General features: G+C 34.6%; 2 protein-coding genes and 1 long non-coding RNA gene across 12 annotated transcripts in view; 2 read left to right on the top strand and 1 right to left on the bottom strand.

The window, feature by feature from the left end:
* LOC123536768 (lactadherin-like) overlaps positions 1–46,817 on the bottom strand; it is a 120,096-nt gene extending 73,279 nt beyond the window's left edge. For 2 of the 3 annotated variants that reach the window (XM_045320175.2, XM_045320176.2), the window contains exon 1: positions 46,584–46,817. The gene's annotated coding sequence lies outside the window, so the exon portion shown is untranslated. Of the gene's footprint in view, positions 1–44,580; positions 44,600–46,583 lie in introns of those variants that run through there. The other variant, XM_053527975.1, reaches the window with a different exon arrangement.
* LOC128550047 (uncharacterized) lies at positions 21,329–23,375 on the top strand. The gene is made up of 2 exons (XR_008368004.1): positions 21,329–21,671; positions 22,211–23,375. It is a non-coding gene; the product is annotated as an uncharacterized LOC128550047 (long non-coding RNA).
* A 44,557-nt stretch (positions 46,818–91,374) lies between the features above and the next one.
* Positions 91,375–135,402, top strand: LOC123536182 (coiled-coil domain-containing protein 1-like). Of its 8 annotated transcripts, XM_045319130.2 has the most exons (14): positions 91,376–92,550; positions 94,204–94,284; positions 103,794–103,880; positions 109,482–109,556; positions 110,532–110,603; positions 115,236–115,322; positions 116,892–116,972; positions 118,234–118,356; positions 119,777–119,857; positions 120,160–120,252; positions 121,693–121,737; positions 126,628–126,807; positions 127,627–127,762; positions 135,062–135,402. In XM_045319130.2, exons 1-14 carry the CDS (start codon positions 91,485–91,487, stop codon positions 135,162–135,164), a joined length of 2,310 nt encoding a protein of 769 aa, XP_045175065.2. In that variant the 5' UTR covers positions 91,376–91,484; the 3' UTR covers positions 135,165–135,402. The 8 variants fall into 8 exon arrangements, with proteins under 8 accessions (XP_053383943.1, XP_053383944.1, XP_045175065.2 ...); XM_053527968.1 differs by lacking the exon at positions 116,892–116,972 and having other exon boundaries at positions 91,375–92,550; XM_053527969.1 differs by lacking the exon at positions 120,160–120,252 and having other exon boundaries at positions 91,375–92,550.
* The last annotated feature ends 8,777 nt before the right edge of the window (positions 135,403–144,179 follow it).

The following is a 144,179-nucleotide window of genomic DNA, read 5'->3' as shown; positions in this document are numbered from 1 at the left end:
ATTGCACCTTTTAACTATCATGAAGAATTTTTGGTTGCAACCTTTAACATTAATATAGTATTAACTTACTGTTGGTGTTTTCGTTGAGAAATCAGATACATCGGCACGTTTGATTGATGTGTCCCAGAAAACCGCCAGATCTGACTGAAATGGGGTAAAATCCTGTGCGCAGCATTTTAGGAGATGGCCTCAATCAGACTGGTATTCAAGTTCCTTTTTTAGTCAAAACTTGGTCTAAATTATCCCCTGTTATTCAACGTCTCCGCATGTAAAACTTACCGAATGACTTCCTCAAAATAGCTGTTCTTTTAACGGCGACATTTATATACAAATGACCCTTCATTTTTTAAAACAGAATGGCAGTTTCATGAAGTTTCTCAACCTTTAACAAGTTACGTGTATTAGATCATATAAACTTTGTGATATCAAAGTTTAGTGTGCCGTACACATTGTTGACTATATAATTATTTTCCTGTGTTTCTCAGTCCATTGGATTTTTGTTGATGTATAAAAGTGCAATAAAATCAGTCAATAAATCAATCAGTCTTCTGATTCATGTCATCATCCTTGGTGTAGATTTGTACTTCAAAGACAGTAAGTATTTCAGAAAAAATGAATGAATAAGAAATACATAAGTTCTGCTCTTTTCCATTTTGGTGGTAAGCATAAATAGAGTTTATTTGTTTGTGACTAAAACTTTGTTTTGCATGATCAGCGTGGATCGATCATTTTAGTCATGATTCATGTAAGGTGACTCAATTTTATACGTAGTTTTATATCCCAAACGCTATTACGCGGTATAAAGATAAGATAATTGCCCGAAATCGTCGACGTCTCTGTCTATATATGTGTTGTTAAACATAGATTTGGCCCACTACACGTTAGTTTTAAGATCATACAGACCTGAATGTTATTCCCTATATATTCTATATAAACCGGACAATTTTCTTAAAGCTGCTAAACCCATTTCAGAGTAAAAATCTCATTTTAAAGAATTATCCTAAACCTGACATAAAATGCAGAGAAAAGTAGGGTTCAACGTATATACCTTTTTAAGACAGTTTTTAAAGAGCGAAATTACATCAAACCCTTGTATTACTGTTCATACTAAAACTGAGTTTTACTTCACTAAATAAACCCTCTCACCCATTTTTACAACCAATATATCAAGAATACATTAAAAATTAAATCTAAACAAAAACAAAAATAATTAGACCTCTGTGAGCACCTCAAGTGAAAAAATAGTGTTCAGTTATATGTATCCGCCATTACGCGAGATGACTCCTGCGTTGGTAGATATACCTAAAAAGTAGCGAACACACTTTTTTTTAACTTTATCGCTTTTAAACATATTCTTACACCACAAGGTTAATACAGATAAAACAGTTATCCTAACAGAGAACATCCTTAATTACATTGTGAGAAAAACATTTTTTATATATTGCGAATGAACTGATAAAATCATAGCCATAAAGGGAGTTAATAAAAAACAACGGACTAAATCATAATTTCTTCTATGTTGATAACATGTTCAGGCCTGCGAAAAATATATGAGAAAAAAATTACCAGAAAATAACAAAACGAAATAACAAAATATGGCAGCCACATTATAGACAAAGGCATTCTGGGCATTTAAGCAAAGGAGAGTACAAATGTTCTTGTTTAGACAAATACGTAAAACTGACTAATCTACAAATCTTATACTAGTAATCTAAACTGACTAGGAATGTTCAACCTTTTAATTAAAACTTTTTTGACATATTAAACATTAAACTATTTTACTTTTTTGTTTCAAGCTTACATATACATTTGTTAATTTTGTTTGTAAGTAACGAAAGAAAAAACAACTATATTTGTCCTGCTGACTTGGACAAAATAGTTTGTGTAATAGGAATATATAAATATATCAGCGGGGGTAAAACTGAAATAATTGCAACGCATTGTACAGAAAACGAATAATTTAATAAGGCTTGTGGCTCCATTTATTCCACAGACCATTTTATTTGTGGAAAAACCAGGGAAAGTGTAAAAAGGTAAAGACAGTGCACAGTAAATTATATTTGTACAATACTTCTGCAAGGCTTAATACGAGTAGTTTACCAGCCACGTTAAGCTTTATTTCTGCAGTTTTATTGCAGCCATAACCCGAAATTGCAGTAACAATATTGTAAAAAACTTGCGTTGATATTAATGTCCGCGAAGTCCAGAGAAAACATGTTGCCATGAAACTGTTTGAACATCCGGCTTTACACCGATTTTAATAACGCATGTGCAATGTGTTGGTTTATCACTTTAAAAATCTATGGGCTAAAATGTGACAAATATTGCATGTCATAAAATCGCTCAATGTAAAGAGAATGAGTGTAATTTTACAAATGCGACATAACTCTCTGCATGTGGTCTGCATCACCTTAAGCAGGTAACGCCTACAGGTGAAAATTGCTACCTTAAATGACACAGATGGCCGTCTTGCATTATAGTGCTACCACTTAAATTAGCACTTTTGTTCAAGTAGGGTCAATTTAGCATAGTCAAATGTGTGCAGAATGAAAATTATTATACACCCCTGTCAAAGACATTACTGTTAAGTGCAGATTTATTAACACCAAAACTTAAATAGGAACTTAACATTATTGTTGTTTAATACATCCTCTTGTTTATGTCTGATCAATCATACCAAGAAGGCCAAAATGTTTTTGAAAATAAGTATTGGAGTACCCTTTATAAAGCGAAGTATTTCTATCAAAGCACACTAATGACAAACATATAAGCTAAATAATATTACTAATTTCGCTGCTGGCTCACTGATTCAAAAGAGACATTCGGTGGGATCAAAGGGTTAATAGGTTTATAATAATTATTAAAGAGAGCGAAAGTTATCGCATTAAACACGGTTTTGCCTCAGTTTCTCCTTTTTGAAAAGCGTCGGGTGGCATTTGCGAATTTCGGTCTTTTTAAACTCCTTTTGCCTGATTAGTCTCGGTATCGATTCAATACGATTTCCGGTTTAAGTATTTCATCTGAATAAGAAAGGCGACCACATAGACTAAACAGAAAATCCTCTTTATATGACTTTAAGGCCCTTTAAGCAATTGCGGTGGCTCAGACCAGAGCTTAGAAGGAACACTGCGTCTTGCTTTATGTCAAAGGTAAGAGGTCTTTGTCTTGAATTAAGTACCTCACACCATCTAGTGTTAAGGTAACGGTTCAAGTGAAAATAAAAGGTATTATGTCTGCATTTTGTTCCAAATAGGCCAAGTGAAGTTTAAACGGCGTATTCGAAAAGGGTGCGGGTTTAGTTGGATGGATAAAACGGAATTTCAGTATTCTAAAAATCCGGTATTCATTTTAAAAATATACAGCAAGAGTGTTCTAATATATAAAATAACCTTTACTTAATCGCCCTATTAATGCAAAAAGGTACCATAATGGTACATAATTTTCGTCTAAGAATATATAATATCTGACAAATCTTTAAAGTATACTAAAATTGAAAGGGATAATGAGATATTAATAGCTTTTGTCTGGCTTCGTTTAAGTGGTAACGTGATTTTGGCAAGATTCTGAACTGCTGATTTCACTAATCTGATGGTTTGAAGTTGCATCAAAATAAATCGATTTAAGTGTTTCATAGATTAGTAAAACAATAAAGGTAGAAAAAACGGTACGTGTATGCATAAACAAAAGTAATTGTTACTTCTTTGAGGCAGCCATCTTAGTCCTGGGTGAACTCAACGCGAAAAAAAAGCAAAACATTTAATGAAACTCTAAACCACGAAAAGATATATTTTCTATTTTCTATACATCAGTTTTGATTGCTGTTAAATATAAATGTGTCCAGATATCACAAAGCCTGATCTTAAATCATTGAACTGCTGATTTCACTAATCTGATGATTTGAAGATGCATCAAAATAAATCGATTTAAGTGTTTCATAGATTAGTAAAACAATAAAGGTAGAAAAAAACGGTACGTGTATGCATAAACAAAAGTAATTGTTACTTTATTGAGGCAGCCATCTTAGTCCTGGGTGAACTCAACGCGAAAAAAAAGCAAAACATTTAATGAAACTCTAAACCACGAAAAGATTTATTTTCTATACATCAGTTTTGATTGCTGTTATATAAATGTGTCCAGATATCACAAAGCCTGATCTTAAATCATTGAACATTTTTCTTAATAGTAAAAAAAAGCCTACAACGGTAACCAGAAGGACCATGACGGGAAATTGGGCCACTTAAGTCAGTATTTTCAGAGTGTAATGAGGTATGTATACATCGTCTTAATATTATGCTTATGAATCATCAGTCGATTCTTCTAAAACTATAAAACTGACAAAATGAAGAAATTTCGTTCCAAAATAGTAACACTTCATCACTCTTAAACGAGTCGATTAACGTCAAAGAACAGATTGAGAACAAATTCTAGAGATGCTATTTTACAGCACTGAGAATACTAATCGTTTCTACCCACAGGTGGCGCGCAGATGTCCGCCATGTCAAAATCATCAGGTAAAATCAAAGAAAACATTTACAAAGGTACTTCTCGTACAACAGTAATTAAAGAATGTTAAATGGGAACCGAACCATTCACATAAAATGTAAGATCAGAGATGTAGTATATTAAAAAGAAAGAGCTGAAAAGTGTACACTCTCTGGCAATAGTTATAAAAAGCGACTGAGGTGATGGTCTTACAGTATTGTCGCCTAGTCAAAAACAGGAGATAGATGCCGCTTGCTTAATCCATAGGTCGTGGCTCCAGCATGCATGGTTCAGGACCGTATATCTACCTGATTTTTGATGAAGATGGACCAAAACTTATTTTGATTATAACAAGCTTCAGTCTTTCTTTCTTTTATTTTTAGAATAGATTTGAACCAATTCAAGATAATTTTTATAAAGTTGGCACATTTCCTAGTATTGGGTATTTTTATCATTTGATCCCGTAATCTGCGAAAATTATTGACTGAATTAATTAAGTTTTATACAAAACATGATAAAGGCAGCACTGTGTCCAGCGAAAATAGATATTTGATTGTGTGCATTGCTTTTGAAGATAATTCTCGTATGTGACACACCTTAAAATATTTAACTAACATGTCATTTTCATTTAAGACAACAATAAACTGATATTTGAACGTCGTTTAACATTTGAAGTTTGCGTATAGTAGTTGTATTCCACCTTACTTTGTAGCTATTCTATTACTTTGGTCATGTTTCAGCACGCCAAATTCAATGGTAGGGCCTAACTTTTTATAATAAAAAAAGAAATTAGTATAATGTATAAATCATTTAATCTTGCTGTTTCATGTGTGGAGAGATATTATTAGACCCCATTGAACTATTGAAAAAATAAAACGCTGATACACAGGAATGTAACACCTCCATGTCAAAATAATAATTTATACTTTAATACTCGGCCCTAAGTGAAAATACAGGACAATACAGTATCTAAAGCGGCTGTCAAACACTATAATATATTCCAACTACAAAGGCGTTTTTGAAGGTTTTTGCCCTACAGGGAGTCCAGTAGCGCGAAATTTGACAACATTTGGATACATTCTAAAGTTTCTTTACATGTCCGAAGTTAAATGAATCAAATAAGGTCAACAGGGTCAAAAAAAGCAGACGATAAAAGCAACTCCACTGTACGTGTCCATGTATATAATTTTGGACTCAACACACAGCTTGGTTCCGAAAAATGTAAAAACGTCTTTAAGCGGCCGACTAGTTTTTCTGGCATCTTATTAGTTTGTCAAAACAAACTGCACAGACATCAAAGTGGTCAAAATATGACATTCGTGCGAAGCAGAATGGTCCCCGACCTTGACACAATGATTCTAATACATCTTTAGAAATTTGAAAATGATGGATCATTCATCGGCTCTTAAATTTCGGAGTAGATCTGATTGATGTCAAAATCCGTCGGAGGCAGATAACCGGTAGCATTTGCTTGTTACAGCAATAAGAATCACGGAATGAATATCTGCAGAAATTCCTTATTGAACAATAAACGGTGCAAAACAATTTAAATTCACCTGGCAACTTTGCAGCGGTGAAATGATCCCGACTGCAAGAGACACCGATCACGTTAAGTATGAGATTACGATGGGAATGCACGAGAGTATGATGCGATAGTGTGACATTAATATCGTGCCCTCGCATTGTAATGTCGCCCACTGGTTGAATAGGCTCGAGATGTAAATTTGATAGCCTTATTTCCTCAGGTCTTCCCCCCCCCCCCCCCCCCCATTTTCTCGTGCAAACGCAGACGAACATCTTCGCATCAGTATCTCGAAAACAATTACTTAATTCATAAGTTGGTGTGGCAAGGCAGGCAGCGCGTTCCTTATTAAAAGATAGTATGCAAGTACATTTATAGTTATGCAAAATAACGTATTTATCATTTTGAAAAACTTAGTGACTGCTGCAACGACCGCTGGCTTTGAAGTTTCTACCTGAGATATAAACATGGACATTTCGTGGGAGCCGTTCTGATGGTCATATTATTACAACGTGACTGCAATGCTATAATGGACAAGCTCTCACAGCATTGGATAGCGAAAAGTCACATCCCCTCGTGCCTTACTGAACTTGGACTGGAGGGGGAAAAAAACTAAACGATTGCATCAGCTAGCACCCAGTTTTTACAAAGGTGACACCCTATATATCAAAAACGTATATAAAAACGTCTAGCCGTGATTGCGTTAAGATACATAACAACTGATACAGTCAGGCGACAAATGCAAGTTTGAGATTTTGCACATAATCTGCATTTGTATCTTTTCAAATTGCATTAATTAAGCAAGCTTAAGGCGAATTCACTTGTTTTTATGGAACACATTATTAAAAAGTAAAGAGACTCCCCCTTAAGTGTTTACATTTAAAATAATGTTATAGATTTTAGCATGTTTTTGTACAATTATCTTGACGATGATCTTGTTTGTTTAACTGAGTTTAGTGATCTAAACTTTGAATTTATCAGCAAAATAAACAGGTGAAGAACGGTAAGATTGTAAGCGATTTGTAACATACGTTACACTGCTAAGTAAAGAAATACAAAAAAATGAAGAAATATCAGATATTATTAAAATGATTGCGTTGATCTATTCGTATCTTGAAATGTTAAGCTGCCAGAACTCATTCACATCCCCACTATATGTAAATTGCCTTTTTGTTCCCATTTACGGGGCACTTGGCTGAATTTAGGTTAGCGGAGCTGGGAATGGAACACACGGCCGATGTTTTCGACGTCCGGTGTCTATTCGCAATATGTCCTATTAAATCCATAGAAAAAAGTTACATCTTGATTTATAGTACTAAAATGAAGATTAGCATTTACTACATTGCCCGACAGTACGGTCATTTTGTTTATACGAAAATAAGCTAAATGATTTCGGATATGGACAACACGTTTCAGACTTTGCATTATAAGCAACCTCCGGTTCCAGTAACTTTGTCTGAATACTTCCCAGTAAAAGCGAAAAGCGAAATTCAAAATACATACTTAAAACACCAATGATATTGGAAAGTGGTTCTTTCTTAAGACAAATCAATGGGTGCCTTTTGATTATTTCATGAAGTATAAGTAGAAATCAAATGCAATTTAAAGAGCTAAATGAAAAAATGTTGCGAGAAAGAGTTCCCCCAATTTGAAGAAGAAAAGGTCAATACAATTAACATACTAACGTCTTTACGTGTGAAGTTCGAAAAGAAAATCAAATCAAGTAGTTTTGCACATGAAATACTTGAAACAGCTTGAAATTTATTTTCGGAAGTGCGATTGAACTTTCTATCTCATCGTAAAAACGGGATTCTGCTACTGGCGCGGACACTGTTCCTGGGAAAATAGAACGGCACCTGTCAATGTTTCAGTTAACTACAGTCATGCTTCCAAAACAACACAATTACAACTTAGACCAATTAGAAACACAATTGTAACGGGAAACAACAGCAACATTTATTTAGCAATATCCACATCATTGAATATGTATAAATGCTAAATTATGCCTTTGGCAAACGAACAATGAAATGTTTTGCACGAAATGCGTAAATGATTACAAATCATATGCTAACCTCTTAACAACTTTCTTTTGAAAGTTACAAATGTTATGTTACCTTTTTAGGATTCGGTCATACTACCTTTTGCAGATATTTAAAACGTAATGTGCATGATATTCAGATTCAACTGCTTTTATTTTGCAATATTGACATAATGGTTAATTTTTACCTCGGGGGATACATTCTAGGCCTAAACCAAGTAAAAACATCTTGATAAAATCTAAGAAGGTATTGCATCGATTGGTACTTTGTTACTGTAACAGTAAAGTTCATGTAAAAATGCCATTTGGCCATACAATATCTCGTTTTCTGTGTAGCGTGCAACTCAACAATAAAATATTTCAAATCATAAATGCGATTTTTTGTTTCCTTGACCAATTCAAAAGCTCAGCACGAAACTGTTGTGACTGTATTTAAATAAAGAACAAGATACAATAGATTCGCGCTGTGTTAACGAATTATTTGAAAATGGTTCGGAGTGTGAACATTTCACGTTTTACTTCTATGTTACTTGTCCTCACAAATGGTGTAGAACAATTAAGAGGAGACAATCGGCCGATTTGTTACAATACTTTGAGAGCACAAAGGATTATTTATCTATTATATTGATACTGATTAAATTTATTGTTTGCAGCAAATAGAGGGACTTTTCCCCTGCTATAAATATTATCCTAGATGTGAATTTTGTAGGTCAGTAAAATGCCAGAAACTGCAACGTGTTTAACATCTTGAAGAAACATCATAAAGCAACATGTCGCATGCCAGTGAGAAAGATGAAAATCAGAAATAAGTTCAATCTAATATTTTTCAAAGGGTGTATCAAGAGGTTTTATCAGATGTGCAATATCTTTCTCATTTTTAGAAAAATCTCACAAAACGGTTCTATACTTCAAAGCACACAGGTGTTTTAAGGATCAAATCAATTTGACTGATCTGATATCTCTAAGTTAGAATATGAAAGCAGATGAGATCTTCAATAATAACTGAAGAACTTATAAGAGGAATAAATAATCCATTAACAAGACCAAAAAAGAACAGCTTCCGGTTACTAAAGAGCTATTTTGAAAAATATTGACGTTTACCGTTTTTAAACAAGACGTACTCTTAAACTCTAAAACAATGTCAAACAGCAACTGTCATAAACATGGCTTGGCGACAAATAAAATAAAACTTGATGGATGCTTTTTGGGGGAAAAACAGGTTTCCCCGTGTATTTAATCGTGCAAAAGAAGGATTTTTTAGGGAAACAGAACTTGAAGGTTTTCACTTATTCTATAAAAACATACTGATAATTATGAATGGTGCTTTGAAGTTTCAATGTATAAAAATCAAATGGCAATAACTAAGTGAAAAATATTCATTTGTAAAACTCGTAGTATATGCATAATGAGGCTTCCATATCCCAACAAGAGTAAGGAATAGGTAGTTTACGCTGTCGTGAAATCATTCCGCGGACGTATTGGCTAGCTCTTTTTCTCGCAGAATTCATATTAATATTTGAAGCATGTCAACACATTTAAAAACGGCTCGTACTCGAATGATAAAGTATTATTCTTGAAATTTGTTTGTTTACTGAACTTTTAAGTGATATGCAAAAATATTGTTAATGTTACGCTTTTTTAACGAGAAATGAAAATAATCGTTTAAAAGCCTCGAATACATGCTTTTGGTAGTTTTGTTGATTTGTGCGTCGCGGTTATATCCCACCAATTTTACGTGTTGACCGTGTTGACCATGTTTTTACATGTTGACCGTTTCGTTTCCAAGAACAACAGAATGGTGATTAAATATGTACCGGAATCGTCAAGTCAAACCTTCGAAAACAATGCATTTAGTCTTGTCTTTTTACAAAAGCAACGACGATTCACGTTTGTTTTGTGAATTAACGTCTACAGAAGCCCTTGGGATATTTTGGAGACCTCGACCTTCAGTCTCAATCAACAACAATCCCCTGAGCTTCTGCAGATGTTATACACAAAAACGTGTATTGTATGCTCAGTTAAAGGTAAAATTCAAGTCACTGATTAGAAAAAGCTGCCGTGAAAATGGCAGTTTTATAAAGATTTTGAAAAAGCAGCCGTGACAATAGCAGTTTTACATAGATTTTGAAAAAGCGGCCATGACAGTGGCACTGTTATATATAACGGATGAATCGTTTACAGTTTGAACAAAAATAAAATAAGATTTTAATCAGAAAAAAATAGATGATGTAGAATTACAAAGCCATCATTTTGCCATCGTTCATGCTATGAATTGTGTTCACATCAATGCAAGATCCTGTATAAGTCATTTATTTTGCAATTTTATTAATCTTGATCAGTCTATTAAAATGTGCTGTGATATATAATCGACATTTCGACTGATGAGTATTTCTCTTTAATCATTTTATCATATCAATTTACCACACTGTAATATGCACTTTATTCGGTGATAATTTATTTCTAATCAAATTTCTCTTGCATCTTACAAAGTTCAGGAAACCTTTGATAATATAGGCAGAGAAGAGTAACAGTTGCTCAACAGTTTATATGGAAATTTTATATCTTAGTTCGTGTGTGGCTGGTTTCCTGATCCTTTTGAATCCAAATATTTATATACCTGTTTGAATGCAAAGTTTGATGTACACGTCTTTTCTTAACTCTTTACTGTAAACTATGTTAACATCAACATTTTTCAGTGAATACTTATTCTTATATTAGAGGACCACCATTCTCATCCATCAGAGGTTCGTCAAAATCCCGCGACCTCTGGTATGCGAGAATGGAGGATCACAGACCTCTTTCCTTAACCGTAGAAAATTATAGATAATATAAATAAGTATGTTCCCGGTGTTGGCAACATAAAAAGATCATATAATTTGGGTGAATCACTGATCTTGCAACATGGGCGATATCGTATAATCTTGTATAGGGTAAATTCTTGATCTTGAAAAAAAATTACATCCAGAAAAATAATTATACCAAAAACGCTTTTTAGATAGAGTCTTGAGAGTATTAACTTTTTTCAATATAATAACAATTTAGGCAATGTCGTGAAATCATATATAATCTTGCATCAAATATAGCACGCACGTGAAAGGGATATTGGTAATACGTTTATAGTATTTTTGGCATTGTCGTAAAATTATGTAAAGGGTAAATCCTTAATCTTGCAGGTATTGTTTATATAGTATCAGTTTGGCAATGTCGTAAAATCATGTTATGGGTAAATTATTACACTTAGAAAAACAATTATATCACATAGGGAAATATGTTAATAAAAATTTCTGACCATGTCGTGAAATCATGATCTTGCAACAAATGATACACCCAGAATACAAGAACAATAATATGCTGCCAATATTCAAATGAAATGGACCTTTTATGTCGTATGCGTCTTTGTTACGTCACAAGACGTTTGACGTCATTTTCGTCAACACTTACTTTCTTCTGGGCTGAGATTTAAATTTTTGTTAAAATGCTCATTTCATTGTAGATAAAAAAAATGTTTGTTTTTCGTGAATTTGGAATACACCTTGAAGTGAAGCAAATTTCCAATACAAGTACAAATATGTTTCTTTCATACTAGTCAAGTTATTTACAACATGGTGTAAATAATTATTAACAAATTACTAGTAAACACACATTTACATGAAATAAATATCATTCAGAATCAAGCACGTTTATTCAATTTTTGGCACTGAAATGAGGAACTCTGTAAAGCAATTGATATAGATGTAGCCGTAGAAATTAATTACAGTAGTTTGCAAGCGCAATAAATTAAACTGTAGAGAAGTGTCCCTTTCTAGAAGTAAGGAACAAGTTTGAGTTCATTGGAAAAGAAGTGACTGGATTAAAAGACAGAAGCGTGGTAAACACTACATATAACATTATAAAGTACGAAAGACCCGTGGTGACATTTCAACTTCATTATTTCACGATTTCTGCTTCATGATTTCACGATTTCCACTTCATGAATTCACGCATTCACGATTTCTGCCTTCTGATTTCACGATTTCCACTTCATGAATTCACGATTTCACGAATTCACGATTTCACGAAAAAACTTAACGATTTCTTGATTTCACGATTTCATGATTTCACGATTTCTTGATTTCACGATTTCCACTTCATGAATTCACGATTTCACGATTTCCACTTCATGAATTCACGATTTCCACTTCTTGAATTCACGATTTCACGATTTCCACTTCATGAATTCACGATTTCACGAATTCACGATTTCACGATTTCCACTTCATGATTTCTTGATTTCACGATTTCCACTTCATGAATTCACGATTTCACGAATTCACGATTTCACAATTTCACGATTTCCACTTCATGAATTCACGATTTCTACTTCACGAATTCTCGATTTCACAATTTCCACTTCATGAATTCACGATTTCACGATTTCCACTTCACGAATTCACGATTTCCACTTCACGAATTCAAGATTTCACGATTTCCACTTCACGAATTCTCGATTTCACAATTTCCACTTCATGAATTCACGATTTCACGATTTCCACTTCACGAATTCACGATTTCCACTTCACTAATTCAAGATTTCACGATTTCCACTTCACGAATTCACGATTTCACAATGGTGAAATCGTGAATTCATGAAGTTGAAATTGTGAAATCGTGAATTCAGGAAGCAGAAATCGTGAAATCATGAAGTGGAAATCATGAAATCGAGAATTCGTGAAGTTGAAATCGTGAAATCTTGGATTCGTGAAGTGGAAATCGTGAATTCGTGAAGTGGAAATCGTGAAATCGTGAATTCATGAAGTGGAAATTGTGAAATCGAGAATTCGTGAAGTAGAAATCGTGAATTCATGAAGTGGAAATCGTGAAATTGTGAAATCGTGAATTCGTGAAACCGAGAATTCGTGAAGTAGAAATCGTGAATTCATGAAGTGGAAATCGTGAAATTGTGAAATCGTGAATTCGTGAAATCGTGAATTCATGAAGTGGAAATCGTGAAATCTTGGATTCGTGAAGTGGAAATCGTGAATTCGTGAAGTGGAAATCGTGAAATCGTGAATTCATGAAGTGGAAATTGTGAAATCGAGAATTCGTGAAGTAGAAATCGTGAATTCATGAAGTGGAAATCGTGAAATTGTGAAATCGTGAATTCGTGAAATCGAGAATTCGTGAAGTAGAAATCGTGAATTCATGAAGTGGAAATCGTGAAATTGTGAAATCGTGAATTCGTGAAATCGTGAATTCAAGAAGTGGAAATCGTGAATTCAGGAAGCAGAAATTGTGAAATCGAGAATTCGTGAAGTAGAAATCGTGAATTCATGAAGTGGAAATCGTGAAATTGTGAAATCGTGAATTCGTGAAATCGAGAATTCGTGAAGTAGAAATCGTGAATTCATGAAGTGGAAATCGTGAAATTGTGAAATCGTGAATTCGTGAAATCATGAATTCATGAAGTGGAAATCGTGAAATCGTGAATTCAAGAAGTGGAAATCGTGAATTCAGGAAGCAGAAATCGTGAAATCGTGAATTCATGAAGTGGAAATCGTGAAATCAAGAAATCGTGAAATCGTGAAATCAAGAAATCGTGAAGTTTTTTCGTGAAATCGTGAATTCGTGAATTCATGAAGTGGAAATCGTGAAATCAGGAAGCAGAAATCGTGAATTCGTGAATTCATGAAGTGGAAATCGTGAAATAATGAAGCAGAAATCGTGAAATAATGAAGTTGAAATGTCACCACGGGTCTTTCGTAATAAAGAGAGACGGGTGTTGCTTTTGGAAATCATTGATGGAGAATTTGTCACTTTCTTGTTTCATACTGGCAAGGGAGGCAGGAACATTGGTTCTAGGTTAACCGGTCATCTCGCCATTGAAATACTTGTCAAAATGAGTTAAATCCAACAAACACTTTAGACAAAGCACTTCTTGAATGCTAATGACTTAATCGTTATTAAGGGCAAGAGTTTAACAATCGCTATATCCCAGAGATCTAAACACATATAACTGCATATGTACGACGGAATGTCGAGGGTAATCTATCTGTATGCGTGCAAAGCGCGAGGGTGGATTATATTATTAGAAAACTGCATGCAGCAAAAAATTGTATGCACATCGTATGGTTGCTATAATATATTATTTTGCAAAAAAAATCTAAAACCCAAAATAGAAAACATTGCAGAATTACACATTTATATAAACTTTCTTATGTTTTGAATCAGTCATGTCAAGCGCAGGTGTGCATGTTAAAGTGCCGGCGCGCACATGTGTACACAAATCAGTCCGATTTTCTATTCCAGTACAACTGAATTTGTGGCGGCAACTCATTCTATCGTCTTGTTTTCCCGTCCAACATTCTATTCTCTCTGGTCAAATTAATGTGGAATAAGTACTGAAAACAATTTTACATCGTATTAGCATAGCCAAAAGATATAAGGAAAACGCTTTAAAGTTTTCTGCTTTGAAATCTGCATTGGTATTCCCCCGAATCACTCGTCTTAAATATGAAAGACAGAAAGGAACGTGTTACGGAAATTGCATCACTTTGTACGTCCGCTCGTGTGTGGCTTATAATATGACTTTTTTGAATCAATTTATAACTACAAATTGCATAAAATTCAAACAGAGATAAGTTTTTTTTAAACAAAACGCTTATCAGAAGTTATTATAGGACTGCATCCTTCATATTAACACAGCTGATAAAGGTTACTTTTACAAAAAAAAAATACTTTAGATGCCGATCTTTGATCACACAAGCTGTACCAAGAACGTAAAAATGCAATTTGTTGTTTATTAACAAAGACGTGCTATGCAAATGTGATCTAAAAGAAATCATCAACGAACAATCTCGGCTTCCCAAGTGCCGCAGTAGATATTAAGGTATGGCGGTTGATCAGTGTCATAACAGTAGAACAGGATCTGTAAGTTGAGATTTTGTAAATGCGATAGGATTATGCCGATATTATCAGAAATTTGCTTTGACATAATACGAAGGTTTAACTTGCATTCTACAAGTTTTTTTCTGTTTCTGTTGGTCAAGAGACGTCACGTACAAACTCGATATACTCGTTGAAAATCGTGTTTAGAAGCTAAATCATCGTAAAGCAAAGGATTTTGGTTGTTCGTTACTCCGTATCATTTAATCTGAATGCATGTAAGACAAAGACTTTAACAGACCATAGGATGAAAACAAAAGGGTCAAGATCAATGATTAAGCATACAAGTGAACATTTCAAGACCTTTCTGACGTCGTGAAATCTGATGAATTACATTAAAGTGCTTAATATTTTAAAATAGAACCAGTTCATAACCTGTATGAAAGAGCTTTTGTGTTTTGTGAGTCAAAACCCAGTAAAGGTTATAGATCATTTATGGAGCCTCTAATGAAATAATGTTTTGTTTTGCAAAAATAACTACAATAACCTTTATAATGTGGAAAATCCATGCACATTTCAGTAAAAACACGGAAGTTTAACATAACGTCGACAAATTATTTTGCGCCATACAGGCGTCGAGAGAGAATGCTAGCTACTACATTTGATCTACTTTGTTATATAAAAGACGTTTCAGAATCGAAATGATATAACAGAATAGTGCTGCACTTAATTTCATGGGTTTCACGGGACGTGTTACTTACCTTATCTTATCACTATTAAAACATGCTTACACGTTGATGTAAAATCGACATACTTTATTTGGCACCATACCTGCGCCAGGAAAAAGTACTTCCCCATTTCATCTATTTCTTTATATAAAAGACGTATTAGAATCGAAATAATATAAAGCAGGACTATTTGTTGATATATCAACAGTACGAATATCTTACACGCCGCATGTTTAATTCACTCGGGCTACGCCCTCGTGAAGCTTCTAACCTCTTCGTACTGTTACTATATATCAAAATATGGTTCTGCTATGTATAATGTCTTAATCAGAATGTCAATAAGTGATCTAACCAATAAATGAGCCAAATATTTGAAAATCTTTGATTGGATGTTTAAACTAGTTAAACTATAAACAAAATTTGATGTTATAATCCAAACTATGATTGCAAGGTTCAAATCTGCGCTGAAAGTGGCTTTGTTAGTTTATAAAATATTTCGATTATACCATTGCCATCAGACAGCTCGTATTTAATTTGTATCATTTTGTGACAACTAACTGTTCGGTTGATTCAGATGTGCAGGCTGATCTTGGTCTGTACTGGTCGCAACACAGCCAGCAGGCTAAATGACCGTATACGGAACATACACCCTCGCCTGATAGGATTTCCTAGTTAATCCAACAAACCATGTGGCTAATAATATTGACAAGCCATTTCTGTGTGTTTCTAAGGGATGTTGGACTATAGACAGTTCTTTAATTTGCAGATTTTTCATGTTTGTAGTATCTCTAGTTAGGGACGGGACATTTACAATATCAACATATGTTTAATATTATCATATTGTGTTCTTGGGTACAAAATGTATGACCGAACCAGTACGGCACAATCAGACACCATACAAGTCATTTTGGTGTACAATTGTTATGTTTTAAGAACCGTGCTAAATACAGAAAAAATATGTATTGTATAAAAATTATCAGGTAGTTTTTACAATTGGTGTAAGAATTCTATTCTGTATTGCTATTTGGAATGATTTTTACTTTGATGTAGATAATTTGCAAGAATTAACCGAGTGTTTTGGCAGTGAAGGGATAAATTGTATAGATCAGCGCGCACGTCACTTTCAAAAGTCGTGTGAATAAATAACGAGATATGCGGAGATGTCGGTTTTATGAATGAGTGTACCTGCACATATCTGAAAATCTTGTATATCCGGAGGGTTTGTAGTAATTTTTAGAAGGGACCAATTAAACAGCTGTTTCTTGTAATAGCGCCAACTTCGTTTATAATGATATCAGTATGATTATCAAGAAAAGTAAAACGACTTAAGAGTTGTTACTGACAGAACAAAAATAAGACACCACGACATGCAGTTTTAAAAGCAGAAGTGACTGATCAGGTTTGATTGTTAGCTTCTGGCGTATTTCCTCGGTCACTTTCTGGTGTTTCCGTTGTTGCTCTGCTGTCTGCAAAGGCATTGAATTTATTCGTATTTATAAATTTATAAAAGTTATTCCCGCTAGGTGAATCCCTAACATACGCAATGGCAACAACAGGCAGATATGAAATAGTAAACCTTTGGAACAAGAACGCATGTACTGGCTGCCTTTGCAGAAGGCAGAAAGTCAAGAGATGTACCCTAAAGGGCCCAACGAGACAGGCCAGAAGCTACCTATCAAAACGTGGGATTAAAAAAGTACTCTGCTTCTTCCATCAGGAAGACGTATCGTTTTACTATAAAAGGGTTGAGTATCTCAAACATTTTGCTCATAAACCTAAGTTGATAATATCAAGAAATTGGATTCACATGCCACGATCATTACCAGGGGCTATCTGCAGCGGTTCGTATAGATTTGGCTGGTTGGACTTTGCCCCTAAAAATACCTCATATCACTTTTTCATTCAAAATGTTTTCTGACAATTTTATAAATTTTATGTTTGTCTTGGATAAAATTTACTTGATTTAACGAACCACCAAAAGTAAACTAATATCTCCTTTATTGCCAGTGCAATAAAATAAGTCAGTGCAAGTTACTCTTTGAGTGCCCTAGAGTGAACAAAAGTGGTTGTTAACTGGTTTCCGATTTTTGAGATGGTATTGAAAACTCATTTATCAGTCTTTTTTCGAACATTGCCAATTGAACAACACTTTTTGATTGACATATTCACGTGGATCTGATTGATGGGCCCATGGAAATCTAGTAAAATATATTGCAGTAATCGTCAATTCTTGGCAAAAGGAGAATATAACATTCTTTTATCCTTCTTCTAAAGAGAAAAAAACACACAAGTAATATTATCTTTCGCCTTCATTATTATATATAACCACTTAAGGTAATATCTTTTTTATAGTTCCGTTCTTAAATAGTTTAGTTTCATGTCTTATGTTACAGGTCGCACTTGTGTGAAGAATTCGATAATATTCGTGAACATCGATTGCATCTTGGCTTTTCGGTCATGCACATTCGTGTCTCATAAGCAAAAACGTATTTTAGAATGATTATATCTCTTAAACAGTGCGCTTTTACAATCATTTGTATCACATCACACTGCAAAATTTGTCAACTTCAGGGCTGACATTATACAATATTTAAAAATTAGTCATCCCTTACAGTAGAAAACTACGGTGGCCGTAAAGTGACATGTTAAACTTTTTTATTTCGTTTTTACGAAATAACATTTTGTTTTTTACGAAATACATTTCGTTTTTACGAAATAAGATTTCGTTTTTACGAAATAACTTTACGCTTTTACGAACGAAATAAAAAAAAAAATGTTTCACATGTCACTTTACGGGCACCGTAGAAAGCCTATCAAAACAGTACCAAGAAATAGTGCTTCTGCTTTGCCAACAATCTTTTTGCATAATCTCACAGTCTACTTTATCTAGCAGACATATTAACCGGTTTTTGTATCACATAGATTCAATGAAAGCACTTTTGCTATTTATTTATTATATTTGTTATAGAGAGAAGTTATACAACCTTTGTATCTTAAGAAATAACTTGTCGGCTGAAAGCAGTCATCAAAGTGGTAGTGGAGAAAACGGTACGGTTCGGAGAATAGGCATCCACTGAAGACTAAATTATTCTGTTCTTAAAGCTAGATATAACGGAGATAAAATTATAAGCTACGGATTCAGTACTAAAACCGAGGGTTGAAAGCAATCTGTCTCAGCTCCATCTTTGTTAAATATGAGATACGAAAGTTCTGCGTTCCCCCATCAGCAAAAGCAGGGTTTAAAAAACTGGATAATGAATAAAATCTACGCAAGAAGATTCTTCAGGAACATTGCAAAATAATAGCAGATTCGGTTTGATTGAATCTCTGGTAATACCGTTAAAAACTAACGTTGTACCTGTACCTGAAAGGTTTAGCCTATTTCAGGAACGATGTTGAAAGTAAAGTCTCGATAAGATTGTTAAGAAAAAAAAGACAATAAGAAATACTTGAACAAAAGCATGTAATTTCGCAAATGTGTAAGTTTTACACAGAACTCAAATACCAGTTTCCCCTGCGTTGCGGCATAACAAAAACAATGTCTCCGTCCAAACAGTTTTCTTAAAGCATTGAGTTTTCATCTGAAGATACTGTATTTCTAATAAGTTTCTTTTGCATCTTACAAAGTTCATCATACTATGAGCACAAAGACGTAACATTTGTTCAATAGTTTATTTGAGCCGTGCCATGAGAAAATCAACATAGTGGCTTTGCGAACAGCATGGATCCAGACCAGCCTGCGCATCCGCGCAGTCTGGTCAGGATCCATGCTGTTCGCTTTCAAAGCGTATTGAAATTAGAGAAACTGTTAGCGAACAGCATGGATCCTGACCAGACTGCGCGGATGCGCAGGCTGGTCTGGATCCATGCTGGTTGCAAACACACTATGTTGGTTTTCTCATGGCGCGGCTCATTTGGGTATTTTATATCGTAGTTCATGTGTGGCTGCGCTTCTGATTTCCTTGAATTCAACAATGTGTCTGTTTGAACGCAATGTTCGAAGTACTTTCCCTTACTTTAACTTAAGGGACCGGCTACTTTGATTTGCCTTGTCCTGACCACAACCTGGTCCGCAAAATCTCCCTCTGACGCAATTTAATTGTTTCAACGACTCACATAGAGAATCTGGATAAATCAAAAAACATATGATGAAAACAAGGTGTTACTTCTATAAAAACATATCTCAAAGACTCACAAACCAAAAACAACTTGAGAAGAAGCTCGCCAACGAATGTTTTGAATAGTATTACACGCAGCGAATCACTCGAAGACTGTATACATATTTAAACGGAAGAAAGAGAAGAAAGAAAGTATAAGGATGAATCGACTCTCGAATTTGTACGTTCAGAGTGTGTTGTGTGGCTTATTATATGGTTGCCTTGAATCATTTTTTTGCTACAAACTGCATAAAATTCACACACAGATAAGATTTAAAAGATTCAAAACTTCAGAGAACCTTCCTCTATATGATTATGGTAGCTGATTATTGCCACATCGGTAGTGCAGGGCATGCAACCATATAACACTACCTGTCGGAATCGAAACGCAGTGAAGGCTGCGGAGGCGATAGCATACGGGAATTCGTGTTGGCTTTCCATGAGTGTATATTTACAAGCCATCTGGTTGTTCAAAGTAAGAAAATGACGTCAGACGACCTTCGCAAGAATATGGAAGTACACACAGGCTAAATTTGAAAATGAAAGTCGCATTTGCATTGGTCTAATGTCAGTGTTCACGCGCAGGGTCTAACTGTATGCGCGCGGACATTTTTTACTAATTGGGAGTCAATTTTCAGCACTTTCTAACAATCTGAAATACCTGGGCTTTAGCACGACATGTCAGCTTTTCATCTATGTAATAATATTTGCTTTCGGAATAAACAAATATCCCGCAGGGATCCATAACGGGGCAAGGGTATATGGAGAATTTTGGAACTTCGTCAAATCGTTCAAACGGTCCTTTTTGATGTTGTCTATAATTGTCAGTATATATCTCGGATGTCAAATATTTCCGCCTTTGAGAGCAGCAGACCTAGACATTTCAGAAATATTTTCAAGATGAATTTCGTATAATAAATGTTGATTCTACGGAAGCAGGAAAGGGCCATCAGACGCTAAAACGTTTTATCACGTTTCAGCCGCGGAAAGGATATCTATAATATTATCATATTAAGTAATCGGATATGTAGCAACATGGCACATATCAGACACCATGCAAGTCACGTGGTGTATGTTTTTTGAATTTTAAGACTCGTCCAGGAAATTCGGTGTCAAACACTACGTACACAAGGTAGGCAGAGTATAAAACTTATCAGGTAGTCGTACGATGGGTGTTAGAATCCTGATCTGTATTACGGTTTGGAATGCATTTTACTTTGATCTAGATAATTTTTAAGAATTAATAGAGTGTTTTGGCAATGAAGAGATAAATTGCATAGATCAGTGCGCTCGTCACTTAAAAAGCTACATTCAGGGTCATGTGAATAAATAAATACCTAGTATCTTCAATCAAGATATGAGGAGATGTCGGTTTTATGAATGAGCGTACCTGTACATATCTGAAAATCTTGCAAATACATAAGGTTTGTCGTATTTTTAGTAGGAATCAAAAGAAAAGATTGAATGTTTCGTGCAAATAGCAAACCACGTACAATACCATTACGCCTAGCTAATTTCAGTTAATCCCGTCAGATATATGTTAAAAAGATAGATAAGAGCTATGTTCTGTTTTAATCAGCCTGTCGGATATTGTAACTATTAAAATCTCTTCAAGAATAATAATCATAACTTAGCAATTTTACGACTTTGGCGGATTTCTCGATCACGTTAAATTCAGAATTCTTTTTCAACAATAACTCAACTGTTATTTTCGGAAAAATAATCATTAAACGCTCTGTTAAACAGTCATAAATAAAGGAAGATACCAAAAAAATAGAACAAAAAGATGCGGAGTTTTATGATGCAGTGAAATATTAACTCTCAAGGAAAATATATTTTGGAGTACAATAAATATTACATAAAGACTTTATAGTCGGCTGAAGGTAATTAGAAATAAAGCGGGGAACAAAACCAGAATCTGGAATATAATTGTAAAGTCATTAAGATTAAATATGAATCCACAGGTAGCTACTGTGTCTCTATGAAAAGTAGTTCTACTGAGCTGCTTTGATATTTGTCTTCTGGTTTGTTTCGCTAAGCCTTAAAAGTGCTACTCATATTGTTGTGCATTCTTTAAAGGCATTGGGTACATTCGTACATGATTTTTAGGTTTTTCCATTTATATTATGATAAAATAAGCATTTCTGTGTTTTATATATCATAATTTCTTTTGTAACCATTTTCTGTGTAAGGAAAGCATCTGACAGAAGTCAGTTCAGAATGAGGGTTTGGTGCATTATCCGGTACAAACTCCAATAGTGTTTTTGTCTCTGACCGTTTCTCGGTGGTGCTCATTTGTTAGTTTCGTTTATATTGTATTTGTGTTGTTTTTGTTTTTTTTGGTCTATGAATTTTATGCCGCATTTATACATAAACTGTTTATAGTGTTTGGATCAGTTTTGTTTTGTTTTTGACATTTTAGATAAATACAAGTTCAAGAGTGAAAGGTGAAAGCCTTTCTGGACACCCGAAATGATTGCGTGTCAGCGGAAGACATTTAGGAAAGAAATTAACACAGCTGAGAGCTAATACGGAACACAGACACTTTTGAATACAAGTGTGATGACCAACTTGAAATATTTACCTGGAGTAAATCTAAATAAAAAAACAGTATAACTTAAATTTTCCAATTCAAGACATCATTACAAGGGACAGTGTGCAGCCATTTGTCTGGAATTGGTTGGCCGGATCTGCAATTGTTATCTTTGCCATTAAGAGTAAATTTAAGAAATACTTCGTATTACACGCTGAGTCAAAATATTGTTTCACAACACATAAATCAGTGTGTGCTTTGAAAAGCTTAAGTGTCATTATGAACAAAGATAATATGTCATAAGTTTCTTGCATCCTTCTCTATGTGCGGGGTGTGATGTGCTTGCTTATACGAGTATAAAATACCTGCCTGCCAATAAAAAGATTATAAGAACAAGTTGCTCTTTGAGTGTCGTAGAACGAAACAGAAAAATAAGTTGTAACAAGTTTTCAGTACTCGGGGTGGTAATGAAACTTATTTATCAGTCTTTATTTCGAATGTTAACCAACTGAACACTTTCTGATTGACATGTGCACGTGAAACGGATTGACAGGCCCATGCAAAACGAGTAAATATTGTTACTAGAGTCTTCAGATCTTGAGAAAAAAATCTTACATTCTTCTATCCCCATTCCAAAGAGAAAAACACAGATATTATGATTTATATACCGTGTGATGTCTGTATTTATGTGTTTTTTTTATAATTTGGGCTATAATCACCTGGTCTACACAGAACTGATCTTCTCACTGAAAAGATATTAGAATTAGACACTTCTTATAATGTCGTAAAAGATTAAAGACATGAGTATCCGGAAATATATCTTATCATAAAGGTGTGTAAACGAACATTTATGATTTTGATTTGGCGATTCTGTTTTGTTTGATATAAACATCGAAAGAAAAGGGAAAATGTAAAAAGTATAAAGTGATATGTTAAGAGTGTGTTTGCCCAGGTGTTTATCCTTAAAAACAAAGTATAAAGGTTTTTTATGAAATGTACTTGTTTACTGAACATTGCTATATTGATTACAAATAAAATCCCAACCATGATTTTCTATGGGTTTTTGTTTTCTTTTTTTTTTTGCGGGATCTTTCATTTAAAATTGTGACATTGTCTGACTTAGATTGGGTGTTTGTCATTGATGTTATGGATGTAGAAACACTGGTTAGGTTAGGTCACTTTATGGTGTTTCCGTTTTTGTTCTGCTGTCTGCAAAGGCATTGAATTTATTCGTACATGGTTCGTTTTCATTTTATAAATTAATAAAAGTTATTCCCGCTAGGTGAATCCTTAGCAAACGCAATGGCAACAACAGGCACATATGAAATAGTAAACCTTTGGACGAAGAACGCATGTACTGGCTACCTTTGAAGAAGGCAGAAAATCAAGAGATACACCCTGAAGGGTCCAACGAGACAGGCCAGAAGCTACCTATCAAAACGTGGGATTAAAAAAGTACCTAACACAGTACTCTGCCTCTTCCGTCTGGAAAGCGTATCGTTTTACTATAAAAGGGTTGAGCACTCAAACATTTTGCTCATAAACCTAAGTTGATAATATCAAGAAATTGGATTCACATGCCACGATCATTACCAGGGGCTATCTGCAGTGGTTCGTCTAGATTTGGCTGTTTGGACTTTGCCCCTAAATATACCTCATATCACTTTTTCTTTCAAACTGTTTTCTGACAATTTTTGATATTTTATGTCTGTCTTGGATAATATTTACTTGATTTAACGGACCACACAAAGTAAACTAATAACTCCTTTATTGCCAGTGCAATAAAATAGGTCAGTTCAAGTTACTCTTTGAGTGCCCTAGAGTGAACAAAAGTGGTTGTTAACTGGTTTCCGATTTTTGAGATGGTATTGAAAACTCATTTATCAGTCTTTTTTCGAACACTGCCAATTGAACAACACTTTTTGATTGACATATGCACGTGAATCTGATTGATGGGCCCGTGGAAATCTAATAAAATATATTGCAGTAATCGTCAATTCTTGGCAAAAGGAGAATATAACATTCTTTTATCCTTCTTCTAAAGAGAAAAAACACAAGTAATATTATCTTTCGTCCTCATTATTAAATATAACCACTTAAGGTTTTCCTTTCTTAAATAGTTTATATCATGTCTTATGTTACAGGTCGCACTTGTGTGAAGAAGTCGATAGAATTCGTGAACATTGATTGCATTCCGTGAACATCGATTGCATCTTCGCTTTTTCCAATGAAGACTAAATTATTCAGTTCTTGAAACTAGATATAACGGAGATAAACTTATATGCTACGGATTCAGTACTACACCCGAGGGTTGAAAGCAATCTGTCTCAACTCCATTTTTGTTAAATATGAGGTATGAAAGTTTTGAGTTCCCCCAGCCTCAAAATGAAGTTAGCAAAAGCAGGGTTTTAAAAACTGGATAATGAATAAGATCTACGCAAGATGATTCTTCAAGAACCTAGCAAAATTGAATCTCTGGCAATACCGTTAAAAACTAACGCTGTTCCTGTACCTGACAGGTTTAGCCTATTTCAGGAACGACGTTGAAAGTAAAGTCTACAATAAGATTGTCTTAAGAAAAAAAAGACAATAAGAAATACTTGAACACATGCATGTAATTTCGCAAATGTGCTTTTACAAGTTTTACACAGAACTCGCGTATTTTGTTTTACCAAATACCAGTTTTCCCTGCGTTGCGGCATAACAAAAACAATGTCTCCGTCCAAACAATTTTCTTAAAGCATTGGTTTTTCATACGAAGATACTGTTTTCTAATAAGTTCTTTTGCCTCTTACAGAGTTCATGATACTGAGAGTAATATGAGCACAAAAACAGTAGTATAATCGTAGTTCATGTGTGGCTGAGCTTCTGATTTCTTTGAATTCAATTTTTTATGTGTCTGTTTGAATGCAAAGTTCGAAGTACTTTCCCTTACTTTAACTTACGGGACCGGCTACTTTTCTGATTTATCTTGTTCTGACCACAGCTTGGTCCGCAAAATCTCCCTCAAACTGAGCAGCAATACAAGAGTAAATATGCTTAAAAATTATCCCTGTCGACAAAAAAAATCTCACATAGAGTAAATCCGTTATTAAATCGAGAAAAAAAAAACAGAAAAAAAGTATGTTCAGCAACAGTCACATGTTAATAACACTTTAGGCAATTTTATGAGGAATATTCTAAAACGGCTTTTAATGATAAAATGCAGGTAATCAATCATAACTGTTTACAGGTGCAACAAATATAATTGTCAAGTGTTTTTTCTATTTTAATAGTAAAGAACGATATAGATATTAAAGTTGTGGGAAAAAAAACATATGCGAGGTAAAAAAAAATACGTCCACCGTACAAACGGAAATAACTGGTGAAATGAAATGCGTTACATCTAATATACGGTCTAAATTGCATGATAATAAGAGTCATGTTTTTGTTCTAGCTACGAGAGAAATTGTTGCTGGTACTCCTTCTATCACATCATTTGCCAAAATTAAAGACCAGCATTTACTGTTTTGTCTAACTAAAAGGAGTAAATACTGAAAACAAGTTTACTTCATATCAACCTATCTCATAGATACAAACAAAACAACTTGGAAGCTGCAATGGTATTCACCCGAATCTCTCAGCTTAAATATTAAAGGAAGAAAAGAAAATGTAACGGATATCGCACGATTTTGTACGTCAGCTTGTGTGTGGCTTATATATGGTTGCCTTGAATCATTTTATTGCTACAAACTGCATAAAATTCACACAGAGATAAGATTTAAGAGATTCAAAACTTCAGAGAACCTTCCTCTATATGATTATGGTAGCTGATTATTGCCACATCGGTAGTGCAGGGCATGCAACCATATAACACTACCTGTCGGAATCGAAATGCGGTGAAGGCTGCGGAGGCTATAGCATACGGGAATTCGTGTTGGCTTTCCATGAGTGTATATTTACAAGCCATCTGGTTGTTCAATGTAAGGAAATGACGTCAGACGACCTTCGCAAGAATATGGAAGTACACACAGGCTAAATTTGAAAATGAAAGTCGCATTTGCATTGGTCTAATATCAGTGTTCACGCGCAGGGTCTAAATGTATGCGCGCGGACTTATTTTTTACTAATTGGGAGTCAATTTTCAGCACTTTCAAACAATCTGAAATACCTGGGCTTTAGCACGACATGTCAGCTTTTCATCTATGTAATAATATTTGCTTTCGGAATAAACAAGTATCCCGCAGGGGTCCATAACGGGGCAAGGGTATATGGAGAATTTTGGAACTTCTTTAAATCGTTCAAACGGTCCTTTTTGATGTTGTCTATAATTGTCAGTATATATCTCGGATGTCAAATATTTCCGCATTTGAGAGCAGCAGACCTAGACATTTCAGAAATATTTTCAAGATGAATTTCGTATAATAAATGTTGATTCTACGGAAGCAGGAAAGGGCCATCAGACGCTAAAACGTTTTATCACGTTTCAGCCGCGGAAAGGATATCTATAATATATCATATTAAATAATCGGATATGTAGCAACATGGCACATATCAGACACCATGCAAGTCACGTGGTGTATGTTTTTTGAATTTTAAGACTCGTCCAGGAAATTCGGAGTCAAACACTACGTACACAAGGTAGGCAGAGTATAAAACTTATCAGGTAGTCGTACGATGGGTGTTAGAATCCTGATCTGTATTACGGTTTGGAATGCATTTTACTTTGATCTAGATAATTTTTAAGAATTAATAGAGTGTTTTGGCAATGAAGAGATAAATTGCATAGATCAGTGCGCTCGTCACTTAAAAAGCTACATTCAGGGTCATGTGAATAAATAAATACCTAGTATCTTCAATCAAGATATGAGGAGGTGTCGGTTTTATGAATGAGCGTACCTGTACATATCTGAAAATCTTGAAATACATAAGGTTTGTCTTTTTTAGTAGGAATCAAAAGAAAAGATGGAATGTTTCGTGCAAATAGCAAACCACGTACAATACCATTACGCCTAGCTATTTCAGTTAATCCGTCAGATATATGTTAAAAAGATAGATAAGAGCTATGTTCTGTTTAATCAGCCTGTCGGATATTTAACTATTAAATCTCTTCAAGAATAATAATCATAACTTAGCAATTTTACGACTTTGGCGGATTTCTCGATCACGTTAAATTCAGAATTCTTTTCAACAATAACTCAACTGTTATTTTCGGAAAAATATCATTAAACGCTCTGTTAAACAGTCATAAATAAAGGAAGATACCAAAAAAATAGAACAAAAAGATGCGGAGTTTTATGATGCAGTGAAATATTAACTCTCAAGGAAAATATATTTTGGAGTACAATAAATATTACATAAAGACTTTATAGTCGGCTGAAGGTAATTAGAATAAGCGGGAACAAAACCAGAATCTGGAATATAATTGTAAAGTCATTAAGATAAATATGAATCCACAGGTAGCTACGTGTCTCTATGAAAAGTAGTTCTACTGAGCTGCTTTGATATTTGTCTTCTGGTTTGTTTCGCTAGCCTAAAAGTGCTACTCATATTGTTGTGCATTCTTAAAGTCATTGGGTACATTCGTAATGATTTTAGGTTTTTCCATTTATATTATGATAAATGGCATTTCTGTGTTTATATATCATATTTCTTTTGTAACCATTTCTGTGTAAGGAAAGCATCTGACAGAAGTCAGTTCAGATGAGGTTTGGTGCATTATCCGGTACAAACTCCAATAGTGTTTTTGTCTCTGACCGTTTCTCGGTGGTGCTCATTTGTTAGTTTCGTCTATGTTTCATTTGTTTTTTGTTGTTTTTTTTTTTTTTTGTCTATGATTTTTATGCCGCATTTATACATAAACTGTTTATAGTGTTCCGATCTTTTTGGATCTTTTTTTTGACATTTTAGATGAATACAAGTTCAAGAGTGAAAGGTGAAAGCCATTCTGGACACCCGAAATGATTGCGTGTCAGCGGAAGACATTTAGGAAAGAAATTAACACAGCTGAGACCTAATACGGAACACAGACATTTTTGAAAAAAAACTGTGATGACCAACTTGAAATATTTACCTGGAGTAAATCTAAATAAAAAAAAACAGTATAATTGAAATTTTCCCAATCAAGACATCATTACAATGGACAGTGTGCAGCTATTTGTCTGGAATTGGTTGGCCGGATCTGCAGTTGTTATCTTTGCCATTAAGAGTAAATTTAAAAAATACTTCGTATTACACGCTGAGGCAAAACATTGTTTCACAACACATAAATCAGTGTGTGCTTTGAAAGCTTAAGTGTCATTATGGACAAAGATAATATGCATTAGTTTCTGCATCCTTCTCTATGTGGGGTGTGATGTGCTTGCTTATATGCCAATAAAAAGATTATAAGAACAAGTTGCTCTTTGAGTGTCGTAGAACGAAACAGAAAAATAATTGTAACAAGTTTTCAGTACTGGGTGGTAATGAAACTATTTATCAGTCTTTATTTCGATGTTAACCAACTGAACACTTTCTGATTGACATGTGCACGTGAAACTGATTGACAGGCCCATGCACAAAAATAATATTGCTAGAGTCTTCAATCTTGAGAAAAAAAAATCTCTATCCCCATTCCAAAGAGAAAACACAGATATTATGATTTATATACCGTGTGATGTCTGTATTGATTTTTTATAATTTGGGCTATAATCACCTGGTCTACACAGAACTGATCTTCTCACTGAAAGGATATTAGAATTAGACACTTCTTATAATGTCGTAAAAGATTAAAGACATGAGTATCCGGAAATATATCTTATCATAAGTGTGTAAACGAACATTTATGATTTGATTTGGCGATTCTGTTTTGTTTGATATAAACATCGAAAGAAAAGGGAAAATGTAAAAAGTATAAAGTGATATGTTAAGAGTGTGTTTGCCCAGGTGTTTATCCTTAAAAACAAAGTATAAAGGTTTTTATGAAATGTTCTTGTTTACTGAACATTGCTATATTGATTACAAATAAAATTCCAACCATGATTTTCTATGGGTTTTTGTTTTCTTTTTTGCGGGATCTTTCATTTAAAATTGTGACATTGTCTGATTTAGATTGGGTGTTTGTCATTGATGTTATGGATGTAGAAACACTGGTTAGGTTAGGTCACTTTATGGTGTTTCCGTTTTTGTTCTGCTGTCTGCAGAGGCATTGAATTTATTCATAATGGTTCGTTTTCATTTTATAAATTAATAAAAGTTATTCCCGTTAGATGAATCCTTAGCAAACGCAATGGCAACAACAGGCACATATGAAATAGTAAACCTTTGGACCAAGAATGTACTGGCTACCTTTGAGAAGGCAGAAAATCAAGAGATACACCTGAAGGGTCCAACGAGACAGGCCAGAAGCTACCTATCAAAACGTGGATTAAAAAGTACCCAACACAGTACTCTGCCTCTTCCGTCAGGAAGGCGTATCGTTTTACTATAAAAGGGTTGAGCACTCAAACATTTTGCTCATAAACCTAAGTGATAATATCAAGAAATTGGATTCACATGCCACGATCATTACCAGGGGCTATCTGCAGTGGTTCGTCTAGATTTGCTGTTTGGACTTTGCCCCTAAAAATACCTCATATCACTTTTTCATTCAAACTGTTTTCTGACAATTTTGATATTCTATGTCTGTCTTGGATAATATTTACTTGATTTAAGGACCACACAAAGTAAACTATAATCCTTTATTGCCAGTGCAATAAAAAGCAGTTCAAGTTACTCTTTGAGTGCCCTAGAGTGAACAAAAGTGGTTGTTAACTGGTTTCCGATTTTTGAGATGTATTGAAAACTCATTTATCAGTCTTTTTTCGAACATGCCAATTGAACAACACTTTTTGATTGACATATGCACGTGAATCTGATTGATGGGCCCTGGAAATCTATAAAATATATTGCAGTAATCGTCAATTCTTGGCAAAGGAAATATAACATTCTTTAAACCATCTTCTAAAGAGAAAAAAACACAAGTAATATTATCTTTCGCCTCATTATTAAATATAACCACTTAAGGTTTTCCTTTCTTAAATAGTTTGTATCATGTCTTATGTTACAGGTCGCACTTGTGTGAAGAAGTCGATAGATTCGTGAACATTGATTGCATTCCGTGAACATCGATTGCATCTTCGCTTTTTCCAATGAAGACTAAATTATTCAGTTCTTGAAACTAGATATAACGGAGATAAATTATAAACTACAGATTCAGTACTACACCGAGGGTTGAAAGCAATCTGTCTCAACTCCATTTTGTTAAATATGAGGTATGAAAGTTTTGAGTTCCCCCAGCCTCAAAGAAGTCAGCAAAAACTGGATAATGAATAAGATCTACGCAAGATGATTCTTCAAGAACCTAGCAAAATTGAATCTCTGGCAATACGTAAAAACTAACGCTGTTCCTGTACCTGACAGGTTTAGCCTATTTCAGGAACGACGTTGAAAGTAAAGTCTACAATAAGTTGTCTTAAGAAAAAAAAGACAATAAGAAATAACAAAATACCTGCTAAAGCCTCTATAGCATAGGAAATCGTATTTCTTTTGCACGTGCAAAAGCGTTGGGATACAAACTATGCAGTAAAATACTCTTTTTTTAAAGAAATCTATAACAAAAAGAATACTATTTTTCTAAAAGTTTTCATTTGTTTAATAGTCTTATTAAAGTGTGACAAAACATTCGTAGCAGTTTCGCATAGATTTTTATTTCTTGAGAAATTGGTAGGCCCTTGTTGAATCAAATCGAAGTACTTCCCTGAATTAAATTAGGAACAATATTTTCTATTTACAAGCTTGTTGACAAATCACTGTTCGAAATCAAATAAACTGGACATACACAGTAAATATTAAAAAATAACTGTACGAAAAAAATCTACATAGTGTGTGCTTATTAAATCAAAAATAAAAAACAGAAAATAAAGTAAACAGTTTTATAAATTTAGCTTTAAGGAACCAAAGTTTTTATGTAAAACAGTAATGATAATGTCAATGACAATATTGTCAGGTTTTATTTAATGAAAAACTAAAAAAAAAATTTTTTTTTTTGTATAATAAATGTTGATTCTACGGAAGCAGGAAAGGGCCATCAGACGCTAAAACGTTTTATCACGTTTCAGCCGCGGAAAGGATATCTATAATATATCATATTAAATAATCGGATATGTAGCAACATGGCACATATCAGACACCATGCAAGTCACGTGGTGTATGTTTTTTGAATTTTAAGACTCGTCTAGGAAATTCGGAGTCAAACACTACGTACACAAGGTAGGCAGAGTATAAAACTTATCAGGTAGTCGTACAATGGGTGTTAGTATCATGATCTGTATTACGGTTTGGAATGCATTTTACTTTGATCTAGATAATTTTTAAGAATTAATAGAGTGTTTTGGCAATGAAGAGATAAATTGCATAGATCAGTGCGCTCGTCACTTAAAAAGCTACATTCAGGGTCATGTGAATAGATAAATACCTAGTACATGTATCTTCAATCAAGATATGAGGAGATGTCGGTTTTATGAATGAGCGTACCTGTACATATCTGAAAATCTTGTAAATACATAAGGTTTGTCATATTTTAGTAGGAATCAAAAGAAAAGATTGAATGTTTCGTGCAAATAGCAAACCACGTACAATACCATTACGCCTAGCTAATTTCAGTAAATCCCGTCAGATATATGTTAAAAAGATAGATAAGAGCTATGTTCTGTTTTAATCAGCCTGTCGGATATTGTAACTATTAAAATCTCTTCAAGAATAATAATCATAACTTAGCAATTTTACGACTTTGGCGGATTTCTCGATCACGTTAAATTCAGAATTCTTTTTCAACAATAACTCAACTGTTATTTTCGGAAAAATAATCATTAAACGCTCTGTTAAACAGTCATAAATAAAGGAAGATACCAAAAAAATAGAACAAAAAGATGCGGAGTTTTATGATGCAGTGAAATATTAACTCTCAAAGAAAATGTATTTTGGAATACAATAAATATTACATAAAGATTTTATAGTCGGCTGAAGGTAATTAGAAATAAAGCGGGAACAAAACCAGAATCTGGAATATAATTGTAAAGTCATTAAGATAAAATATGAATCCACAGGTAGCTACTGTGTCTCTATGAAAAGTAGTTCTACTGAGCTGCTTTGATATTTGTCTTCTGGTTTGTTTCGCTGAGCCTTAAAAGTGCTACTCATATTGTTGTGCATTCTTCAAAGTCATTGGGTACATTCGTATATGATTTTTAGGTTTTTCCATTTATATTATGATAAAATAAGCATTTCTGTGTTTTATATATCATGATTTCTTTTGTAACCATTTTCTGTGTAAGGAAAGCATCTGACAGAAGTCAGTTCAGAGTGAGGGTTTGGTGCATTATCCGGTACAAACTCCAGTAGTGTTTGTCTCTGACCGTTTCTCGGTGGTGCTCATTTGTTAGTTTCGTCTATGTTTCATTTGTGGTTCGATCTTTTTGGATCATTTTTTGACATTTTAGATTAATACAAGTTCAAGAGTGAAAGGTGAAAGCCTTTCTGGACACCCGAAATGATTGCGTGTCAGCGGAAGACCTTTAGGAAAGAAATTAACACAGTTGAGAGGTAATACGGAACACAGACATTTTTGAAAACAACTGCGATGACCAACTTGAAATATTTACCTGGAGTAAATCTAAATAAAAAACAGTATAATTGAAATTTTCCAATTCAAGACATCATTACAAGGGACAGTGTGCAGCCATTTGTCTGGAATTGGTTGGCTGGATCTGCATTTGTTATCTTTGCCATTAAGAGTAAATTTAAGAAATACTTCGTATTACACGCTGAGTCAAAATATTTTTTTCACAACACATAAATCAGTGTGTGCTTTGAACAGCTTAAGTGTCATTATGAACAAAGATAATATGCCATTAGTTTCTCGCATCCTTCTCTATGTGTGGGGTGTGATGTGCTTGCTTATATGCCAATAAAAAGATTATAAGAACAAGTTGCTCTTTGAGTATCGTAGAAAGAAACAGAAAAATAAGTTGTAACAAGTTTTCAGTACTTGGGGTGGTAATGAAACTTATTTATCAGTCTTTATTTCGGATGTTAACCAACTGAACACTTTCTGATTGACATGTGCACGTGAAACTGATTGACAGGCCCATGCACGAATAAATAATATTGCTAGAGTCTTCAAATCTTGAGAAAAAAATCTTACATTCTTCTATCCCCATTCCAAAGAGAAAAACACAGATATTATGATTTATATACCGTGTGATGTCTGTATTGATGTTTTTATAATTTGGGCTATAATCACCTGGTCTACACAGAACTGATCTCCTCACTGAAAGGATATTAGAATTAGACACTTCTTATAATGTCGTAAAAGATTAAAGACATGAGTATCCGGAAATATATCTTATCATAAAGGTGTGTAAACGAACATTTATGATTTTGATTTGGCGATTCTGTTTTGTTTGATATAAACATCTAAAGAAAAGGGAAAATGTAAAAAGTATAAAGTGATATGTTAAGAGTGTGTTTGCCCAGGTGTTTATCCTTAAAAACAAAGTATAAAGGTTTTTTATGAAATGTTCTTGTTTACTGAACATTGCTATATTGATTACAAATAAAATTCCAACCATGATTTTCTATGGGTTTTTGTTTTCTTTTTTGCGGGATCTTTCATTTAAAATTGTGACATTGTCTGATTTAGATTGGGTGTTTGTCATTGATGTTATGGATGTAGAAACACTGGTTAGGTTAGGTCACTTTATGGTGTTTCCGTTTTTGTTCTGCTGTCTGCAGAGGCATTGAATTTATTCATATATGGTTCGTTTTTTCATTTTATAAATTAATAAAAGTTATTCCCGTTAGATGAATCCTTAGCAAACGCAATGGCAACAACAGGCACATATGAAATAGTAAACCTTTGGACCAAGAATGTACTGGCTACCTTTGCAGAAGGCAGAAAATCAAGAGATACATCCTGAAGGGTTCAACGAGACAGGCCAGAAGCTACCTATCAAAACGTGGGATTAAAAAGGTACCCAACACAGTACTCTGCCTCTTCCGTCAGGAAGGCGTATCGTTTTACTATAAAAGGGTTGAGCACTCAAACATTTTGCTCATAAACCTAAGTTGATAATATCAAGAAATTGGATTCACATGCCACGATCATTACCAGGGGCTATCTGCAGTGGTTCGTCTAGATTTGACTGTTTGGACTTTGCCCCTAAAAATACCTCATATCACTTTTTCATTCAAACTGTTTTCTGACAATTTCTGATATTCTATGTCTGTCTTGGATAATATTTACTTGATTTTAAGGACCACACAAAGTAAACTCATAATCCTTTATTGCCAGTGCAATAAAATAAGTCAGTTCAAGTTACTCTTTGAGTGCCCTAGAGTGAACAAAAGTGGTTGTTAACTGGTTTCCGATTTTTGAGATGGTATTGAAAACTCATTTATCAGTCTTTTTTCGAACATTGCCAATTGAACAACACTTTTTGATTGACATATGCACGTGAATCTGATTGATGGGCCCATGGAAATCTAGTAAAATATATTGCAGTAATCGTCAATTCTTGGCAAAAGGAGAATATAACATTTTTTTATCCATCTTCTAAAGAGAAAAAACACAAGTAATATTATCTTTCGCCCTCATTATTATATATAACCACTTAAGGTTTTCCTTTCTTAAATAGTTTGTATCATGTCTTATGTTACAGGTCGCACTTGTGTGAAGAAGTCGATAGTATTCGTGAACATTGATTGCATTCCGTGAACATCGATTGCATCTTCGCTTTTTCCAATGAAGACTAAATTATTCAGTTCTTGAAACTAGATATAACGGAGATAAAATTATAAACTACAGATTCAGTACTACAACCGAGGGTTGAAAGCAATCTGTCTCAACTCCATTTTTGTTAAATATGAGGTATGAAAGTTTTGAGTTCCCCCAGCCTCAAAAGGAAGTCAGCAAAAACTGGATAATGAATAAGATCTACGCAAGATGATTCTTCAAGAACCTAGCAAAATTGAATCTCTGGCAATACCGTTAAAAACTAACGCTGTTCCTGTACCTGACAGGTTTAGCCTATTTCAGGAACGACGTTGAAAGTAAAGTCTACAATAAGATTGTCTTAAGAAATAAAAAGACAATAAGAAATTCAAGTACACAAATACCCTAGCCTAACAGCCTCTATATGCATAGTGGAATATCTAGTATGATCTCTCTTTGCACGTGCAAAAGCGTTGGTGGATTATCGGAAGACTGGATGCAGATAAATATACTGCGTTATTTTGTAAAAGAAAATCTATAAACCAAAATAGAATAATTGCATATTTTTTCACATAAAAATGATTCTTCACATTTGTTTAATAGGTCTTATTTAACAGGTGTGTACGTTAAACACACTTCCGCGCATATGCACAGTTTCGCCAGTACGATTATTTATTTCAGCTCCGTGAGAAAATGTGGGTAGGCCACTTGACCATTGAACCATCATTTCATATCGAAGCCTAACATACACTCCCTTGTCAAATTAAAGGAATAAGTAGTGAAAACAATATTATTTCATATTTACACAGCTTAAAGAATTAAAGAAAACAAATCACTGTTTCGGAAATACAAAATAATGCACTGGTATTCATCCGACTCACTCAGCTAAATTATTAAAGAAAGGAAATAAACTGTAACGGAAATAGCATAATTCTGTATGTCAGTTAGTGTGTGGCTTATAATAGATTTCATTGCTACAAACCGTATACAATTGACACAGAGATAAGACTTAAAAGATGAAACAGTTTTATCAGAATTTATTATAAAATTGCATCCTTCATAAGACAGCCAATATTAGTTTATTTCTGTATAAACCAATCTGATGTAAGTTAAATGCAATTCTGACTTATTTTTGTTTCAAGTTTTAGGTAATTGGGAATATCCTACAATTCCGCAATATTTTTTCAATATATGTTGGGTTTTTTTATTATTTCAGGTATCGATATCGGACTACTGTAAGTACTGTGAACACCATAAGAAAACAAGATGCATTTTTGACATCATTCCGAAAATGAATGAGCTTAAAGTAAACAAGGTAACCCAACTTTTATAATTTAAAATGTGGCAGTGCAATTTTTTATGATCTTAGTATATATTTGAGAATTCAGACCATGCTTCATGACCACAATGTGTTTTCAATAGACCCATGTTAAATATCGGCGTGTACGACCTTCCAAAATCGAAAACTGTATTCTTTACACATTTTTTCGACTATTTATTAACCAAAATTGGACGAAAAAAGTGAAATGATTCTTTTTTTAGTTGATGATATTCGATGTGAAGGAGACCTCGTGTTTACAATCAGCAAACAGTACGTTTATATTTTATTTCTGAATACACATAACATGTAGGGATTCTCAAAGATGTATATGACAAATATATGTTAAATTGCGTGAAAAATATCAATTTGAAAAAAAATGCATTCTGGTTCTTTTACATGATAGACAATACAGAACGCACAACGTTTATCCTTATTCCCAGGTTGAATCCTATTGCCAGTAAGTTCCTGTACTTTTATTGAATTAGGTGTCTCTGAGATCTAATAGCGATGATAGATAAATTAAATAGATCAGTGCGCTGTCTTACGAAGGCTTCTTTCAGGGGCGTGTGAAGAAATTTTCTGTCAACATATGGGGTGATGTCGGTTTTTATAATGGGCATACCTGTACATATCTAAACTGTCTTGCAAATACATTGGGTTTTTTGTAAGATTACCGTCAAAAGCGCAAATTGTGTACAACATCATTATACCAAGCAATTAATTTCACTGCGTCTTTTACAATGTCACTTATGACAGATACCTGACAAAAGGAGGACCATCAAAATGTTCCAAACAATGAAATCCCCAGCATCTTAGCTTTCTTACATTCGTCTGATTTTTCCCAGAAAAAAAATGTTAATTTCTTTTTCATCAATACCTTAAGTTATTTTTGGAAAATGCCATTAAAAACTCTATAAAACAGTCATAAACATGAAGCCTAAATGAAATAAGATGTGCAAAAGAATTAGAACAAAAGGAAGAGAAGTTTAATGTTGCAGTTAAATATTAACTCTCAAACAAATATATATTGTAAGCCACTAAATATAACTTTACAGATTGATAGTCGGATGGAACTAATTAGAAATAAAGTGGAAACAAAGCCAGTATCTGGAATATATAGAAGTCAAATCGTTAATGCAAAGTATATTATCCGCAGGTAGCTTCCATGTCATAGATCAATACCAGTTACACAGAGTTGTCGTTCCTGACCTCACATTCACGACTTCTTGTATGAGACTGAGGCATTGTGGGAGTATCTGCAGGTCTGCTGTAGTCCACAAAGTTGAACAATACAGGGTGGCTATGGTTTGTGTGAAACTGGTTGTTCAGATCTACACCAATAAAAGTAAAATTTTGTATAGCAAGACTGAAAATCAGTACGCAATTGAAACTTAAAGATGTTTCGAAACATCTGTGCGTTTGTGCTGGGTGAAATATATTTAATTAAATGGAATAAAACACATTTATAAGTTTATAAAAATGTCAATTTTGTCAGTAGTTTCCAATACTTGATATGGTACTGAAGTCTTGGTTTTTGAAAAGATAGCCAATTCAACAACACTCTTTGATTGACATGTGCACGTGAATCTGATTGATGGGTCCATGGAAAACAAGTGAAAAATATTGCAATAGACTTCAAATCTTGGAAAAAAGAATCTAACATTCTTTTATCCCGATTTCAAAGAGAAAAAAAAACACACAAATATTATGATTTATATACCATGTGAAGTCTGGATTGGTTTGTTTATCATGTGTGTTATAATCGCCGGGTCTATACAGAATTGATCTTTTCACTGAAGAGATATTAGCATTATACTCTTCTTGTAATATCCGTCTTCCGTGAAAGATAAAAGACACATGAGTAGATTGAAATACTTCTTATCATAAAACAGTACAAAACGCACAAACAAAACATTTAATTATTTCAATTTTTTTGTAGATAAACAGAATTTTCAAAGTGATATATTAAGCATTTGTTTGTCCAGGTGTTTTATCATCAAAAAAAGAGAGATGGATTTATTTGACGACAAGCTTAAATAGCTGTTTTTATAATAAAATGCACGTGTTTCAGTGAGCATGTGCTTCAAAAATAAATCTCTATATTTTTCAAATTTACTATCATAGTTTTGTGATTTTCAGTGGAACAAAAAAAAAGGAAAGAAAAGAAAATACTATGAACAACATTATATCAAATCTCTGTCAGTAGAGAATGCAGTCAGTAGAATGTGGTTTACTGCCATCGAGTAGTTCTGGTGAGTGAAATCATTCGAAGGAAACTATTTTATAACGTACGGACGGACTACGAACGTCATGCATGATCCCGATATACTTGAAACATATAATAATTTATTTTGTTTTTCATCCAATTCAGGCATAACTGCTGTGCAAACATTTGATTTGCCCAAACTATTTTTGCTGAGTAATATAACGAATGCAGTTGAAGGCTTAAAGAAATATATCCTAATATTAAAAAGAAAAATGTTATTTTGAAATAATCCGCGACACAGCCGAGATCAAGTGTTTTTGGATTATGCGATCACTTAGATCAAATTATGACTTTATTATTAAAATGATTCTTAAATGGTATTAACTTGTCTTTATATGTTGGCTTACGATATGGATTTAGAGACAGATTTAGGAATGAAAGAAAAAAACGAGTAACATGACCATGCATTGAGCATTTCACGAGAGATCCGACAGCATTGATCATTGAAATGTGTTTATACATTTGTAACGTTTCGTTTTCAATTTGCAAGACATCTTGTGCAAACGTTCTTGACACTTGTATAAGATGTTGAAAAACAGGGAAGATTTCAATTTTGGAGATATTGAAGAAATATCAAAATTATTCTGCCTTCTATTCTGAACTTTTAAGGCCTTGTTGTGGGGGAGGGGGGAGGCTTTTTATCTTTGCTACAGAACTTTGAAGACTTTTATAGGGTGTGGATTCTTAATCGTTCCGGAAACGGAATAAAATCTACTTCTTTTTGAACTTAGACTGACAAAGTCTGTTGAGATCAAATAATCTGTAATATTGTTAATTTTTCTTCATACTGACACTGATATTTTCTCAGAAAACCATTTTCACTACAGACAGTTAGAGTTCAGAGATAAGGGATATTGTAGTTTATTCAAAAAAAGTGTTATTAAAGAGAATTTTGTAGTAGAGATTTTGTTTGAAGGACTCTTAAAGACTCACACAAGTCTATTTTGAACTGTGAAGACAATATTTTAGGGGTTGGTTTCTGTCTAGCAATGGATAAAATGTATGGATTTTTTCTTCTATGTAAAACAATGAAGACATTGCTTACAGCGAGGATTGGGGGACTTCTCCAATGTTTAGCAATAAAAAATGACAATAACTGAAAATAAATAAACATTTGAGCCGTGCCATGAGAAAATCAACATTGTGGTCTGGTCTGGTCAGGATCCATGCTGTTCGCTAACAGTTTCTCCAATTCCAATATGCTTTAAAAGCGAACAGCATGGAGCCTGACCAGACTGCGCGGATGCACAGGCTGGTCTGGATCCATGCTGGTCGCACACCCACTATGTTGGTTTTCTCATGGCACGGCTCATTTCATTAATATTTCGAGCAATTGAAAAACTGACTTAATTCTGTTAGACCATTCTTAACTACGAATCTATTTATGATTGCGTATGGGTTGAGGAGGGGTTGGGGATGGGGGGACGGGGGGGGGGAGGGTTCTAGGCTCATAAATTTTTAGGAAAACAGCGAATTCTTCATTCTATTTTGAACTATTGAGACGCTTCTTGATTTAAGGAGCACTGGAAAAAAAATATACAAATATTTAGCTTCTGTTCTGAATTGTCGAAGCAATTGGCAATTGAAAGGTGTCAGTAATACGTGGCGCTTTGGCATTCTAGAGTAAGCTTAAATCCCAAGTTTAAGCTGCTTTGGCCACAAAAAAAAATCTACTTATAGATTGTATCACACTTTAGACAACATTTATGTTTATTAAATCAGGTGGAAGGAATTGTTAAAGTAAAGCCTTTGAGACCTTTCCTGTGGTTTAGAAGGGATTGAAATATTTAAACATACAACGTATTTCATTGATTTAAATTTGATAAATGCTTTCTTTTATTAATAACAAGTAGGCAAGAAAAAAAAACTTATTCCAGCTTTATGTTACCCCAACATTTCGTTTTGTACTGTCGGACATAGATGTTTTACTCGTCGGAACATACAAAAAGTTTACCACTTGAACATCCGTACATACTTCCATGTATTTGTTCAAATGTCGAAGGAAATGCAATATCTAAACATTTTGCATATATTTTGGCGTGGGAAAAGATCATTCTGTGCCTGTGAAGAATTGAAATATGCACTAAAATATCGTAATTTGTTGCCCGGACTATAAGCGAAAAAAATCTGTGTTGTATTTATACGTTCAATCAAGTGCAATTTTCTGAATAGTATGTTGACATTTGAAAGAAAGTATGTGGAAAATGCCTAAAATGTGAACGCGATCCATTAAATGCAAAGACGCGTTTTATTTACTTTCTATGTATTAACAAAAATTATTCCATAAATACGAAATAAGGTAGATCTACATTTTAGTTATATCTGAAGATAACAGCCACTATAATAAATAGACTGTATAAAGTTTTTTTTTAACCAGTACAAACTTATCTACGTAATCTTGTACCTACGGAGACCCATTAGCTAGAAATTCTATCCGACGTTCTCGTCTGTCACGTTTGTGAATGAGCCCATGGTTGCATGATAATGTCAGAATGGTGTTGTGAAAGGTAAACTACGAATATTCTTTGTTTATTTTCTTACCTATAGCTGTAACTGTTAAATTGTCATTCTTTTTTTAATAAAAATAAACCAGACCTTAGAAATGAAAAGAAAGTCTTTGGTTCATTTTTCCTTATCTGTAAACCATGGCAAAGAGGAAAACGTCGTTAATAGAGTAAACGTATTCAATGCAACGTTTCTTTTTTTGTTTGTTTTTTTTTAGTTTGAATGGGTTTCCACTTTCCGCGGATCCGGCTCAGATAGGTTCAATTTCCACAGGTATATTATAGTATATTGTAAACCACCTCAGCTTACAAGTTATGAATGTAGGTGTTACGCATGCTTTTCGTGGTGTAAAGTTTACAGAATCCCGAGGGACTGGTTGGTGCCCGAGCCTGGTAAGGCGAGAATGTAGGTGTTACGCATGCAATCCGTGGAGTAATATTTATAGAATCCCGAGGGACTGGTTGGTGCTCGAGTCTGGTAAGGCGAGGTTACTAGCGTACTATGGGGGATTCTGCAGCTGTTACAGCACAAACAGACATGCGTTAACGCTGTTCTATCATGAAACTTGTAAAAAGCTTATACAAATGAATATACAGTATTGTTCAGGTTCATGAAATGCGGGAGCAACTCGGAGAAGTCTTGTCACGTTAACGCCATTCCTTTTGAATTTTGCTTTTTATATCAGTAATACCGTCACGCTTTGCGTGTTACCACTGGTCCACTTCGTCCCCTCTTTCACTGAATTAAGGCGACAACGTTTGATTTATACCCTTAGTTGCTGCCTAAAATGCCGGTCACCAATAAGTATCAAAGAAATGCTGGCAAGTTATTTGATTCAAACATGAATAAAATGAGTAATAACGAAGGCTTAACAAATACAATGAATGACAAAGTACCTTCGACATTATTATGTCACAATATCATCAGGTTCTTAAACATATCAATGAATATGAGAGACACGAAAATGCTGAAATGCTACACTCGCGAGCATCACACGCGTTCTGGCCGCAATTTAATAGTTTTCAAAGCATTTTTACTATCACAAAACATCTGAAACTATATCACAGTCCTATTTTAATTTCATATAAGTCTTCTATTGGTAATTTCTCCGCGTGATGTAGAAGTTGGGGGTGGGTCGTAAATGGAATAAAGTGGGCTAGATATGTCAGCACATCTTAGATGGAAGCAAGCAGTAAAGGAGACAATATTCCTGATCTGGCCCAGACAAAGATGTAAGATCCGTGATATATGAGTACGTTATATCAAGAAATAGTCGTCTGCTACGAAAATCGTTTGATTATCGCTGTCTTCTCGCTCAAAAAAAACATAAACAGTTTAATCCAGATTGTCTAATATTACCTCCAAGGTCGCTCCATAAATAAAAATGTCATAATAAGCTATGCATTCAATTCTTTATGTCAATAAAGAGATCAAAACAGTGTATATGAGCCGTGCCATGGGAAAACCAACATAGTGGGTTTGCGACCAGCATGGATCCAGACCAGCCTGCGCATCCGCGCAGTCTGGTCAGGATCCATGCTGTTCGCTAACAGTTTCTCCAATTCCAATAGGCTTTAAAAGCGAACAGCATGGAGCCTGACCAGACTGCGCGGATGCGCAGGCTGGTCTGGATCCATGCTGGTCGCAAACCCACTATGTTGGTTTTCTCATGGCACGGCTCATATGATGATTTTAGATCACTATAACCAGGAACGCCCTAAATCAATATCTTAAATAGGATTATCAAATTGAATTAATTGTACCGTATGTATTTTAACAATTACGTTTTACTCAAGTATTCATTTTTCTCATGCCCACGCATAAAGGAATTTATTGAGAAAAAAATAGAAGGTTTAATTAAATAAATATCTTTAAGAAATTGAGAATTTGTTTGGTTTTAATACACATATAAAATGAATACAGACACAAATAAAATGTGTACACATCGAATCACATTTGTACAAAATCATATTAAGTAAAAGTCGGTCAACTTATTCTTGAAATTTTCTGGTTGAGCAAAGTATAATTTTCGATGCGCCGAAGACAGACACACACGTAAATGAAAACAGAAACAGATAAAGAAATAAATGAAAACTACCCAGGCCATTTCAAAAGAAATGGGACTAAGACACTGAAAAGAATAAAGCCAAGTCTAGAACCAAGACACTTAAATGAAAAATAGCAACCAAAATACTTTTAAAAAATTCAATCAAAGCCATTTGAAAAAGGCTACAATGACATCATAGCGAACAAATCCAAATAAATGAAGCCAGCCAACCCAGTCGACAATCACACTTAAATAAAATTAAAATAGCAATATATTGTCATTAATAGCAAATGTAAACAAAATTAATGGCATATTGATTTCAAACTTATCAAAACCGAAAAATAGAATCAATATTAGGTGTTGGTAACTGAACAAGTTGCAAATAGAATAGAAGACGGCAGCGGTCGGTAACTGAATAAGACGCGAATTGAATTGACGTCGGCGAATAGTAACTAACAAAAGGCAAATAGAATAGACCTCGGAAGCGGTCGGTAACTGAATAAGACGCGAATATTGAATTGACGTCGGCGAATGGTAACTAACAAAGGGCAAATAGAATAGACATCGGAAGCGGTCGGTAACTGAATAAGACGCGAATATTGAATTGACGTCGGCGAATGGTAACTAACAAAGGGCAAATATAATAGACCTCGGAAGCGGTCGGTAACTGAATAAGTCGCGAATATTGAATTGACGTCGGCGAATGGTAACTAACAAAGGGCAAATAGAATAGACGTCGGAAGCGGTCGGTAACTGAATAAGACGCGAATATTGAATTGACGTCGGCGAATAGTAACTAACAAAGGGCAAATAGAATAAATGTCGGAAGCGGTCGGTAACTGAATAAGAATAAATTGAATTGACGTCGGCGAATGGTACCTAACAAAAGGCAAATAGAATCGACGTCGTGTTTGGTAACTGAATAAGACACAAATAGAATAGACGTCGGTGGCAAGTAACTGAACAAGGCACAAATAGAATAGACGTCGGTGGCAAGTAATTGAACAAGGCACAAATAGAATAGACGTCGGTGGCAAGTAATTGAACAAGGCGCAAATAGAATAGACGTAGGCGGTCGAGTCGAAAAAGTTTCTGTCAGAAATTGGTGAATTCTTCTTGAACCAGAAAATTTTATAGCGATATTAGGTCAAGCGTTGTTTACAAATATTACAAACCAAATATATCACTGTCATTTTCTTACACTGTAATAATATAATTATTAAAATACTGAAATCTATGTCACACATTCTACATAAATTATCCAAATTACAGAATATTCATTTAGTGAAAAACTTATTTATATAAGTACCATGCGCTTGAAATTAGACAGACAAAAAAACAATAAAGATACCTTATTTGCCTCGGCCTAAAATATAGCGGCCGTGTGAAAGTTTGCTCAAACTAAGTCGAAATGTTCTTGTTTTAATTCGGTATTTATTCAGACAGTGAAATTTTTCAAAACAACCCCATCTTTCTGATATCATTTAAGATTAATTCAAATTATTTATTCTACTCCACCCCGTATATCATGTTTCAGGTATATATTAGATATCAACAAAACACCATGGGTCTTATTCAAACTTTAGCTTCAGAATGCGTCTTCGGTTTCCCTTTGACAATATAGGTTGAGGTATTTGTTTGCTAAAATTGACATATTTAAACTAGGACAAAATTGAAAAACAGGGTGAAAATCTCATTTATCTTCTAGAGTATGTTTAAAAATGGATTTACATTCACATACTACCAGTTGTTGGCATTTGATTCGTTTACGCGGAGTCATTGTCTTAAATGTTTGTGACATTGTCTTTCTGACTTTTTCTCTTAGGAATACCACTGTGACTCTCCTCATTTGTAAAGGTGGACATATCTTTCGCGGGGGCTTCCAAAAACATGATCCTCAGGAATCAGTTTTGGTCTCTGTCGAATAATTCTAAATTTTAGTGGGGGTGGGGGCTGGAAACAGTGTGCTCTGCATTTAACTGAAGTGTTTTTGTACTTCTTAAAGTTTCTCTTCGTTTATATTTCAAGAAGAAGAAAACACAGCGAAATAACGACTGACTGTATTTCTGTCCTTAATGTATTTTATGGCGATGGAACAGTTTTCCTCCAAACTTTATGCCCTTCACACATAAACCTTATCCCTTTCACACCACTTGACAACGATTTCCTTCCATTTCTATCTCTCCCACCTACAGTCTCGTTATCAAACATGTATACATACATTAGTTTCCAACTGTTTCATTATATACTGCATCGTATACTAATAGAAAATTGAAAGTGGAATCGGTCGCTGTTTTGGATTCCAAATAATGTTTATAATTGTTTAGTAACAGACATCAATTGAATTACAATAATACAGACGCACAGGTTAACACACACCTCTATCTGTTGTGCGCAGCGTGTGCTATAGACATAAACAAACTGAAGGGGGTCGGCGATAATTCTCAGAATTTAATTTATTTTAATGTTTACTTCAAATGTTTCAAGTACCGCAAAGCGAAACGCTTACCTATAGAATGTAGTAAACTGAAATTGGTTGTGAATTTTATCAAAAATTCCTCAATCAAAACCCAATTGGCACTTACAGCAGCAAAAAGCAACCAACTTAAGCTGGTTATCAAATTGACCTTATTCGCATGTGAGTAAATGAGTGTATGGCGGGGGTTTGAACGCTAGAGACCCATATAAGAGACAGTAAATTTGTGTTCGAAGCTTGCATTTTGTAAGATCTACATGCTCATGAATGACTTATTGAAGCATAGCAGAAGCATAGCAGAAAAATGTTTCTAGTAATTTCACACTGAAAAATATCTGTGTGGTCAAAATTGGTAAAATTTGATAAAAATATCGAAATGAAATGAAAATAAAATTTCTTTGTTTTACATGCAAGATCAAATTATATTTCGCTTATTTCATATAGATTATTTAAATTACGCTCAGTATGTTAAACAACATTCTGTTACCTTATATTATAAGAGTGTGCAACTTGTCAGTGTGTCACAATCAACAATTAACTGCAATCGGAAACTTACTCTAAGTTGGCATGTATCTGTAATGTGGCGACGAAAATATTAAACCGATAGTTCACTTGAACGAAGGCTTGTTTACTGAGGTTTATTATGGCAGTACAAGTCTGTTTCACGGGAAACAAGAACGATAATCCTTAACCATGGTCATGGCCGTGCCTGTCCGGGAACTCGAACGCGTGACTTCCGGGTTCAACGATCTGCTTATCAATAGCCGTTTATCAAATCTTCCATGTCCTCGGGAGGATGATACTCTTTTACTCTTAAATATACCATTCATTTAACAAATGTAAGTTGATATAATTTTTTTCTAAAAACCTTGACGTACCTTAAGTAGGTTGTCGTATACTGAAAAGATATAATCCAGAAGCTCTGTGACCGAAAAAACGAAAGTCCTGAATCATTTGGAACTTGAAATTCACATCTTTAAGCAATTTCACACATGTCCTAGTCAAAGACCGATTCAGTTTTTAATTACAATTATACGATTATCACTAAAAATCAATAACGAAAAACATATGCGAAACATTAAAGGTAGATCGGTATACGTAAATCTACCATCCGAAAAATATACAGGAAAGCTTCAATTTTCTGCGCTTCGCTGGTTAGATGTTATACTTAACCGTTTCGACATCAAGTATCATTTACCGTTCAATTGAAGCATTTTATTATTTTAGTATCCTCCAATGATTGAAAATGATAGTATCTATATAAATTATCATGGTGTGTGATAAATCATACAGCCTTTTAGCGTTCTGGCCTTGTACGACAGCCCGTCCAGTCCCGTGACCTCAGGTTCAGTCCCCTGACCTTAAGTTCAAAAATACCTCCCGGGTACAGAAAGCTCGAGACGTGTCGTTGACATGCTGAGTTTGATTGTTTGACATGTGCGTTATAATTCATTTGTTTTGCCAGTAATGAATGGTATACTTACACCAATAATATTACGGTTCATGTTGCATGTTACCCTTAAGCCATCGTACTTTTATTACGATCTTAGACTCGCTTATTTTTTCTCAAGATCACCTGTTTAATGGAACTTTCTCACACTTTTCTATAAAAAAAAACAACAAACAAACGTAGTTTGCTAAAATGACCTTTGGTATGCTATCCTTTTTTCGCAAAGTTTTTAAAGCAGTTATTTTGTATATAAAATATTTATATGATCACCATTGATGAAGGAATTCTGGAACTATTTGTGGTATTTATTATCCACGGACTACATTAATTTCATTATTTCCAAAACGGTTGACAGTGCCGAATTCCGCCCAAAGAAGGACTAGCAGATTGTAAATTGTATATACTTAGATTTAATTACAGTACTTTTATGAAAAGTGCTCATTTTAGATTTAATTACAGGACTTTTGTTAAAAGTGCTCTTCTATGAAAATGCCATCAATTTCACGCATCCTAAACTTTTGCAGAAAATTATAGTTTTGTCTGAAGTAAATGAAGATCCGCCCGGCGAAAAGGTGTTTGTTGAACCTAATAACCTTCATGTGCTCGAAAGGAATTTTTGTAAACAGATAAATAAGCATATCTGTTCATTTAACAATGGAAAAACAGAAAATGCATAAAGCTCGTCAGATCGTGCATAAAGTCAGCTTAAGTGCAAAATTTATCTTTCGCGAACAGCATTTATCTGAAACCCCAATTGATACCATTTAATACCAGAAATGATTAAATTTGTCGCCTCTGATCTCATAGTATCAGACATTTCAAATACTTTAATAAATAGTAAATGTATTTTTTATCAATTTTACGCTACATGTATCTAACAATAACCGTATATCTAACACGAAGTATTCGATAAAATATTTTCCCTAAGTCTTCTTTTTTGGTGATAAACCGATTGTGACGCAGAGCTAAAGAATTTTTGAGTGCATGACTGCACTAAATACATATCTGTTTGCCCTGGATACATTGTCTCCTTAAGTCAAATAACATTTTTGTACAGTTATTCTGCATAAGAAAAAAAGCATCTTTTGTGCCCGTAATTTTAGGCAAATCCGAACTGAGGCCGGATTGAGTACAAATTTAATACGAGGCCAAATGCATTCTTTAACATGAGGCGCGTTTACATACAATGTCACCTTAATTGAAATCATAATATTGAATTAAAAAATTGCATTTTTCTTTTAAAATCTAAATCCGTTCTACATGTTATACTAGCTCTACAATGATGACATGTCATTGCAATCAAAGCACAATTGTTGCAAACTTCAAGTAATAATCTTTTTATGAATTATTGAATTATTTTGAGTGAAAAATATCAAAATCAAAAACTTTTATCACTCGGGAAAAAGTACGAAATATATAAAATTTTGTTATAACTATGACAAAACATGAAATAATTAGGAATTGTATTTGCTTTTCATATAAGACCTTTCTTTCAGTCATGTGTACCAGATTTATTAAAATTTTCATTGCGTCTGGTGCCAACTGGGTGAAAGATATTTCGGCCATAAACACTGAAGCAAACAGCTATTACCATTTTAATTTTATTTAATAGTAAGTCATATCTTTATATGAATTTATTTCTCGTCATTGTATAACAAATATATAACATATTATGGTAATACATGCAGTTAAGGTGCAATGCGATTAAATGTTTGTATAATAGAAGAAACTTATTTTATAAGCACTTTGTAATAGCGTTCTGGAAAGAAAGACAATACATAAGGTTTGAAACACGCACATTTCACGAACCTGCGTAGACCATATGGGAACACAATTAAAGACATTGTCGGCACTTTCATTAAAACCACATAATGATATGTTACAAGAGTTACTATTTTACAAGCTTAATAGTAACCATCTTGACATTCCCATCTAATGGCGCCCATCAGCCAGTAATGCCCTAATACTTTCTATAAGTATAACCCCACGCATATTCAGACAATAGCTGAACAAAATCCTGAAACATCAAGGATGGCCTGCTGGGAGATTTTATAACCAGCTTTGAGAGCATGCACTCTAAACATTGTACAAAAACAAATCGGATCACCATGACCGTTTCACTTGACAGTATCTCGCTGTGTATCATAACAAAGAGATAGATCTTTTTTAATATAGATTTAACAATACAGATACATTATTAGATTAATTCTTGATTTGTTTAAAACACAATGGTTCTGGTAAAAATAAGATATACAAAATAATGATGTAGATTATTAAATCAAAGTACTGAAAGTACAGAAAGGCTGGCTATCACGAAACACTTAATAACTGTTACCTGTTTGCAAAAACTGAAATATTATGGGTTTTCCGTATCAAACTATTAAAGGCGAGCATAGGGTACTGTTGAGAGGAATGATCTTAATTAATTTGAGAAAGGTAGTGTTAGGATATTACAGACTATAGCTGGTGAAAAACTCATAGTGTTTGCTTCATTTGGGATAACACAATTAGTGAGACAAACAGAACATAAACTGACAAAATACAGACGAAGTAAAACTTATAGACAACAAAGACACGGAACACAATCGGGCACCGTTTTGTAACCGTCTGTGGCAAACACATTGGTAAATTTAAACCGTTTATGCTGCGTTTGTATCCTTATGCTTGTCCCCCGCCATGGTTCCAAAAACAACTCTTAAAACCAAGTTGAGTCATTGACTTTAATATAGACTTGCATATAAATAAGTAATTGTTTGTAGAAAAAAAAGATCATATTAATATACCGAGAAGCAATCACATGTTTAGAAAACTGTCCAAAAGACCACTGCAAAGGACAATGGAACTGCTTACAATGTGTAAGTTGTAAGGGGTACAAACGAGAGAAGTATTGCAGAGCAATACAAGACTTCCTACTGGGTAGGAACATTGCAAACGAAAATGAGGTATTATAAAGAACAATAACTAGAAACAGAGGAACTAAAAACGAAAAGGTAAAGAATGGAAAACAATTACCCTACTTTGCCAATTAAGTCTCCGTTTTTGTATAAACTCTGTGACAACAATTACCCTACGTTGCCAAATTAAGTCTTCGTTTATGTATAAACTCTTGACTTTAATTTTTGAATTTTGATAACGATATTGCACATTTTGACACTGATTTAAGTCAACGCTAAAATATGTATGTTAAGAAGCTCACTGCTTTTATTCGCGATTTTTATAATGCCAATTTACTTTTAACAAGAAATATCTTTAAAAAAAAAGATGGTCTGCGAATTGTAATAAGACATGAAGCTTATGAGGTTTTCATATAATAAATTTTGTGTTATTCTATCATCTATCTAACATTTTGCAAATAGCAAAACAAAACACGATACTTTAACAATTGGTTCTCTCTTAATTTTTCAGAAAGGTTTCGTAGGGGTACAATTTTGTTTCTTTTTTTCTTCGACAGCAGTGGTCTGGAAGACACTTCTATACCTAGAAGACTTTAATCGAACGGCTAATCACAGCCTTATCAAGTGAGACCGTATTCAGCTGTCTCTGTAAATTGATATCTCTTGGTATTTGAACAGATTTTTATTATATTTATTAAACTTACTTATCTTTTTTAGATATATCAATATTCATGCTAAATATACTGAGAGAACTGTACACCGCGTCATTAAGGATAAAGCTTTGTCTGACCTTTTACTCAGCGTTGCGCAATCAGCAGAGTGAAAAAAATAGACAATGTCGTCCAATCACTCATAGGGTTGCATAAAATTTTCATTTTGATAAATTATCTATAATGCGTTATCAAGTAATCTGATTTGCAAACTTAAGTCACGAGGCATGGTTCAGTCCAGGTCACAAAGTGGTTCTTAGACGGCGCACGCCGAAAAAATAAATGTAGGGACATTTATAAAATCAGAGAAAATATATAAGTTACACACACAACATCTATACTTCGATATGCCATCCCCAAAGTAATGTATAAACATTAATCAGGTTGAAAAGACTTACAACTATTTATCAAGTTCTAGTAAAATATGGTGAATTGAATGACAAAGTAACAACTTCCTATAAACATATATACATCTTCTTAGCACAGAAAGTTAGAAGAAACGTATGTGCGGAATGGCTTTTATTATGAGTCGCGTATAGACTAAAATAGAACACGGAAAAACCTAAATAATCTTTGGAAATCTAACACTAGATTATGCATGGGGAAAAGTCCATAACTTTTTAAAGCAACTTCGGTATTTTCACTATTTATTTTGATGTTTCTATTTTAGATTCGTATATACAGTCAAACCTATAAAGACCACCCTTAGGAGAGCCAAAATGTGGTCTTTATTGGAAGGTGGTCTTTATTCACAGGTTAAAATACACTGTAAATGTTAAAATGGGAAACAAAACATGTGGTCTTTAGAGCCAGGTGCTCTCTGTTTAGAGGTGGTCTCTAACACAGGTTTGACTGTATATATTATCGTATATATATTTTATATATAAAGTTGTTGACAAAACTCTAATTAAGAACTTAATGCACTATTTTTGCTTAAAATAGACTATTCCACAGTCTAAAAATAAACTTGTTTGCACGCATAATGTAACAGTCTCTACATGTAACAGTAAAAGTGAATGAACAAACAGAGTGACGTTACGCGAAACGCGTAGTAAGTTTGAATATGTAATTAGCAACGCCTTTATAAAGATCTGCTTTCTTTTCTTTCAAATATTTTTCCTTTAAAAGAAAACATAATTATAAAATGGTTGAAAAATAGATTTATTGAAACAGGTGAGTTTAACAATCTTTAAACAAATTCTTGGTAAAATTGATATACAGCACGGAACTATTTGATTTGCGCATGAAATATTATTTTGTGTGGTCAATCTCAGCAGTGTCTTTCGATTTGTGGTAATAATAATCTAACGAACAAGTTCGCCAGCCTAAAAACAGTCTTTTTGTATTCAGAATCGGTTTCCTATATTGTGGCAACCTAACGGCCATGAAATCACGAGATTAAAAGGCTTGCAGCTCAGTGTTTTAAGTGTTATATCTCTTCCCAGGTCAAACAAAATGCTACTTAGTAGTTAAATGAGTTTAGTAGCAAGTACTTTTCTTCCTTGATAGCAGCAATCTGACACATGTGTATAATTCAATGATGCTAGAAAAATAATTAGGTAATTGCCGCTTATGTCATTGTCCCTTTCAGCATGTCTTTATATAGAATTGGTCTTAATTAAATTCAACGGATGTGTAACAAGTATGTTCTTCCTCAAAGTAAAAGATCCTTGGAATAATGGAAGTCACCAATCAAAATAATGACAGACTTGGGTTTTACTGAGTCTGCTCATGGGAGGTAATAAAATTTGCAACACCTACGCCCGTTGCACCGGCTTCAGCAGACGTTAATATAAAATTTAATTGAGTCCATGTATGGACTATAGATAATAACAACACTAGTATGTCAAAGGTTAATTTTGACCAAAGTTGGGCTTTCTTATATATTCAACGTACAGGAGAATTACAAAGCTAACTCCATTTTCATTCAACGTTTCGACTATTTTTATTAGTCTTCTTCAGGAAGTAAACAAATATGATATGAAATAAACAACGTCATGAATATATGACGTCATAAAAGATGACGTTACGTTACAAACGTTTTGGCGTAAAAATTACAATGTACAATAGGCTACATAATGTTTACACAAATGTATATCTAAAGTACTGTTTAAAGTATATTATGACAAAAGTAAAATTAAAAGTGGTTATACTTAATACATAGTAAGATTATAGACATTATTTATATATTTATTTATATATTCAACGTAATCAGTCAAATAAGTTATTCACAAGTTCTAAGTTCAAAAATACGAAAAAGTGTGTTCTAGATCACTAAAGAGAGAAAAGACTATCAAAATGGGTTCATGAGAAAACTTTTGGAAAGAAATGGGGACAGATTTTAAGGGAAGAAATATCAGTTTAAGTGCAAAGGAAGCAGAGAAAAATGTATGAAACTGACTTACAAGAAAACACTGCTTAATAAGACTATGAAATATTGCGACTAAGGGGAGAACCTGGACAAAACAATTGTGCAGAAACGAAGGATAAAAGCATCAAACAAAAGAAAATATGGCTGAAATAACACATCAGAATGAATATGCTAATATCAGTAGGTAACCATGTCTTTTTGACGAGGACAGAGAAAATGAGTTCTTAAATGCTTTCAAAATTTACTAAGGTTGCTGGTCAAGTAACAAGTGCATCATCTTTATTTTTTGTTGTTGCGAGGAAAAATCACAAAATTTGAAATAAGCTCGTGTAAACACAGTTATTTCAACGAACATATACGCGAATAGTACTATGACGACTAGTAATGCGACAGATTGAAAGAGCTGCGCTTTTGATGCATTTATCAAACGGAAAGTGTCCGAAATGTAAGATTTAAGAGTTAGGTTCAGGTTAAAGAAAAGAACACCCCAATGACAACTGAATCCGGTTTCTATGACTACATCAAGGTAAAGGTATCCGTAAAGGTAAATGTAAGCTTTATTCAACTTCGCATATAATCAACAGACAACACGAGCTGAAAAGCTCTTGTGCGACAAAGACAAACTAGGTATCCTGTAACACATACTAACCTGGGTTTATTTTACCTCTTACAAGCCCTTTAAATGATGAGTGGCAAGAAAGTGAGCTACCAATACCATTTTACGTCTTTGGTATGACGTGGGAAAGAATCAACCCCTTGGCATCAATCAGATGTTTACAGAAGAATCATACGAACAAAAAGGCCGATATATCAATAATTGCACTTTTGTTGCTGGTTTTTGAAGATTGCGTAACTCATTTAATGACAAAAGAAAATGACAGGCATACTTTGATACACTGATCCCTCTTCTGGAAGACCTGTTTGTTTGCTGTGAACTTATAAACTTTTAAATGATTGGATTCATTTAATGTCCAAAGGGCATACCTTCTGTTGATTTATTTGTACACTATATCAAAAAATATATGGTATTTTTTAAGCCAAACAAACATCAAGAGGCCGAAAAGAAGTTGACCTTCCGCTCTGTTGTTTTGATATTGAATTGCATCGAAAATTGACTAGATCCAAAGAAAAAGAATAGAATAAAACAATATTTCATATAAAGGAGAGATACAATATGATATCTTGACCATAAATCAACGGTTCAAATTTTGATGTGTGAATAAAAACGAGCGAAGTATCAATACATATAATGCATGAGCTTGAAAACTTAACGCATCGACATATTTGAAATTTAAACCAAAATTTGAACTTTTAAACTTAAAAATGACAATATTACCGCCTTGGTCTGGAGATAAATAAAACATAAAAATCCGCTAGATATATAATTTATATGTACATTTGAAACCTAATAGTGATACAGTATTGGTCTGCTTAAAGTCGGCTTACAAGCCTGTTAAAAGGGGAATGTTAAGAATTTAAACGGACTTAAGTTGCGGTCAAAAGTGGTTTTAAATTGCATCGTATTCAATGACTTGACAGTTTGAACACTATTTTCCTTATTTACAAAATCTGTCTTAAATAAATTCTTCCTTCAGAATTTCAGAAAAGTTAAACTGACATTATTGGTTTGTCAGCCGGTTACTGTCATTTATTATGCATGCCACTGACAATGGACTGATGACCAAGCTACTTTTGCACAATGGCTGAAAAATGGTCATTTGTCATCAGATTTATTCTATTGTCTCTGCTTGAATTGCCTTCTTGACACTATGGCACAAAGGCTAACTGTAATGAAAATGCAAATGTTATTCAACTTTCACCGTTTTAACAGAAAAAATGTAGACCTTAAAAGCGTTTATAATTATAAAACATATTAGCAAATGTAAAATGTACATAGTACTGATCAAGCATAAAATGACTCCAGCAAATGGAACTTTATTATGGCTCGGATATTAGCGAAGAAAGCCAACACTGTACCTAGTAAATCTGCTCTAACGTTTTGCACGAACTTCTAAGAAGGCTTATTTGAGAGTTATTCCAATAGTGTACAAATTGATCTTGCAAACTTTTCCTAATAAATTATTTAAAATGGCAAAAATTTTCGAGCTTTTTTACTAAAAAAAGAGTATCCGGACATAGCCCGTCAAGAATATATCCACGATGAAATGAATATATTGTTATCAAACATTATGGTATAAAATATTTAGATCCATATAATATTTTACAAACCTTATAGCATCTAAAGCATATGTTTGGCCAATAGAGTTACAGTTTTAATATTTTACTCGCCTTATGTATGTGGATGGTTTCAACTTAAAATTTTACTATGTTTTAAAAGAAATTGCTCTATAAGCTTGAAAATTCCACGATCCAAAACATTACTGCCGCACAGAAACATTGTTTTTGTTTTGTTTTTGTTGGGTTTAACGTCTTTACCACAAAAATTATAGGTCATATGGCGAATTCCAGTTTTGATGGTGGAGAAAGACCTCAGGTGCCCCTCCGTGCATTATTTCATCACGAGCGGGCGGGCACCTGGATTAAACCACGGGCCTTCCGTAAGCCAGCTGGATGGCTACCTCACATGAAGAATTCAACGCCTCGAGTGAGGTCGAACCCACATCGGTGAGGGCAAGTGATTTGAAGTCAGCGACCTTAACCACTCGGCCACGGATGCCCCTACAGAAACATTGATGCAATCAAAATCATGGTATCAAGTTAACGTACCTGTAAAGAAATAGGAAGGTTGAGATTAAAAGATTCCTAATTGGCTGAAAAAACAATTGTTCTTGCCTTTTCATTGGTCCTGTTCCGGTTTTCGAGAAATTGTTGTTGAAATAAAGAATACCAAGGTATGAAAAATCCCTAATAACTTCTAGTCTTTTGTCATTGTAGAGAAAGTCTGGAATGTATTTCAATTAAGATTTACTTAAAACACCATTGGTTTTGTCTTAATCAACTTGTAACTTGCATAATCTACAATAATCAAACATAATATTTAAAGATGTAACTCTTTGTGATTTTCAGCTAATAAAACTGTGTCATCGGCATAAAACAACAGAAAAATCCCGATATACATTTCCGTTCCATCAACATTGAGTCTCTCTCAAAAATAGCCGTACACATTGTAGCCAAACCCTCAAATTTTGTTGACATATACTGATTTAAATCATTCAAAAATATTGATAATAAAATCGGTGATAAATTTTCGCTCTTTTATATAGGTAACTTACCGTTCCAAGGCGGTGCCCCTATATTTAACTTGTTTTTTTTTTTGTCTGTTTCGTATTTCATGTTACGTATATTGTCTTGTTTGTTGTTGGTGTTTCTTTTCTCTCATTCTCCCGCACCCTCCATCAACGCCCCCTTGTATTTACGCCCCATCTCTTTTTGCTATATGAGTGAGGTTAGGTGCCCACCATAATTTTGGCCGCCTACCGTCCTTGGGGTGTGCCCCCACTATGTTTTTTTTTCTGATGGTTTGCTCTGTTTGTGTTTGTGTGGGCCTGTATGTGTATGTCTTGGGCGGTGCCCCACTGTGTTGTTTTTTACTGATTGTTTGCTCTGTTTGTGTATGTGTGGGCCTGTATGTGTATGTCTTGGGCGGTGCCCCACTGTGTTGTTTTTTACTGATTGTTTGCTCTGTTTGTGTATGTGTGTGCCTGTATGTGTATGTCTTGGGCGGTGCCCCACTGTGTTGTTTTCCTGCATGTTTGTTTGCTCAATGTATGTGACTATGTCTGTAAGTTGTGTGTATGTGTATGTACGTGAGCATGCGTGCGTGCGTGCGTGCGTAAAGGGTGTTTTCGCTGCTGTGGTTTGTGGTGTAGGGTGACTGCGTTTTTGGAACATGGCTTCCCCTGTTGAATATTCATCCTTGCTTTTTTCCACTTTCCTTAAAATATCCACCCTTTTATCTACCCCTTACCAATTTTTCTATTTTGCATATAATCAAAATGTACTTGTTGTTGGAATTTTTTAAGCAACCCGGCTGCTATATTTTTCCGTTACAGTTTCTTTTTGTTATGGGCCTACATTGCAATGTATGGTTCTATGACTCTGTTTTGCATGCTCTCTGCTTCCGGGAAATCTATCCTTACCTTCTTTTTTGCTGAACTCCTATTTGACTACCATTAGAGTTAGATAGCCCTAAGAATTTGTTATTGGTGTAGTATTACTAGTTAGTATATATAAGTCTTATACAACAACGTGTGATAACAATTTGTGCCTAATATACATTTGATTCACAGAGCCAAATGTTTTTCCGTAACAATAAATGCACAGTAATTTTTCTTAGCATCTTATTGAAAATTGAATAGGGTCAGATGTTTTGTTAATAGTAGAGAACTTCATCCGATGGGGAATCATTGTGGTCCCCAAACTTTCTTCTTTAATTGGTTGGTGTTTGTGTGTGGGGAGTGAGAGCACTTGTCCGATGTTCGTCCATTCCGAACTGGTGCCGTGAAAATGTATTTTACATACAGTCATCAAGCAGAAAAAGTGAAAACTCTACAGGTCGCTCAACAAGAAAAGATGACAATGTTACATAATCGGTTTGCTCGGTGACAGGAAGTGGGAACACAGGTGTCCTTTGGAGACACATCTGATTTTGTCTACACCATCAATTATCACAAAGTCATGTTAAATTATTATGAGTACATGTGATGTTGCCAAGTCTTAGACGGATTTATCCCGCTCGCCACAAGATTGTTTCTTTTGAAAGTTCACTGATAAAAAGCGAAGTCCCTGTTTACGTTATTTATATCTGTTATATTTGTATATTTGTTTTTGTTGTTGTTTTGCTGTTGTTGTTTTTGTTTTGTTTTTTGTTGTTGTTTCTTAAGTGTTGATTAGTGTGTGTAACTTATCCCTGTCATAATATTGACTTTATTATGATAACAAATGTCTTTTAAAATATTCCTTTTTAAACGATCCATGTCAGCCAGTACGATACCACTTCGTGAGTAGATTAATGGTGTGTGGATCTGATTGCTATCTCGGGATCAAGCTTCTATTTGTGTCTTGTTTAATGATGATACAGAGTCGTACTCATCGACTGGATTCATACAGGGATGCTTTTGTTTCAATATGGACACGTACTTTGCAATCAATGCTATCCGTTAGATCGCCTTAAAAACTTTTGATTAAAAAACACGTGACCATTTCGCGAATGCAAAATTCACCTATGTTTTAATGCTGAACCGTTCCAGCAGTAGTTAACTGACATAGATATTATGAATAAATGATCACTCGATAATAGCTGTTTAGATAAAATTTAGTGATTTTAACGTGCAAAACTATCTTAATGGAAAATAAATTGTAATACCAGGTATTACCGAAATATCAAGTGCACTTCTCTTTTATCTTACAAAAAATCTTAAGTTAATCAATGAGTTACTCAATGAAGACCCGAAAACACTCAGTTTCTTGTTATACACATACTATCAGTGCACTGGATGTTGAAAATTAATCGTCATACTCTACAATTACGGCGGTACTTTTCAATTTAGTGGTCGTTTAAGCAGAAATGACGAAAAGAAGATTAATTCTGCGGTGCAATTGGGCAAAATAGATGCATATCTTCTAACAGAGGAAGAGGTCTATTCTCTTCCTTGATAAAGATCAACTGAAGGATGTTCGATGTAGGTGTGCGTACATAAAGTGATGTACAATTAATGATGCACCGGTGCGCTTGGTGGAAAATCTTTCCCAATATAATCAAAATTGTTGTAAAAGGAGACTTTGACATAAGGTTAGATGAACCTTGAGCAACTAGTATTTGGTACATCAGTAAATTGCTTAAAACGAAATTAAAATAAGCTTAGTGACAGATACGTTGTGAACATATATGAATATCCATTCTGCACTAAAATGACTTGTGTTTCTTTTTATCACGAAATACTCTTTGTTGTTTGAGCTGTTAGCCACCATTTAAAAATGATTTAATTTTAAAGGATCTGCGAAAGCCTGTCAATTCAACATCATATAAAAAAGCTTACATGTGTCTTTTATCCATTTATCCTTGTATTTTTTTTATTATTTTTTTGTTCTAGTCAACTTGATGTAAACATGACACAGTTCAAAGTCTATATAAGTGGGGCAATAAATTTTCACTTGCCATATTTTGTTGTTTCTAATTTTTGCTCTGTCGTCTACAATGACATGGAGAACATAAGAATTGGTTTGGTTGGGGGTTCAATTTGTAAAATTATTTACACTGGCAATAACCATTACATGTATAAGATTCATAGCGGGAAACCATTTATTTGCATCTTACTATGACTTTGAAACATGGTAGAAATTAGGATAGGGGAACGTACACATTAACCGGTTTCCAACAATATTCCTTAATTTTGTCATTTTGTCCGTGTGTTCTATTTGGTTTAGTTTGGGACTGGCTGCTTCTTTTGAACGTTGCGCTATTTCCACAGCTATTTCTATTGGACTTTTTACGTTGTGTATTTCTTTTCTTTTATGTAAATATATTTATATTTCAATTTCTGCAAAGTGTCCAAGGAGTTAAGCAAAATTACAATTCTGGATGTGTCTTGTAAACAGATTGCAAATGCTTATGTATTTGTATGTAATAAGGGTAATATATTTGTGAAAAACGTGCTCTTTATTTAAAAAGTCAAATACTTTCATCCAATTATGCATCCACCTCCAACTTCTGTAAAACAAGCAGACGGTGCTATGTGAAAGTAGGATGAACTTTATAATTTACGAACGTAATAACCTTTATTTAAATGTCACGGTGTGCAAAAGGAATTTCCCAAAACAGATAAATGAGCGGTTTTTAATATTATGAGAAAAGCATAAAGCCAGCTTAGTACAAATTTTATGTTTCGCGATCAGCATTTATTTGAATCTTTAATTGATAACATTTAATACCAAAATGATTAAAGTGTCGCCTGTGATGTAATGGTATTAGATATTTCAAATATTTTAATGACTAGTAAATGTATTTTAATCAATTTCACGCTATTTTTATCTAGCAATATCCGTCTATCTTGTTAACATGAAGTATCCGATAAATATATATGTAAATTATCACATATGATACCATTTTAATGCAATCTTTTCAACTTTAGCAACTGGCAAGATGATTATACTAGTCAGATTTATTAATAAACATACATTTATATTCATATACAGATAAACATTTGCTAAAGACTGTCAGTAAACAGAAACCGACTAGCTACAAAGACAACTACTTGCATTTACAATTCATACTTTGTAATATAAATACACTGCTGGAGAAACACTCAAAAGTGGAATAATGAGCCTTAAAGAAACACATTTGTGTTAAACGACTAATGTACTAGATACGATATTACAGATAACATATAAACACATTATACGTTACAACTTGCTTATTAGTTACAGTTTTGACATTCTCATCCCGGATGTTGCCAATCAGACAACATGCCCTAATAAATTCTACCTGTGTAGCGATAAGCAGATTCATACAATGGTTGAACAAGATCGTGAAAGATCAAGCAAAACCTACTGTGAGATTGTATGACCAACGGCTCGTTGCAGGTTCTTAATTAGGGTTTACCAGCATGAACTCCAAACTTTATCCCTTAATTTTGCCAAAGTTTGTACGAAAATAAAAACAAATCGGATTACCCCGACCACTTAATGCCTTCCATGTCGGTTGAATTTCTCACTTCGTTTTCGCGTTATGTGTGGTTATAAGGATATCACACACAATCAAGGAATTTAAATGAATAATCAAATATTTTCGCGGTTAAAATAAAATGCTCCTGGATATAAAGAGTTTTCCCGATAGACGCAGATAAAACACAGCAAGTTTTCTCAACTCTGACGACGACAAACTCTAAACCGATCGGGGCGATCTTGAAATAACCAGATTTGGTTCGTTGTTTACTCCTTTTGGGAGCATTACCAGGTTTTTGGCTAAACTTCTCGGAATTAATCAGATGACAAGCAATATATTGCAAATGGTGTGAAATGATACTAAATGGCTTGAAACTCTTAAGTTGCATAAAGGTTAAAGATCTCTTTTTTTTCATCCATATGAACATTATATTGGTTGAATTAGTTTTGATTGAAAATGTCTAGACACTCGGATGCATTCATGTATAATGTAACAAACTGCATGAAAATGCTTACACAGATCTCTGTTTTCAATTAGGGGAGACCAGTATTAAATATTCTTTCCAGTTATTGTTCACAATATTTTGAATCGTACTTCTACCATGCTGGATATTCCTACTGCCTCAAACATATTCTAACGTGACACTTGAAGACAGCCAACCGGTCTCTGAAACTCGTACTTGTTCCGCTATTTCTTTGTTTTATATTCATGACGAGGTTCATGTAAATTACTTGGCGTATTTGGGAAAGGCGAAAGCATATGCTCTTTCTGCTTATTGAAAATAAATACGGATCTGTTGTTCTGATTGGTTAACATAAAAATTATTTACTGAATACATATACTTTGTATCCAAAATACATTAAAGGCCCTATTATAGTTATTTATAAGTCTTGTGCTATTACTGGTTCTGTTCTAAATTGTAAATGTGTAAATTAATAACAATTAATGTAGCTATTGTAGTATTTAAAGCAGATGATAGTAGTTTCCTTTATAAGGCATGTGCATAATTAAATGTTGTTGTTACTGAAAAAATTAGGTATTCGCTACTTTTAAACCATGTCGCACGGCGGTTAGGTGGGATTTGTTTTGAGTTTCAAATTCAATGAAAGTATAATAATTTATGCATCTCCACAAAAAGATTCTCCAGAACCTTAAAACGTAGCCAAGCAAAATAATAGCTGACTAGGAGAGCTACTGAAATGTTCAACACCTTCATGCCCTTAGCTGAAACATAGGCAAGGACGACAGTATTTAAGGTAGTTGTTACGTAATACGTAATGGCAATCGACACTTTTCGTGCGATTCCGTATGTTATTTCCGTATTCTTTGGTCTGCATGCGAAAAATGGTTCCCGTAGAAACTGGAGAATACCGAACTCTCGTGCACGGAGAATACGGAATTGAACAGAAAAAGCCGATTGTCAGTACGGGTCCACTACATTAACAAAGTAACAATGCAATATATATATCACTCGGAAATGATATACATATGTATAAGTATCAATGTCTTCAGACAGAACAAAAATGTGACTGAATGATATAGAAAAAGCTGCTTTGTGTGAATTTTTCCAACAAAAACAGTTCAAAATGGATTTGAAATAAAAGTTATGCTACTGTATCTATCGTGCATATGTTTCTTTGTTGTAGGTGTTGATGGCTGTGGGTATTTTTGTGTGTAAATGTAATGTAATTGTCAGCTATATATATATATATTGAGTAACATTATTGTCCCATCTCCATGATATCAAATAAAAAAGATGTTCTATTCTGATAAATGCGCATGTTAAAACTGCAATGAGAAATGAGAAGGAATTGATAAATGATACAACGGAACAGGATTCAATAAAGAAGTTCGAAATAGCTTTTCATTTTGAAACATTTGTTATCCTATTTTCGTAAATTGTAAGCCTTGAAATTACTCCTACCTGTGACCTTCTAACGAGAACCACATAATATTTCTTTTTAAGAAATGAGAAAATCGTTAAATTGATCGTAAAATGTAATAGACTAGCCATGTCTGTGCGGTATTTGATTCCGGAAACAGCTTTTACCAATTCTACACATATTAAACACGTTAAAGAAAAGAAAAAGTTCAACGAATACAAATAGTAGTCTATTTATCTTCACTAATAACTTGTTGTCTAAGAATAAACTACGGAACACGATGTGGAACAAAAGAAACACTATTCAGGCATTCCTTTAGTCATCCAGTCGTAAAGGATTTAGTAACATCTGTAAAAGATCACCAGGTGGTCAAAGTTTCATCAAATATAACCTATAAAATATTAAAACGGTGGAAAATAAAAGTATGGTTGTTATTGTTGTTTTTTTTTTTTTTCTTCTTCTTTTTTCGTAGTACTTTTATACTTTGTGTACCCATGCGATTTTTAAAGAAGAGATCAGGCAATTACTCTTTGATTGATTGTTTTATTTTCTTGTACAAACTTGTACAAATTAATCAATTGCTTAATCAATGAAACATTTTATACATACAGACAGACGGACGGACGGACGGACGGACAGACAGACAGACAGACATTTATCTTGTTTATTTATTTATTGACTTCTCTTTCATATTACATAGTTATTTAAGAACATGTACCTGTTACTGAAATCGTATTTAAATCAAATTTATAGCATTATTGCCAAAGCAAAGATCTTGAAACTTTCTCAATCCACCTTCGTCTTCAGAATAAATTCTTTAAAAACGGAAAATGCAACAATTTTCTTCAGATGGAAATAAAAAGAAAATATTTTACGGTAGTGTGATCGTTTATACTATGATTCCGAACTTGAGAAACAATGTAATATCACGTTTTATTGCTTTCATACACCATACAGAGTTCCTTAGAAAATAGCTGCCGCCTTCGCATATTAAACAGTACGGTTCATTAACTAACTTCAAGGTGGAGGTCAAAATACAGAACTGAAATAGTAAATGGTATCAAATTTTGATACTTGCCCGGCGCCGCATAATTGCTACACGTTTTGTTTTAAGTAAAATATTTTTTAATGAAAGTAGTGTTTTAAAATAGTAGCGAATACTTGATGTAACGACCCTTTATTGCATTGAAGAGCATTGACCCATTCAAATTTTGCCCACACGTTGGAGTATACTAATCAAGGGGTTTCTTTTGCAAATGTTACCAAAATAAAATATTTATAGGTGCATAAATAGAAGTTCGTGTTTGCTACGGTAGCAGCATCAGATGATTATATATCACGAACAGATTTGAAAATAGCACAAATTTGAGAATGATCTGCTGTATTTTAGTATTTTGAAATTAAAACGTCTTTTCTTTTAAATATTGACGTATTTATTAGAAAATATGAAGGTTAAATTTGTACTTATTTCACACATAAAAAAACCCGGATGATTCATATCCATCAAAGCGTAAATAAATTATAAATCTGGATAGTGAATTGAAAACACAGCGTGGAAACGTAAAAGTAATATTCATCTCCGATATTATCAAATAAACAACATTTCTGAGCAATCAATTTGAACGATTCAACCAGTAAAATGCAATTATATAATAACCTCCAAAATTAATGTCTATTCAATTATATTATTATCTCACGACACATCAATACAAATATAGCAAGTTTTTGATGGTACAGGAAGAGCACAGGTGCCCCTTCAGGCATTTTTTTCAAGCGTGGGCGGGCACCTGAGCATAACATCGACCTTCCACAAGACAGCTGGATGGCTTCCTTGCATGGAAAAATTCTACAGTTTCCCAAACGAGGTTTCGAAAACGAGGCGTTGAGGGGCAAGTATATGCATTAGGTGTTTACACCATTCCATGTCTTGTTGTGATTTGTTGTCAATGACATTCTTATTGAGATTTTAAATTGCAATAGCTTCCCATTGCATTCTTTTTTGTTGCTAGGCAGTGAACAGCTGCGTAAAGTACAACATTCAAGCACAAGTAATACATGACGTAATTTAATGTTTTACATTTTTTATTTATCAATGGCAACATGACGCACTGACATAAGAAAATTTCAATTTGATTGACCTTTTGCAGGATACTTTAACTTATGCTCACGTTACCAACAGCCACCAATTACCATATTTACCAATATAGTTCCTGAAAATGTCGGCTTTGTGTTTGCAATTAAGTGCACGAGTAAATTTACAAGTTCAATTACGAATGTAAAATACCATGAAATTATATGTGCTGAATAGCAACATTAATGATAGAATTTGCAGATTCCGTAATAGTTCAGTTTAATACAATGTATTTCTGTACTGAAACAGACAAATTACATCAATTTGCTAATATTGCATGCAACGTTTTGCGCTAACACCGACGCAGCGTTTGCACAGACCTCTCTCAGCTTTATTAGGACTCGCATCAATACAATGATATTTAAAATGAATTTTTCGAATACTTGGGACAAGCAGCGGTTCCAGTAAGAATCACGAGCAATTTAACGCCAAAAATAACGTCAGTAAGAATTAGTAACTACAATCAACAACGACCCCGCTCATTGAATGGCGACATATTGTCTTTCACAGTAACTGCCAAATTAATACAAGATACATCCCAGTTCGGGGTAGTTGTCATCACAACATGAACGATATCGTACGAAGAGACTTTTACCACAACTTCATATTATGCAAGTGACAACGTGTCCGTCCGGCCGTCATTTAAATGATTTGCAGGAAGCATATATGAGCCGTGCCATGAGAAAACCAACATAGTGGGTTTGCGACCAGCATGGATCCAGACCAGCCTGCGCATCCGCGCAGTCTGGTCAGGATCCATGCTGTTCGCTAACAGTTTCTCCAATTCCAATAGGCTTTAAAAGCGAACAGCATGGAGCCTGACCAGACTGCGCGGATGCGCAGGCTGGTCTGGATCCATACTGGTCGCAAACCCACTATGTTGGTTTTCCCATGGCACGGCTCAATTATATTTTTGATGTCTGAAACTCTCTGTTCCTCAATATCAAACTCAGAACCAAGAAAAACGGCAATCTGCTTATGAGAAGTAAGTAACACTATAGTAAATAGCCGATACCTTGATAACAATTTCCAACTCTTGTGGTAAAAGTTGTTTTTGCTGCAGTATTATTATTGGTAACGTACTAGGTTCTTCTCCTAGGAAGAGCTACATGCGACTTTTAATATGCCGTAAAGTACATTTCAAGTACATCCTTTCCTTACAGATCAAGTATCAAGAGGCCAAAAACGCTCAGCCCTGAACTGAATTGAAAATAGATAGGATCCAAATGAAAATGATAGAACAAAACAATAAATTATATAAAGAGGTGATAAAATATTACATTGTATTTCTCCGCGCACAGACCAAGGGTTAAAATTCTGATATGTGAGGATCACAATGACCAAAATATAAAGATATTTAATGCATGGATCGGGAACGTAACGCCATGAACAATGAACTGTGACACGTGGCAGTCTGTCTTGGGAGATAAAAATTAATAATGAAAGGTTAGCTTAATACATGATTTGCAACGGTATAACAGGATACTAGTGGTCAGTTTAAAGCCGGCCCACAAAGACGGCGAAAGAAAGGAATGCTGATAATTTAAATGGAGTAAATTTGCGGTCAAAAATGGTGTTAAATTTGTATTCTATTCAATGACTTGACAGTTTGAATTACTATTTCCGCCATCTTAAATTGTCTTAATTTCCTAATTGATAGAGTCTGTCCTAAATTAATTCTTCCTTTTATGACTTGTTTGAAAAAAGAGGAAACATGAAACCCGGCATCATTGGTTTTGTCAGTCTGGGCAGACGATTAAAACGGTATGCCGCACCTTTTCCGTAATTTATTGTGCACGTCACTGACAAGGGACCAAGTTTCTTTTACGCCGCCTTGACTGATTAATCGTCATTTGCCACCAATTTTATCATATTTCTTCTATTTAACCATATGACTCCGAGGTTTATGGTCACGAAAACGCCAGTGGTATTCAAAAGTCGCAGTTTTAACTGAAAAAAAAATGTAGAATTTAAAAGCGTTTTACATAATACTGACCAAGCATAAAGTGACTCGACAAACTGACAATTTATTACGGCTTGGATATTGCCGAAGAGAGCCGGCATCGAACACTGTTTATATACTCAACTGATGAGCACGAACTCGTAAAATATATGTAGCCTAACTTAATCATCCAAAGACGGCATAGATTCTAACGGTGATCATTTTTTTTCCAGTATTATATTGTGTTGTCAATAGTACTAGAGCTTTACTCAGCAGTTGATTATTTTTTCTACATTGTCTCTTGTTACAAGTTGAATTATAAGTAAGTGTGGGTTTGCCTTACCACAGTCGGATGTATCACTCTTTGTCCAACTATTTCTATCTTCCACCGATTGCTTCTTTTCAAAGCTTGCCGGCAGTTCTAAAGCGGTGTCCTAATTTTTGTTTTCTGTTTCATTTTAAATGTTGTGTTGCTTATTTTATTATGACAAGGCATTTCATTTGAAATTTGGCGTCTCATAGCTTTCCATGTCAGAAACTAGTTCGAATTATGGATCTGGTTGCGTTCTAGGGGTTTAGCCTTTATTTTTGTCTTGTTTGTCGTACTCATCGGCTGCAGTTGGTACCGGTTCGCTTATGTCATAACGTGAGCTACATTTTGCGATTAAGGCCATGGAAATTAGTTCGATCCCCTTTAAATTATATATGATAAACATTATTTAAACATTATTTTATTAAAACCATATACTGGTTTATATGGACGTGAATATTTAGTAATGAAAATTACACTATTTTGCTGATGCAATGATCTGCGTATCTACACAGTTGCCAGTGCTGCACCTTATCAACACACCTTTATACATAGAGTCTATAACTAAATTAACATTTTGACTAGACATATTAAAGTTTTGCCAAATTAAATAAAAACACATACACACAAAATACCAAGTATTACTTAAAAATCAAGTGTTTATCTCTTTTATCTTACAATAAAATCTGAAGTGAACCAATGAGTTACTCAATGACGGTTTCTTGTCTCTGCACCGAATGTTAAATGCTTACCATCATACTCTACAATTAAGGTTGCACTTTTTCAATATAATCGTCTTTTAAGCAGACATATTGAAAAGAAGATTTTTTAGTGCAGTCGGCAAAATAGATGCATATCTGTTAAAATGGATATACATCTATTCTCTTGCTTCTGGATACTAATGCCAGAGGTTAAGTTAAAGTGTTCAAGATTTGGTATACAACGCGAGTACTTTTTTCAATGCAAACTTATTTTCAGATTTATATCTGTTATTTATCAAAAATTCAAATTCTGTACTAAACCTTGTGTCTTGCCTTATTTCTCAGGCAATTACGTCGTTTACGTCTTTAACTGCAAAATGAACAAGGATGAATATTCAACAGTGAAAGCCACATTCCAAAAACGCAAAACTGTATTAAGATAACAGGTAAAATGCTTCATAGTTCCACCCCCATGACTTTAACTAGTATTGTTCGGGTACCCATTTCAATAACTAGGACTTCGTACAAGTCTTTTCTTCATCTATGCATAACCAATATTTTAACATTTGTTTCATAGTAAAAATATCTTTACTGTATAAATCACTTCTATTGCTGATAAAAACTTTGTTTCAATTTAATGCTCATTGTTATTAATTATTATTATCATTCTTTAAAAATGAAAAATAAGGTTGTTTTTAAAAAGAAAATTATTTATGTATATGAAACAAAGAATTCTCTATTGCATACTCATGTAAGATTTCCTTATCATAAGCAATCTACAGATGAGCCGCGCCATGAGAAAACCAACATAGTGGGTGTGCGACCAGCATGGATCCAGACCAGCCTGCGCATCCGCGCAGTCTGGTCAGGCTCCATGCTGTTCGATTTTAAAGCCTATTGGAATTGGAGAAACTGTTAGCGAACAGCATGGATCCTGCTGGTCGCAAAGCCACTATGTTGGTTTTGTCATGGCACGGCTCAGATCATAATCTAATCATGCTTATTATCATGCTGATTTCTCTCGGCCATAGAGGGTGTTGCATGTAATTATAATCATCTATTAATGATGCATGCCCTACAGGTTACCTGGCTCAAAAAGAGCGATTTTTCGGGCAAATTCCGTGCAGTGCATATACAGTTGTCCGCCAGAATGTAAAATAAGCTGTCCCCATGACATGTATGGACTACATTCTTCAATGATCAGTTTTAAGAGAGTACAGTAATACTTTTACGTCAATTATCCTTTGGTTTTGTAATATTCCCTGTTTTGTAGTTCAAGAGAGGCAACTAAAATAGCATAAAATGTCAGGCTAAGAACATAAAACATATTTTGTGGTTTCTAGAAGTCTGCGTATTTCCTATTCATCGTTGTTTTTTGTTGGAATTCATTCACAATTTATACTCGAATTCCTTTCTTCCGAAATACTCTTTCAATGGCTTTCAGAGGAAAACAATCTGTTGTGTGTCGACAAAACTGTGCTAGTTGCTACTAAGTTTTATACAACGTTTTCCTAGTGCATTGTGTTACAGGTAAGACGGGTATTGTATGTCGTTTGAGTCTACAAACACTTTCAATGAAGTTAAATGTTACAATCACTGATTCAGATTCTTCTAGATTTCTTATGAATCTTGACCACCTGATATACGAATTACTTATCTTTTGAAAACATTGTTCTTTCTTAAACCTACTGTAAAAATATACTCAAAAGTTAATAACAAAATAAAGAAAACTGTGTGTTATAGGCTTGTCAGGCTGTCTAAAAGGGACTCCTATTGACTTATGACCGCGATTAGGTTTTGTCATTTTCTGCACGATGCATTTTAGCAGGGAAAGAACACCTTACTCAACATCAAAAATATGTTAATTTCTTAAAACAAACCAACTCTCAGCTTTAATTTGATTTTATCAAATGCAACAGCGCACAGCTACATGGTACCTGTATATATATCAAATCATTAAATGATGAATTTACTGCGTATGTTTCACTCTCTGTAAGCAACCAATAATAATTATCTATAGCAAAGATGACGGTATGATTTACATTTTCTGTCAGTAGTAATGATCGAGAAAACTGCAAATGTGTGAAAGAAATTACGCGCAAAGCCATTATTTTCCAATCATTTAGCTATTAGAAGGTTAAACTCTTGCTATTTTCAGAAGGAAAAATGTATGTAACTTATATACGATTTGTACATTCGTGTACAGTAGGCGTTTTACAAAAGTGTAAGTGTGTTTATTAAATAAAGTCTGTGAAAAGATCCTTTGGAAACTTGGAACGCATAAGAACAAACTAATTGCATACTTGGTTTGAATGAATCTGTATATTAGAGGCCATGTAATGTGCAACACCAGTCTTGAGGCCGCAAGTTGGATTCCCGGGCAAGGCGAGTGTTCCTTGTGATGATTTTGTTTCCCGGGCAAGGCGTGTGTCTCTTGTGATGATATTGTTTCCCGGTTAAGGCGAGTGTCCCTTGTGATGATTTTGTTTCCCGGACAAGGCGAGTGTCCCTTGTGATGATTTTGTTTCCCGGGCAAGGCGAGTGTCCCTTGTGATCATTTTGTTTGTCTCCGCTCCACGTATTACAATAACAAACTTTTGCAAGAAAAGAGACCGGTATATGGAAGTTTTTACCGTAGCATGCTAAAAACCAGTGAAGTGTCATGGTTCTGTACATAATATAATTTAATTCTTTCAATAGTTGCAAAGTGATCGTACAGATACAATTAATACAAAAGTGTAGATAAATGAAAACTATTAAGGATCAGGTTATCTTGCCATCTATTCTTACTTCTCTTCTTCTAATTCCCTTCAATAGATACAAAGTACAACAAAAATGAAAGCTTAGGTACAGCAAGATAGTCTGATGGCTCTAAACTGAATAACTGTACAAGTTAGTTACGCTTTGTAGGACCACATTCGTAACAGATCGCATTTGTAACAGGTGTTACAAATGCGATCGCATATGTAACAGGTGTTACGAATGAGATCGCATATGTAACAGAAATCAAGCACATTTGTAACAATTTTTGAGACAAATGTGATCGATGCCGATTTTTGATGTGACATCTGATCACATTTGTCACATGTCATTTTCAATCGGAAAAATGAACAAAAAAGTGCATTTTTACATCTGAAACACATTTGTAACATGTTTTAGCTCACTTGTACGAAGTGACAAAGTAAGCTGTTGTGATCATCTTTTGTACGTCGTCCGTCGTCCGACCGTCCGTCCGTTCACATTTTTCTTGTGAATACGATAGAGACAACATTTATTATTTGATTTTGACAAAACTTGCACAAACTTATATATACCTATGATATCTCGGTTCCTTTCAAAAACCAACCATATCACCTTATTCGTCTTAGAGTTATAGTCCCAGAGATGGCAATAATTACTGATTTTAGCCTTGTGAACGTGATAGAGACCATATTTTTTGTTTATTTTGACTAAACTTGCACACAACTTATATATCTATAAGATCTCGGTTCCTTTCAAAAACAACCGCATTGCATCATTTGACTTGGAAATACGGCTCCTGAATTGGCAAAACAATACTGTTTTTATACTTGTCAACACAATGAAGACTACACTTCCTTTAATAACGGCCATATCACGCCATTCGTCTCGGAGTTATGGCTGAAATGGCAAAATTTGCTTATTTTAGTCTTGTGAAGACAATAGAGAGAGACCATATTTATTATTTCATTTTGACCAAACTTGTATAGAAGTTATATATCTATAACATCTCGATTCCTTGCGAAAACCAGCTATATAGCACCATTTGTCCTGGAGTTATGGCCCTTAAAATGACAAAATTTGCTGACTTTAGCATTGTAAACATGACAGAGATCACATTTGTTATTTGATTTTGACCAAACTTGCATTGAAATATTATATCATTAAAATCTTGCTTTTTTTTTCCTCGAAGAGGAGCCACATCACACTATTTGTCTTAGAGTTAGGGCCCCTGAAATGGCAAATATCGCAGATTTAATAACATGTATAATGTAGTATTACTCATGTGAGCGATAGTGGGTCATGACGACCCTCTTGTTGATTAGAGGGATATTTCCGGTCAGGTTAATATCTTGGTACAGGTTTGTTATCTGGCAATTAAACTTGGCAAGAATACAGTTGTCATGACTAGTCTGTTCATAGTACCATGGTACTACATGTACATATCACTTATAAATTTCCCATATCGGTTTTGGTTTGTAAGATTTCATTATTACTAAATGCATATGAATATGTATGATTTAAGGGGAAGATGCACACCACATGCAATCCCTGTTCAACTTTTATAATCGGTAAATCGCTGGTTGTATCGCTTCAACAACAAATAAAATGCACTAAAATCAAGATCAAGGCATTCTCAGCTAACATAGAAGTCTTGTAAAAGCTTGTTTCCGTAGAACACCGGGTATATATACATTTATGTATACTTTAAAATAGTGACTAGCTTGACTATTCTTAGACTGCTCATGGCTATTGTTCTGATCCTGATGTCGTCGGCGTCCGCGGGTTCGCTGCAAGATAGGTTTTTCGTTTTCGTTTTGTTTATCTTTGTCAATTCGCATTGCTTAAAACATCAAAAATTAAAAAAAAAAACTTAAACTGACGACAATAATACATCAAATGAAATATGTCCCATTTAAAACCCTGACGTCAACTCTGTTGGATTATATTTAATAAGAGAGTTTTCTTGCCAGGCCTGGTGTCTGCATTCGGGACGGAATTTCCAGAGATATTGTGTTTCTCATCCACCCAGTTAAGACTTTACGTGTATCGGTGCGTTTTACCAGACCCGTAAACGAACGTACGAGTGTAAACTCGTATATGAGCCAGGGTATAATTTCAATTGAAATTAATGGGAAGAACTAACCATCGGCTAGAGTGTCAAGAGACGAACGTTCGAGACCGGGTGAAAGCTACTCGTATCTGTTGCGATTTTCGCCTATCGGTGCTGTTTCAAGCTGGGAAGTTGTCTGTTACTAACAAAGATACTGTTACAAGTACTTATTTTAATATTATTGACATTTTTATTATCATTATCATCATCATCATCATCATCTTCATAATCATCATCATCATCTTGGACTGGTCCGTTGTAGGATCAATGGTAAGATTATAACTGCCTTAAACTGTATTACCTAAATATTGTTGAAAACAGGCGCTCTGAATCCAACAAACAAACATAATATTCATCAAAACCATTCTACAGGGTCCCAAACTTTGAGACGTTTGCAGTAATAAATGTAATATGATCACTACAAATTGTCACTAAATGGTGGTTATTTGTACCAAAGTATTTGGAAATCTGACTAAAGCGAGTTATGATCTGGACACAAACGTATATATTACAACAAAATAACAAAACAAATCTTAGTTAAAAGCTGTGACCTTGATCTTGGATATAGCAACTTGGATCATGATCGCAACAAACCTTCTATCCATGCTGATCATTTGTACCAAATAATTTGAAATCTAATTATGCATGGGCAAGTTATACCAAGGACAAGAACCTATATATAACTGCACGAACGCTATTTCACGGCGGGATTATAATAAAAGAAGGCCTATTACCTCTGAGGCGGGTTCAGTGGGGTGAGGGTAATAAAAAATAAAGTGTAATTTCTTAAAATCTCATAGACATTAGTCCGCAGCACAAGATCGGCTCCTAGACTTAAGGCTAACGACTCCGTCCATGACAAGTTATATATAATTTGTCCCACGACATAGCAACTTCCTGTTTGTCACCCAACTTGAAACAGCTCTGGATAACGAAAGATAGCTACACATGTTGACGCCACCGGGCTCGAACCAGTGACCTGAGCCTGTAGGTCTACATTTCAGCTAGTCGAGGTAACAGTAGAAGTAGCTGAAGTTGTAATCATATTATAGTGATAGTGGCAGTGGATGCAGAAATGATAATAAGAATTGAGCCACGTCACGGGAAAATTGGCATTCGGACATTTTCGTGAATTTCCGGAAAGTCTATATTCAGGCTGACCTGTGCATTTATGCATCTGAATTAGGGTTAGAAAATTCCATACTCAGGTAGAATAAGCCTTCTTTGAAATAACAGCGAACGGTGTGTTCCCGTGATCAGACTGCGTGGATGTGCAGGCTGATCTGGGCCTGATTTGGGCCCACAATGGTTGCAAAGCCTCGAAGATTCCCGAAGGCCCATTTTCTCATGGCGCGGCTCAAATAATTTATGACGTCGATGACGACGAACTTGTGATGGTGCTTATGGCAGTCATTTAATGATGTTGCGATGGCAACCGACTGATTGAACATTTGCAGTATAAAACTCAACATGATACATATGTGCTTCTCATGTCAACCCCCATGTTGGACAAACACATTCGTAACACATTTTACCTGTTACGAATGCGATCGCATACGTACGAAATCTGTTACAAATGCGATCTGTTACGAATGTGGTCCTACAACGCTTTTCACAAAATTAGGTGAAAAATAGGAGAAATTAACTAAGTCAAGTCACACTGACTCTAATTCAAATTATCATTTTTCATCTCATTTCGTGGGCAGTTTTCATAAAGCTATATCACTCATAATGTATAATGTTTGTAAAGGCAAGCGGCATACAATATTTGTCTCACCGTTAACAAAATACTTAAGAAGAAATCAACATTGATTAAAACTTGGTAAAAGTACAAGTTTTGTCGACAAAAAAGAATATATAGTCTGCATCTTTTGTGAAAGCCACTGAAAGAGACTGAAAGAGTATTTCAGAAGAAAGAATTCCCAAATGAATCATGAATGAATTCCAACAAAAATCAATGATAAATAGGAACCTTCAGACTTCAAGAAACGTTTCCAAGTGGAACATACAAAATATCTTTTATGTTCTTTGCCATTCTTAGTTGCTCAGGTTATTAGCTGTTCTAGTTGCCGCCAGTGAACTACAGAATATAGCGTAGTCGTTGACATACCAACGGCATACAAAGAACTTAAGTGGCAGGGGCCAGTTTCGCATTTGGCCCGGGTACGTTTTTTAAATAAAATAGACACATGTACTTTACAGGCATATATATTCAACTGGTTATTTATGATGTTTATAGAACTAAGGATTGCGTACGAGTGATTATTGTGTAAAATAAATATTTGTCTGGTTCCCGGTCGTACTCTGAAAGTACTGGTTCCCGGCCGTACTCTGAAAGTACGTCCCGATAACGATAGGAAGGGGCAGGTAATCCAGACTACGATAGGAAGGGGCAGGTAATCCAGACTAAATACATATGTGCATGTATCGATTTTCCTAGCTCCATGTAGACGGCCGGGTCTAAAACTTTACCTGAGGTAACGGAAGTCAGACGAATTGGAAACGGTCATCCATCCATCCAGCTTCAGCTCAAATTTGCGGAAAAAGTAAACGGTTATGAGACACTTTTCTTCCCACCATTATTTTCGCATGGCAACATGCTTTAAAGATATGCATGAGTTTTAGGTCAGTCATTTGCAGATAATACGGTACAGGTCGCGCAAGGTGTGCATTTTGGGCCATTTTTGTCTAAAAATTTAGTGTCCTGAAACCTGCGTTTTACTCGTTTTTATCACAGAAGCAACAGAATCGGCAGACTGAAAATGTCACATAATGAAGTGCTATGTCTATGCAAGACATTCGCTCAAAAATTGCCTTGAATTTGTCGAAATTGGATTTTTTATGCTTTTTTTCGCACTGGTATCAGCGCAGAGTTGTGGAGTTTCCAAATTTACTGTCCCTTGCCCCCATAATGTAGTACGTCCGGACTGGCTGTATGTATTTTAAGCAGACAGGTGATCCGCTCAGTTACTAGGATTTGTTGATATATCTAAAGTCCTTTGAGATCGTGGAATCAAATTAATGTTTACTGCGCAGGTGGTTAGGAGATGTGAGGGGGTGTTGCACTTTTCGTTACTTGTAATGATCAGATTCAGCCAAACTATTATTTTGCTTGTCTTTCTTTGATACGCTATTTTAAAATATTGCGCCCTCTTACATTGTACATTAACTTTAAGCTGTACCATTTTTTAACATTCGCCCACCGATGTACTATTTTTGATAAAAAATAATGAAGTTTTTCTTGTACCAGAAGCATATGCCAGCATATATTAGAAATTATATTAAATTCATAGCCAATTGCAGACCCGTTCAAATGAGAACGGACGCAATCCGAAATGAATTTTTATGAATCTTCGAAACAGATGGCCATCAGCTCTGACAACAAAGGATTTTTCCGTGACGCAGGGATAAAAAAAAGGTGCACACTAGACCGTCACATTTACACAATAGATCTGTTAATAATCTTATTGTAATTTCATTTAAATCAATTCACCGGCGTACCAAATACTAGTCGCTTTAAGCCCATATAGGCTCACTTCAAAGTCTCGTTTTGATACCATCAGGAAAGATTTTCCGCCGAGCGCACCGGTGCATCATTAATTGCACACCACTTTATACACGCACACCTACATCAAATTCTTCTATTGATCTTTATCAATAAACGGAATAGTTGTATTTCTATTTGAGCAGATATGCATCTATTTTGCCCGATTGCACTAAAGTATTAATCTTCTTTTCGTCATTCCTGCTTAAACGACCATTTAATTGGAAAGTAACGCCTTAATTATAGTTTCATGATAACCGTTCAACATGAGATGCACTGATGGTATGTGTGCAGTCAGTCTATCACAGGAAACTGAGTATCATGTGTCTTCATTGAGTAACTAATTGATTAACTTCAGATTGTATTGTAAGATAAAAGAGAAGTGTACTTTACATTTTATGTAATACCTGTTATTATTTTCCAAAATTAAGCAAAGATTTATTTAGACGGAGCTAGTAATCATACAGTTATCATTGATTTCCATTGGCTGTGTTTGCCGCCCATCACCGTCCCCAAAAATTAATTAAAGCTAGATACTGCATCAGAAATATAGATACAACATTATGTAAAGTCTGGGTAATAATTGAGCCGTGCCATGAGAAAACCAACATAGTGGGTGTGCGACCAGCATGGATCCAGACCACCCTGCGCATCCGCGCAGTCTGGTCAGGATCCATGCTGTTCGTTAACAGTTTCTTCAATTCCAATAGGCTTTAAAAGCGAACAGCATGGAGCCTGACCAGACTGCGCGGATGCGCAGGCTGGTCTGGATCCATGCTGGTCGCAAACCCACTATGTTGATTTTCTCATGGCACGGCTCATATAATATTCTTTCATTTGAATGTTTATACTCTGTCCTTTTTCCAGAAAGTATATTACCAATAAAACACTGATTTGCAACCAATGGGATTCATTAGTGTTAATTAAATAACCAACGTTTCATGAAAAAAAACAAGAGTAAAAAGACAAAGGTCTAAAATATCGAAGTTTATCCTTATTTTCCTTTAGAAATATTTGAATATAAAAATAATATAATATGATATAATATATAATATAATATAATATAATATAATATAATATAATATAATATAATATAATATAATATAATATTATTCCAATCACTATATATTTTTTGTATTACATTCTCCATCACATGTATGCTTAACAAATACAATGTAACTCCCTTTTGCATAAAAAAAAGATTTTACTCGCATCATTTGAATAAAACTTCTGTTTGTTTCCATAACAACTTTTAGCGGGTTTGAACCCTTCAACGCAGAGCAGATCCCCTCACTGTAACACAAGTGAATATATGTCATCAAACAAAATATAAAGAAGCCTGTGTTTCACAAATAAATATGAACAGGCAGAAAAAAATCCGTATTGTGCCTTTTGTATTGCATGTTGCCGGACTACTTTCATTAATATGCATGACCTGACGCAGTTCTATAAATAGCGCACATAAAGATAAACATTGAAAATTCCGTTCAATAATAAAACAACAAACAAAAAGGCCTTTTGTAAATATGGATATCGCTTTAGAATGGTAAGTAGCCTTGAAACAAATGAACTTAGGAATTTAGTTTAGAAGAATGTCGACTGTTTAATGTCGATGCATGTGCCTGTATTAATTATTTGAGTTTTACTTGCAAATATATCGACATGGTCTACTGGAGAGCCCGGCCGGTATCTGGTCTACTTCACACTTACACTTAATGAACCTGACTGACTGTCTGTATAATAAAATGATTCCCTGAGCGAAGACAAACTACCATGCTGTATAAAAACATACAAAAATGGCCAATTCAAGCGAACAATAAGTTTGTGGATCTTTGAGACAATGTATGACTTTAGACAAGCAGAAAACTTATCACAGAGTTCCATGTTTGAGTAGTTTGTCGTCTTACTATCAAATACGAATAGTAGGAAGGTCATTTACCAAACACACACTGTGCATTACGATGCTGATATAATTTAATAAAATTTTCAAAGTCGTCTACATACCAAACAGGAATTAAGTTTAGAAGAATGTCGGCTGTTTAATGTCTATGCATGTGCCTGTATCAATTATTCGAGTTTTACTTGCGAATATATCGACATGGTATGCTTCAGTACCATGGCTATCATATAAAACATAAACCTTATTAAAAACTGATTTCAACTCAAAGTTACTCATTGTTCACCCTTAATTATCATAACCATTTGTTAAAAAAGCCAGAGCAGAAGAAATATGATAAAATTGTTGAGAAATGACCATTATTCGATCAATGCGTAAAAATAGCTTGGTTATGGGTCCCTGCAATAAATTATAGAAACGGTACGGCATTCCATATTAATCGTCAGCTCAGAATGACAAAAGCCTTTTAAAGAAGTCATAAATATCTTAAGACAATTTAAGAGGTCAATAATAGTGTTTAAAACTGTCAAGTCACTGAATACGATCAAATTTAACACCACTTTTGACCGCAAATTAAGTCCATTTGAATTCTCAACATTCCCTTCCTTCGTATTCTTTTTAAGTCGACTTTAAACTGACCATTATATGTCCTATTATAAAGTTTTAAAAGTACAGATAAATTATGTATTTTGTGAACTTTTTATGTTTTTATTTATCTCGCGACATAGGCGGTAATGCGGCTATGGTGAAGTTTAAAAGTTCAAATTTTGGTTTGAATTTCAAAATATGTCATGGCGTTAGGTTTCTGGCCATTGCATTAACTATTTTATCTGTTGGTCATTTTTGATTCACACATATCAAGATTTGAACCCCTGATTTATGTTCGGAGGTATCATATTTTATCACCTCTTTATATGATTTATTGTTTTATTCTATTCTTTTCTTTAGAATCCGATCTATTTTCAGTGCAATTCAATATCAGAACGAAAGATCAAATGTCCACGTTGACCAGTGTTTTGGGCCTCCTGAAGCTTGTTTGAAAGTAACTTTTCTGAATAAGAGCGTTTAATCAACATAAGGTTCTTGCTGACCAGTGTTGTGGGCCTCCTGAAGCTTGTTTGCCGCAATGATTTAAAAGTAACTTTTCTGAATAAGAGCACTTAATCAACATAAGGTTATACAATAGTAAATTTGCTATTCGCTGCATATAAAATTTAAGAACTTCTCAGGGCTGGCATACATAGTCAGACCCATTTTAAGAAAGAAATACTTGACTTCCTTAATGAACTTTTAACAACAATTTAGGGTTTATGTATCTTCTTAACGATATTTTTGTCTGATATCTTTTTTTTCAAAAGTGAAATTTAAGTATGAACACATGTTTGTTGTTGTTTTTATCTCTTAAAATGTAGAGTATTCTCTTTCAAAATACTATCATTGTCCTACATTATCATAACAAATGACGTACATTTTAACTGCTGAAAAAAAAGGAAATATTTCTGTCAGCCATCATATGAAAAGCCCGCTAATGCCTGTGCGATATCATGTGCTTCGTGAGGGATTGCTACTAAGGTTACATATTATTACTACAATACAGCGATCACTCATTCTTTTCAGTGGCATTTCCCTTTCTTCAAAATATATATTTCTGCAGTTTTCTGTTATTGAGACATTGCAAACATACAAAATATACTGAATTTAAAAATACAAAATTTAAACAAGATAATTTTATTTGAATGGCGGATGAATGTATTGTCCTTATTTGCTACTGTTTATCTTTTTAATGATATTTAAAACACGATGTTCAGACTGTAAATGTCTGCAAAAAATAAAGTTCCTTCTACCATTTCACGTTGTTAGCATTAGTGTATGTTGCACACTAGTCTGAAACTGCACTATATGTTGTTTATTGCCATTGAGCGGCTAACCAGTTTCGGTGAGACCAAACTATACAATCACAGGGAATGGATTATTTCTTAACAGTAAATGTACTTTGAGTCTATGGTTAAACTGTAGATTGGGTATTATTCGCATGGGTTTTACAATTGCTAATTTTCACGACTCGAGCGCTTATATTTCTGCAATAGCATGAATAACTGAAAATCTCTAATTCTTTATAACGCGAATAAGTTTCATGTATATCAACTCGCGAAAAAAAAGTTACACTAAAATTACCAAACAACATCAACAAACATAATTTATTTGTTTGTTGTTGTGCAGACAAATTTAACAATTACGGATTCTGCAAATATCATATTTATATATGAGACAAACATTGTATTATCCGTTTCCTAAAGAATACGCTTCAAACAAAAATCTGTAGTCATGATTATAGAAGTTCTTTTTTTAAATTCTGTCAATATATCTTTACGAAAAACCTCGAACCAAGATGATTAAAACTCGTTCTTTTACAGCTACTTCAGGTTAAATGAATGAATGAATCAATGAATAAATACTTCCCGTTCGCTCAATCATTCAATCAAACAGACTATTCCCTAGCTGTTTGAGCATAGCACTGCTGATAAACACAACACATATGCATCAAAGCCATTAGGAAAAAACAACAAACACTTATACCTAACTATATTCATTTACTTTCAGTTTTATTATACAAGACTGTGCGTGTGTGTATCTGTGCGTGTTTGTCATGGGCGGTGCCCCACATTGTTGTTTTTTCTTACTTGTCTGTTTTTTCTGTGTTTGTTAGTTGTGTGTGTGTATGTGTGTGTGTGTTTGTCTTTTGTACGTGCGTGTCTGCGATGTTGTAGGAATACGTTTAAGGAACGTGGCTTTCCCTGTTGAATATTCATCCTTGCTCCACCTTCCCCCAACATCCGACCCTTTTATCTACCCCTTACCACCCACCCCAGTTTTTCTGTATTTTGCATATTATTATAATGTACTTGTTGTATGATTTTTGAAGCAACCCGTCTACAATATTTTTCCGTTATAGCTTCTTTTTGTTGTAGGCCTACTTTGCGATTCATGGCTCTATGACCGTGTTTGGGGTGCTCTGTGCTTCCGGGAAATCTACCCTTACCTTTTAGCTTGTTCAGCTGACCTGTTACACTAACACTTTGTCTTTTAAACCGTTTCACACTATTGACTGAAAAAATAAAAAACGGAACGCATGAATAGTTTTCTGTCCGTATTGTTTTCCGTAGATTAATTTTAGACTACCAATTATCAGCGAAGATAAATAGACTCCTAGAGATGCTCGTTGATCTGTTCATTAATATGTTTGGAAGTGGAAAAAGCTGTTGCCGAAATCAAACAAGAGAGTTTAAAGTATAAATCTGCAAACAGAAATAGTAGTCTATTACATTTTACGATTAATTTAACAATTTTCTCATTTTTCAAAACTGTGTTATGTTTCAGAAGAATGATGCCAGAAGAAGGTTTAAGGCACGAGTAATGCGAAGTCTCACTTTTTGTTTATTTACGAAAATAGCCTAAAAGTTATTCTTAATCTATATGCGTTTCAGTTTTTCAGGTCAAACACCACGTTATCGTGTTCTATGTCGGCCCTGTACAATACTGCAATTTTCGCTGCATTTCATACAAATGCAATACCTGCACTACACAGAGATATTACAGAGGAAAAGCTGCAGCCAAAATATATATGGATTAAGTTGACTCTTATCACCTCTCAATATCCGCAAACAGGCAAAGCCGAATCTTTTTGAAGGCACTATGCACATTCTGACAATCTAATTGCAATAAATCTTATCCAGTTATCATTCTTTGCTGTGTCGGTACTCGCTCCGCTTGATATATGTATAGCTTGATCACTATCAAATCAAATGTAAGCCGCCGTCGCAGGTCTATAACATAATAGTCTAAATACAACGAGAAAAAAAAGATGCGTGGCATCAAAGACGCCTGATATTTTCAACGACATGCAAATTGATGACGTCATCAGGTAGCCTAATAGTGGTCTTCACTACAAATAGAGGCTAATTCTAAACGTTCGTCTTCTTTAGTACAGAAAATTAACTAGTATCTCATTTATAAGTAATACGTATTCACATGGATACATAACAGTAATATTGAACACATAAAAGATGCAATACAGCGGACTATGACATGACATTTTAACAAAAATCAAAATAAACTATAACCATAGTAAAATTTTCTTAATTTTTACTATTATATTTCTGTTTTTCGGTCACACAGCTAGCACTCACGTTTGCTTCTATGCAGATGGTTTACATCATTTCTGGACTCACTTAAATCAACAAACATGCCGTGCATGCTTCCATAGCGGAAGTGGAAGAACGACAACTCGGTATGGACTCACATATCATATGAGCCGTGCCATGGGAAAACCAACATAGTGGGTTTGCGACCAGCATGGATCCAGACCAGCCTGCGCATCCGCGCAGTCTGGTCAGGCTCCATGCTGTTCGCTTTTAAAGCCTATTGGAGTTGGAGAAACTGTTAGCGAACAGCATGGATCCTGACCAGACTGCGCGGATGCGCAGGCTGGTCTGGATCCATGCTGGTCGCACACCCACTATGTTGGTTTTCCCATGGCACGGCTCATATATAGGTTGTAATGCACTAAATACTATTCCCTGTACCTGTTTATTCTAAATATTGAAAAAATTTCATTAAAATCAGTTCTGGTCTTTCTGGATCATGAATAAAATCTGTAAATAGAAGTCCTTTGATTATATATTAAGAGGTAATGGAATTGAGTCTGCTATTGTTTACTATGATTCCAAAGGATCCATGCAGATTCAACGTTTAAATATATACATTCAGTTACCTTGAAAATGAAGTCATAATCCAAATAATTAATACAATTTAGGATAGATGATTTAAATGTCTGATTATTTCCGTAACAACAATAAAACATGTACATGTGTCAAAATGCTATCTATGGACAAAACTACTAACCTCTACATTAAACCACCAATTAAGTAGTTTCATTAATTAATATTAATTAATCCATTACCTTTTTGCAACACTGCTATAAATGGCTTTAGATTTGGCAACAATTCTAAATATTTACAACAGGCATACAATATATCTTGGATAAAAAAAATAGAGCATGCACGTGCATTTATTAAATCACTTGATTGTGTGTGTCCCATAATTATATATCTGGTCTCGGAGTTTTTGCAAAGTTAGCTAATGTTAGTTGATATTGATGTTCGATGTTGAAGTCTGATATCGGCTGGTCAATGCCATGAACAAGAAGCGGTTTCTTTAATGTGCTTATTTGAGAAAGCGAAGGTACCGCCTTGCGAGATAGAATATGTTTGCCGATACACAAATGTACCATAGACAGCTGTGTGTTACCACACATAGGAGCAATTCACCAAACATGGATGTCATGATCCGATTTGTTTTTAGTATTTTCATAAAACTTTAGTAAAATTAAGAGATAAAATTTTGGAGCCCTAATTTAGAACCTGTAATGGGGCATTGGTCATAAAATTTAACAAGCCTTGTTTTGATCTTTCAGAATCTTGTTAATCTGTTTGTGGCTATACTTGTAAGAGCTATTAGGTTGGTTGATTGGCACCATTGGATGGGAATGTCATTTGTAAAATAGTGAAAGCGATAACGTTTCATAACTAGTGCTACCAAGGGTAGGTACGTACGACACGCGCACCTGTTGTACGAATATCACTGAATTTTCCCCTCTTGGAGCTCTATCAAATCGTTTGTTTTTTTTAATTATTTAGACCATCCACTATGGATATTTTCATTTCACAACACGGATTTTTTTTACTTCTTTCTGGCTTTCCGTAAATATGTGTGAACATTCCTTGCGTGTGTGCGAGTGTGAATTAGGCCTAAATTGAGAGTTGGACACGCTTTGCGAAGTGTTGTAAAAGGAAATATTACTTTTGCACACTTTTAAAGAGAGTAATGAAACCTTGTGTTAGCAAAGCCTAGATTGCTGTGTGTAACGCTTCTAGTCTAATGGCCATGTCTTGTAACCAGTCTGTACACTTTTGTCATGTAATATAGACTTGGGAATTGTTAGACAGAGTCTTATAGGTGAGTGGCACATGATTGTGTACCGTACACTGCATTTCACTCGTACCTAACGGAGTTCATTTAGTACTGTTGATATATGACTGTGGCGGAACGTCCTCCAGTGATAATTGTGAGTTGCTGTGTTCTCTGGTGCAGTTTGTTACCTTGTGATATTCTTTGGGTTTTGACTTTAAAAAAATCGTCTGTTTGTTGGCAAATTTCAGCTTAAAATGTCATACTTTCCTCAGGACATTAACTAATTTGATCTTCACATAGTTTTCTTTTCAGACTGCAGACCGTTGTAGTAATTATGTATGCTTTTTTTTAAAGCCTAGAGGTAAAAAGTGCATGGTTGGCATGAGGTACTAGGTCAGTAGTCACCTAAGCCTGCAATAAAGTCTTAGCGGAGTTGTCACTTTTTTTTCAAAATATTTTACCCGGGATTTTTTTTTTCATCTCAAACAACACTTTTTCAGAAAATGATATTGTAATTATTTTTAGACTGTGTACTTTTATGCAATTAACTAAACATATATATCTAAATATATGTAGTGCCCACTTGAAGTTTATATTTTAGTTCCTAGTCCCAATCCGCGACTCTAGTTACCTCCTCTGACGGTCCGTAATATCAGACTGGAATGGAATGAAAGTAATAATTACGTCACGAGTTGGACTAACTCCCTCCTAACTTTGAAAACGTTTCTACGCACATGTACTTCAAAACGTCTTGACACTGTTCACTTTAGTCCATTCTCCATTTGTTACAGTAGGTATTGACAGTATCACAAAAAAATAACCGCGTCATGGCGCGGAGAATAACACTAATACTCTTAGACATTTATTGTAAAATCAGGATCATCAGCAGATATCGAAAATAACGAGGGTGACATACACCCGCTTGTTTTAATCCAACAGCAAATTCAAAATATTCAAACTAGGAAAAACAAACATATCTGTAACATGCTAAAGTACTTGACCATCTTTTAAAGTTCCGTTTTTGATATCTAACAATACAGACTGAATAAGCGGTATTTCGTTCTTTCGCGGTCGCAGAGAAAATGAATTCCTTGATAATTTAAAAAAGTAGCCTACATGATTTTTTGTTGTTGTTTTTTTTCCCCATTTAACATGATACATAGATAGATCTAGAAATCAATACAAAATTTGCACATTTATTTTGTCCTTTTACTACTTGTTCGTTCGTCGGTATGTCTGTCTGTCTATACACCAGTTGCAAACGATTGATTTTGCTAATGATATGCCACAAAGACCCTTGTCAAGTGACTGGTTACATCACAATTAGAATTATGTTACGTCCTGTTGTGCTGGAAAGAAAATATTAAATCTCTGCTATCCATATATATTCATCAAAGTATGACGTGCGTGAAATTAGCCAGAGCAGCCAGAGTAGCCAGAGTTCAGCAAGAGTAGCCAGAGTTCATCCAGTATCCAGAACTCTGCTTACTCTGGCTGGCCAGAGTAGCCAGAATTCAACCAGAGTAGGCAGAGTTTCTAGATTTTTAACATGTTCTGGCTACTCTGGTCAGCCAAAGTAGCCACAGTAGCCCGAGTCAGCAGGATATCATTTGCTCTGGTTACTCTGGTTGTTTCTAACAGAATAGCCAGAGTTCAGCCAGAGTAGCCAGAGTTTCTAGGATTTTAACATGTTCTGGCTACTCTGGTCAGCCAGAGTAGCCAGAGTTACCAGGTCCCGTATTCGCAGAATATTTTCAGTTTTAGCTGAGTTTGATTATGAAACTTAATATGTCATTTCTATGTAAATAGCATATTTAAAACTGAATTTCAAGTTAATAACTATTTTCAAGTGGTTAATTAAAGTAGATCTGGTTACCCTGGCTGGTCAGAGTAGCCAGAGTTTCTAGGGTTTAAACATGTTCTGGCTACTCTGGTCAGCCAGAGTAGCCGGAGTAACCAGGTCCCGTGTTCGCAAAACATTTTCAGTCTTAGCTGAATTCGATCTTGAAACTTAATATGTTATTTCTTTCTAAATAGCATGTTTAAAACTGAATTTCAAGTTAATAACTATTTTCAATTGGCTATTTATAGTAGCCATAGTAGCCAGAACTCTGGTTACTCTGGCTGGCCAGAGTAGGCAGAGTTCAGCCAGAGTAGCCAGAACTCTGGTTGGGGGCCTCCGTGGCCGAGTGGTTACGGTCGCTGACTTCAAATCACTTGCCCCTCATCGATGTGGGTTCGAGCCTCACTCGGGGCGTTGAATTCTTCATGTGAGGAAGCCATCCAGCTGGCTTACGGAAGGTCGGTGGTTATACCCAGGTGTCCGCTCGCGATGAAATAATGCACGGAGGGGCACCTGGGGTCTTCCTCCACCATTAAAGCTGGAAAGTCGCCATATGACCTATCATGTGTCGGTACGACGTTAAATCCAACAAAAAAAAAGAACTCTGGTTACTCTGGCTGGCCAGAGTAGGCAGAGTTCAGCCAGAGTAACAATACTTTATTAGGACTTTAACATGTTCTGGCTACTCATACCAAAGCAGCGTAACATCAATGCTTGAAACTTAAATGGCAGACACTAGAACATAGAAGAATACATGCATCCCAAATAATGTTGTACAAATAACCATTAATCAAATCATTCAGTTTCAGTTTTAGTATTGCATATGCCATGTTTTTGTTATTTTCCTACATATCTGCGATATGTCACATGTTTAATTGTTTTAAAAGCGCCCTTGAACGTATATTTTACATTAAATGGGCGCTCAACAAATCTGGATTAATAATAATAATAATAATAATAATGATGATGATGATGATGATGATGATGATAATAATATAATAATGATAATAATCTCATATACTAAGTTTTTTTTCTGCAATGGATGCAATATGGTGTTACAGTATTCTAATTGTGGGCGAACGTATGTTTTTAGGCAGTTTCTTTAATATTATTGTTATTACATTGTACATATTTTTTTTATAAATCTGAGAGTGTTACTAGCTTTTGAAGATGTAATTTCAATATGTGTTTCCAAGTTAAGACATCACTAATAGTAATCCCAAGATATTTAGCATTTCCTGTAGTTTTTAGTTCTTGATGAAGTAATTTATATGGAAAGATGATATATTTTTTTTTTTTGAGATTCCTATTACTTTGCATTTATCAGGATTGAATTCCATAGACCAATTACGTTCCCATTCTTCTAATTTTGTCAAATCATCTTGAACTTTGTAAGAGTCTATTAACGAGTCTATGTTGAGGTATATGATAGTGTCATCAGCAAATAAGCATATTCTACCTTTAACAGAGTTAGGAAGGTCATTGATAAAACAAAGGAAGAGACAAGGACCCAACACTGAACCTTGAGGAACCGCCTGATAGAGCTGGTAAAGAGTGTGAGCCTTCAACTACTACATATTGAGAACGGTTACTAAGGAAAGATTGAATCCAGGATAGAGAGATTCTGTAGACACAAAGTTTCACGATTTTATAGAGAAGGAGTTGATGATCGATCTTGTCGAAAGCTTTCGAGAAATCCATTACAATGAGACCTGTTTGTTCCCAGATTGGAGATTGTCAAAAGTTTCTTGTGTAAAGGATAATAGTTGAGCCTCACAGCTATGTTTGGAACGGAAACTATATTGGAAAGGTGTGAGAAGATTGTTGACTATTTTGGTTCTCTCAAGGTTGATTTTTTTTGTGTGTTTTATGTATCAAGTGATTCATAAAACGGACTTCTGCCAGAGTAGCCAGAGTTTCTAGGGCTTTAACATGTTACGAAATTACCCTTTTTTGTACCCTCAGGTTTTTTTTAGTGTTTCATGTATCAAGTGATTCATCAAACGGACTTCAAAGAATTGTCTTACTTATCAGTTAGCAGTCCTATATAATTGTTTAATCCAAACACAGTCAATATTGTTTCATACACGTACACAAGTAATACCGAGTTAATACAACATGGAATGTTGATTGTCTGATGGCATAAGGTGCCTACAATCAATTTTTGAATGGCATTTTGCGTTTTGATTGGCATGTCACAAGTACCTACCTTTTTCCAAGGGTTTAGATGAAATACCGTTATTAAGTCGCTTTAAGTGTATATGTTCACATGTCAACATTCGTCAACTTCCACAACTTTAAAATGCAAATTTCAGGAATTAGTTGCTGTTAACAAGTATGAAAAATGTATTCTCCAATTACTTTATACTGTATTATGTCTTCAAGTTAATTTATTTGGTACAAATTCAAAGCAAACACTGAAGTTAAATAAATACAAAACCAGAAGCCTTCAAATAAATATTCTTTATTTTTACACTCAAAGTTATATGGAATTCACTGCAATTATTTATGATATCAATATAAACAAGAGGACCCATATGGTCCTGAATAAGGTCCTGAATCGCTTACCTGGTCCTCGTGGGTAATGACAGTCATAGTAAAAATTCACAATTTGTAATTGTTAACTCTAAATTCTGGGCATTCTGGAAATTTTAAACTTATATTGTATAAGATTAGAAGTATATTGATAATCCACAGAGAGAGACTAATATTGCCCTGGGGTTGGTGATTCAATCAAGTTTGAAAGAACTCCATTATAAATTTTGCTAATTTACATGCAAAATATTTCAGCTCTTACCCTTGTGGCTCTGAAAAAAGATTTTTGCTATGTAAGTATATCATGTTTTTGTTTCTATATAAAACTTAAGTAGGAAACATTTTGACTCTGGGGTATTGATTTGAACATGTAAAATATCTTAACTCTTGTCATTGCAATTCTTTTGAGAAGATTTTAAAAGATTTTCCTGTAAGACTTTGCAAGCTCATTAGCACAAGCGGGGGCAATTTTGACATCAGGGGACATGATTTGCTCAATTTTAAGAGAGGCATTCACTAGGCCATGCTACATACAATATATATATATAGTCTGGGCCTAAAGGAAAATAAGAATATTTTTATAGGATTTAATATATTACTTTATGTGAAACTTAAAGCCCCAAGGCAGATCCAATATGACCCCGGAGTCCATGATTTGAACAATTTTGAAAGAGATGTACTTGCCAATGCTTCTTGCAGAATATCTAAGCTCTGGGTCTTGTGATACTTGAGAAGATGTTTTATGGTTTTACAATATAAAATGGAATAAATACTGAGTTCAGTCAAGGAGCCTGACTCAATCTGATAGTCAAGACAAACGTTGATCACAAAACCTCACCTTGTCACACAGTGACACGAGCTAAAAATTTCAAGTATAGTGTATGAGGGTCATTTAATATATAATGGTAACTATTAAATATCATTTAATCTGACTTAAAGTCTTACCTATCAATTTTGTTGAGTAATGTAAATTGACTTTTGACAAACGCTTTTTTATTTAATACTAAACCGCGATGCACGATGGTACGATGATACACATGATACATATAAAACACTAAAAAATCAAACCTGGCTACTCTGGCTGAACTCTGGCTATTCTGGCCAGCCAGAGTAACCAGAATTCTGGCTACTCTGGCTGAACTCTGGCTAAACTCTGGCTACTCTGGCCAGCCATAGTAACCAGAGTTCTGGCTACTCCGGCTACTCTAAATAGCCACTTGAAAATAGTTATTAACTTGAAATTCAGTTTTAAACATGCTATTTAGATAGAAATGACATATGAGACGCGCCATGAGAAAACCAAAATAGTGGGTTTGACACAGGCTGGTCAGGATCCGTGCTGTTCGCTAACAGTTTCTCCAAGTTCAATACGCTTTAAAAGCGAACAGCATGGATCTTGGCCAGACTGTGTGGATGCGCAGGCTGGTCTGGGTCCATGCTGGTCGCAAAGCCACTATGTTTGTTTTCTCATGGCACGGCTCAATTATTAGATTTCATAATCAAATTCAGCTAAGACTGAAAAACTTTTGTGACATGGGACCTGTTTAATCTAGCTACTCGGCTGACCAGAGTAGCAAAAACATGTTAAAATCCTAGAAACTCTGGCTACTTGCAGCCAAAGTAACCAGAGCAAATGAATCCTGGTGACTCGGGCTACTCCGGATACTCTGGCTGACCAGAGTAGTCAGAACATGTTAAAATCCTAGAAACTCTTGCTACTCTGGCTGAACTCTGGCTATTCTGGCCAGCCAGAGTAACAAGAGTTCTGGCTACTCCAGAGTAACTAGAGTTCTGGCTAATCTGGCTACTCTAAATAGCACTTGAAATAGTAATTAATTGAAATTCAGTTTAAACATCATTTAGATAGAAATGCATATTAGTTTCATAATCAAACTCAGCTAAGACGGAAAATGTTTTGTGAACCAGTTACCTGGCTACTCTTAAAATCCTAGAAACTCTGGCTACTCTGCCCAGCCAGACTACCTAGAGCAAATAAAATCCAGGTTTACTCGGGCTATTCTGGATACTATGGCTGACCAGAGTAGCCAGAACATTTTACATCCTAAAACTCTGGCTTTTCTTGCTGAATCTGGCTACTCTGGCTGAACTCTGGCTTCTGCCAGCCAGAGTAACAGAGTTATGACTTCTGGCTAAACTCTGGCTACTCTGGCCAGCCAGAGTAAACAGAGTTATGACTTTCTGGCTGAACTCTGCTACTCTGGTTGAATCTGGCTTGCCAGAGTTCTGACTCTCTGGCTACTCTGGCTAAACTCGGCTACTCTGCTGAACCCTGCTACTTGGTGCTCTTGCTAATTTCACGCACATCAAAGTATGGGAAATATCTAGAAATATATCAAAATCAAAGAAAACAATTTCAGGACTGTTAGATGCATGGCTGTGTTATCCTGCAGACAGCTATAGATATAACATGGACAGGATTAGGATTGACAAATGGTGTTCACTCAACAATGTTCACTCTATAAACATATAGTTTCTCTTGTGTAGCCTTAAAGTCTCTAAGAAATGCCTGTCATAAACTCAAGTAGTGCGAGTGTTTCGTGCGAAGGCACAGTCGTGATAACGCCAAGACGAAGTTTGCGTGAGAATTGGTTGTAATAGAATCTATTATCATAGGATATTGGGCATGGGATACAGACTGGCTACATTCATAATTTTAAAAATCAAAAAATTCAAAAAATATATACCATAGTCTAGGAGCTAGTCTACACTGAAGGAAATAGGATGATAATAGATCTATTACAACAAATTCTCTGCGAAAATCTCTAAAATAGACTTGCATTTTATGTCACTATCATAAAATAAGAGAAAAAATTACAAAAGTCGAAATTCTTTGACAAATTCCTTATTATCAGTCTAGTGGCTAGTCTGCCTTTGGTGGTAATAAGGGTACTAATTAATGCGAATAGCTGGAACCACTGACGGCAATCATAAACGGGAAAATGTATACTTGTGATGACGTCATTACTGATTTTGTGACGCAACGGATATTGCGTCATAATGTAAACAAAACAACGCAGTGCTTTGTCAACAAAACGTCAAGTAGGTAATATTCACAGACGCCGGACATATTTTTATTCATAATTTCAGATCCAACACCAAAAATGTGTCTAAATTATTGTGGGTTACTTTTCTGCATTTCAATTGCGATAGTCTACACATCGGGAATACCATTAAAAGAAGACGATTCCGCGTCGGAAGATGTTAATACACTAACGCATAGAATATCTGGCGCTTTTGCGTCAGGGGCTGTGAGCAACGACAAAGAAGATGATGGAGAAGACGATACAGATGATGATTTGTCGAAAAGAATTATCCGCGAAGATGGCAAAACAGACGATGGTGGTGACGAAGATGATGATGATACCAATATTTCCAGGGACAAACGTAGCGACGATATGACGAAAATAGAGAAGATGCTGAATGAATTGCAATCTAACAACGACGAAGACAGTGATGATGATGAAGATGATGATGATAATACAAACAGACAAACGCGTAATTCAAATTTTGATGCTGATGAAGACGACGACGATGATGATGATGTGGATTTAAGCGATTACAATATTAGTAGAAATAAACGTAACGTAGGTGATGATGATAATGATGATGATGATGACTTTGATGCAGATGACGATGATGATGATGACATTAACAGAGTTTTAAGAGAAGCAGAAGAAGATGATGATGATGAGGAGGATTTTGATAAAGAAAAAAGAGATGTAAATTCTGGAAGAGCTGATGATGATGATGATGATGATGATAGTGATGATAAAATGGACTTTGGTGATGAGAAAGTTAGCAGGCAAATGCGTGATGTAGGAGATGATGCTGATGATGAAGACGATGATGATGACCTAAATATTGAGAGAGTAACCAGAGGAGCAGAAAATGATGATGATGATGATGATGATGATTTTGATAAAGAAGTAGAAAAAAGAGATGCAGATCTAGACGATGAAAACACTAGTGATGATGATGGTGATGATAAAGTTAATTATAAAGTAGACACAGGGAGGAAAAAGAGGGATATTCCTGCTGATGTTAATGCTAAATGGGCTGTCAATGATATATCACATACAATATCAAAGAGGTCTGCAAATTCAACCAACACAACTCATTCTCCTGATGGACATTCAAAAAATTGTAAAGCAACAAGATCTTTAGAAGGTAATTTTGCTTTTACAGATTTAGATATTGCTTTAGACTTAAAATGGGGTAGTTTCCATTTTAGCGTCTCCACTAACTTTAACTATTTATTTTAGGAGGGTTGTGTTTAAATTCTTGTTAAAATAACATAGCGTTGGTATGGGGCCAGTAGCACTAATGGAAAAAGCAAGGGTGGGGGGGCAGCATCCCCCGAAGTAACGTGACGTCATGACATATTTCGGACTGGGGACCGCTAAACTGGAAGTGTCCCATAAAATGTCTTTATTCAGTAGGTATTGTATTAAATCGAATAATTGACATTAAGGACAAATACATTTACAAATAAGGATGGGAGGTTTTTGGTAATTACTATTACTAAAGGCACATTTATAAATGCCAAGTTATCAAGTTGTGTCTACACAATAATGAATAAATAGATTCAGTTCATAATTAATATTTTGCTAATGATAAAAAATATGAATCTGATATTTGTGTGTTTGATCCCTGTTGTTATAAATCCTGTTAGTATTTAGCTCATGACAGTCATGTCATTATTCGTCTGTTATGTTTTAAGTTGTCACACAATGCGCAACATTAATTTTTGTTGTCAACGGTTGTGTTGTGTGTCGATCAGCCAGCTACTCTTCTGGGACGATGCATGACATGTGATACAATGTTCAACAACACAAAACAATGTGCAGCAATGTGCAGCAAGACACAACAAAGTGATTTGAGGCTCAGCAGAACAAAACAGCATTGCAACATTAATGCCCGGTGTTGTGTTGCATTGTTTGGTATCATGTCGCTGTTTGTATTTTACTGTAGTGTGTAGTATCACATGATGTTTTGCTTCAAACTAAAAGAGTTCACAATGCAATATCATGCATAACAAATAACTAAGTTAACAATGCAGCATGATACATGAAAATGCCACATGATGCACAACAATGCAATAAGACACTCAAAATTTATGTTGTGATGTTGCGTCGTATTGTCACTGTGTCAAGCGTCATGTCACAATGATTGTCATGTTGCAAGTAGCATTGTATTGTTATGAGTTATTTTGTTTATGTCAGCCTACAGGTCTTTTTTTATCATTTTGGAATGCCACCAACACCAGCGGAATTGGGAAAATGCTCTCGGAAATTGTCTTAATTGGGAAAATTTGCAAATAACCAAAAGATATTTTTTGTGTAAAATATATCAGTAATTGTTCAACAGTACTATAAGTATTGTTTTAATACCAAAATTTACATTCAGATTAGATAAACTATTTTAAAACAGCAAAAACCTTCAAAGATAACATTCATTCTGGAATTTTAAATTCAGAATTGGGGAAAAAAGACATAGATTCTACTTTTTTGCTTTGGGTTTGCCTCCTTTCACCAGAGGAAGTTTTAAAGGGGAAAAAAGCCCTGGCCTAGAAAAGTACATTGTTGACGTACAACACGACACAAGAAAATGCGACATGTTGCTCTACACTCGATACAGTTGGTGACAGTACAACACACTATCGCAGCATTTATGTCAACAGTTACTACAATAAAATGATGTTAATAAAATGGTTTAAGTTCACTTCAGCTTTATTTGATATACTTATTCTCTCCCTTTATTTAATTTTTATGGGACAATTCCATGATACCACCACAATGGCTGTACTTTATCACATTTCAGATATGTTTAACTTGGATGAAAATGAAGATGATGATGATGAAGATAATGATGACTTGGAAAGATTGAGAAGAGAACTTGGGGGTATCAAATTATCTCCATTTATTTCTTTATAAATCAATAAGGCGTAAAAAAAATTGTTTGTTTCCGGTATCCTGACCTACCCTAAATTTTTGGCTCGACCCTAAATGGTTTTATGGCCTTGGGGAATATTTTTTTCGAAAAGTTGCAAAACTGCACTTTATATGCTTTAAACATGGCCAGTGATGTTAGAAATCAACTTACTGATGCTCTGAATGCATAACCTCATTATTTGTATTCATTTTTTGACACAAAAATATTTTCCGAAAAGTCTCCCTTACAGAAGCAAGCCTCTGTGGCGTACATGCTGCGTATTTGCTGTGTATATGCCGCGAACACAGTAGTACGCCAGAGGAGTACATTTTACATACACCGCATGCCGCGTACATGCCGCGTACTATTTCGACGAGTACACAGCATGTACGCAGGAGGTCACTAGTACACTTCAAGTACGCAGCACAGTCTCTGAAAATTTAAGGAGTACACTGCATGTACGCAGGAGGGACTTGTACAAGAAAATAGTACACTGCATGTACACCGCAGATACTTCGAAATTTATAACACTTATATTTAGTTGCATTAAAGTTGTTTCCCCTTGATGCAGTTATGCCATTTTCTTCAGATGTTTACCAAATTACATGCTACAAAAATTGATTTATTTCATTGAAAAGTGGATGAAGAAAAGCATACTAATTTATTTGATAACATCAATCTACATTATTTTGGTAAGTGTAAATACTTATTGATGCATGTCACTTATCTTTTTTCTGTTTTTTTCTGTCCAAATGATCAGCATTTGCATAAGAAAGTTTGTGGGGTAAGGAATTTACATTATCAAAGCAGTTTCGCCACAAGAGTACACAGCATGTATGCAGCAGGAGTACACAGCATGTACGCCGCAGGACTCGGGCCAGGAATACACAGAATGTACGCCGCAGGAGTACACAGCATGTATGCCGCAGGGGTAGTACACCGCAGGCTCATTTGCATGTGAAAAGTGTATGTGCCGCGTACATGCTGCGTACTATTTCCCGCATGCTAAATTCCTCCAGCGTACATCCTGTGTACTATGTAGTCCACAGCATGTACGCAGCAAGTAGTACGCAGCAGAGCTCATTTGCATGTCAAAAGTGTACTACAAACGTACTATCGGTGTATGTGCGGTGTATATCCTGCGTACTATTTAAAGCCCTTGATTTCAGTACACATCATGTACGCATCATATACACTGTATGTACACAGCAAGAGTACGCAGCAGGCCTTTTTCTTCTGTAAGGGCTCCCTTAATAAAAAAAATAAATAAAAAAAAAATATAATTTCCGACCTACGGTACCTACCCTAATTTTTTTGAGCATGTTACCAGAAACAAAGAATTTTTTTAGGCCTAACAGTGATTTTTTTTGCCCGAAAGGAAAAGGTCCGGTACCGGATAGATTGAGAAAAATAGCGTTTTTTTTTTTACTCAAATTGGGAATTTTTATAGTTAATTAATAACATCATTTAGAATGCTTCTTCCTTAAATTCCATGTAAATATCATCAAACAAACTGTTTGAATGGTTAAATCATGGTGAATGTCAATGTAACTAAGTTTTCCTTCTGCAGTCATCAAAATGCAAACTTAATTTGGTCATTTGGGGAATTTTTGGATGATAATTGGGAAAAAAGATTGCATTTCTCAATTGGAAAAGGTCCTTTTAGGGGTACTTTATAAAGAAGGAAAAAAATCCCTGCAGGCTAAGTTATATCCGGGGGCTCTCAGTTTGTCCCATCAGTCCCCTCCATCATCATTCTGTCCAATAAACATTTAAACCAGTCACTGAAGGGTGTTTACTGCAACTTTTACTGCAACTTCATACAATAATCAGGGCTGGTAAAATCAATTGTCCCACTTGCTCAGCTTGTCTCAGAGCCCATACGGACATGTTGAATTTCTTGCTATTTTAGTATATATCACCATTAGACAGACTGCAGACAGAACACTCATTCTCACTCAAGTACGACATCCCATGTCTTCTATATTCCACGACCACTAGCAGGAGCATGGAAGCCCGAACTCACCCATGATATGCATTAATATCTCATCTTATATTGCTTAAACATTTTGCACATCAAGTGTATAGCTTCTTGTTCTGATTTTTCTTGTGACAGAATCTGTTGCAAGGAAGGGCTTGGATAAACAACATGTCTTCAATTAGATCGAAGTATATTTCATTGCACATATTTTTTTACAAATGCTCGTTTGTTACAGTACACGTGTGTTAAATTTGCAACTGTATCGCATATTTTGCCAAACAAAATCTTTTTGTATCGACGAAATAGTATTTTGCTCACAGTCAGTCATGAATTACTTGTCTTTAAAGACGACACCATTTACGAGTCCGAATTGCCAAACAGGGTAAGTAATACATGTTACTCGATTTAAGAGTCATACAATACTTATAATTGGGCAACAGTTATATAGTAAACATTACATATGAGGATTAAGAGTTTCTGTCAACCATTTTTTAAGGCATAACAGTAAACGCGTATATTTTACAGGCGTAATTTTTACAAAACCATTAAATTTTACGAGTCTCCTAAAAATTGTACAATTTACAATAAGATCTCAACCGTACTGTTAAATTGTGGTTTAAATTTTTGGAGAAGGTGTTTGTCTTTCCAAGTTTTCGTCATTTTATGAAATCATGTAAATATTTCTAGTAAAATTTCTAGACCAAACAACTTTTTTCACCACTTACGAGCCCACCATATACGGGACACTGTCCATTCCCCTGCCTATTCTTATAAATTCTCTTCGTTCTATCAGCTGTTATTTGCTTAATATTGAGCCTTAGGATTAATAAAATGTTATTCTGGAAGAATGTAAACAACCCGCCATGTTTTTGAAAATTTTTACTTTCTGAAATTTGTTCATACCAGGTACACTGCTTCAACAAACAATAATTATGTTATTGTAAATAATGTTTAAATAATAAGATTATTTAATAGTTAAAAAGATATTTACTTTCATGTTTGAATACAGGTAAACTTATATTGCGACAGCATGAGTAAGAGAAACGTGCAAACAGTTACGTCCTGTAACTGGTTGATTTGTCCCGTAAATGGTGAACATTATTTTGGTTAAGTAGTTCGGTGCAGCTTAATCCCGATGCATGCAATTCAATAAAAACACATAAAGTATAGAGTAATTTGTATTTATTTGAGGAGATAAATGTCATTTGGAACAGAAACATGTATCAACTGCATGGCGTTTGTCCTGAAACAATATATTTTAAGAATTAAACAGTTTTTCCAAGAATTGTCATATATATGACGTAGTCCAAACTGGAATCTAGGCAGATCTGGAATCTGCCTAGACCAAACCAGAATTCCAGTTTGGTTTAGGTTGATTCCAGATCTGCCTAGACCAAACTGGAATTCTAGTTTGGCTAGACCCTTTCCGGATCTGCCTAGGCCAAACTGGAATCTTCTTGAAGATAGATAATTATCCATAAGTTCACTGAATTTTTCTTTTTGTTTTGACATTTTGTAGCCAATAAGACTCTCAAACTTGTATTACATCATAAATTGAACATAACATTTATGCAATGATATGTGAACTTGAAAGTATACATGGGCAATATATACGGTTACATCTTTGTTTATTTTTAACGCCTTAATTGGTAATTATTTATTTTACTTAACCAATTAAGGCATTTATATTTATCTTTTGTTCTTACCAGTATTCTTCAATGCTTTAATGCAAAAAATATAAACCAGAATATTGATTTTCATCTATTACAAATAAATTTTTTTAAGAAGTTCATACCAAATATTCCAGTTTGGCCTAGGCAGATCCGGAATCGGTCTAGCCAAACTAGAATTCTAGTTTGGTCTAGGCAGATCCGGAATCGGTCTAGACCAAACTAGAATTCTAGTTTGGCCTAGACCAAACTAGAATTCTAGTTCGGTCCAGGCAGATTCCGGATCTATCTAGATTCCAGTTTGGATTACAACATATATATGTGGTGATAATGTATGAAAATAAGAATTACATAGGCAAAATTGTTGACAGTGATAATGAGGATAGTGAGGTAGAAGTGATCACACTGGCCATAGCTTTATCAGATCAAGTGGTTCCAACGTTGTTTGAGCGGTGAATTTTACGCCGATCAGATGGAGAAATATGGCCGATACTTCAAATTTCCGGTATTGTAAGTATGATTTTAAGGAATTTCTACCTGTTTTATAACAAATCAAATGAAAACGATGGGTGCACCGGGAGCGCAAATATGTCTATGTTTTAGCACATATGTCCATTTAGCTGAGATGTGTGCCGTTTATTCAAACACTTCTGTACAGTTCGGCGGGGAAAGGAGATTTTTGACAGTTTTTGACAATATCGTATGAAATACAGTGTTAATCGGGAATAAGTAACTGTTAAAACACTTTTTATGTAAAGGGCTATCTCTTTAAACAAAACGTGTGTATTTTCATAGAATTATTCAGCGTTATTTCTGAAAAATCGGCTGAAAACCTAATACAACGCCGTTTCGAGTGGGTCGTTATGCAACGCAATCAAGTGGATACCGTTCTATGTCTTAACTTGCGAAGTATTATCCGTCTTAAAAACAGTCATTCAAGCCTAACAATGAATACATTTAGTGAGATTTATAGCATTTTAATATCCCGCCATTTCTAATATATTGTACATCGAACAATATCGTTAAGTAAATAATAGTAATAGTTCGTAAAAACAAGAACCAGTTCACGGATATCTATCTTCTCCGCGAATGGTACTGAACAGCATACCAAAATCGGGTTGACTCTTTAAATCAGTATAGTTAAAGTTGGTTACTTTTTACTCCCTTAAAACCAATACATTGAGATTTCGTTACTAATTTGTTGTGCATTTAAGCTGTTCATTCAAAATAAATAAACTTTGGTCCTTGATATAAGTATTGATCAGTTGTTTGTACATATTTCATTCATATTGCTGTAGTAGTTTTCGTTTATTTTCAGAGAAATTAATCACAGAGAACGTTAAAATTGGCCTGGGAAAAGACAAGATTTTATTAATTTTGTCCTCCATAAAACAGAAACGACGTAATAAACATCTATGGTCGCCGTTCAAAAATGAAAATACAAATGAAATACAGACACCAATGAAAGAAAATAAACCGGACCAGCAATACTAATAGAGATGTACCACAGTTGTACTATTTAATTTTCTGTAACCAAAGAAGAAAAGCCAATAGGTACTAATTCGATTTGATAACAGTTAGAAATATTGCAAAATAATGTGTCTTTTGCTTTATTCACTTTGACTGAAGACAGGGCCCGGCTGAGGGGTCCATGCCCCCCTCCCACCCATCAGTTGGCCGAGAAGTGACTTATACTCATTAAAGTTGCACCTCAAAATTTAGACCCAGAAATGCACCAGAGGCCACCATTTCATACCTGTATTTCAAAATTTTCCAGGGGGAGAACCCCTTGACCCCCCCCCCCCACCCCACGATCAAGAGGGGAATATTGTCCCCTCCAATATCTCCAAATTTAAACCTAAAATGCACCAGAGGCCACCATTTTATGCCTATATTAAAAAATTTCCAGGGGAGTTAACCGTACCCGCCCCTGACCCCCTACCTAACATGGGCAAAGGCGCCCCCTCTAAAACATTGCGCCTCGGCGTTGATGTCTTTGTTCAAGACTGGTGAACAAAGACTGGTGCCCCCCCCCCCCCCCCCCCAGTCAAAAATGTCTGGATCCGGCCCTGCATTGGTGTCTGTATTTCATTTGTATTTTCATTTTTGAACGGCGACCATAGAGGTTTATTACGTTGTTTCTGTTTTATGGAGGCCAAATAAAATCTTGTCTTTTCCCTGGCCAGTTTTAAGGTTCTCTGTGATTTATCTCTCTGAAAATAAATGAACGCTACACCAACAATATGAATGAAAATATATACAAACAACTGAATAATACTTTTATCATGGATCAACATTTTTTTTATTTTGTATGACTGGCTTAAATGCACAGTAAATCAGTGGAAATCGCAATGTATTGGTTTTAAGGGACTAAAAAGTTACCAACTGTAACTATACTGATTTAAAGAGTCAACCCGCTTTTGGTATGCAGTTCAGTACCATTCGTGGAGGAGAAAAATATCCGTGAAATGGTACTTGTTTTTACGAACTATTACTATTGTTTACTTAATGATATTGTTTGATGTTCGTCCTTGCATTATGTTTTTGTGTTGATGTGTTTTGACAATGTCCACAAAAATATGTTAAATGTTAAGCTAACATAAAAATGTAAAAGTACAATATATTAGAAATGGCGGGATATTATAATGCTGTATAACTCACTAATTTTATTCATTGTTAGGCTTGAATGACTGTTTTTGAGACAGATAATACTTCGCAAGTAAGACACAGAACGGTATCCACTTGATCGCGTTGCATGGCGACCCACTCGAAACGGCGTTGCATTAGGTTTTCGGCCAATTTTTCAGAAATAACCCTAAATAATTCTATGAAAATACATATACTCTGTTTTAAGAGGTAGCCCTTTACATAAAAAGTGTTTTTTCAGTTACTTGTTCCCGATTAATACTATACTTTATGCGATATTGTCAAAAACTGTCAAAAATCTCCTACCCCCGCCGAACTGTACAGAAGTGTTTGAATAAACGGCACATATCTCAGCTAAACGGACACATGTGCTAAAACAAAGACACATTTGCGCTCCAGGTGCACCCATCGTTTTTATTTGATTAGTTATTAAACAGGTAGAAATTCCTTTAAATCACACTTACAATACCGGAAACTTGTAGTATCAGCCATATTTCTCCATCTGATCGGCGTAAAATTCACCGCTCAAACAACGTTGGAACCACTTGATCTGATAAAGCTATGGCCAGTGTGGTGATGTGTATGGAGAAGAGTGGAAAAGTACAGGGACGATTTAAGTGGCCTAGAAGAGAAGATAGAATTTGGATAAGCAAGAAAAATGAGCTGAAAACTATCGAGGAACCTAAAGCGACGGGCAAAACATGCAGGAACTTTAGCATAGATAATGCAATGGAATACGGACTGTAGGTCTCCTGATCATTTCTTGGGGCAAAAAATAACATAATAGTACATGAACAGTTACGTGTTATGGTTTAAACTTTTATATTGTATTTAAACTGCTTAATGTTACTGTTTTTCATTTCAGTCAACTAGAAGAAACTAGTGTATTAGATTCTTTCACATTATATAGATTTTCTTGTAACCATTTACGGGACAGATACTTTCATAAGGATATATACTTTCATAATTGTGTTACAGTTTTATGTTATGTTCACATTATGTTATAGATGTTCATAAAGTTATTATGTTTTGTTACAACAAAATAGTATAAAAGATAGTGTTTCAATAAGGCAATACTTCTAAAATATATATTATCATTTACGGGACGATCTTCTGTATATGTGAAAAAGACACTAAGAAACTGTTACAGTTACAAATTTCACACAGTGCTCTTACTGTTAGTCATGCTTTTGTGTTCAGATATGTGGATTTGTTAGCATATTTTGCACTTTTAAGAGGAATTTAAGAAATAAATACACTGTTGATGTACATTTTTGTTCAAATTTTCCTTTACAAATTGTTACTATGTTTTCATCTTGATAAGACAATGACTGCCCATTTGAAGAAAAGATAAATGGTAACCCTAAATCATTATAAATATATACATTAAAGTATCATTACTTAATTGTGACATTTCATCAGATCTGGAGATTCTGTCACTTACGGGACAATCTAAAACCATTTACAAGTCCTAAATATTTTTTCATTAAATGACATGCGGTAAAATATAAAACATTTGTCACTTGGATAATAAATTGGCACACACTATTAAGAATTTATCAGTAACAACAGCTTTTACCTGCTTGTTCATAGTGTAGATATGTGGCTTTCGTCAGTTACGTGTTTTTGCAAATAAAATTCAAGTTTATTTGGTGTGAACTATTTTACCCCATGGTATTTTCAAAATGGACAAGTTAATGGAAGTTCAACAGTTGATTCCGATTTCAAGATTATCATGTAGTAAGATGATACAAAGTTTAATTTGACATGAGATATCAGAACTGCGATACTAAGGGTACAACTTAAAGAGCTTACATCTCGAAAATGACGGAAATTATTTTTGGTTCAATCCAAAGAATCTATCATTGAAAGAAAACTAAGACATCTGTACTGGTAATATTTCATATTTAGATTGTCGAGATACTACTTATTGTGAAACATAATAGAACATAAGTGTTTAAAGATGTTCAATTTTTAGTTCAGGAATATATGAAATGTCGTGGTTTGATGAGAATGAGTGAGAAAACAGCTATTGGCAAAAATGGAAGTCAGTCAAAATCAGATTTTGCAATCCTAAAATAAGAATAATGGATGATCTTGATTGGCAATATTCCTTTATACTCATTTTTTGGAAAAACAGGACATATCATGTGATGGTGTGTGTGTCTGTCAGTCTGCACATGTCCACCACTGGCTTACAACTTGGCATATTATAGGTAGGTGGCAATGAGACGATATACAGAGCACAAACAAATGGGGCAGTAGGTCAAAGGTTAAGGTTACAAATTTATTGAACTCAGTGGTCAAATCTTTCAGTGATATTTTGTTCTGGAGCATAACTTAAAAATCTTTGCAGATACTGACTTGAAACATGGAATATAAGTTGATAATGGGAGGATGAGCAAGACATAAACACCAGGACAGCGAGTCAAAGGTTAAGGTCACAAATTGAGCTTAAATCAAAGGGTAAAGAATTTAACCTAAATAACTTTCAGGCATATTGACTTCAGTCTTGGCATAAAGGTATGTGGCAATGAGACATTTTGCAGAGCACATGAACCAGACTGGTAGGTCAAAGGTTAAAGTTACAAACAGATATCAAAGATCAAATCTTTCTTTCATACTTCATCAGTATAACTTGCAACTTTTCAAGGCATTGAGTACTATTGACTTGCAACTTTGAATATTGGTAAGTGGTGATGACACAATTAAATTTACAAAATCCATATAAATTCAGCCAACATCATACACCACCTCTACAACCCCAGCATATCCCCATTTTAAGCCTCAACAGCTTTTTGTTTTACTTTAAGTTAGTTTTTTGGGCATGTGAGCTCCTTTGCCTCATAAAACTAGCTCCATACATCCATACATACCCCCACAACCCTGCCCATTCCTACTGTACATTACCTTCCCCCCCACCATAACTCTTTAGACCTAGAATATTTAAGATGATATCCGATACAATAATAGATTGTGAAGAGTGACACAACAATCCTGCGATAATTGATGGCAGCCCTTCATACCAGTAATCATTTCTGCAAACCTGCTTAATGTGGAGAGAAAACATGTACTAAAAAATTAAAAAATATTTTCCTATGGTATCTATTCAAGTTTATTCGTACTTTTTAATATGATATGTGCATATAAGCTAGAGATTTGAAATGACTTATAATTTACAGCTGTTGAACATCTTGATGCAGATGAAGATGATGATGATGATGATGATGACATGGAATTTGAAGAGAGGGAGAAAAGAGATTCTCAAGGCAAGAGTTATTGTCATTCAAATAATAGAATCTACCATGAATTCAAATATGTTTTAATCTGACTTTGCATGAAAAATACTCCTAAACCTTCAAAAAGTTAAAACAAGATTAAGCAGAAAGGATGCTATAGAAAAGCAAAAAAATTTCATTCCTACATATTCGACAGGAGTTGGCAAAACATGTCTTACACCCCCAGGTATGGGATGGCTCTTGTGCTGTAAAAGATGACACAGTGAGCTTAATTCATGAATGTGTAGATTTATATGCTAATGTAAGAAAGTATTGCTTCAAAGAAAGTCATTTGTTGTATTTTATTATAAACAAAGATACAAAGTTTAGTATATGGGGGCTATATTGGAGTCAGCATGTCTGTCCATTGGTCTGTTTGTCCACTTGTCCGAGCAAACATGAGTACATATGTTGGGCAACAAGGTACTTTCTGTCGCTTTTTTAGCTCACCGTGTTGTGACACGGTGAGCTTTTGTGATCGCGGCATCTGTCGTCCGTGCGTAAACTTTTGCTTGTGATCACTCTAGAGGTCACATTTTTCATGGGATCTTTATGAAAATTGGTCAGAATGTTTATCTTGATAATATCTAGGTTAAGTTCGAAACTGGGTCACGTGCTGTCCAAAACTAGGTCAGTAGGTCTAAAAATAGAGAGACCTTGTGACCTGTCTAGAGGCCATACTTTTCATTGGATCTTCATGAAAATTGGTCAGAATGTTTATCTTGATGATATCTAGGTCAAGTTTGAAACTGGGTCAACTGCTTTTAAAAAGTAGGTCAGTAGGTCTAAAAATAGAAAAACCTTGTGACCTCTCTAGAGCCTATATTTTTCATGAGATTTTCATGAATATTGATGAGAATGTTCACCTTGATGATATCTAGGTCAAGTTTGAAACTGGGTCACATGCAATCCAAAAGTAGATCAGTAAATCTAAAAATAGAAAATCCTTGTGACCTCCCTAGAGGCCATATCTTTCAATGGATCTTCATGAAAATTAGTCAGAATGTCCACCTTGATGATATCTAGGTCAAGTTTGAAACTTAATAACGTGCGGTTAAAAACTAGGTCAGTAGGTCTTAAAATAGAAAAACCTTGTGACCACTCTAGAGGCCATATTTTTCATGAGATCTTCATGAAAATTAGTGAGAATGTTCACCTTGATGATATCTAGGTCAAGTTCAAAACTGGGTCACGTGCCTTTAAAAACTAGATCATTAGATCAAATAATAGAAAAACCTTGTGACCTCTCTAGAGGCCATATTTTTCAATGGATCTTCATGAAAATTGGTCAGAATTTTTATCTTGATATCTAGGTCAAGTTCAAAACTGGGTCACATGAGTTCAAAAACTAGGTCACTTTGTCAAATAATAGAAAAAACGACGTCATACTCAGTTCAAAACTGGGTCATGTGGGGACAGGTGAGCGATTCAGGACCATCATTGTCCTCTTGTTTTGGTTTTTTTGTGACAAAGGAAATAAACGTCCATTCGAAAGAACATGTGTCTGTTTGTCTGTTGTGTCCACTTTATTATTACAGCTGAGAAGATTTTCACATGACAACATGCGGAGCACAGAATCCAGGTTACTAGTTCCAAAGTCAAGGTCACATTTGGAGGTCGAACGTCAAACAGCTTAATTTTGTGTCCACACTGTATTGTTTAAACTGCCTAAAAGATTTTCATAAACTGACATGAGTTTTTTACCTTACCAAGAAGACATGCAGAGTGTACAACCAAGGTCACTAGATTCATGGTCAAGGTTATATATGTATTTGGAGGTTATAGGTCAAATAGTTTAACTTTGTGTCCATTCCATATCCTCCTTACCATTGGGAAGATTTCCATAAAACTAGCATTATTTGTTAACCTTATCAAGATGACCTGCAGAGTGGACAAACCAGGTCACCAGGTCTAAGGTCAAGGCCAAACTTGGCAGTCAATTGTCAGATAGCTTAAATTTTGTCTCCTTCATATCTTCTAAACCACAGGGAAGACTTTTATAAAACTAGCATCAATTGTTTAACTCACCAACATGATGTGCAGAGTGCACAACTTAGCACAAGGTCAAGGTCACACTGAGGTCAAAGGTCAAATTGATTTTTTTGTCCACTTTATGTTGTCTAAACCACTTCAGTGATTTTCATAAATAACACTTGCATCACTTGTTTACATCATCAAAACAATACCAAGGTCTCTATACAATTTCAAGGACATTGTCAAACTTAGAGGTCAAAGATCAAATAACTTATGTGTCCGCTCCATATACTCCTAATGACTGGAAGGATTTTTATAAAATTAGTAGCATCAGTTATTTACCTTATCCAGATGACATGCAGAGAGCACAAGCTAGGTCATAAGGTCCAAGGTCAAGGCTGCACTTAGAGGTCAAAGATAAAATAGCTTAAATTTGTGTCCGCTTCACATCCTCCTAACCACTGGAAGGAATTTCATGAAATTAATAGAGCCAGTTATTAACCTCAACCAGATGACATGCAGAGAGCACAAGTAAGCTAGGTCATAAGGTTGGAGGTCAAAGATCAAATAGCTTAAATTTGTGTCTGCTCCTTATCTTTTGAACCACAGGAAGGATTTTCGTTAAACTAGTGTATTAGCATCATTTGTTAACATCATCATGAGAACTTGCAGTGTATCCAGCCCAGGATTTTAGCTCCAAGTTCAAGGTCACACTTGAAGGTCAAAGGGCATAATCACAACATTTTGTTGTCTCTGTGAAAGTGGCAACTGAGGGTATTAATTCCCCTGTTAGCTCTAGTTTCCTATTATTTGAAGAATATAGTGTGCAAGAAAAAGAATATATTACTGGTCTTGTTACTGCTGGCTTCTGAGTTACAGTCAAAACATGTTCTCATCTGCACCTAAAACTATTGAGAGTTTATCAAATGCCGGATTCCTTTTGTGTTCCATTAAAATTTTGGAAGCGCATACTGAACTTCTGTCTCAAATACCAGCATCTTTAACTAATTTGAACTGAAGAATCGAGGTAGGTGGATGGTCCAGCATCCAGTGTCCATTGTGAACAATTACCATAAACATTTCTCCACTGAAACTACACCAAACTGTCTGTAGCATCCTGGCAAGGTCCTTTCTTAGTTTTTTTGTTTTTTTTTTCAAATGGTTTCACTTGACCCTTTTTATAGGGCTGCTTGAGCTAAAAGTAGAAAAACCTTTAAATGATTTCATTTCTTGAACTACTGGGTGGACCCATCATCAAAATTAGTCTGTCCTCTCCCAATATTGTTCAAATCTTTTTAGGGGCTGCTAGAGCAAAAATAGAAATGGTCAAATAGAAATACCTTTAAATGATCTCTTTTCATGAACTCCTTGATGGATCTTAATCAAACTTGGTCTGTATCATTTTTAGTTCATCTCCTAAATTTGTTGGGGTCACTCAGCCCCTTTAGATGCCACTAGATCTACACAGATCTAAAAACTGGAAAACCTTTGAACAACATGAACCAGTTGATGTATTTTCATTAAACTTAGTCTGCAGCATCATTATAAGATCTTCTCTTCATTTTTGCCGAGCCTGCTTGCGGAAGCGAAGACATAGTTGTCCAAATGGCTGTTCGGTGTATGTGCGTGTGTGTGTGCGTCCGTCCGGATTTGTTTGTCTGGACCATAACTTTGACATGCATGTAGCAATCTTGTTTATATTTGGTTAACCTCAGTGAGACGGAGTGTCATGCGCAAACCCTTGGTTCCTATCTCAAAGGTCAAGGTCACACAGGTCAAATTCAAAAATGACTTTGTCCGGAGCATTTCTTCTTCCTGCATGGAGGGATTTTGATGTAACTTGGCACAATTGTTCACCATCATGAGATGGAGTCTCATGCGCAAGAACCAGATGCCTAGGTTTAATGTCAAGGTTAAAGGATACAAGAATGACAACTTTGTCCGGAGCATTTCTTCTTTGTGCATGGAGGAATTTTGATTTAACCAGGCACAAATGTTCATTACCATGAGACGGAGTGTCATGCCCAAGAACCAGGTCCCTAGGTCTAAGGTCAAGGTCACACTTAGAGGTCAAAAGTTAGATACAAGAATGACTTTGTCTGGAGCATTTCTTTTTGATGCATAGAGGGATTTTGATGTATCTTGGCACAATTGTTCATCATCATGAGACGGAGTGTCATGCGCAAGATCCTAGAATTACTTCCCTTTGTTGTTACTATAAATAGCTTATATTCGTAATTTTTTTATTACTGGTCGTAGGGAAAAATCAAGACCACTTTTCTGTAGCACAACATGCATGTAACGTCCAATTTTCAGGTGTATTTTGACCTATATCTACTGGTGAGGATTTTTGTGTGGACTTAGATCTTTTTTAAGATTTACGTCCCTTTGTTGTTACTTTAAATAACTTACACTGTAACTTTTTGCAATCTCTTTTTTATTTGCCTCATTGAGACAAGAGTGTCGTGTGCAACTCCCAGTCCTTTTGACAGCTGGCGGGCTCGACATGTTACCCGTGGGCATCTAGTGTTCTAATGGTGGCACTTAGCCTGTTTTGTGGGACACCAGAGGTACTAGTAGGAATACCTTTAAATAACTTCTTCTCATGAATCTCTTGATGGATCTTCACCATACCTGGTCTAAACTTTCTCCTGTTCAAAGTCCTCTGTTAAATTTCTTCCAATGATGGGCATACCAGTTCATATATTCAAGGTCAATAAGTCAAGGTCAGGTGAGTGACTTAGGGTTTTTTAGATAATAATGATCCTCCTGTTTTCTTCAGCGGTCAGGTTCCAGTTGTTCGAAACATTAACATGCTGTTAAGCTAACTGCCTGTCAAATTTTAATTCAAAATACTAGTCTTGGTGGAAAACACTAGTACGATGTTTTCATTGTAGGGATAATGCATGTTTTTTTGTGTTATAACATCTGCAGAATCCCGAGGGATTGGTTGGTGCCCGAGCCCGTTACATGCGCTAATTCTAGCTATTCTAGCATAAAACACGTAAAAACTGATAAATGAATACAATGTCACTCAACGTCATTATATTTCCAAGAAATGCATGGGAATGTCTGAGTTGTTTTTATACGTTGACGTCTTTTTGTTTTGAATTATCCGTTTTGGGGCCGAATCACGTTTACGCTTTGCCACAGAATGCGCATATATAAAAAGGTGTTGTAACAGCACGCGAGTGCGAGGATCTCTCTGTTAACACACGTTTCCTCTCCTGTTAAAACACCCCTAAAAAGTGACAAGAACAGCAGTTTTATGCTAGAATTTAATGTTTATACAATTATTTTAATGTTCAGACATTTTAGTGTTCATAATCTTTAACTCACACTTTCGTTTTTCTAAGTTTTTTTAAAATGTAGGAACATAACTCTAAAAGTTAATCGACTCTTAGCTTAATCGGTTGTTAAAGTTTCAAACAACTGGGTCCTGGTCTAGTAAAAGAACCTTTCCAGATTAGCAAAAACTAACAAAATTTCCAATTTGTATGTGTTTGTGATTTGTTTTTCCAAAATTATACATGTTTCTATCAAGTTGGTACTCAGAAAAGACATAAAAGACCCAAACGAGAATGAAACAGAAATTAGTAATGTTTAGTTCAATTTCAGCTGATAGTGATGACGACGACGATGATGATGATGATGAGTTTGACTTCATGGAAAAGGAGAAAAGAGACACTGAAGGTGAGACTTCTTCATATAATAACTGATAGTAACTGAAACACCAAATTTGAGCCTTTGAAAAATAATATTTTTTTTTTACTGTCCCAAGACATAATTTCAAAAAAAAATTATTTATAAAAAAATGTCCCAAATTTTAGGAACATTGATTTACCATGCTATTTCTTCATATCTGGATAGTAAAGAATTGAACATGTTGAATATCATGTGTTTAAACATTAAGAGTCACACAGTAATTTAAATGTTTGACATTAAGGTAGTTCTGCACGTTTGGATCAAAATATTTTCTACTATGTAGAATTTGATTAAACTCTGATTTTTCAGAACTTCGGAATTCAGCAAAAAAAAAAAAGATGGTCGTGGGCTTGATTTTTTGCTAAACTGATTTGAAAAAAAATGGGTATTACGCAATTTTTCATAATGGGGAGTCTATGGGAAAATCACCACTTTCATAGCATTTTCGCGAATAGAAATTTTTCTACACTGTAGATTTTAATGAAACTTCTCACAGTTGTAAATAAACATATGGACTATAATGCGATGGAATAAAATGCATAGGTCTGTGTGCTTATTTTTAAGGTATCTGACCATGATTAAAGTGACCCGCATATTTTAACTTTAGAGATGTAGATAGTAACAGTGCCATTGTAATAAATTTACTCACAGGTTACTATTAATTCATAAACTGATTTTCATTTCCTTACACCGAATTTAGACATTATTCTACGTTTTCCGGATAAATGACTTTACATCTTCACTTCCGGTTTATCAAACGTGCAGAACTTCCTTAAGTATTTAGCATTATGTATTTTGCATAATTATGCTGAATAAGTATTGACAATTCAGTCATAAATGTTATTTTTTCTAATTTACTGAAAAGGTAAAATTCGAATTTTGCGTACAAAAAGTCATTAGATCTGTGTGTTATGATGAAACAGTATAATAGAATGCTCCATATTTTTAATCTGAATGATGCAGAGGATGATGATGATGGTGATGATGAAATAAATGAGACCAGAGAACATTCCAGAAAAAGGAGAAGTCTTGAAGGTAATAGACTTTTTAGTTTGTGTCAGGATGATAGATAAAACTGTGCTGTTGGCTAATTTAGGCAGGATGATAGATAAAACTGTGTTGTTGGCGGAAGTTTAGACATGATTAAAGTTAAAACTGTGCTTTTGGTTGCTTTTTGTTTGTTTGTTTTTGGTTTAATGCCATTTTTCAACAGTACTTCAGTTATGTAATGGTGGCAGTTAGCCTACCAGTGTTTCTAGATCCTGTAATAGTCTAGTACGTACCTGTTCTCCACAAGTAACTTGCAACTTTCCCACATGAATCAGAGATAGAGGACGAATGATTTCAGACACATTGTCTTTTATCAAATCCTCGCGGAGAACTTAAACCCTGCCCAGGGATCAAACTCATGACCCCACGATCCAAAGATCGGGTTTTTGTTTGCAGTTTAGAAGGGATAATAGAAAAAACTGTGCTGTTGGCTGAAGTTTAGACAGGATCATAGATAAAACTGTGTTGTTGGCTGAACTTTTAGACAGGATAATTGATAAAACCGTGTTGTTATGATAGAGCTAAATGCTCAGTGACTGTTGTTGATGCGCTGATGGGGAATCAGCAAAATTGATGAATAACACCAACTCTGTTTTAAATGTCTTGTATTGAAATCAACACAAATATAAATAACAAATAAATAATGAGTTCCTTCGACAATTAAATCTTGACTTCAAAATTAATGTCCAAACGGTTTTCCATATAAAAGTTTACTTTTTACACAACTACAGGTATTCCTGACATAAATTTCAACTCTGCAGAGATTGTCTCAGTTCTTACTTTCGAGTCCTAATATTTTCTCCTTTTTTCTTCATTCAAAACCATGCTTTATATAGCATATTATGTTGGCAAGGAAACATATGCCAAAAACATTTCTTAACCAAGTATTTAACAAGTATAGACTCTTACAGTGAGAATTAGTCAAGACAAATTTCAATTTGTATAACAGTTAATCATACATAATCATTATATCAATCAACATTATAATGAGCATAATAGCAGTGTTTTTAACACAATAAAATTATACAGTAAAAGCTAAAACATATTAGGTCCAGGTTAAAACATGTCTGTAAATTAGTTAGAAATCTTCTAAGAGGATAATAATAAGTTTAACAAAATTGGATTTTTCTGAAAATACATACTCTAATAATATAATTTTGAGAAAATCAAGTAATAATTCCTATGTTTAACTTCTGAGAGAAATATTGTCACAGAAAACCTTGTGACATTGTTGGCTGAAGTTAGGCAGGACAATTAAATAGATAAAACCGTGTTGTTAAACAACACTGAAGTTTAGACAGGATGATAGATAAAACCGTGTTGTTGGCTGAAGTCAGACAGGACAATAGATAAAACCGTGTTGTTGGCTGAAGTCAGACAGGACAGTAGATAAAACCGTGTTGTTGGCTGAAGTTTAGACAGGATGATAGATAAAACCGACTTGTTGGCTGAAGTTTAGACAGGACAATAGATAAAACCGTGTTGTTGGCTGAAGTCAGACAGGATGATAGATAAAACCGTGTTGTTGGCTGAAGTCAGACAGGACAATAGATAAAACCGTGTTGTTGGCTGAAGTCAGACAGGACAATAGATAAAACCGTGTTGTTGGCTGAAGTTTAGACAGGATGATAGATAAAACCGTGTTGTTGGCTGAAGTCAGACAGGACAATAGATAAAACTGTGTTGTTGGCTGAAGTCAGACAGGACAATAGATAAAACCGTGTTGTTGGCTGAAGTCAGACAGGACAATAGATAAAACCGTGTTGTTGGCTGAAGTTTAGACAGGATGATAGATAAAACCGTGTTGTTGGCTGAAGTCAGACAGGGCAATAGATAAAACCGTGTTGTTGGCTGAAGTCAGACAGGACAATAGATAAAACCGTGTTGTTGGCTGAAGTTTAGACAGGATGAAAGATAAAACCGTGTTGTTGGCTGAAGTCAGACAGGACAATAGATAAAACCGTGTTGTTGACTGAAGTCAGACAGGACAATAGATAAAACCGTGTTGTTGGCTGAAGTCAGACAGGACAATAGATAAAACCGTGTTGTTGGCTGAAGTTTAGACAAGATGATAGATAAAACCGTGTTGTTGGCTGAAGTCAGACAGGACAATAGATAAAACCGTGTTGCTGACTGAAGTCAGACAGGACAATAGATAAAACCGTGTTGTTGGCTGAAGTCAGACAGGACAATAGATAAAACCGTGTTGTTGGCTGAAGTTTAGACAGGATGATAGATAAAACCGTGTTGTTGGCTGAAGTCAGACAGGACAATAGATAAAACCGTGTTGTTGGCTGAAGTCAGACAGGACAATAGATAAAACCGTGTTGTTGGCTGAAGTTTAGACATGATGATAGATAAAACCGTGTTGTTGGCTGAAGTCAGACAGGAAATAGATAAAACCGTGTTGTTGGCTGAAGTCAGACAGGACAATAGATAAAACCGTGTTGTTGGCTGAAGTTTAGACAGGATGATAGATAAAACCGTGTTGTTGGCTGAAGTCAGACAGGACAATAGATAAAACCATGTTGTTGACTGAAGTCAGACAGGACAATAGATAAAACCGTGTTGTTGGCTGAAGTCAGACAGGACAATAGATAAAACCGTGTTGTTGGCTAAAGTTTAGACAGGATGAAAGATAAAACCGTGTTGTTGGCTGAAGTCAGACAGGACAATAGATAAAACCGTGTTGTTGACTGAAGTCAGACAGGACAATAGATAAAACCGTGTTGTTGGCTGAAGTCAGACAGGACAATAGATAAAACCGTGTTGTTGGCTGAAGTTTAGACATGATGATAGATAAAACCGTGTTGTTGGCTGAAGTCAGACAGGAAATAGATAAAACCGTGTTGTTGGCTGAAGTTTAGACAGGATGATAGATAAAACCGTGTTGTTGGCTGAAGTTTAGACAGGATGATAGATAAAACCGTGTTGTTGGCTGAAGTCAGACAGGACAATAGATAAAACCGTGTTGCTGGCTGAAGTCAGACAGGACAATAGATAAAACCGTGTTGTTGACTGAAGTTTATACAGGATGATAGATAAAACCGTGTTGTTGGCTGAAGTCAGACAGGACAATAGATAAAAGCGTGTTGTTGGCTGAAGTCAGACAGGACAATAGATAAAACCGTGTTGTTGGCTGAAGTTTAGACAGGATGATAGATAAAACCGTGTTGTTGGCTGAAGTCAGACAGGACAATAGATAAAACCGTGTTAATGTTGGCTGAAGTTTAGACAGGATAATAGATAAAACCGTGTTGTTGGCTGAAGTTTAGACAGGATGATAGAATAAAACTGTGCTGTTGGCTGAAGTTTTGACCGATCATAGATAAAACTGTTATTGACTGATATTCAGACTGACATAGACTTTAAATTTTGTGGTAATACTGATGTAAATAAAAATTTGCTACTTTGTTGTACAATATTTTAGCAGCGTAAAGGCACTGTGAATACAGTTATAGGGAACTGAATAATCTGAAATCATATATATTCACAGGGAATATATTTTTGTGGATTTTATTGTTTCAAGAATCAATCAAAGAAATTTAATCCTTAAATGAAAATGTGAATTCTCGTTCATTTAAATTTCAAAAGTTGAAATTCAAGAATTCACATCCTCAAGACACGGCTGTTTTAGTCAAAACAATAAAACTAACAAAATTAAATGATTTGATAGTTTTTGGCAATTTTAAAGTAGTTCTGCAGATTGTTTAACCAGTAGTCATGGCATAACTTCATTTACCAGGAAGACATAGAATAAAACCAATATCTGGCATACAGAAAGGAAAATCATACAATTATGTCATCTAGTGTGTAATTATATGAAATAACATTACTTTCTTTCTATAGAAAAAACATGATAGCAAAAATGTTGATTTGTGACATAATTCCAAATAATGTATTCAATACACTTGAAATTAGCAGATCTTTTATAGCACTGGTAAATGATATACATTTTTTTCTATCTTAAATATATAAACAAATTATTTTTATTTGACACTTTACTGGACAATATGTTGATTAATGAGCCTGGAAAGTTTCATTAAAATTTACATCAAAGGAAATTTTTGTTCACACATGTCATCAAACTTGGGATAAATTTTCCATAGAATACCATTAATATTACAAAAACATACTGTTGTAGATTAGGAGCAACATAAAGCAACGTTGCTTTTGTGCAAAAAAGTTGTCAAAATTTTTTAAGTAACGTCATCCCATCCCACCTAAAATGTCTTGTTCATTCACAATCGCTTTCTCACATTGCAGTGCCCAGGATCACTTGCGTTAGGTCCAAATTTTTCAAGTTAGTCACACAAAAAATTGTACCACCCTATCTATTTATTTTGCTAAATTGTCTTTAGTAATTTTTTGATTCTGAAGTTTTTAAAAATCAGAGTTTTAATCAAATTCTACAGTATAGAAAAAAATTTAATCCAGTCGTGCAAAACTACCTAAAGTTAGTAAGTCTAAATCTAGATGATGAATTGGGGCTGAGAACTTCCTAGCATTTTTTTTTTTTGCTACTCTTATTTCCTTACCAAAATTTGATACTAAAATTTAAAAGACTTATTTTTAGTGCCGAACAATTTTTATAATGTTCTTAACTTATATATACAGATGATTTCAACGTAGACGTAGATGATGCTGATGGTGATGACGACGATGATGATGATGATGACATTAGAGAAAGAAGGAATGCAGATGGTAAGGGAATAATACATGTTAAGAAATACAGTTTTGTGCAACTAAACTGTTTTAGCTCTCTAACGAAAGTCTGTAGAACTATCAGATACCCCCTGGCATTGGCATCAGCATCAGAGTCGTGTATAGACTCCATGTTTATGATTCTCAGCTAGTTCTTAATCACCCAAGTTTATTATTCATCAGAATGAAACTTCATACATACCTTGATAATACCAACTGATTGACACAGGTTTCATAACTAAAATCACTGCCTTCATTTTGATGAAATTATGCTCCTTTGAAAGTTTCTGTTCTGAGCCATTTTCTTCAACGGAATTCTATTTGCAAAAAACTGCTAAACAGCATGCAGTTTGATAAAACAGTAGTTTTGATGAAACAAAACTTGGCATTTTCTCCATTTATGGGCTCTCAGTTTTTAGGCCATTTTTTTGCAAAAGTGAACCTTCTCCTTTATCATAATGTTAAGTGAGCATGTTAGAATGAAAATTGATACAGCCTTTTTGTTGTTTACCATCTTATTTCAAGTTATTTATAAATCTGATGCCCTCATGGTTCAGTTCCATCACAGCTTAAAGTTCTCTTAACCCTTGTAAAATAATGCGAAGATCTTGATTACGTAATACATAAACTTGACTTGTCATATAAGAATTTGATGCTGATCTGCGGCATCATTTCTATACCCGGTAAATGGTAATGAAATAAGTTTTCTAAAGGTTTCATATTATACCATTATGGTGTTCTAAGTGGTCTTCTGTTGGTAAAACTCAGTGCTCCATATGCAAAAAAAAAGATAGAGGATATTACATATTGAATTAGATGTCTACACACTCCTATGTTATTCCGTGGGATGTATTACTTCACATATTTTAACACTATTAAAACAAAGTCATCACATCCACCTATTATGTTTGGCGCCATACATGCGCGATTAAATAGTGCTTTCCTATTTAATCTACTTGTTCATATAAAAGACATGTTAGAATCAAAATGATACATAGCTGAACCATGTTTTCACATATCTCAGTGATACAAATCAGTGATACGCCTAGTGTATAATTCACTCGGGCTTTGTCGTCGTGAAATTATTCCGCAAGCGTACAACCTCATCATATTGTTTCATCATTTAAAAACATGGTTTTGCTATATATTATTTCTTAATTATACACCAGCACTTGTCAAAAGGTAAACATCTAGTAAAAGTAAGCTAAAGACTTACATATTTGTTTGAAAGAATGATTTTGGTTCATAATATGAGCCGTGCCATGAGAAAACCAACATAGTGGGTTTGCGACCAGCATGGATCCAGACCAGCCTGCGCATCCGCGCAGTCTGGTCAGGATCCATGCTGTTCGCTTTTAAAGCCTATTGGAATTGAAGAAACTGTTAGCGAACAGCATGGATCCTGACCAGACTGCGCGGATGCACAGGCTGGTCTGGATCCATGCTGGTCGCAAACCCACTATGTTGGTTTTCTCATGGTGCGGCTCATATATAAAGCTGTTTGTGTTTGTGTCTGAAATATTGCTACCAGTAATTTCTAACACTGAAACATTGTAATTTGTAATACAGAGGACTTTGATGAAGATGTAGATGACGATGATGATGATGATGCTTTTGACTTGAGGGAAAGGAGGGATTTATATGCAGATGGTATGTGACATTTATTTGTATTTAAGACACTTTTGAGGGGATCATGCATGTTTTTCATGTTATAACATCTGCAGAATTCAGAGGAAATGGTTGGTGCAAGGGTACAAACGTATCCTGAGTGATTTTGAAGATGTTTATATCACACGGAATGACAGTGCTAACGCTATTCTAGCATAAAACGTGTAAAAATCTATAAAATGAATACATTGTCAGTCAATAAATATTTAATTTCAGTGAAATACGCGGGAATGTCAGCATTGTTTTATCACATACACATCATTTCCTTTTGAGTTATCCGTTATTGGGTTGTTGTACATTTACACTTTGCTATGGAACGCTTAATATATGAAAAGGTGTTTTAAAAGCATATAAGCGCAAGAACCTCTCTGCTAACCTACATTTTCTCTCCTGTTAAATCACCACCGAAAGTGACATGAATAGCAGGTTTATGCTTAAATATGTATAAGGCCGGTAATTCTAGAAATTTCCTTAAGCTTGCATCCAATTTCAGATTAGACATTCAAGGCCAAATGTGTTAGGCAAAATATACTGATTTACATTACAAAAAAGGAAGATTTCTTTAGGATTTTTCATTCAGTCACAGTGAAGAATGATGTCAGCATTGTACGACACATACCCTCGGAAAATGCTTGATAGATAAAAGTCTGTAACAGGGCTGGAAAGACAGAAAAAATAACCAGACATGAAAGTCCCGGTAATATGTGTACGTCAACTTCATGTTGATGATGTATAAAGTTCCATTTCAAATGAATGGAAGATACATCAGCAGGTGATTACACAATGTTCTAATGTAATATTTCAAAGTCCAAAGAAGGGCCAGAATTCTAGAAAAACTAACTGGACATGAAAGTCTTGAAAATATGCTTGTGTCCACTTCATGTTGATGACATATACCAAATTTCATTTCAGTTGGATGGAAACTGCAGGTTGAGTTGAATACATAATGTTTTGATGTTGTTGTAGTAAGGGGCTGTAGTTTCAGAACATAATTATTGGACTTGAAAGTCCTGACAATATGTGTTTGTCCACTTCATGTTGATGATGTTTACCAAGTTTCATTTCAGTGGATGAGAAGTGTATGAGTTCAGTACAGATGGGCAGATGAACTGATGGACAGTTCAAACACTATAATTAATGCCTTCTGATTTTTTGGCACCCGAAGACGCGGGTTTTTTATTTTTATAAATCGAATAAACTTTATTTGTAACCTTACATGGACTTTGATATTTGCTTTTTCTAGATGATGGTGATGATGATGACAATGATGAAAATTTATCAGGCAGAATCAGACGTGAAGAAGATGATGATGATGATGATGTTGATGATGATGATGAAAATAATCTTACAAAAAGAGATGCAAGAGGTAAAAATGTTTCAGAAAATAATTACTTTGTGTAATAGTTGCTTTACTGACAGGCTGCTATTTTTAGGTTTGGATAATATTTCCTTTGGTTTATTATATTATTATAACGGAAACAGCCTTGAAAATCATATGAAGATGTTTTCTTGCACACAGGACTGTGGTTTCAAGTTGAAGTAATATAACCCTTGCCTGCAAAACCCATCTGGCACCCTGTGCAAAATGACTCTCTTGCTGTTAATGACAGCTAACAATTCATCCGTATAATATATATCATTTATGTAAAGTTTGATAGAAATCAAATGCCTTTAAAGTTACTCTTAGTTCCTAATAGTATATTTCCCGATTAAAAAAATAATTAGTTTACCGAAAATACATAACGTTATGCTACAAATGATAAAACTAAACCAGAACTAAACAGTTGCATTGTGCATCTTTGAAACGTCATGACATCATTTCTGTTTACTGACATTCATTTGAATAATTTCCCCCATTTTGTTCCAACTACGAAGCCCAAATTCTGTAAACTTGGAGAATACATTTAATATATATCAGTTAAGAAATAAAGGTCCAGGACATTGCAAAACTTGACCAAACATGTCGGACAGTCTGACCATTTTTGCTCATCTCAAAATGATCAGCATGCAGGCAGTGGTGTTTTAAAAGGCATCTATGATAATACAGATGAGTATGATAACACCTTTACAGATCCTACCTGTCATGTATTACAACACCTGTTCATAAATTTGACATTTTAATCCATGCAAAAATATAGTATTTTCAGTATAAAATACTGAGTGATACTTAATTTTATTATCATATTGTTAAAAGTATTTATTTTTGGACAAAAAATCAACTGAAGCGGTTGAACAGCAATGGTAAATCATACACATATAAATATATCCTAATTGTCTTTGTTGTAAATAAACATTATAACATTGTGTCTAGTCTGGCTACCGAGTAGATAATCTTCTTAATTTTTTTAAAATAATTTCTCTTATATATTCTGACCAATCTTTCAGCGTTTTGAGAAAAAAAGGGACATAATTATACAAAATTTGAATAGCCTCCGGAGTTATCTCCTGTGAACAAAACACAGAGTCTGAACACAGACTATAAATTGTGTCTAAAGCTGTCTAAGGCTGTTTTTATTTTCCGCTGAAATGTGTGAGTGCAAGGGAAATAAACTAATAGATATGTTTGCTTGTAACTACTTGCTTGAGGCAAGAGTTGTCATTCTTTCAAAAAAAAAAAAAAAAGGTATGAATAGTTACCGGAACTTTTAGAAATCAATTTCTAGTCTCTCTTTCTGGTGTATCTGTCTTTAAATATTTAAGGGTCAATGGTATTGAAACATTTTCACAGAGTTACAACTTACATTTAAAAACTGTAGTATCAAGAAAGAAAATCATGTCCTTTTAAGGTGATTCTAAAGATGATGATAATGATGATGATGATGATGATGTGGAAAACTCTGAATCAGATAAACAAAAGAGATCTGAAGGTAAGTAAGATCTTATTCACACTTGATTAACTCAGTTACCAAAAGGAGAAATAGACAATTTCTTAACAGAGAATAAGGTTTTAAAAACTCCATTTATATGGGAAAGATCAGTAAAGTTTCAAGTTTTCTTATCAGAAGAATGATATTGAAGTTGTAAAAACCTGGAAATTTAATGTGTTTGTTTACACTGGACACATTTCCATGTATGAAGTGAGATATGCACTTTTAGAATATGACTTTGTTTAGATGCATGTAATAATTGTGTGTATAAAAAGGTAAAAGAAGTTATACATATATTACAGATGATTCTGATGAAAGTGATGATGATGAGGATGATATATCCCAAAGTAATTCAGAAAATATTAAAGATTCAGATGTACAGAAAAGGTCAGAGGGTATGTACAACCCACATGTAGATTTGACTGGGTTTTTAAGTTGTCAGTATTGATGTCGGTGGTGACCAACACAGGATAGAAATGCATCAAAACAAAGTCCTGATACATTGGCATATCAACTTGAATTTTTAAAAAAATTTAAGAAACAAATTGTACTATGTATTCAGCAGTAAAACAGTAAAAGTCTTGCCACATTTACTCCAAAACCGTACAACAAAAGTTAAGATGAACTACCAATAACAAGAGTTTTCACATACACAAAACACCAGAAATAAAACATAAATGAAAACATGTACAAATCTGATTTGTAATGTCTGACCCAATCCTACTGCAATAGGTAGCTTAAACAAGGGGTATATAGTTTTGCTCATTACTTCATCTGTCTGTTGATCCATCATTCAGCAGACCATTTGGTTTCTGATCAATATCTAAAGCTTGGTAATACAGTCGTTAGACTTCATAGAATGATTGCCTATGTTCAATAGTTTTGGGGGGCAGTAGGCCGAAGATCAAGGTCACAGTCACATGCTGAAATGGTTTTTGCTTTAGCTTTTAGTTTTCAAACTTCCTGGTATGATTGCCTTTTATCAGTTACATATATAATGTGACTCCAACTGTTTTGTGGGTCAGTAGATCAAAGGTTGATGTCGCAGCGACTTATAACTAACAGCAATTTCCACACAATTGCTTTGCCCTTCAGTAGTCAAACTTCAAGGAATGATTGCCTGTGGTCAGTAGATAAATCATTTTCTGTCTCGGGGGTGGGTAGTCGGTAGGTCAAAGGTCAAAAAAGGTCACTGACTTTGACACTGTAAATAATTTCCTTTCATTGAGTAAATACACTTTGGCTTACAGATGTCAAACTTTAAAAGACTTTAGGTTCAGTATGTCAAAGGTCAAGGTCACTATGATCACTAGACTGAAAACATTTTCCAGTTGATAATTGAAGAACACTGGCCTACAGTCATCGAACTTCATAAGATGATTGTCTGTGGCCATGATATAAACCTTTTTTTCCGGGTCAAAGTGACTATGAGACTGAAAATGGGACAGGCTATCATCGGAGGCATACATGTTTTATAAATAGGTCTTGTTTATTTTTAGTTCATTGAATTTTTCAATGTTCATGCAAAAATAGGAAAGAAAATCGGGATGCCAAAGAAATTTCATAAATAGTTTGTGGTATTCTCCAGTTACGTTATGCTGATGCTCCAAATTCATTCTCTTGTGATGATGGTGGCACAATTTTTTCTTATTTATCCAAAATAGCAACTTTATCAAGAAACAGAAGGAGTTTCCTATGTATTTTCAAGAAACATTCATATATCATAAATTTATATTACAAATTTTATGAAAAATAGATGTCTTCTAAGTTTATGTGTCAATTGAATAGCAGTTGAAGGTAATATGATGTTGTTTCTTTTTCATATCTCCATTCAGATAATTCCGTTGAAAATGATAAAAAGGGAAATATTGAAGATACAGGTATGTTTAATCTTCTGTTTGATATGATAAGGCTTTTGATTGTATATAGTCTGACCAGCATGGGGACAAAAAAAAATTCAGAGACAACTCGTCCTGCAGGACAAGTGACTTATGATTGTTACTCATCCTGCAACACAGTTCAATTTTCCGATGTCCGATACATTTTGCAGATGACACTTGTGTAAAATATTGCCAATAATCATGATGAAATTGATATATTAAGTTGTTGTTTCTTTGCTGAGCTTGCAGAAAATTGTTGGGTCGTGAAAATACTTGACATTCGATTTTAATGGTGCAAGAACTTTTTTCCAGCAACTTTTGGGCACTTGATTCAATAAATGTTCATACACCCATGTTTTTCAAATGGTTTTTACTTACAAAAACAACAAGAGCACCGCCTTGCGGGTGCAGCCGCAAATCTGATTTTTTTGTCTCTGTATAATAGAAATATTATTCTACCCGTGTGTTTTTATGATATTTTCTAAGTCCAAAAGGGGCCATAATTCTTGCAAAAAGCAGTATGGAGTTATGTTTCTTGCTGTACAGTGTCAGCTTTTGATGGTGAACAAGTGTTGCAAGTTTTAAAGCAATAGCTTTGATAGTTTAGGAGAAAAGGTGACCTAAACACAGAACTTAACCAAGAAATCTGATTTTCTAAGTCCAAAAGGGGCCATACCGGTAGTTTTGGAGATAGTAACTTGCATGTAAAACTTTAACCAGAATTTTCTAAGTCCAAAAGGGGGCATAATTTGCTCAAAATACATGTTAGAGTTATGGAACTTGACCCAGTGAGGTTGGTAATTGACCTAGAAAAAGAATAAATAAGTTTCAAAGCTATATGCCTTTAAATGATAGCTGTATGTACTTGCATGCAAAAACTTAACCAAGGTGTGACGCCGACGCCGACGCCAGGGTGAGTAGAATAGAATAGTCGAGCTAAAAATAGTAACAGGGTGGTTTTTTGTTGTTGAAAATTTGTTTAATTTCATTTAAAATTATTTATGATGCAAGAACTCTCCTTGCATTTAATCAAAATTGGGAGTTTTTTCTTTGGATTGGGAATTTCTGGCTTTAAATCAATAAAGATGGTGTATAACGGACATTCATTACTGACTTCTACCATAAAAACTGCATTTGTCCTGCAGGATGACCTTGTAGAAAATTCCACTTGTTCTTGGGCCGTTCCTACTCGTCAGTACGAGCAGACGAGTAGAATTTTTGTCCCCTGACCCATTCATATGTGCAGGGATTGAACCATGGTAAACCAAATGATAAACCACAAGAAGTCCTTATTTATTTGTTAAATTGTATTCTAAAATGCTCGTTGAAATAGATGATACAAGTTACACTGAATTTCATGACATAATGTTCTCTGAATTTCATGACATAACGTTCTCTCATAGGCCTGCTCATCAGCTGTTGTTTATCACAGGATATACAATGCTGTCCTCTTGTTCCTCCGACTGACAAACAAATCCAGTCATATTCTTTATACCTAACTATAAGTGATTAGAAAATCAGAAATGAAAGTGCATGCTATCTTGAACAATTGAAGAATTTTAATGTTACAGTAATTTATTCAGTTCTTACAAAACACGAAGTTCAGTTTCTAAAATTGACATTTATAACTACAGGTAATGGACAAAATAGTAGACTTAATTACAGGAATACTTTTAAAGTGTTGCATGTTATTATTTTGTAGATCATTGTACTCCTGACAATAAATAATTTAATTGAGGGCGGGGAGGGGGCTGAGAGAGAGGACTCAGAGGTGGTGGTATCTCATGTGATAGTGGTACTTAACTATAATAGATAAGCTTACAGTCTTATACTGTCAGGCCTTTTTTTCATCAATTTAGGAATGCCACCAACACCGGTGGAATTGGGAAAATGCTCTCGGAAACTGTCTTAATTGGGACAATTTGCAAATTACCAAAATCTACATAAATGTGTTTTTGTGTGAAATATTAATGAATTGCATTTCAGTAATTGTTCAACAGCATTATAATTTACCTAAATATACATACAAATTAGCAAAACTATCTTAAAACAGCAAAAACCTTAAAAGGTATAATCATTTGGGAATTTTAAATTCAACTTTGGGAAAAAACCATACTTTTTTGCATTGGGATTACCTCCTTTTACCGGAGGTAGATTTATTGTGGAAAAAAGCCCTGACTGTATAAATTTGTTTATTGCAAGAAATAGTTCTGAAGACTTGAATACTGAAAGCTTTGTATTCATTGAACTGATTGACTGACTGATTCTGCTGACTACTTGAGTTGCTTTAAACTTTGGTTACATAGCATTCAGTGGCATAATATCATCTTAACACGGTATATATCAAAATAAGTTTCAAACTCTGCTTCCGAGTCACTATTTGACAGAAAACTGTTCATAAAACCTCGTACTCAACAAAAACCAGTTTCAGGAGACAACTACAGTGAAACCTGTATTAAGCAGCCAGACAGAGAGAAGTGACATAATATGGCTACTAAAGGCAGGTGATCATGTAAGGCAAGTGGCCATGTAAGGCAGGTGGAAATAAGAATATAAGATTCTTTCACTGGTTGTAGGTGCAGATTGGAATATCCGGCTCGAGGGTAACTGTTTAGGCGGTAATGAGGCTCCTGCCAAGTTACCGCGTAAACAGTTTCCCGAGAGCCAGATATTCCTATATGCACATACAGCCAGTGATAGAATCTTTTTCTTGCATACCATATTCAAGAAATTCTTGTAAAAAGAAAATCAGTCTAACGTCTTTTTTGTTAGAACTATTTCTAATATAGTAGCGCATTTAAACAAAGTGCAGGAAACCAACGTCTGTAAACAGGAAAGACGTCATAACGTTTCAAAGACAAAATTTTAATGGCAAAGCTTAGTTCCAGTTTTGTTTTATCAGCTGCAGAGTAATGTTATAATTTTTTGAAAAATAACGTTTTTTGAATCCAGAAATATACTATCAGGAACCTAGAGGAACCATTCTCGCATACCAGAGGTCTACCGTGGTTCCCCGGATGAACCTCTGGCACATTTCGCCGATATTTGTGGTTTGGTTACATTACAGGTAAAACGTTTCAGCCAATCAGCGTCGTTTCGCGACAAAATGTAGCGAACCAATCAAAATCGTCCGTGAAAAGCGTGACCGCGTCCTTTCATATCGATGCCGACTTACGAGGAATATTATTATTTCTTCAGGTAAATTTCTTAACATCAAATAACAGAAATAAATCTTTATTAATCGCAATAACGAAATATCGTCTTGATCCGTCGTTAGCAACTACCTTGCTTACATATTGTTTGAAATTTCAATTCGGCGTGCCATTTAGTGGCGAACATTGATTGGCTGAAACTTCTCCCGGTAGTAATTACGAGTGCGCATGCTCACCAAATAAACGACAGAAATAAATCAGAGGTTCGTCTCGGGATTTTGACGAACATCTGATGGATGAGAATGAGAGGAACTGTCGAGGTATTTGATTTTTATTTCGTTTTATGAAATAAAATTTAAATTACTACATAAATTTTCTGCAAATATGTAGTTCGTAATACATTATTTACAGCACGAGAGTCATCTTACACCCTGGGGTGTAAGATGGATTTTTCCAGCACCGGTAAAATACCGGAAATCGACGTCTGGTATGCAAGAATAAAAATGTAATTTAAGGATGTAAGACTAGCTGATTAACCCTTAGCCTGTTAATATTTTATAATGGACTGGTCCATCATTCAGTTTGGGCAATACATTTATTATTCGAAGGGGTGTTTACTGAAAATTTACTGACTGAATAGCGAACAGTGCAGACTGTGATCAGCCTGCACAGATGTGCAGGCTGATCTTGGTCTGCACTGGTCGCAAAGGCAGAATCACTTGCCACCAGCAGGCTAAAGATTAAGGCAAGTAGCTGCTTAATACAGGTGGCTGGTAAGAAAGGTTCAGCTGTATGTCCATATTTCTCCAGTACATAAAAAAAGAGATGAAACTTTCATAAAAACATAGAGCAATTTCTTGCTAAATCTTGTGTTAACCAAAATTAATGAATTTAGTTTTTCGCTCTAATAAGGATCCAGGGCATTTGATTAACCATGGTGACTAGAAAATAGGCTGTGATAAATCTCTTTTTATATTTAAGAAATAATATATCTCATCCAGTGATTTGTCGTTGAATAAATCATTGTTTGGAGTTCAGATGCGAAGGAATTATATCACGAGGGCGCAGCCTGAGTGATATAATTATACGCATCTGAACGACAAACAATGATTTATTCAAGAGCAAATCACTAAATGAGATATATTATTTCGATTCTAACATGTTACCAAGGATTTTTAAGTACATCCTTGACGACATTCATTGAAAATTTGCCCGTTTTCAATCGGTTTCTTTTCCAGCGCGCCGCTATGCCGTTTGACGCCATGACATAATAATTGTGACGTCAGAACAGTGATTTGTTGTATAATAATTCACTGTTTTCTGCCTTCTTTGTTTAATAGGAAAATGAATCGGATCGTGTTAGAATAAACTTTATCTGTCCAATGTCTTAATGCCAGATGATGTGAGGATTTTTTCAGAGTTCAGTTTCTTGTGTTTTTGAATTCTGTTTCAGCAAGCTTCTTTAATAATACATCTACGAAATCTCCTGCACTAACTGAACTTCACATTAATGAACCTTTCGATTTCAAAATAAATGAAGAGGGCTCCAAAACTGTTGTGGATATTGCTCATAACAATGATAATGGTGCAGAAAACAGCACTCAATCTGCTGAACATGCAACTGCTCAAACTACAGTTTCTAGCACTGTTAAAAATGTAAAATATGACAGTTCAGTTCCAAATGACTTGGGTATAGCATCTGAAACAGTAACTCCACAAAATAATTCTGAATCGGCAGAAATGAAAGGAGAACATACAAGAACTAAAAGTATCTGCAACAAAGACAGGAGAAGTCATAGGTTAGCTAAGAAGAAGGAACCTGTTTTCAAACCAATGGGTGGAAAGCCAAAAGGACCAGTTGCATTGAAGGAACAATTGAACAAACAATATGGAATGCTTTTTGCAAAAGATCCAAAAGGTGCGCTCCATATAGGGTAAAATTAGTAATGGACAAAAAAAAGTCATAAATACAGACTTAAAAAATCAATTTTTAGTACAAAAGTAATTATTGACAAATTTCAACTAAAACTTAAACTTCTAGAACAGTTTAACAACTGCTGCCTCAAGATATATGTCTTAATATCATTTTTAAAACAGATTTAAATAGCTGCATTTTATCAAAAATCATAAATAAATACTACCTTTAGAAATTGATATTTTTTGTATTTTTGGTCACAACTGAACCTTTATACACATTTTCATGCTGCACGAATGCTTTTCTTTAATACTGTCCGAAAAGCTCACAAAGTCTCTTTGTCCATAATTTTTATCTAGTAGACAATAAGATATCTGTTTTCTAAATCAGTCTGCAGGCATGTTGCCTTAAGGTGCACTTTTTAAAATTCAAAAGGGGCAACTACTCTAGATGAACATGAAAAAATCATTTTTTTTAACAGATTGCAATTGATATTCGACTTGAAAACTGAATTTAAATAGATATTATTCTGTAAAGTACAGCCAAATTCATTCTACATTTGTATTTCATATCAAAGTGCAGTTGTACAACTAACACATACTAGAGTTTTTTCTGTTTCATAGATAAAAACTTTCTAAAATGTAGGAATAACTTTAAAAATTCTTTCTGTTGTAATTTCTAAATTTCGAAAAATTTGATTTAAATCTGGAGGCATGCAACTTTCAATTAAATTTAAAAAAAAATCAAAAATCAAAAAAATCTTATTTGTGATTAGATAAAAAGAATTTCCATGCTATATCAACTGCTGTTATCTAATTGCAGTTGATGTAGCATGGAAAGAGCCCCGGGTATACAGTAATTGTTGGGTAACAGCAATGCTTTCTCATCATGACAACAGTTTTTCGCCTAACTGTAGAGATGATGGAATGTTTGCTCCGAAACAATGCGCTATGCAAAGGTAAATAACCATGGCAACAGAAATATGCCAAATGTGTTAACTATTCTTGTAATATTCTGTGCTATGTAATCATTAACAAGAGTTCAATAAAATGAAATATGTATAATGATGTATGCAAAACTATATCACTAATAGCTGGAAACCAATCACTATAATGTATGAAAGATCGTTTTGGATGGCATACAAACCATAACATTTTCAAGAAATTTGTTAAAGCTAAAAATCCAGAAAAGTAGGACAGTACTAAGATAGCCATATTGATAAATCATTAATATTCATGGAGACTAATTTTCTTGGATTTTGTGGTTCTGTCAATCCAAGAAATTAAATTGCAATGAACAAATGAAATTCCCATTTATTTTATGTCAAAAATAGGAAATCCACAAATTCAAGATCCCAAGGAAATGGCTGAAAATGTTGCAACATAAGTCATACCAGAAAAAAATCATAAGATGATTTTAACAACTGCTTATAACAACTGAATTGAAACTTTATTACCTAAATCTTAAAATAAACTTGATCACTATATCTGAATAACAAAAAGATAAATATCAAAGCATAAAAACAGCATTGTAAGACTCTTAAACACCTGTAGAAAAAATAAACCCAGAAGAAATATATACACAAAAACTGATTGAATTAAATGATATACAGATTATACATGATGGATTACTGAAATATAACTGTAAATCACCTGATAAACTTATTGTTTCGAACTGTGAGAAATTCACTTTTAATTTTCACTGAAACAAAAATATGAAAATTGGATATTTATATTGAAAATATGCTAAAATTTAAAAGACATTTATGCATATAAATACTTAACGTTAAAAAAAATGTAGTCTCGTATAAAATACCCATTATTTAGCATTTTTTCCAATATTTTTATGCCATTTGAGCATGACATTTCACATGAATTTGTGTTGTTAGTAAAATGTGAAAAATTTGTTACAACCATTGAAAAGCATGAAATCTAAAGAAAATATGATTGTTTTACATACAAAATCTTTCACTAATGAACACAAGACTTTAAATTTTGCATCTGTTGTTAACTTGATGAAAGATATTTCAGTTTTCACTAAAACAAACAAAGTATCCTCAATATCATGGGATATTAAAGGGCAAATTTAATAAAACTAATGTCAAAAATATGTGCCAAGTCATGATCTCTCTTGCCGTCATTCCGTTAGTACTTTTATTTCAAAACCGCCCCTGCAAAACATCTTATCAGCCGACATGGAGGAGAATTTGGTAAACGTAAACAAAAGCTATTCAAGAGGGACATTCTGAAATAACTAGGTTTCCTGGGTGTCTATTACAGTACACATTGAAAACATAACTTCATTTTAGAACCCATCTCTTCATCGCAAACTTGTGAACTATTTCATAAAATCTTTTTCATGATAATATTGCACTTGACCAAAGAAAACTAAGGGATTAAAGTTTAAGACTGTTGATTTATGTTGTCACTGTTTTAGTTACGGGGATTTATAGGATAATCTTCAATTGCTCACACATACTTTCATTTGTTTGGCCCAAATTTGACCCGGCTTTCCTCGTAATCTGATGATTGCTATTTGCTTTTTATCTTTCTTTGTAACCCAGTGCCCATGGGTTCTTCCAAAATCTCTCTGATTATTTTTCTGTCATATTTTGGATGTAGACATGTCGCAGCAATGTTGTACACTGGTATTTCAGCCTATTTTTAACCAGAAGCTGTAGAAGGATTTAGCTCCGTCATGGTTTGTGCAGTGTCATTGTTAGATTTTCTTATGAAAAAAATTCTTGTCTGTTCTCAGGGTTATTGAAAATGTAATTTGAGACCAGTCTAGGAAAACAGCCGTATCATTGGTCAATTTCAATACTAAGCTCAGAATCAACCAATCAGATGCTGGCATTTCAGACTGGTCTCCAGTTTTAGTTTATAACCTCTGTTCCTGGAAAGTGCAGTGGGGAGAGCAACAAACACCAATATTGAGGTCACAAGTTTGATCCCAGGCCAGTTACTGTGATCATTTAAAGAAAGTACCTCTGAAGTAATTTACAATTTATATGTAAACCTGGCGATTCATTGGTACCAGGTCAGGAACATAAGGACTAGCTGAAGGACTAAAAGACTGTTGAGAATGGCTATAAACCACACCATATAAAGAAACTAATAAAACGGATAAAATGTATGTTAGTGCCGTCATTCCATATTATGTACGTACTTGACAATATCCATCAAATATATGCCTGATTTCTGTTGATTTCTTTCCCAGCACGCCACTATGCCGTCTAACGCTATGACACTCCAGAGGTAATAATTGTGACGTCACAAAAACGAATTGTTGAATAATAACACACAGTTTTCAGCCTTCTTTGTTTAATAGGAAAACAAATCGGGTCATCTGTTAGAATATTCTATATTCACCACCTAGGATTCTTTACTGACTTTACAGTATACTTAGACAATTTTAAGAAAAAGGGTGTTGGTATTGTGATAGCATTTGATATTCTGAGAAAATGAGTTTTTCATGATGTATACAAGTGCAACTCAGTCAGGAAGTGACATCAGTCAGTCAGTCAGTTCACCAAATTTCATCACATGTTATGACTTATACAACAAACAATTGCAATGTTTTAGTTTTAGATGAAATGGCCAACATAGCTGATGCAAATGAGGTGTAATATCATAAGTAGGAAATTTTATTTGTAAGTTCTTTTTACTTTAGTTATTGATGAATGTACTGAGACTTAAGTTGCCATGGTAAATGGATAATGTTCTTAAATAATTAAAGAGCACTGAATTTAACAGTTTCTTTAATTATGAACTTTAAATTACACTCACTGACTGGTTGAAAAGTTATAAAACGGAGTGTGGAGACCAGTCTCAGAATGTAGCCCTGCCATTGGTCAGTTTCAAATTGAGCTCAACCAGTCAGGTGCTTGAGTATGAGTTTGCCTCTAAAATCAACTTTATAAACCCAAACACACTGTCAAATTATCAAATCACCAGTCCACTTATGTACAATATGTTTGCAAAATAGTGATAAAATTATTTTCTGAATGAGAGGGTCACTTGAGGATAATGTCCGAAGGTATCTTCGGTCAGTCAAATTCCAAAACTTGGTGACCTTAAAGTAACTTTAGATTGAATGTCCAAAGTAAATACCTAAGTCAATAAACACTGTGTAGTTGTATAGTAATGTAAGGACTTGATTTAGCAGTGGCCATATTAAAGCATAATAAATCACACTTGAGGGGTGATACTGTAGCAACTTATTCCAAACATATATCCGTATAAAGGAAATGAACGATAATACATGGATTAGTGGTTACATAGTTTCATTATTCATAATAATCATATATTTTATAGTAACTGGTTATAATATGCTAAGTGATAGAATATTAAGAAAAAGTTGAAAGGCAAGTTTTAGGTAGCCTGCTATTTTTTGTTACATTTGCCTACTACTGGTAACCTTATGTTGCAAGATATCATGTGAGTGACTCTTTTGTAATGCGCATCATGTTTTACTGACCAGTATTCGTGTTTAAAAGGCACACAACAACAAGTTTAAGGAGGTAGGATACCTTGTTACAAGGGTAAATTCAAATTAGTTGAAACGCAGCATGTTTTTGTATTTCGTGTAATATGAAGTTTTAACTGCTACAATCTCAATTTCGTTTGTCTCTGTCCCTTCAAGTTCAATTTTTATCCAGGTTTGAAGAACATGACCCTACAAAGGTATTTCATATTGAAAGAAGAAGGAAAATACGGATATTTAACATTTTTCAGTGTATTTTAGTTTCATTGATATCCGTAGAAGTCTGTATAATTGATAATTTCACTGGTATGCACGTTATCTTTCTAATATAAGCTTAAAATGTATATGTCGCGGGGCTCGTGTTTCCATGGTTACGCATTTTCTCTCATTTTTAAACAACTATGTATAAAAATAGGGGTTTTCGACGGCTTCAGTGCCATTCTGTTAATGCCCAACATGAAATGTTTGGGTAATATTATTAGCAAAATACCAAGCACTTTACATGGTACCCTATTTTTCTTAAATTTTAAAGTAACCATGGCAACAGAGATGTTTAAAATAGCTTATATCTTGCTGTTTGTCGTAATTTCTTTAAAAAAATATTGAATAAGATTATCTTTCTAGTTGATGTAGCTTTAAAACATATTATTTCTAACGTAGGTTACATTTTCGTGTTATTTGCATTTATTCAAACAAATTGCACAGCTTAGAATACGTACAGCAGTACCCCTCGTCTGCCATTTTTCATGGAAAAATCGTTCAGCGTGCTGCTATTATTCTCATGAATATTGTTGAAATGAAAATAAAAAGCCGAAGCTGTGTTTCTTAAATAGACCAGTGTCAACGCTTTTGAATTTTACATTTAGATACATAGGTCACGGGCTTTGTTTCCATGGTAACATCAATTCAGTTCAAGAAACCACAATTTTCTACTGAAATTTGAACAATTTTAGATCTTAGTTTTAGTATGTAAGTAACAAATTATCAATGGAACCTGAAAAATAGGTATTACAAATCAAACTGCTAGACTTTTTATTTGAAAATGGCCGTAAGAAGTAACCTTTCACCCAACTATATTCCAAATAACATTGGTTGCCATCATCCATTTTCTTACATTCCGCATAACATTTCAATATAACTAAATAAAAGAAGCAAAATATTGATTATTATTCAGAGCAAAAGACTCATAAAAAATATTTCAGCAAATAATGGTTATTTGAAAATGGCTAAAATAAAGAAAATGTACAGAATTACGTACTTTCAAGATAAAAGCTATTAATTTTGCGCGGTAACTGACACGTAACGTCATGACGTCAATGACGTCATTTTAAGGCAACATTGTTTTGAAGCGTTTCTGCGGCAATTTATTCATTATTTCTGCATTATTAAACCATAAAGCATCAGATCGAAGACAAGTTCATGATTTGTTTTCAAAAGAATGAATATACAAACACATTTAGTTTGTCGTAAACGTCGTCGTAAATCGTCACGTTAGCTTCCGGTTGGACATGCGCACATACAAATATGAAGGTAACCTACCTCCTTAAGTTTAGTTTTGTTGTCCATAGTGTAACTTTGTTTATTTTCATAGAATTGAAAACTATACTATAACTTTAAATATGGAACAAAGTAAAGTATCAAGATATCAGTCTTTTTAATAAAACTTTACTTTGCTATTAGCCTAATACAGCCTTGAATTTTGCATGAAAGTAGATTAATGCTGTACATTTGTATATTAAGTATGCATAATAAAAATGGTTTACTCACAACTGCTATCAATTTAAAAATTTAAGTAAGTAATTCATTATTTGTTATAAGGTCAAATACTCATAAACATTATTAATCATTTTGAATTATTTTGTAGAGTTACTTTTCCAGTGACCTTGAAACTAAGTTGTTACCAAACATAAACTGTTCTGTCTGTGAAAAAGCATGAAACGGTCCCACATTTATCATATCCGTTTGAAGTAGGGTGTATGGGAGTCATCTTACTATAGGTCAATTGGTCAATCTATTGCCAAAATATTGTGGCACAAATTACTTCCACACATTTAAAGGAATTCCATGAAACTTTATACATAAGGATATCATAAAGTGTAGATATACAGGGTCAGTTCAGGTATTACAGAGTTAAGGGTCCTTGTTCTGAGACAAAATATTTAATTTCCTGTGACAAAGCAGTATAGCAAGGATATTAATCACTTTCAGTGATAGCTCCAGTTTTTAACTAAAAGAAGAAATCACTTTCTTAAGGATAGTAAATGATAAAATGTATGAAGAATTTTGTATGTAATAACTGTCTTTAGAATGATAAATTACCAAATCTATTGTAAATATCTTTATTAAAGCACACAAAAGATGTGATAATACATTAGAAGGAGCTCAAAGAAAGATTATTTTTGATCCGTCTCACATCTGAACATAACAATTTTTACACTGTCTGGATTAAATACAATTCAATTTAACACTTGAGTGGTAGGGATGGCAGTTTTTGTCTAAACAACCAGAGTATGAAAGATATTCAGAACCTAATAATTTGTCCACTTACAATCCAAACATCTCCGCTGTTAAAAAGGTAATGATCTTATAAGGCGTCTTTGACCTACAAGACTTGACATAAAGGTCATACTGTCAGGGTTTTCAGTGTGGATTTTACCCAGTTTTCAAAATACCTTTAGAAATTGTGTTTATACATAATACTTGAACATTTCAACAAATATAACTTGGATCACCATTCATATAGAAACATCCAGTAAAATGCCTGTAACTCACATATAACATCAGGCCTTTTTTTCCATCATTTTGGGAATGCCACCAACACTGGTGGATTTGGGAAAATGCTTTTCAGAAATTGATTTAATTGGGAAAAATTGAAAATTACCATAATCTATATAAAGGTGCTTTTTTGTGTGATATTTCCAAAAGTGGCGTTGCATTTTAAATAGTGTTCAACAGTATATTATAGGTGTTGTTTACAGAACCAAAATAAACAGATAAAGTAGCAAAGCTATTGTAAAACAGCATGAATACCGAAAGTTAACAACTTGACATTCATATAGGAATTTTAAGTTCAGAATTAGGGAAAAAACATACTTTTTTGCTTTGGGACTGCCTCCTTTTACAGGACGTAGATTAATAGGGGAAAAAAGCCCTGTCTGTAAATACCGCAGCTAACCAAGTGCTTTGACCTCTGAAATGCTCCATCCTCAGGGGATCAGTGCAGTTCACAGTAACTGTTGTTGCATGTAGTTTTAAAGCCAACAAAACTACATATTGATCAAGATTGAATTTTACATTATTGTTTTATTACATACCACAGTGTTATGGAAAATGTTGATATTTTCGTGAAAATTACAGTGAAACTGTCAACATAAATTTTTCGATACATTAATGGTTTTTGCAGGCCTTTGTGCTCTCAGTCAGTCTAGTGACCATGTTTCTTTATTCTTTTATTTTTATTTTGTTTGGTTTAACGTTGCACCAACATAATTATAGGTCATATGGCGACTTTCCAGCTTTGATGGTGGAGGAAGACCCCAGGTGCCCCTCCGTGCATTATTTCATCACATGCGGGCACCTGGGTAGAACCAATGACCTTCCGTAAGCCAGCTGGATGGCTTCCTCACATGAGGAATTCAATGCCCCGAGTGAGGCTCGAACTCACATCGATGAGGGGCAAGTGATTTGAAGTAAGCAACCTTAACCACTCGGCCACAGAGGCCCCTGTGACCACGTTTCAGCTAGTTATATAATACTTCTGTATACTTTTCAGATGTTGGTGTGTAAATAAAGATGGCAGTTCTCAAGAAACAAACAACAACAGATTTCATTACAAAATAGATGGAATTACCTTACAGTGCACACAGCATGTCTAAAAATAAATCCTCAGGTTTTATAGACAAAAAGAACTGTAAATTGCAAAATCTATACCACTGGTATTAAAAGTGAAGAATTCTGTGATAAAAACAAGTGATAAAACCATTGAAGATTGAGATCTGTGATCAATATTACTTATATTTATGAATTTTAAGTGCTTTGTGTTATTTATTTCTGGTAAAGAGAATGTGCTTTATAAAAAAGAATGTATTATTAAAATATTGGCTTGAATCTTTAGTGCTTTGTGGGTTTTATTTCTATCAGCACACATTCTGTGTATTTATGTTTACTGTTTGCTTTATTGTTTCCTAGGAAGCAGATTTTCATGAAATTTTGATCTTAAGTTTTGAAAAAAATTAGCAAATTTCTTCAATGTCTGTTGTCAAGGTTTAAAGTCTTTGAATAATCAATTCTGATTATTTTGATTTCCATTTCACAATACATTTGGGCAACAAAATGGAAACATCAAACAAATAAATATCTCTCAGTTACCAAAAATGCCTGATAATGTGGTGGTAGACATTTATCATTTTCTAGGTAGGTGGTCACTGAACTTAATCCCCAAATTTGCTGTAATAAGCTTGTGTTTTTAAAAGGTGTGCAACATTTTGCTTTTACAAGTACTTGTTAATATGACATAAGTTGGTTGCATACATTTTCTGCATGTTGTGTTTTCATGTGCAAATACTTCAACTACATTTGGGGTGGGATAAGATAACAATTAGTCATTTCATGCCTTTGATCAAGATGGCTGAGAGCATAATGTCAAGCTGAAATTGCTGTGCCTTACTTGAGTGTAGGATTATGTAAAGTCTTTTAATGTAAACTGATCTCAAAAAGTTACTTAAAATGTACTTTGTAAGTTCAAATGATTCTTTAAAGAAAAGTTTTGGTGACATATGTTCCAATGCATCAGGGAAAAATATATGATTTTTATGCTCCTCAAAGGGCGAGCATATAGTTGCTGCTTTGTCTCTCCTTCCGTCCATCCGTAAAGTATTAATGGCATTTCATTGATATTCGTGGGGGACTAATTTTCGTGGTTGAGTCAGGAAATCCACGAAAATTAGTCCCCCATGAATATCAATGATTTCACAGTAATTATGCATGTGTAAATTCTGCCTTACAGCAAACTTATTTAAAGCCCTTCAGACAAGAGCTAAAATTAGAAAAAAGCCTTTGAACAATTTCTTCTCATGAACCATTTGATTGCTTAATCCCAACAAACAAGTAAAATTCCCATTCTTTTCATGTTCAAAAGTTGAAATCCACAAATTCATATCCCCACAAAATTGCCGTTTTGACCAAAACCACGAAATTTCATGCCCACGAAATTAAATGATTTTACAGTACCAGATTTTATTTGATCCCTATAATTTCAGGTAAACCTATTTCCTCACCAAAGATCTTATTTTCAGAGTTTCTGCTCAGAATAAATATTTTGAAAACAACTTCTTATCGATCTTGAAATCAAAACCATGATTATCAGGAAATGATCTCACTTAGGAAAAATGACTACTCCAACATAACCTTTCTTTCAAAGATAAGAACTTTACTACTGTATGCATCCTTGAAATATGAGTATGAATACATTAATAAGAGGGTCATGGTAACTCTGTATCACTCTCCAGAGTTTCACTGCTCAAACAGGTTCTATCAAGAAACATTTCTGCTAAATTAATTGTAGAGAAGATTTTCCAAATTTTCCATTGGGCCATGTTAGGAAAACTAGACCCATCCCTGATAGCCTGATTTTTTCTTCTTAATTTGATGGTAGCATTTTAGCAGAAGTTTACCCAACCAAGTTAGCCATTCAGTTAGTCTAAAAAAATCCGTTAGTATTTTATGAATCTAATTTCTTTGAACAATCTAGTTTACTAGAGGGTCACTTAAGGAACATTTTGTTTAAGATTATTTTAAAATCTGGCCATCAGTTTTTACAAAAAGATTTTTAAGGTGTCCGATCCACAAATAGATTATCATTTCAATGCCTGGTGACCCTATGTTTTTTTTGTATGATTTGAAAGAGTTACGTACACTTAACAAGAATTAGTAAATAAGACGACCATAATAATATGCACGAATCACTACGGTGATGTTTTTTTACTAAAAATGATAAACTTACACTGTAATAACTTGATTTCTGTTGAAGTATCATTGAAAACTATAAATTCTAACATGGCTCTATTTGATTTCCAGTTAAACAAAGAAGAAAATCAAGCTCGATATATTCTGCGATAAACAACGGTTGACGCGCGGACTGGTAAGAGAGCATTATGACGTCATAATTGACGTCATATTGCCGCATGACGTTCGATACATTACTCCTCGCGTAAAGGAAGTCCAGTATAATATCTATTAAAATATATCAATGAGCATGTCAGAATGAAAACAATCAAGGCTTTCTTGTTATTTATCGTCTAATTTATCACGGTTCATCGTTCAGATGCTTTAGTATTTAACCACTCGGGCTAACGCCCTCGTGGTTCAATTCCTACACATCTGAACTCTGAACCGTGGTAAATCAGACGATAAACAACTCGAAAGCCTTGATTATTTGCTAAGTAAAAAGATAATTCTATAACATATTTTCAAATGTAATTTATATTTCCTTTTTCTGTAGACAATACAAATTCAAATGATACAAAAGTTTAATGAACTTACCAGGCATCAATTAACAAATTATCAAGGCCTTTGAGTGGTTTATCGTCTAATTTACCACAGTTCAGAGTTCAGAAATTAGACCATAAATCACAAGAAGGCCTTAATTGTTTTCATTCTGACATGCTCATTGACATATTTTAATATGCTTGTCTCTGTTAAAACACTCTTATGCTAGAATGACGTCACATTCTAATATGCTTGCCTCTGTTAAAACACTCTTACTCTAGAATGACGTCACATTAACGTGCGGTGACGTCAACGTTTTTGTTGCGACCAAGAAAGAGCGCTTCTGTATTTTATCTATACTTTCACATTCTAATATGCTTGCCTCTGTTAAAACACTCTTACTCTAGAATGACGTCACATTAACGTGCGGTGACGTCAACGTTTTTGTTGCGACCAAGAAAGAGCGCTTCTGTATTTTATCTATACTGTTTTAAATTAAGGGTATATTAGAATTGAAATAATTTATAGCACAAGTGTGTTTTAACACTATTTATACACTCGGGTGGTGATACGTCGTTCAAATAATTTCACTCGGGCTGCCCCCTTGTGAAATTATTATGTCTGACGTATAACCGACCATTGTGCATAGTGTTAAAGCACTCTTGCTTTAAATTATTTCTGACTTATACTGGACTTCATTTACCCGAGGAGTAATGTATTGGACGTCATGCGGCAATTTGACATCATAATGCTGTCTTACCGGTCTGTCAACCATTGTTATCGCAGATTCTAATATGCTTGTCTCTGATAAAACACGTTTACGCTAGAATGACGTCACGTTAACGTGCGGTGGCGTCAGTGTTCTTGTTGCGACCAAGAAAGAGCGCTACTATATTTTCTTACATACCAGACGGGGATTTCCGGTATTTTTGCCGGTGCTGGAAAAATCCATCTTACGCCCCGGGGTGTGCGATGACTCACGTGCTTTAAATGACGTATCATGAACTACATATATGTAGAAGATTTATGTAGTTATCTATATTTTATTTCAAAAAACGGAATAAAAATCCAATACCTTGACAGTTCCTCTTTGTTCCTGATAGTATATTTCTCGATTCAAAACAAGTTATTTTATCAAAAATTCATAACGTTACGCTGCAACTGATAAAACAAAACCGGAACTAAACATTGTTATTTGTCTTTGAAACGTCATGACGTCTTTCCTGTTTACGAACGTTGCTTTCACGCGCTTTGTTCAAATACGCTGCTATAAGAAATAGTTCTAAAAAGAAAGTCGTTCGATTGATTTTATTATTATTATTTTTTTTTTATATCGGTATGCAAGAAAAAGATTCTGTCACTGGTTATAGGTGCAGATGGGAATATCTGGCTCTCGGGTAACTGTTTAGGCGGTAACTCGGTTGAAGCCTCGTAACCGCCTGAACAGTTACCCTCGAGACCAGAAATTCCCATCTGCACCTACAACCAGTGAAAGAATCTTATATTATCTACTATTTTAGATTATGGGCATATTAGAATCGAAATAATTTATAGCGAAAGAGTGTTTTAACACTATTTATACACACCCTCGTGAAATTATTACGCCTAATGTATAATCACCCATCGTGCATAAATAGTGTTAAAACACACTTTTGCTATAAATTATTTCTTAAATATACAGAGCTTGATTTCCTTCTTTGTTTAACTGGAAATCAAATCGAGCCATGTTAGAATATTTGATATATTTTAATAGCACTGTTATAAATTAGAACTTGCTTATTATATGCCCGAAGGGATGTATTATGTTATACCCTTCGTGTCCGCTCTGTAACTCTTGATCCCCTTGAAGGATTTCAAAGAAACTTGACACAAATTTTCACCACAACGAGACCACATGCAGAGTGCATATTCTGGATGGCTCGCTTCAAGGTCAAGGTCACACGTAGGGTTCAAAGTCATATGACTTTGTTTCGTGTCTGCTCTGTAACTCTTGAACTGCTTGAGGAATTTCAAAGAAACTTGGCACAAATGTTCACCACATCAAGATCACATGCAGAGCGCATGTTTCAGATGGCTCGCTTCAAGGTCAAGGTCACACTTAGTGGACACTGGTCATATGACTTTGTTTCGTGTGTATATTACTCTGCACTGCGGTGCTCTTGTTTTTATTTGGCAGATCCCTTCCTTGTTCACTTACAATATTTTTTTTGGAATTACTTCCCTTTATGTTACTATAAATAGCTTATTTTGTAACTTTTTTATTATTGGCCGTAGGGAAAATCCGAGACCACTTTTCTGTAGTAACATGGATGGTATCTCCAATTTTTAGGTGTATTTTGACATATCTGTACCTGGTTAGGATTTTTTTTTGTGGACTTTAAAAAAAAAAAAATCTGTGGAATTCTTGGAATTTTTTTTTTTTTTTTTTAATTTCTTCTAATTGTTGTTCCTGTCCTTTGGGCTTCAACAGTCAAGTTCTTTAAATTTTGCTCCCATCCTCTGATATAACCCTTCGGTCAAACTTAGGGGTCAAAGGTCATACCTTTGGGCAAATATTGCTCTGCATTGCATTGCTCTTGTTTATGGACAGGATACCTCAACTTTTCCCCTCTTTTGCCTCAGCATGGAATAGATTGTTCTAACAAATTTGGATGTCTAAGGAACAGCCATTTCATGTTTTATTAACTTTCCCCTAGTAGAGGAGATGTCATGTACAGAAAATATTGATGGACAATGGACTGTGAGTGATCACAATAGCCCACCTTGAGCATGTTGTGCTCTGGTTAGACTAGCTCCTAGACTATGATTATATTATTTTTTAAATTTTTGTTTTTAAAATTGTGAATGTAGCCAGTCTATAGCATAATTATTATGTTCAATATCAAATCAAGCCATGTTGGAACGCTTTATAGACGTGCAGGTTAACAGGACATAAATAATTTTAATAAAAAAAAATACTTGTAACTCGTTCAGTGTAACAGAACTTTTTCTGTGAAGTGTATACAGTAACATTTTGATTCTGATTTGACAAATCGTAAGGAATTGCAAAAACTTACCCATTGCAATTAGATACAGAAAGTCCACCTTTTGGAATTTATGAGATATTGTTTGCTGATTTTAGCAGGTTTCCTGACAATTTTAAAATGCAGATGTCATTAACCTTGCAACTGGATCAAGCAAACCTCACTAATGTAGGAGTTACAAGTATTTATCCATTCCCTATACAAGGCTAAAGATTTCAAAAAATGTTAATTAACATGACAAAACAAATCTAAGCACTTTCATCTTAACACAAAATCTCCATCATTTTAAAGGCAGTTTTTTTGTTAACTGATAACACGGTATGGTCAAAGGGACATAATTGTTACAAGTTATATGGAGACTAGCAAGAATAGCAATGTATAATGTTAATTTGGAGTAATAGCTCCTGGAAAATAAGTGCTTTGAGCATCTTTATGTCTATTCTGTACCCAGCTCTGATGGTAAAATGTAATCTTTCACTGTTGGTAGAGAGCTAAGACTTGGACAGAAAAAAAAACAACAGATTTTCCTTCCCCAGTATTTCAGTTTACATTGAATCTATAGATGTCATTTAAAAGATGTGCAAATTAATTTAGGAATAATGAAACTTAATGTTCAGTGAATAAACTATAGGCAGGAGCTGATGCATAATGATTAAATCAGTGTGTACCATGAATGATTAAATTACTCTCATTCTAACTTTTGCCTATATTTCATCACATTTATTATTTTGATTCTAACCATTCAAACAGAATTATCAAAAGAAAATGTACGTAAGTTGTTTTTTTTTAAAGTTTTTTTTTACTTAACTTGTGTATAATGTCATACTTTTTATCATACTTTTAAGATGTCACAAACTGAACTTATTCTAGCAAGTTTTCTTGTTTAGAATTTCGAGGTCAAAACATGTTTATATCACTTGGCTCGAGTCACTGCAATGTCTTGTCATATTTACAGTTAAACATTGTTTGCTCGAACTCACGGGACAGCAAAATTTGTTCAAGTTATCAGCAGTTTGAGCCACCGAGGATAGACTAGCCACTAAACTGATGATAAAGAATTTGTCACAAAATTTCAACTTTCGTAATTTTTCTCTTATTTTATGTGATAGTGACAAAATTAAAGCCAGTCTATTTTAGAGATTTTCACAGAGAACTGATTGTAATATTACCATGATAGCATATTCATTCTGTGTTGTAACATCTTCAGAATCCTTACCAGGCTTGGGCACCAACCAGTCCCTCACGATTCTGCAGACGTTATAACACGAAAAAACTTGAGTTATCCCTACATAAAAATATATATGGCTTTGAAACAGATATTTACATGATCAAGTTCAATTAAATGCTTGATTTAAGGCACCAGACTGGACAATGTTTTGTTCATCTCAGAATGATGTTTACTGTACAGTTCACCACCGAAAGCAATAATCTAAATTGTGTTCACCCAAGTGCAAGATTGATACAATAAGGGAGAAATAATAAACAAGAGTTCTCACAGGAAACAGTGTGCTAGACTATTTAAATACTGGATGGTGAAACTGGGCACATTTGAGGAAGCTGGAGCTGAAAAATTCTGCAAAAGTAATGCACCATGTGTCATATCACGTGGCTAATTGTGTGGAACTATTTTATGTCTGAATCAAATCTATTTAGTAGTAACTGAGATTGAGCAAAAGTGCGTCACAACTTGAATCTGAAATTCTAGTAAAAAGGAGACATAACTCATATAGCATTTTGGTGCGAGTATTATGAACCTTGATGTGTAACAACTGTTTTAAGTTTGAATCAGATCTGTTGAGTAACAACAGAGACATTGTGAAAATAGCATCAAAATTAAACCGAAACTCTATATAAAAAGGGGACTTAATTAACAAAATATTTTTGTCAGCGTTGTAGGCCTTGTGTCATATGATGAAGACAATGTTATGGAAGAACTATTTCAAGTCTGAATCCAATTCATTAAGTAACAAGAGGCCCAAATGGGTCTAAATTGCTAATTTGAAGAAAACCTTAACCGTCTTACTTTGCTTCTAACTAGGTTTGGTGAAAGTCCTTTTAAGCTGTTTATTAAAACAACAGTTATTTAAGGTAGTTCAGCATGTTTGATAAACCGGAAGTAATCGTAACATCATTTATCTGGAAAACGTGGCATAAAGCCTGGATTCGAGGTACGGAAATGAAAATCATTTTATGAATAAGTGGCAACCTGTGGGAAAATGTATTACATTGGCACTGCTACTATTTTTCTAAAGTTAAAGTATGATATTAAAACATTCTGACAAGCTAAAGTCTTGAAATGTGCGGTTCACTTTAATCATGGTCAAATATTTCAAAAATAAGCACACAGACCTATATATTTTATTTCAGCAATATTATATGCCATATGTTTATTTACAACTCAGAAGTTTTATTAAAATCTACATTGTAGAAAAATTCCTATTCGCGAAAGTGTTATGAAAGTTACGATTTTCCCATAGACTCCCATTATGAAAACTTGCGTGAGGTCCAAATTTTTCAAACCAGTCTAGCAAAAAATCAAGCACACGACCTTATCTTTATATTGCTAAATTTTCTAACTTAAAGTATATTCTGAGGTTTTGAAAAATCAGACTTTAATCAAATTCTACATTGTAGAAAAAATTTAGATCCTAACGTGCAGAACTACCTTAAAGGTTTTTTTTTCTATATTTTGCTGTTGTGCACCAAAAATGCAAAACCATTAGAAGAAATCACTCAAAGGTATTTCTATTTTAATTTTAGTGGCCCCTAAAAAGGTCCAAGTGCCCCCATTTGAACACATTTGGCACAAGACCTTATAATGATGATACATGATACAAAGTTTGATGAAGATCCATCAAGCGGTTCATGAGAAGAAGTACTTTAAAACTTTAAAGGTATTTCAAGTTCTAGACTAGTAGCCCCTAAAAGTGACCAAATGCCACCAGTTGAACAAACATGGTAATTAAAGGACCCCATAATGATGCTCCAGACAAAGTTTTATGAAGACCCATCAAGCAGTTCATGAGAAGGACGCATTTAAAGGCATTTCTATTTCTAACTCTAGCGGCCCCTAAAAGGGGCCAAGTGCCCCTCAATTGATCAAATTTCAAGTGGACTTTATAATGATGCTACAGATTAAGTTTGATGAAGATTCATCAAAATTTTGGTTCAAAGGAAGAAATTGTTACAAGTTTTTTTAGCTCACCTGTCACAAAGTGACAAGGTGAGCTTTTGTGATCGCGCGGTGTCCGTCGTCCGTCCGTGCGTCCGTAAACTTTTGCTTGTGACCACCCTAGAGGTCACATTTTTCATAGGATCTTTATGAAAGTTGGTCAGAATGTTCACCTTGATGATATCTAGGTTAAGTTCGAAACTGGGTCA

The sequence above is a fragment of the Mercenaria mercenaria genome, chromosome 17 (genome assembly GCF_021730395.1).
Source record: "Mercenaria mercenaria strain notata chromosome 17, MADL_Memer_1, whole genome shotgun sequence".
NCBI classification, from domain to species: domain Eukaryota; kingdom Metazoa; phylum Mollusca; class Bivalvia; order Venerida; family Veneridae; genus Mercenaria; species Mercenaria mercenaria.
Note: the sequence above shows the minus strand (reverse complement) of the source record. Positions and strands in the feature narration are given on the sequence as shown.

Bases quoted from the DNA above. Each gene is read 5' to 3' on its own strand.
- LOC123536182 (XM_045319130.2), top strand. From the start codon at position 91,485: ATGTGTCTAAATTATTGTGGGTTACTTTTCTGCATTTCAATTGCGATA. The intron at 103,881-109,481 runs GCAAGAGTTATT...GTTCAATTTCAG, and splicing joins GGAGAAAAGAGATTCTCAAG to CTGATAGTGATGACGACGAC. The intron at 118,357-119,776 runs GTAAAAATGTTT...TGTCCTTTTAAG, and splicing joins TACAAAAAGAGATGCAAGAG to GTGATTCTAAAGATGATGAT.